We start from the raw sequence: 142,473 nt of genomic DNA, 5'->3' as shown, positions 1-142,473 counted from the left end.
TCACTGAAGAAATGGCACAGAAACTGGAGAGAACAATTTTGTTAAACGTTTCCCTGTTTTTATTTCCCTCATGAGGGGGGTCTGTTGATGCTGAATGGAAGACGGTCCATTTCAGAAGAGAAGGTGTAGTCCAGGACTTGATATGCAAGTCCAATGGCAAATAAACTTGCATAAAAGACACGGTTTATTGTGATCTGTTGTACAAAAAAAGCAAGACCCACGAGTAAACATTATGTGCTCGAAGAACAAAGGTTGACAAAGTTATTTGAATACATTCAATAATAATAATGGAGATCGCCACAGCTGCCTCAAACACAGTAAGCACTGACACTTGGGAAATAAAAAAAGTAGAAAATAAAAATAGTTCAGTCTGAAAAAAAATGCATGCCCATGGTTTTACTCCATGCTTATAAAGTGCAAAATATATAGATCTTTGTATTTGTCCATTTTACTGCATTACATTTTAATCCACATTTCAGTATCAGACGGATAGAATAAGTCTAGTCAAAATAGAATTGTACTTGGTGTGAGTTTAACTGCACACGATAGCATCAGGTTTGGCACAGAATGAATGTAGAATACAATTAGACATTGACGACGCCCTGGGGAGGTCCTTTGAGGTAAATAACTGTAATGGACCTTTGTGTCTATGTGCTAGGCCTACGTATGCTGGTTTTGTAGATGTTGGCTCTTTGTCTAGGTAAAACAAATCATAGTGATACAGACTGCCCTGTAGTAAAATGTCAGATGTTGCAACGTACAAATAAAAAGAGCGAGGGGTAATCCAAACCATTCAATTGTAATCCAGGTTAAATTGACACTGGAGATAGTGTAAATCATCTAATAGAAGGGCCTGAAGTAGTAAATGGGCTCTGCAAACTACCTATTACTAGATTTAACGCTTCATGTTGGTCAACTCAGCCAGGATTATCACTAAACCATGGTCATGGAATAGGCTCCCGCACTGGGAACAGTTTGTTAAAGTGTGTGGTGGTAGTTATACACCACAACGTCAGCAATTGAAGGCAATCAGGAGATGTGATGAGGATGTCAAAATGGCAGATGTTCAGCTCTATGTACACACTGTCCACATCTGTCTTTTCCTCAGTAGACGAAAGAGTAGTAGAAAAGTGCGCTGATGGCCAACAGGGCAACAGACAAGACCATGTTCCTCCGGTTCTCCCGTCTGAGCACTTCCAGTTCATCATCTTGTGAACAAAAGAGTGAATTGTATTATTTGATTGGTGTGTCAAAAAAAATGTTTTACTGTAGGCCTACCATGTAGAGGGGTATACAGTTTAAGTAGCCTATAAGTACTCTTACAGCGTACCCTCCTCATTAGGTAGGCTACAGTGGAATAACTGGTGTAAAAACTATGCAAGATTATGCACTAGTGTTGTAGTTACATCAGTGAGAGAAGTACTTCTACATTATACACCTCGGCTACCATGGGGCTGTAGGCATGTAGGCTATGATGATTTGTGTGCAGGACACATTCAAATAATGTGAAAAAAAATCTCACCATATTTTTGTATTCTGTCAGCCATCTGATTCATCTCCTCCTCCAGAAGTTTACTGTTCAGAGCAGAAGGACACTCAGAGTTCTCATTGATTGTACTACTAAGACAAGGTGTTCAGTGTGGCAAGACCACTTTTGTCTCGAAAGGCAAAGATGCCCTGATTTACCTATCTTCATCTGACAGCTCTTCTTTCCTCCGACGGTACTCTGCCCTCTCGAGAAGGTTGTTGCACTGCAATTTTCGCTCCTCGACCCGATCGATCTAGGGATACAAACATCTAGAGAACTCATGCATGCAGGTCTTTTTTGAGGACACGTCAACGCAGTGCGCGCCATATGGCTACTTGGCATGAACAGCCACAATTTGCACCACAATTGCTTCACAGTTCGTGTGAGCGAACTACAACAATAATCCACTTGATATGCATAGACGTACAGTCACATCAATGATATTCACATAGTCACTGCGACACAAGACTGTTTGGAATACAGTGGAATGACCATTGCCCAACTCACCTCACTGGCCACACTTATCTTTTCTCTAGGCCGACTTCTGTCCTTTGGCTTGGTCATTCTTACACTATAATCGCTGTTGACACACTTTACATTAACCCACTGACAAAATAATGTCTTGTCTAGTCATAAATTAATTTACTGCAGGGAAATGTCTCGACCGGAGGCACTTCGTCGTGGGAGGCGCGTCGTAAACATCCAGAGTGCATACAGCGCCGCCTAGTGAGAAGGAGGGTGCGCATGGAACCTGCACTGTGTTGACCGTGCAGTGGCGTTTTATTTTAATACACTGCTGTACTTTTTTGTTATTTGTAGGCCCATTACTATTCCACTACATACTATTCCTTACCACTCTCGCAATTAATGCAACACAATACATAAATTGGTTATGCATGCTTGTGGATGCTATTCACTTACCTCGAATCAATGTAATATCATAGAGGGTGGAGTTTATCTAGAGAGTTCATAAGCGTGTTTTATGGGAATCGGTCTGTAGGTGTCGCAATTTAGCATTGGTGTGAAAAAGCGGCCATCTTGTTTCAGCCATCCATTCATTTCCTATGCATGGAAGAGTCTCGCAATGCCTTCTCCGAAGAAATCGAAAGATTTAACCTTACGAATGCAGTGTTCTGCAATTAACTGCACGAACTACTACTCAACTGGCGATCTATCTCCTTGAGTTCTTTTTCTTTTCTCTCTGTCTGTAACTTTTTTTTTTTCACGTTGTCTGATTTGTTGATTTCATATAATAGCCTATAAAAACAAAAGGCCCATTGAAGGATGTATGGCTGATCATGAACACCATTGTATAATGAAATGAAGTAGGCCTATTTTAATGCAAAGACAAACGACTACCTATACATCCGGTAAGTTTGTGAATTATGTTATAGGCCCTCAATGTTTAACCTAACCCAAAGATGCAGAGTAGACTAGGGCCTACTCATTCTGTATGGGAATGTAGGCCTAAACAGCCAGACAACAGAATAAACAACATATTTACAGTCAGAGACCTTAAAATAAGTGACGCATAAGGGTATACATTTCCTTCAATTACGATATTGGCTAAATGAACTAATCAGAACATTAAACCTAAAGGCCTAACGTTTTTACAGTCCTGAACGACGATCCCGGGGGCATTTTTATTATCTATTCTGCCCTTTCGAAGACGTCGAATGCTTATTTCCTCCACGAAGGAGGTTTTGCTTGGGGTAGGCTACGGTCGTTGGTCTATCTGTCAGCATAACTCAAAACGTTCTGAAGGGTATTTATTAACATTTCTATAGGCTAGTTGGTTAATTCTGGTGGTGGTCTAGATCCAGGATTTTTTTTTTAAATTGCCATTGCCATTGCCATTTAATTTTGACATCACAAAAACAAGGGAAGGATAGACTTGAAAAACAAATAGGATGCCATATAGGGCTATAGGTCCTAATTATTTGTTAAGTAAATCTTCATTAAATCTTCATTGGCTTCCAGGACAACACTCCTAGCAGCCTAGGCCTACAAGTTGTTATCATTAAGATTAGGTTATTAACCTAACTATTAACCGAACTGGTCGGCATAATGGCATAATGTACGCTACCTAGGCCTACTTTAAATCGCACAGGATATCGGCTGACTCGAGATTCACAGCGTCGTTAACTTCGTTCTTTTGATGCGTTTTTTATTTCTGTTTTTTTCCACACACTGCCTGATTAATGCCTAGGCCTATATTGTTTTTTTGCGGTGAAGAAGAACTTAAACCCCTTGCCCTTTTGTCATCCCCCCCCCCCAATCGAAATTTTCACCACAATCCGTCAATAACTTCTTTTTTTTTTTTTACAATACACTGTAATACACTCGATATAATAACTAGGCCTAGTACTAGCATTGGACAGCAGTGCAGAAAGCCTCCAATGCCTATTCCATTGTGGTTCAGTGTCTGACAATAGGTATATTGGAGCCATACTCTAAAATTAATTTAAAATTCTACAGCTAACCTTACAACAGAAGAATACATGATTTGGTATAAAGCTCAGTCAGTGAAGAGATTCCCGTTGATTCGGAAGTATATTTCTCGGTATTTTACGTGAAAATCAAGTAAATGTCGCCCATTCATCTCTATGTATTTCCAGCGATTTTGAGCGATTTTCACACCAGCCGCCATTTTTTTTTGGAACAACCGATTCCCGGAAGCTAACATGGTTATGAACCCTCTAGATAAACTCCACCCTCTATGGTAATATCATCTAACACGAACAAAAAGAGTAGGTCTACCACTAGATGGCAGCATAGGAAAGGGAATGAGTCTGCCCTTATTGGAGTTAAATTAGTTGCACAAAGAAATATAGAGCACATCTTCTGTTACTGCATGGTTTGGAATACATATTAATGAATATATACTAATAAAAAATTAATGTAATCAGGTTTTAACTAAAAAATATTATACATTCATTAAAAATCACAAGAAATCCGGAAGTACCGTCATCTACAGGAAACAAGTCATCAAACAGCGCCCCTTTCACCGTGTTGTTGCGCAGTTGTCTGTAGCACGACAACACTCTTGTATTGTTTTATCAATTTATTGGTTTAGGGACTACGGATTAGGTTCTAATCATGGCTATGCAAGCAGCAAAACGCGCAAATGTAAGTATAATCCAGCCTGTTGTGACTATTGTGTCCCTTGTATTGTTCATGATGATGACTGCTTCGCAGCGCATGCTAATATTATTAGCACACCAACTACTCTACTGAACCAACTCCTGTGATTAGTAGCCTAAACTACTGATTTAGTGTCCGCACTCATTGCCTTCACTCAACTATTAACTTATTCATTTGGCTATTTCATTTATATTTGTAGTGGATTCACAAAATCCGCAGTGCTTTTCGGTTTTGAGTTACCATCCTTGGTGGCTGATAAGCGCATATATAATGACTCCTACCAGCACAACATTGTCAATGTATCAGTTAATCTTACTCCCTGAACTAAACGAAAGCAGATCATCTGTTTCTCAGAACAGTACCACTTACAGATCATTAAATGAGACGTGATGTGTATGCTGACACCCAGCATTTGACTCTTCTTCTTCTTCTTCTAATAGATACGTTTACCACCAGAGGTAAACAGAATACTGTACATTCGAAATCTGCCATACAAGATCACCGCCGAGGAAATGTACGACATTTTTGGGAAATATGGACCAATACGGCAAATCCGAGTGTGAGTAGAATTGTGAACTGTAACTTAACCCTTGTATATCCAGCTCTCTCTGTATGGTCAAGTTAACTCCGCAGTGTCACTAATGACTTGTTTTTTATTACTTCTTTTAGTGGGAATACTCCAGAGACCCGTGGTACTGCCTATGTTGTGTATGAAGACATCTTCGATGCCAAGAATGCGTGTGATCACCTGTCTGGATTCAACGTTTGTAACAGATACCTGGTCGTACTGTACTACAATGCAAACAGGGTAAGCCAAATGCATCGAAAAGAGCTTAACGTGAATCATTGGGGATCTTTCCATTATGCTAACTTCCGTCCTCCCTTGTGCTTGTGGTTTTGTGATGACATCATTGACCGCAGAAGTTTCATTCAAAAGTGCAATTCAAAGATACTTTTCTCATTGGGAAAAGTCCCCCAAAAATGTTGCTGACAGCAGGGTAGTGCGAAGCAAATAGCACAGGTTGAGGACTGGAGTTATGATAATGGTAAGAACTCATGGCCAGTTTTGCTATAGGGTTGTCCCTTGTCTGCAATAGGTGCCATGAATACTGATTTAAACGGAATGGAAAGGCATTGCCACACTTAAAACGAGTAATAAATTCCTCTGTAGACTCTAGTGGAATTGCTTCTCTTGCTGCATTTTGGTATTTTCTTCCAATTTTTTTTGTGGCGCAGTTGAGGAAAAGTGTCTTTTTTTCGTTGTTTTGGGGACCTATTTAATTGAAGAACTGTTCATCATACCAAATACTAACAATACCACTGAGCTGGGCTCTTAAAACAAGTACTAGGCATCAGGGCCGTGTGTTTTTATTAATCACTGCCTTGAGGATAAATGGGGTTGGCATATACAGACTGAATTTATCATTGTTGATCATATATCGATTTTCATCATGGATAAATTTTACATTACTGAAAAAATACAGAAGTCCTCAATGGTAGTTGCGGCCATGCTAGGCACACACATCAACTCTATGGTATCTTTTAATGAAGACTTTAGTAGAAAAAAATTCTGCACATGCTGTGTGCTACTTTTCAATTCAAACCATTTTACAATTAATCGTTTGAATTAAATCATTATACAGTTAAGTACTATTAATGTGTGCGCATGCATTTCTTCATTCTACTAACCAACTGTCACCGCATTGTAGGCATTTGTTTTAGTTACCCATTGTTTAATGTCCCCATTGGCACAAAATGACGTAACATTGGTTTATAAGTGGCTTTTTTGAGTCACGGCAGATTTGAATTGACACACACACACACACACACACACACACACACACACACACACACACACACACACACACACACACACACACACACACACACACACACACAGCAATAAAACATACATGAACTTACATACTTTCTCTGACACATTCACTCATAACACAAACATAACAACACACACACACACACACACACACACACACACGCGCGCGCGCACACACACATGTGCAGAAGAAAAACTAACATACTGATACAAGACATCTACAATAAATACACACACACACTCTGCAATAATAAGACAAACACACTGATGGATAGCCCTGTGACACTTATTACAAACATTTCTGTCTCAATGGTTTTGATCAGCAACCTTTAGAGGCTGAGATGTCACGCATGACAACCATAAACTGTGACAACCAACCCCTTTTTCCCCTATTACCTTGGCCTGGTTTATGAAGTCCAGAGATTAAATGAAAAACAGACTTTTCAACATGTCATCTTTTTTTATTATTATTTTGCAGGCCTTCCAGAAAATGGATACAAAGAAGAAAGAAGAACAGCTGAAACTTCTCAAGGAGAAGTACGGAATAAATACAGATCCGCCAAAATAGACCTGCCTCCCACCAATATTTTTTTTGTCCCCTTTTTAATTTTTTGTCATGTTATTATGTTTTTAAATTGTAACATTTTCTAAGTGGTTTGGGTTTTTAATTTCGCCTTTGAGAGTCAATTGCATTTTGTAAATAACAGATAGTAGCCAGATTTCAGTTAATAACTGCATAAAAAATGTATCTGGTTGATAATTTCTGTAATTAAAGAAGACATGATTTGCTTAAAGCTTTGTGTCCTAGTGAATGTATTGAGCTCCAGGCAGCTGGCAGAAATATTGATGGATGCTTTGGAGTTGCACTGGGTTCTTCATTATAAAGTATGCAATGATGTATACATGACCATTTCCTAAATTTCAAGAAAAGCATGCCTGATACCATTGCCACCCTGGTGTTGAAGGCCCATGCATGGGGCATATTGCTCAAAAAGGTGGTTAAGTAAATGGCCTAGGATTCTAGTTTAGTTTGCCTCAGAATAAGTTGTAAAACTCCTAGTAGAGGAGCCTTTGCAGGTTTCGTCTTCACTCAAAAAAATCTTCTTCTATGAAAGATTAACCACAGGCTCAGACAATATTCTAGAGACTGCTTTCTGGAATTCCTCCTTGGTCATAATGTCGGTAAAAATAGTAATTATGAGTCAAATGATTGCCACATTTAGGCCTACAATATGGACTTTGTCTGACAGCTGGTCTGTAGTTGTTGGTGTGCAGTAAAAGCAGAATTCCTACACCCTGGAGGCTTGAGGGATGCAACAAATTCCGAAATTTGACCTCTAAAAACTGTTTGAATTGTACACATTTCCATTTTTTTTTTTAATTAATCGAAGATGAGCATGTCTCTACCATGGATGTGACGTCACACACTTTCCTGAATCCTGAGCGCAATCATCATTGGCGGTCATTCACGCCACACCATCGAGAAGGAAAGCTTCGTAAACTCAACACAATAGCAAGTTCAAAAGGTTTCAAAGGTACGCGCCTCTTCATTTGAATAATGAAATATAATTCGAGATTGCTTACCATTTAGGTGGCCTTTAAGAGCCAGCGTGGAACTTAAATTTGTTTTCGGTAGTCGCCGAATTAGCATGCTAAAGTAGGCACCTGCTCTGAACTGACACGACGCGCCAGCGCGTTGTTAGCATTTCAAGGGCAACCAGGTTGTTCTCTTGGATGGTTAATGTCCTGTAGTTATTCATTATGTGGGAATAATTACTTTTCATGTGTTTTGTACCGTATCCGTAATTCAACATGGTCAATGCACGGCGTAGTGGACTAGTTAAACAATTCTCTTTGCTAGCTGATGGTCGTAGCTATAATTGCCATGTGCTGCTATTGGCAGTGACGCCACACCTCTATTTTGTGCAGTATGGCCATATTAAGCTTCCGAACTTGTTTAGTATCGCAACACACACTGTTTCATACTAATTCAAAAGCAGATGTGTTAGACATAACTTCAAAGACGGGCATACTACCGGCGATTACTGTGGCAAAGTCGGTGTGCTAGCTAACGATTGTGTGCGAAATAATCACTTGCCTTTTTATGCGCCCTGGAAAGTATCCAATCTCGCCAAGTCATTAATCAAAATGTTCTGCGAGTTGCACAGTGGAAATTATCACAAGGTGGGCTTTTGGTAACTATTTAAGCTTAACACAATTCCCAGAGCACATTAATGAACCATAATACGAGTGTGGGGTGTCTTTGGACAACACTGGAGGTGCAATAATCACTCAATCGCAAGGTTCCATAATTCCGGTTTCCTTTTGAAGAGCTGCAAATGAATCGCTAGATTCGCTACAATTAGATATTGCGATGAAGCTGGTCTACGATATAACCTGGAGCGTGCCAAATTGGAATAAACTAATACACGCGAGAATTTATTTGAGCTACTTCAGTTGGTTGGTTCACACAACATAAGCTGATAATTTGAAGCCTTCTGAGTTTGTATGGTTCGTGAATTTCAATGTTCCTTGCGTCAAGCTGTCAAGTGCGCCACGTGACTGAACACAATTTTATAAGTGCGCTACCGTTCCATCAAAATGTTTCTGCATTTAGCATGTTGAGAATACCAGGACAGGCCACCAACGTATTTCCATGAAATGAAGATAAAATGATTAAATCAAATTGGAGGCCCGTGGGCATAATAAAGCACGATGAAGATGTTGGAACCTGAAGTATTGCTCTGTGTGTCCTCTGAGGCTCCTCCACTTAAGCACACATGCACATCAAATTAAACACAAAAAAATCATACCATGTTTGGTAGATAATGAAAAATGAAAAAAGGTCGCACCATGCATAGGTTTCTTTATTACACTACTACCTGGGAGCCTTAGATAATATACATACCATGGCAGAATCTGTGGTTTTCTAATCGAATTTTCTAATTGAGTATTTTCAATCACTGTTTTTGATTGGTTATACAACAGTTATATCCTGGTAAATTATTTAAACTATTTCTGATTGAATCAGACACATTGTATTTATTGTATTTCAATTTGGCTGTCATAGTTTCCGAAAATGTTAAAAAAAAAAAAAATATTATTATAATTTTTTTTAAACGATTTCAGTTTTTTTTTTTTTTTTTTACGATTTTAAAAACGATTTCCTTCGCATTTTCCTCCTGGAGCAAATACATCCTATAGAGAAAACCATGAGTGCTTGAAAGACAGAGGGATCAAAAGCCTAGTGAAGTTGTTATAGTTAACTTGGGTTTGGGAGCGATAAAAAACTTTCCCAGGCTTTGTTTTACAGTTGTAAAATAATGAGTTAGGCGACAGGCCCTCATTGACACAGCAGAGGAGACATTGCAGTCCCACCAGGAAATCGCGGGCATTTTCTCAAAAAATCGCGGTCGGAATTGCCAGATGGTGCATGAGGATTTCCAGAAAATCGCGATAAAAGTTGCGGAGCTTCTTACTGTGTTGTTGCGATTTTGTTACGGCATGAAGTGAAAGGTGCGATTTTTGGTGCGATTTTTAATGTTTCCCCACACTTAAAAGTAAAGGACACTGCCACATTCCAGTCCTCTGGTGTTTTTATATTATTTTCAGTGGTCATTTTGGTAGGCTATTTTTGAGGTATGGCTTGGTTGCCTAGGTAGGTAACCTCAAGCTGCGTAAATAAGCTGTCTAAATATTTTAGCTTAATGGTGATGGACATTGATTGTTGAACATTAGGCTATTTAAGCAGTTGAAATAAAAAAGCACACACTGACAACAACCGAACCACAGGACTTAATCTGTTATTTTTTATCATGGCATTCTCCAAAGACTATGCCTATTTAATCCGTTTTGCTTTCCCTGTCCTTTATGAACGCGCTTGCGTTCAGCCCCCGAAGGCTGTTCTGTTCCGCTCCTATGCTTGCGAGACGGTCACTTTCCCAAGGTGAAGTGTTCCAGCCTTGCGAGTAACGCGCATTTTCCCCATCGCGGGCTTAACGTTATGATGCATATCTGGCGAGGTATATGCACTACTTTTAAAGTGTAACTTGCAGGTTAAACACCACTAAATCTCATTTTAAGAACCTCAATACATAAATTTAGATGTGATATATGTCAAAATACCGAATTATTGCATAAACAACATTTTCAGAAAACTTTGTCAAAAATAACGGCGGCTTCTTTTAAACAAACATTTAGAATCCGACGTAGATAGAGGGAGTCGCCGCGTTCTAATATTGTAACACCTTTCCAGACCTATAGGCTAAATTTCAACAAGTTAAATGGCCTTAAACAGTGGCAGTATCCACCAGATACCGTCTGAACCATTTTATTATTTAAAATAATAATATTTTTTGTAGGTTCCCTCCATGTCAATGCGCTGCAGCAGCGCCATGAGGGTGTGCCAGACCGTTATTAGGCTACCGTAGGCCTATTTCCTCGATTTGTAGCCGGCCTCGTTTTGTAACCGGTGCGCTTTAAATTACTCATTTTGCACAACGTGTTAAAGTTAAAAAAAAATCGGAACGTGTGTAGGCTAGGCGATGCCTACTTTAATAGCCTAAATTGTAGCCTAACATTTAAATGCCTCCTCTCCAAGCGGCACAATCGAAACTGTGGTGCTTGCAAGTTTGCCTGGTAGCCTATCCAACAAGACAAGCCATGTGACATTAAACATAGCCGTCGTCTTGCGAAGAGTTGGACGAGTTGGCATGTGTATGAGAGAGAGAGAGAGAGAGAGAGAGAGAGAGAGAGAGAGAGAGAGAGAGAGAGAGAGAGAGAGAGAGAGAGAGAGAGAGACGTGCTTCCCGAAAGCGCTTTGCAGAAAGGGAAAGGTGATGTCTCCAAATATTAGGCCTACACAAAATACCTCTTAGTAAAGTAGACATAAGTGAAGTATTTTGCTTAATAGCAAAGCCGACTCGATTGGTTCATATTGCTCAGAATAGACCTCATACCGAAGTCCACGTTTTAATGGAGTTGCATGCGCGAGGTTGCAACTGTTGCGACTGTGCTAGATCACGCCGAACAGGTGCTTATACTGGAGGCTCTTGCGCAAACAGTTAAGTCACTGCATACCCGCCAATGATGAAGCAGGTTTCTTTATTAGTTTTAAGAAAACAGCCTTCCCGGCGCACAGGGTGCAGCCATTTTAAAAAACTGGTGCCATCTCTGACTGGCCAAGATGAAATCGTATGCACGCTTAGCCTACATCGCATATGAGATGATTATGAGATGACATTGCATTTCCCACCACTATCTCGAGACATTGTCTTAGACGTTGACGGGCAGCGGGAGACATGCATCCACATCTCCCAAGCTCAACGACGAGTGCTGCCAGTGCACATTTCGCCCCTAGCACCACACACGTGGACAGCTCGCAATGCAAAAATAGGTAGGCTATAGGTAATATTTGTGCTGGCATTTTTGTTTCAGTTTTGTAACGAGGATTATAGCCTCTGAAGACTTGATTTCTTCTAGCCTACGGGAATACTTTTTTAGTTTGGTATAATTACGGACAATGCAAATAACTGTTTTTTGTGACATGCGGACATTTTTGGAGGGAATATAATCGAAAGTCCCGCCGCCTGGTTTATTGTTTTGTGACGTGCATGTGGATGAGCTTTATTGAAGTTTCATGTAGGCTAATAGGCCTAGGCCTAATGAGCAGTGAACTGAAATTGAATATAGGCTATATGCCATTTTTACAACATGGCATTTTTCTCGGGTGCTATGAGTATTGTTTTGCACCGAGTAGGAAGCGTTTGACGCCATGCCACTCACAGTGAGTGACCATATTATTTCTCATCATTGTCGGCAAAGGGTAGGGCCTTCAACCATAGCCTATTATATAGTTTGGTCTTTTTGTAGCCTGTAAACCAACCCCCTCGTGAAACTGTAACGCGCTTCACATAGGAGTAGTGCCGCGGTTTCAGCACCATGGACAGAGGGCGCAAGTCCATTTAGGCGGCAGGCATGTCGTTATACTCCACGGCAAATGCCGTTTTTGGGAAAAAAATATTAAAGTAGTCGCTATTTCTAAGTAGCCTATGTAATGGTCTACTTTGAGACTATTTTAGATTTGCCTATGAAATGCATCTCTCATGTGAAAGCAAAGGAGAGATAGGCCTAGATATCGCCCCCCTGTTTATACTCGCAAATTACGCATGGCCACAGACAGCGCGGATACCCAGAACAGTTTCATATTCTAGATAAACCGATAGACCCGCTGATCTGTCTTTTTTAATACACAATGCACAAACACAGTAATAGACCATTTTCAATAGCCCACATACAATATAACTGTCCACTTTTCCCAGCCTCTCTACTAGAACCAAAATGGTTGGTAAGCCTACATCCACAAGCGAGAGCTGAGCCAGAACTTTAGTTGGACTCCCTCTATCTACGTCATAGAGGCTCTGCCAGTGAGGAGCCCAATACTTCAGAAGTAGCTGTAAAATGATACATTTTCATAAAAATATTGCAGTTTGGCTTTGTTATAGACTGTGAATTTCACATATATGTTTCAAAACACCTCTCCTGACAACATCCAGTATATATTTAGTTATAAATTTAACCTAAACGTTACCCTTTAAAGGATAATTCCGGCCAGTTTGGATTCATATCCCATCTTGGGTGGACCCAGGGAAAAGGATGAAAGGGGAAACCGCGAGAAATTTTCATGCGTGCTGCGCAAAGTTGTTCAATTGCGCTGTTTTCGGTTAAACCCTGGCCCGTCGGGCACGTATTTGACCTGTTTTAAAGCTCCTAGCGTGCATTAAAACCCTATTGAACGCTTTGGCCGTGGTTTGAGTATCCATACAAGTCGATCTAGTGGTTCACAGTTCCATTAGGTAGCACAGGTACGACACAACAGGAGTTTTCAAAAGTGGCGCACCTACCTCTCTCAGCTTCCGCCTTCCAACTACGTCCGCAAAATGGTTCGCCAAAGTGATACTTCATAATAATCCATTTCACTTTTGTCCACCAAAGACGAGCCACAAGAAACAAATTCACACGTTTCCATGTCTTGTGTTGTTGTTATCTTGCAGATTCATTTCTGACTGAACGCAGTTTTGTGACGTCACGGCGTCACATGACTCCTGGAAGGAACGCACATTCGCTCATCCAGTTATTATATAGAAGCGAGAAAGAGAGGCGCTGTCATAATATACTGTTTGATATTTTGAGATGGATCCTTCGTTGGGGTCTGGTGGTTCAATTGAAGAGTTTGGTGGCCATGGTTATCTTTTTCGAACCAGAATATTTGTTACAGATAAAGGATTATTGCCACATGTCGCATATCACAGATTACAGTTTCGGGGGCGGGCTCATGTATTGTTTTGGGGCGGATCCAGTTTCGGGGTTGGCTAAAGGTGTCGAGATGGGTCACAGGGCGCCGAGTGTTTCACCCAGACAGAGAGGTTTCCCCTTGCTATACCAGGATGTCTTGGAAGCCTTCTTTTATGTACCAAGAATCAATTGAAAAAAAAAACATCCTAGACCAAGTGGCCCTAATGATCAACTGTCTAATGAGTGAGTAAACTTATAGTATTTTCTATTTATATTGCAATTATTTATTTCATCACCAAGGACTGCTATATATTCTAATCGGTATATTATTGTGACATGCGACATGTGGCAATAATCCTTTATCTGTAACAAATATTCTGGTTCGAAAAAGATAACCATGGCCTACAATTCTGTGAAAGTAGTCATCTTTCCATGGAAATAGCAAAGTCCAACACGCACGCTTATTCCTCTCCTTCCATTGACAATCCACAAGCTCCAGCAAGGGGAGGGAAAAACAGTGCTGTCCATGCGCTTCCTAACAGGTGGCGACCCCACCACTAGTCCTTAGTCCTATTCCCAGATAGTAACATGTTCATGGCAACACGTTACATGTTTATGGCAACACGTTACGGCAACATGTTTAGCGCAACACCTTACGGACATGGATTGGTTCAAAGTTGCGGGAAATCGCGGTGATTGGTTAAAGTTGCGCTCTCGCGCAGAATTCGCGGGAATTCATTGAAGTTGCTAAAAACGCCGCGATCGCAACATCGCGATTTCCTGGAGGGACTGACATTGGGCTGCATATAGAAATGATTGTTGTATAATGAATGTGAATAAAGACTATAGACATAAATGTATAATATTTTGTTCAGCCCTTTTATTGGGAGGAATTTTGAAAAACTGTCTCTGTGACCAGCTCCCCTCGAATGTGTACGCCTATGTGTATGGCAGGCATGCAAACTTTCGGCGAAATTTGCTGTTTTGCAATCAAAATGGGTCTTGTCTGAATCGTGCAGATCCGAGGAGAAAATAGGGCGGGGGCGAGGAGAAAACCTCTACCGCAGAAAATTTCATATAGCTCACACTCTGCCGAAATGACAGGAGAGATGCCACAACTGACAACGACGTTTGACCAATGACCGTATTTGTATTTCTCAGCACAGCCAATAACAAGAACGGGCTCAATCTAAGTCCTGCCCTTCATACTTCGAACAGCGCAAATCTAGGGTCTCTTCAATTGGCTGCGCTGGCGAGTTAATTTCGCATATGAAAATGTCCAAATGATCTGTCACAGAAAATGTTTCCCAGAGAGGTGTGAGAGAGTTGTGTCCGACTAATTCCCCCTTCCCAAATCAGAAATGTGCCATCTCTTTGGACTTAACTGTGGAACTCTGCATGGGTAGCGAATAGGCCTGGGCAAAAAATCGATGTGATTTTTAAAATCGAGTTTGAACATCAAATCGATTTGTTTTTTGAGGAATGGGCTCGCGTTATACGATTTTTAAAAAAAAATCCTCTGTCCTTATGCAGTTTATGTATCCAAGCGCACAGCGCACGCATTGCATTACGTTTGCCAAGACCTCTGGAGACGTAGGCCTACCTAGTGCATTATCTGTGTCTCCTCCCCCATTACATGCACAAACAAACGTGGTGAGTGAAATAGTTAGAAAGAAATATAGTGAAACGGGTGAGGAATACGGGCTCCTGTTCAAAAAAGGTGACAGAACCTCCTATCGTTTTGCCACTGATGAATACCAAACAATAAACTTACCACTTTGTAAATTTTGAATGACAGTGTTGTCGTAACGTAAGCTGTAGCAGCCGGACTACAATCTGTTTTAAATAGCCTATTTGAAATGAAAACATCTTGTGGAGAAAATGCTAAACAAACTACTCTACCCCTAACACAAGAGTGGAGCATGGTGGAAAGCAATTACGGATGCAATTAGCCTAGAACTACCTACTACGAATAAGCTTCCAATTTATTCGGCGGAGAAGAGAGGTTTTCAACATATGCTTAAAGTTTTGGATGCGCTGCTTCCTCGCCTGTGTAATCTACCAACATATGTGAGTTGTAAGGAATCTCTCTCCCTCCCTCTCTCGCTCACACACACGCACACGGAGCACTTGGTCTCTCGCACGCTCTCTCTCCCCCTCTCTCTAAAGCACTTTTCTGGCAAGTTTCTGGCAATACTTGTCCAGCTGTCAGTTGCCTGACACTTTAGCTCCTGTAGGCCTATGTCCCGTTTACTTCTTTTGATTCCTTTCCATCATCCGTTGTAGACCATATTTTCCTTGGGATGAAGGTTCTGGCTTGCAAACATTCTATTTACACACTTTTTTGTTTTACGCAAGGATGTAGACGCCTGAGGCGATGTGAATGTTTTAATGAAGGGTGCTCGAGGGTGCAACATCGTCATTGCCATTAAATCATTATTGTGGGAAACTGTAGTAGTCCTAGGTCTTCATTGAACAGTCGTATTTGTGGCGACATCATCGTTTATTTCTATTTCATTATTTGGAGGAGTTGCGGAGAGTGAGACAGTGACAGGCGCCCTGCTGCGCGATGGTGGAGGGACAAGCAGATGGAGAGAGAGAGAGAGAGAGAGAGGGAGCGAGATAATAACGGGCGCAGGCCAACGGACTTCTTGGTTAACAAGGTCTTGCGGTAAATGAAAGAATGAAGGAAAACTTGGGCAAAACATTTCCCTTCTCTCATATTAGGCCTAATTTATTTTACAAGGTAGGCCTATTGATACAGTGCTCGTATTGCTATAACGAAATGCATCTCGTCGAACATGCAGCGCGACTGAATGGAAGCCCTTTTCTAACACGACGAGACAATCAATACATTCAAAAATTATGGATACTCATAATGCTATATGAGTGTTGCATTTCGAGGAGGGTGATCAGGCTGTGTCAGCGGTGAGGTAGGCTAAGGCGATTGACTTATCATTTGACAGGCATTTTCGCCAGGTTCCCAAACTAGCCTACATCGTAGGCCATTAGTCTGCAAGAACGCTGTGAGGCAAGTTGTTTAAAACATACGAGCTACATCGACTACCAATTAGCATGTTGTAGCATAATAATTAGCCTACAACGTGACCAAGTAGGTGCGCAACTCTGCAGTGACAGTTGGGGTTTTCTAATATCAAACCAGGCGCGCGCGCGTGTGTGTTGCTCCTATGTGGATAGTCATGCGATGCAAAATCAGTAACTTGCAGGCAGGTAGAAAGTGAGAGATGGCGAGTTATGGGAATGAAGAAACTTGTTGTGTCTTGTCTATATGAACAACCATCCACACAACATCGATATTTTTTTTGAGGATTCCAAAAACTCAAAAAAAATATTTTAGGTCGCACAAAAAATGATAGGGTCGGTCGGCAACCAGAACCAAAACATATTTTTTTCTAGGCCTAAGCATTGTTTTAGGGCAGTGGTTCCCAACCTATGGGTCGGGACCCCCCTTATGGGTCGCCAAATATCCACAGGGGGTCGCGGAGCCCTCTTGATTTTAAGGGGTTTCATTTTAAATATATATAGCCCATGTTGAATAAAAGACAAAGCATTTAAGGTAAGCGTACCCATTAAGCCCATGTACCCTTTAAGCCCACTTTCAACTTTGAGGTCAATTTAAAGATGGCCTCTCAACGTCATTTGATTAATATTGCTGTGTTCCCCATTGTTATTGAATGTGTTACGCGTTGGTCCTGTTTTAAAAAACGCTCTGGTTGCTTTGTTTCAAGCCGTTTTTGCAAGCCAGCAAGGTGGCTTGTGGAGAAACGAGAGGGTGTTCCGTGTTTCTCGTGGAAATGCGTCTCTGATTGGCTCACTCTTCCAGCTCTCGTGGAAATGCGTCTCTGATTGGCTCAGTCCTCCTGTTCTTGGAGAGAATGTAATGGGAAACAGAGTCGCCACTTCCCCGGGTGGTACTGCACTATAGGGGCGCCAACGGAGGCGTGCATGCTCCATTCAGGGCTGTGCTCTTTCGACAGCGACCCCTAGGCGAGCTGCAGGCACGGAGCAACCAGAGTGGGCTTGCTCTATGGATGAGGCTTTGTGCTGTGTGTGTACCTGAGAGTAGCAACCAGCTGATAGCTAAGCTAAGCTAGATTTCGGGCCACCAGACGTTGCTTGTATTGAAAACAAGCAGAAAAAAATTACTCGACATGTTTTTAGAAAAATGGGTCGACATAAACCTTTGTGGCCAACGCCTTCTTTCGACGTGACGAAACACAGAAAGGCTTTCGTGATTCGCTCGTTTCTCTGCATTATTTATGTCAATTGGGAAACACCGGGAAACACAGCCAGGCGAGGTGACGCACCGCTATGAGAGCCTTGCAAGTGAGTTTAACTTGGGGTGACCGTCCGATCTTCAAAAGGAGTGAGTAAAACTGTGTTTTATCGGAAGTTGGCCTTAAAGAAAGGGAAAAGGTGAATTTTGTTGTTCATCACCCTATCCAATTAAAGGGTTTAGTAACTGACAAAATGTTTTTTATTGCAAACAAATCACATTTTTTATCGCCGAGTTATCCCCGTCCAAGTGAACCCAGTCTCAGGACTACTGACAAGAAGTTGCCTCAAAACTTTGCTCTTTTGGGACATGTCAGAAATCATAGAATTTCAGCTAGTTTAAGTCAAATGTTTTGAAAATACTTTCATATTTAGTGAACGAAGATGTAAATTTTATGATTTTTATATACAGTCCCAAGAAAAAGTTTGTACACCCTTTGAAATTTCTTACCTTTCTGTTAAAATTGGTCATAAAACATGGTCTGATCTTCCCGGAAATCACAAGAAGGAACAACCAGAGTCTGCTTTAACTAATTCAACCCCAACATTTACAAGTTTTCATATTTTCATTGGCCATAAGATGTAAACATTCACAGGACAGCAAGGCATAAGTAAGTACACCCTAGCATTCAATAGGTTTTAACCCTAAGTTAGTCACAATAACCTCAACCAGATGTTTCCTGTAGTTGCAGATCAGATTAACAAAACAATCTGGATGTATCTGGTCTCCCTCTTCTTTAGAAAACTGCCTCTCGTCAGCAAGGTTTGTGGGATGTCTGGAGTGCATAGCTTTCTTGACTTCATGCCATATAATCTCAATTGTTTTTTGTCAGGGCTTTGACTGGGCTATTCCAGAATGTGTATTTCATTATTATGAAGCCATTCTAAAGTCGATTTGCTTCTAAAGTATGGGTTGTTGTCACATTTCAGGACCCATACTCTTGTGTGCTTCAACTGTTTGACAGACTATCTCACTTTTTTCTGTAAAATATCTCGATAAACTTCTGAGTTCATTGTTCCACTGATAATAGCAAACTGAAAAGGGCCTGAGGCAGGAAGGTAGCCGCATATAATGATGCTCCCGCCACCATACTCAAAGGTGGAGATGATGTTTTGGTGAAGGTGTGGTTCTCCAGTTCTCCTCCAAACATGACATTGTGTGTTCCCCTGAACAATTCAACTTTGGTTTCAACGTTGGTCTACAGAATATTTTGCAGTAATTCTATGAAGCATATAATGCTTTTTCGCAATCCTCAAAGGTGCAGCAATATTTTTTTGGTCAGAAGCCCCATTAATTTTAGATTGGCAGAATTAATCCCATTTTTAGCTATTCTTGGTTACATCTCCTCTTCTGAGTATGGTGGCGGGAGCATCATTATATGCGACTTCCTTGCTGCCTCAGGCCCTTGACAGTTTGCTATTATCAGTGGAACAATGAACTCAAATTTATTGTGATATTTTACAGAAAAAACGTGAGGAAGTCTGTCACACAGTTGAAGCACACAAGAGTATGGGTCCTGAAATGTGACAACAACCCATACTTTAGAAGCAAATCGACTTTAGAATGGCTTCATAATAATGAAATACACATTCTGAAATGGCCCAGTCCAGCCCAGTCAAAGCCCTGACAAAAACAATTGAGATTATATGGCATGAAGTCAAGAAAGCTATGCACTCCAGACATCCCACAAACCTTGCTGACGAGAGGCAGTTTTCTAAAGAAGAGGGAGACAAGATACAAACAGATTGTTTTGTTAATCTGATCTGCAACTACAGGACAAGTCTGGTTGATGATATTGCAACTAACTGAGGGTTAAAACCTACTTAATGCAAGGGTGTACTTACTTATGCCCTGCTCTCCTGTGAATGTTATGGCCTTATGACCAATAAAAATATGATAACATTTAAATGTTTGGGTGGAATTAATTAAAGCAGACTCTGGTTGTTCCTTCTTGAGATTTCCGGGAAGGTCAGACCATGTTTTATGATCAATTTTGACAGAAATGTAAGAAATTTCAAAGGGTGTACAAACTTTTTCCTGGGACTGTATATACATGCAGTGTTTTACTAAATTATAGCATTTCCCTTCAAATGGAAAGATGTGTTTTATGAGCGAGCAAACGCTGATATTCTCTTGATACAACCACACACCATCTTTATCTTACTCTACCGTAAGACTTAAGGTGGTTAGGTATGAATTCTAAGCATATTCCAGTTTGTTTGGCATTGATCTTTAAAGAAATGCATCGTGAAATGTTTTTGTGGAGTTGATTATTTCCATAAAATAGCTTTTTGTATAGGCGGGCTTAATGGGTACTAGCTGGGCTTAAATGGTACACCCCATTGAAATGCATGCAAGTTGGCATGCATGCTAATGAAAAATGCCTTTGAGGGACATAAAAAGTGCTGTACAATCTCAAGTTGTAGGTCAAAAAGGCGTAATGTAATGAACTAACAATAATCAATAAGAAAAAATAAATTTCTCTGTTTGGATGAAGAATTTTATGAAGTATATGAAGTAAGAGATGCTGTAATGTTTATTTAGGTTTTATGCATTATTTTTTGAGCAAATTTTACATTTTGGAAGAATTTTTTGATCTGAAACCATTTATGCCATGTAGGCTACACTGTTTAAACTCAACTCACACACCTCACCAGGTATTTTGATAGAGAAATAACTATATTTCTTGTAAAAAATCTTCATATTGTACTTTGAAATATTCATCAATTCAGTGATAAACATTGAGAAGAGAGGTAAATCTTACTATTTAAGAAATCATTTCACAAAAAAATTGTGTGAAGATGATTGAAAAATAAAGAAATTTAGATTTTGGTGGGCTTAATGGGTACGCTTACCTTAACTAATAAATGCATAGAAGCAACAAATTGTAAGTGCTACATTAAACATTTATTCTATATTTGACCAAAGACGAATTGAGGAATAAAATAACTATAATTAGTTTTCGCAGGAAACAGAGGGCATCTTGAGACTCCTTCTCGTGCGGGCGCTCGCACGGTTGGGTCACCAAAGCTTACAATAGTAAAAACATGGGTCCCTTAGGAAAAAGGTTGGGAACCACTGTGTTAGGGTGTTGCTCCAAAATGTTGTCGCTGTGTTAACGCAGCAGTGTTCAGATGCATCGACATGTATTCAGACGCATTACCATGGGCTCCGATGGGTTAGGAAACCAGCAGGCAATTGCTAAATTTGTTCATCTGGGACAAGAGCCTCCATACATCTGTAATGTAATGCTTAAAAATAATTAATATATTGTGGGGTTGGATGGCACGTGACGACAAATCTCAACAGTGCCTGAGGGTTTACCCCTCACATTTTTTGTTTCTCTGAGATGTTTCGATGTAATCCCAATTGGTCATTTCTATTTCTGAGATAAAATTACATTAGGCTATTTTGGCCTGGAGTTCCCAAACTTTACTATGTGCCCTCCACATACCGGTAGATTCCAGCCAAAGGCCCCCCCCCACCCCATCTGACATGGGACGTGCCACACTATTTTTTTCTGTGCACACAGTTTCACACCTTGATAAAGTTTGTGTATTCCGAAGACCATTCAGGTACTACAGAAAGCATAATACATAAATATTATGAAGAACAAAATTATTCCACTGGGATTTAAGCCTATTTTTGGTTTATTTTGGCTACTTGGGTTATTCAATTAATTCAATTATTCATTTAATTTTGCTATACTTTCCCTGCCAACCTGCCACGGCCCCCCTGGCATCCTCTCATGGCCCCCCAGGCGTCCCCAGCCCACACTTTGAAAACCCCTGCTATAGGCTACCCCATGTCCATATAAACTGGTCCAGTCCGAGTAGGCTTCACTCACACACACCAAAGGCACCGCCACACAAACGGAGCCTCCTTCTCAATATCTCCCACTCACTCACACACACACACACACACACACACACACAACCACGTAGGGGCTTAGAGAGCTCCACAAGAGGTTTTTTTTTTTTTTGGGGGGGGGGGGTTGGGTTGGTGAATCGAGGTTTTTTATGAAAAAAAATCTAGATTTTTTTTTTTGAGGGTGAATCGCCCAGCCCTATGTTGTAGCATAATAATTTGCATGCAACGTGACCGAGTAGGTGCGCAACTCTGCAGTGACAGTTGGACTTTTCTAATATCAAGCCGGGCGGCACTTGAGGCGCGCAAATGTGTTGCCCCTATGTGGATAGTCATGCGATTAGGGATGCAAATTATCGATTAAGTCATTAATCATTAGTTGATAGAGTTATCGATCGACTTTCGATTAATTGATAAACTGCGTTTTTTCACCTGAATTTCATAGGGCCTTTTAAAATATCAGCTAAATAGTTAAAACACTGAGTTCAAAAAGTATATTGTTATATTAAATTATATTATGAGAATTATATTATGATCATTAAGCCCATATTGTATTTTATTGTATGATGTTATATTATTATAATATAATTATAATTATGCATTAGGAAAAGAAAGCTGTTTTCTATGGCATCTCCACACCATCTTTGGGGAAGCATTGCTTTCACCCAGGAGTGAACTAGTAGCCCCACGCCGCCCCTCTGTCGCCTTGCCTATATGACAGACAACATTGAGTGAAACGTGATCACAGCTCACAATTTGAAATGACTACGTTTGTGATTTCGCTAGTTAGCACGCTAAGCTAACCTAGCAAGCTTAACCCTACAGTAAAATGCTGCTTGCAGTGACATTTGCCTGTCTTGAAAGATCATTTTTCTCATAATTCAAGCAGTAACAACTTACACCATTGGACTTGGCATAATCACAGCTTCAAGTACACATCTCCAAAAGACCCAGAAGTTGCAATGACGATTTAATAGATAAAATCTGCGCACCATGGATTTGAGTAGGACTAGAACTAGAACCACTCAACAGTCTCTAGCGCCCTCTAGCGGTTAATCGCGATTAATACATTTTAATCGAGCAACCTCTTGCTCGACAACTAATCTAAAGTCGATTAATCATTTGCATCCCTACATGCGATGCAAATTCAGTAACTTACAGGCAGGTAGAAAGCGAGAGATTGCGAGCTATGGGAATGAAGAAAAGTGTTGTGTCTTGTCTATATAAACAGCCATCCTCATGACATCGATCATTTTTGGAGGATTCTAAAACTCGACAAAAAATGTTTTGGGGTCGCACAAAAAATGATCGGGTCGGTCGGAAACCGGAACTAATTTTTTTCTTTTCACTAACCATGCATTTGTAAGACTCGCATATGGTTTGGTCACCTTTTAGAGCTTTCTACAAATCAATAACTCATCATAGGTCTTCAGAGAAATATTTTGAGCAAGGGATGGCGCACATGAAAAATGATTCCTGTCCATTCTTATCTGGTGTGTGTTTTATACTGGGCAGGGCAGCTGAGAACACCTGACCAATTTAATTTGAAATCCCTCAAATTGTGTAATAGCCTTGTTTGGTTGTACTTCTCTAATTATATTAAGGTTGCCATATTCCGCCCACTTCACTGATCACTTCACTGAAAACGTGATAATATCACTATTTAAAATAACTTACTATTTAATTATGCTATTGTATATTTTTGGATTGCGGCAACTGTGTAGATGGGGTAATGAGCAGTATTAGCTAAGATTGGTAGCCCTTTCTATCGTAATTTGGCGATAATGTCCAAAATCTAGTTTCAGCACAATTCACCGGCGAAAGGCTCCCAATTCCGCCCGCTTGATTTCAGGTCACGTCGGTATTTCCGTTACTGTTTATTATTCTTCATGCTGTTGTGCTGATTTCATTCACACTTGTAGTCCTGGCTTTACCAATGCAGGAACTGTGATTAGTTTGGTCGTTACTGTGGAAACAGTTGAATAATTTTGGTCCTAAAGCGAAACAGGGAAGCGGCCAGGGCGGATTTTTAGCCAGAATGTCGTTGTGAAATTAAAGTTCCATCTCTTTCATGCTGCCGTTACGGCACCCTTCATTACAATGCTGTTTATGGCCGTTTGACTCGGTTTTAAATGTCATCACCGTTTCAAATTGTAAGCATACAAACTCTGTATCATGTCGATATCCATTCCTAACTTTTGGATACAAAATGAACGACCATCACTTATAAGTAGGCGGGCAGAATTGGGGGACGAGCGGAATTGGGCGACTTGGCTATAGCTTTTGATGGATGCTTAACCAAGGGTGTACTTACCTCCTTTCTTGTAAATGTTAATATCTTATGGTCAATAAAATATGTTAATATATTGTGCATTTCATGAAGAGCAAGACACAATGTATGATCAATTTCAGATGAAAAGTATGACATTTCAAAGGGTGTATTGAGTTTTTCCTTCCACTGCATTTGCATTATTGAATCTGTTGTTTATGACTTGCATTTGTTTCCAACAGGGCTTGAATGCCATCCTTCATCTGGACACCCGGGGTAGGTGGGTGAGCCTGACCTAAGAGGACGCCACCATGTGCTCCGTAGCGGGACTGCCGTCACCTGGTTCAGAACTGACGTTGCTGGTATCCAGGGTGAACGCCAGTCCTCTCTGTAATATGGTCGAATTCTGGGGGAACTTCAGAAAGGACAAGAAGCACATCTACGACCTGCTGCGAAGAGAGGTTCAGTGTTACGGAGAGAGAGAGAGAAGCCGATTTCAAGAGAGAGAAGGAAACCAAGGAGATCAATGCTTGGTCCAGGTATTCGACACATGGTACAGAGCACGTGTAGTGTCGCGTACGTCATCTGATTACAGTGTGTTTCTGTTTGATGAGGGCAGGACACTGAATGTTAAAGCCAACACATTAGCTTGGGGTGATGACGAACATTTTGTTTTACCTCCAGAGGTGGAGTTATGCGTCCTTGCCAATGTCTTACCGTTGTCTACGGACAAATGGTCTCCAATGGCCTTGGAATTCCTGAGATCCCTTTGTGGCAAGACCGTAAATGCATACGTCCAGGATGTCTTTGCTTCTCAGCGTGCACATGTTCTTGACATCCCCAGTGTTTCGCGGCAAATGTTGGAAATGGGTTTTGCCAAGAAGCTGCCTCCAGAGAGGTTCAGAGAGTTTGTTGTGGCTTGTTTAAACCCTCCAGGCACTGACTCATCCCCAAGCCCTGCTGCCAGACAAATCAGCCCAACCCAGACAAGTGACAAATTGTCACAACCCAGACAAGTGGAAATGCCGCTAACATACTTGTATCCAGAGTTGCAAACTGAAATGGTGGAAACAGTCACAGTGACAGAGGTCACAAACCCCTCACGGATTTTTTGCCAGCTGAGAGTTTTCAGTCAAGAACTGAAGAAGTTGACAGACCAGATCACCAAGCATTATGAGGACAGGATAGCCACTGGTCCACCACCGAGAACATTAGGATCACCGTGTGCAGCTAGAGGACCAGATGGCAAGTGGTATCGAGGAGTCTTGCAGCAAGTCATGGCGGCAACCAATGTGGCAGAGGTGCTGTACGTGGATAGTGGGAAGAAGCATTTCACTCCACTTGACGGTGTAAGACATCTGGCAGCAGAGTTTTTCAGAATGCCCGTCGTAACCTACATGTGCTCGCTCCTTGGAGTTGTTGACAAAGGAGTTGGGTGGACTGCTTCGCAGATTGATTTTCTGAAGTCCCTCTTGATGAACAAGACACTGATTGCCAAGTTTGAGTATCAAAATCTGTCAGAAGGTGTTCATTATGTCACCCTCTTTGGAGTTGGGAGCAAGAACCTCAACAAAGAATTTGGTACACATGCAGAGTGCCTCATGGAATCCGAGAAAATTGGCGTGGACTTCAGCATTAACAAGCAGCCATCACAGAGACCCTCTCCATCTCCCTGTGGTGAGGTACTTGACAGCAAAACAAGCATGCCTGAGGAGATTGTCTCTGTAAACTCAACACAAAAGGCAGTTGTGCAGTATGTCAAAAATCCGACTGAGTTTTGGGTGCACATTCAGAAGCATGCAGAGGAATTTGACCAGCTTATGAATGATATGGAGCTGTACTACAAGTCAGAGGCAGCAGTGGGATTCACACAAAATCCACAAGTTGGTGTCTGGTGTGCAGCACTATCAGAGGATGGCACTTACTACAGAGCCAAAGTTCAAACAGTAAATGGCAGACAAACTTCCATCTTTTTCATCGACTATGGAAACACAGAGATTGTGGATATTCAAAACCTACGTCAGCTGCCTTCCAAGTACCAGATGTTACCACCTCTAGCAGTGAAATGTTCTCTGACTGGGATCAAACCTGAATGCAATGGCTGGAGTACAGACGCACTGAATTTTTTCTCTGATTCGGTCGTAGACAGACTTCTTGATCTACACATTGTTTCCAAGATTGAGGACAAATACACCGTCCAGCTGTCTGACCCAGACCGGAAAAATGAGAAGGACATCTCCAATCTGTTGTGCAGTGCTGGGATGGCTCTAAAAGCCACTGACCAATGCAAAACCACCAAGGTGGTACCATCAAGAAATGCCACATTGGTCCCAAAGGCAGGCAGGTCGGTCTTCAAGGAGTGCCTGTTCACAATTGGAAGTTCAGTAGAAGTCACTGTGTGTCATATTGACAGTCCAAGTGACTTTTGGTGCCAGGTTGCGAGCAGTAGAGGACATCTGACGTTGCTTATGCAAGACATTCAAAGACGATACACAGGCAGTGAGTACCAGGAATTCGATGACACCGCTTGTGTCGCTCTGCATCCTGAAAGGGGAATGTGGTACAGAGCTTTGATCATCTACAGACATCAGACCCCTCATGTTGATGTAGTCTTTGTTGACTATGGACAAACCAGGAAAGTTCCTCTGCACGACCTGCGCCCCATCATGCCATCCTTTTTGAATTTGCGTGGTCAAGCATTTCGATGCAGCTTGTACAACCTTGTTCAGTCATCATCTAAGGTCTCTCATGAATGGGATTCGAATGCAAAACATCTGTTCAAACAGTTTGTGGATAATGCGCAAGCCATGCACATTATTCTGAAGTGCACCGTTTATGCTGTGATGTTTGACAAGCAGGGAGTGGTGTACAACGTAGTTGACTTGGAAACTCCATTCCAGAGCGTGTGCAGCCAGCTCGTTCAGTCAGGACTGGCTGTACGCTGCCCACAGAAGAAGTCTGCTGTCCCATTTCATTTGAACACGTACTTCTACTCGACACACAATATCAAAATGGGGTCTGAAGAGGAGCTGGTTGTCACTGCAGCCAAAGGTGTGAATCAGTTTTACTGCCAGCTCAGTAGAGACTCTGAGGTGATGCAAGACCTAACTGACAAAGTCAACGACCTTTGCAAGCAGCTGCAGTCTGTCCAGTGTCCAATGAACTTTGGAACTGTCTGTTTTGCCAAATACACAGATGGCGAATGGTACAGAGGGAAAATATTATCCACCAACCCATCCATTATGGTCCACTTTGTGGACTACGGAAACGCTGTCGAAGTTGACAAATCAGACTTGCTTCCAGTCCCCATTGAAGCTGGTGATGTCATGGCTATACCTGTCCAATCCATTGAATGTGGACTTTCTGATGTCCCTGACGATGTCCCAAGTGAGGTTGATGCCTGGTTCAATAATTATGTCGTCGACCACCTGCTGAAAGCAGTCATTGTGGCAAAGGAACCAAATGGGAAGTTATTGGTTGAGCTATATGATGGAAACACCCAAATTAATGGCTTGTTGAAACAAAAGTTTGCCTCAGAGCTGAGGAGAAAACCAGAGGCTGTCGTCGAACAAGAGACAAAAGCCACTGCGGAAAGGGATTTTGCAAGGGTTCAGAAGGCACCAGCCGATTATGACTGGCGGAAGAGACCCAGTCAGGACGGTCAACGTGGAGATGGTGATGTAAAGCCCAAAACAAAGGTGCAGTTTTATGATGCATGGCAAAAGCAACACACCGCCGCACCAATCACGGAAAGAGGAGATTCATGGAGAAGTTCAACCAAGATGGAGTCAAAAGTACCAGTCAGTGACTTCAGTGAACATCCACTCAATAGAGGAGATTGCCAAAGCTTTGGCAAGCCTCATTCAAGTGCACTGGCCAGCTACGAGCGCCATGGACAGCTGAAATCTGATTCACACAACAAAGAAAATGAAAATGAAGAAACCTGGTTGGAAGAGGAAAAGGCTTCTACTGATAAATCTGAAAAGCAACACATCACCCCACCAATCATGGAAAAACGAGATTCATGGAGAACTTCAACCAAGATGGAGTCAAAAGTACCAGTCAGTAACTTCAGTGAACATCCGCGCAATAGAGGAGATTGCCAAAGTTTTGGCAAGCCTCATTCAAGTGCACCGGCCAGCCTCGAGCGCCATGGACAGCTTAAATCTGATACACAAAACAAAGAAAATGAAAATGGAGAAACCTGGTTGGAAGAGGAAAAGCCTTCTACCGATAAAGCTGTATCTCGTCCCACAGAATTCAAAGTAGGATCTCGTAAACCTGAAAAACATGAGACTCCAGCTGTACGAGCATCCCAGATTCTCCCAAAATTATCTGATCTCCCATCAAAGATGATCGCACCAGGGATGGAGGTGGAAGTGTTTGTTTCACACTGGAACAATCCATCGAGTTTCTTTGTTCAGCTCGTCTCTGATGAAGATAGCATTAACTCCCTAATCTTTAATGACCAAGATACTACATCAATCTCCACAAAGGATATCCAGGAAGGAGCCTTGGTCAAAGCAGAGTTTGCAGATGACCAGTCATGGTACCGTGCTGTTGTAAAGGCTCACATCGATAGTGATTCATATCAGGTGGAGTTCATTGACTTTGGCAATGGTGCCCATGTGTCCTCCTCAAAAATCTGCAGACTTGACCAGTCCTCCCTAGACCATCCCAGATTAAGTATCCAGTGCTGTCTGCGTGGATCCATGATCTCAGGGAGTGAGAAGTTTTCAGATGCCCTCAAAACTGAGATTGATGAGATCGATGGAGCGTTAAAGTGTACATTCATTCAAGAAAGCAAAACTGGTTGGGAGGTGTCCTTGGTGGCAAATGGCAAGAGGCTTGAAGATCGCTTGCACACAACAACTTCAGCTATAACGTCAGTTTTGCCAATCGAAAAAAGAGAGAGTGCCGTTCAAGATAATGTGTTCCTCAAAGATGCCATTCCAGTTATCAATGCTGCTGTTTTGTACAAGAAGGCTGCCTTATCTAAGGGACAAACTTTAGATGTGTTTGCCTCCTCTATAAGTGGACCTGAGGACTTTTGGTGTCAGTGCTCAGTAGCAGACAAACTACAGGAGCTTTCTGAACTTGCTCAACATGCTGGTAATGACGCCACACACAAGTCTTTGGACACTGTGTCCATCCAAGCTGGGAATGCTTGCTTGGCTCTCTTTTCTGATGACGAACAGTGGTATCGAGCTGAAATTCTGTCAAAAGAAGGTGACTCCGTCTCTGTTCTCTTCATTGACTACGGCAACGAATCACATGTCAACACTAGCAACACAAAAGCTCTCCCTATGCAGCTACAAGAGATTCCCCCTCAATCATTTTTGTGTCAGCTGGATGGTTTTGACCCCTCTCGAGGTTCCTGGAAAGAGGATGCAGCTGACCAGTTTTTGGAGCTAGTAGATGATAAACCTCTGAAATTGACCATTCTGCAACCCATTGAACTGGAAAATGGGAAGGTGTCATACATGGTCAGGGTTGAATGTGAAGGCCAAATTCTCAATGAGTTAATGAAGGAGTACTGGTGTTCATCTGCTAGTGGCGGGTCTATTGAAACCAGAGATCCCACTTCACCTGACCCAGAAGCTGATATTCCCTCTCACCCTCTTACCTCTGAGTTGAAGTGTGTACCTGTCTCTGAAGAACTTGCTTGTAGAGTGGAGGATTTGTCACACAACACCTCCGATGGCCTAGTACCTGCACCAGAAGCCCAGAGAAATGTGCACACATTCCCAGTAACATTGGATGAGAATGCTAACGTCACTGTGCTGCCAGTCATTGAATCTCCCTGCATTGAAGAAGGGCCTGAGCAAGAATCTGTGGACACCTCCAACCAAGAAGAGTCAGTCAGGTCTCTCACACAATCTGCTGCTTACCCTCTGGCTAAAGCGTTTGTCCAAGAACTCATCAGTGATGCTGTTAATTGCTCAGTGCAAAGCTCTGTTCAGGATGATTCAGAAAGACCTCCAATGAGCACTGCATCCATTATACAGCAGGACTTGAACCAAGCCACTGAAATACTTTGCATTGACAAAAGCAGTGAGGAGACTTCCACTTTGCCAGGGATAGAAGGAGATGGTGAAGAAAGAAGCAACCGTGCATGTGGAGACAGACTTGTACAGGCAGATGAGACAACTCCAGCAACTGACGACGAGAAAACTCCTGAAGCTAGCGGAAGTGCTCTTGAAGAGGATGCTGCTGTTGGTGTTGTAGAGTCTGGTGAGTATGTTGCCAAATCATTACCATTGAATTCATCATTGTTTGTGTTTATTTTAGTGATGGGTTTGGGCTAAATGTATGTCTTTTCCATATGATCACACTAGATCTTGGCAAGCTGCAAAGAGCTGTTGGTGTTCAGGTTGGAGCAGAGTGCATCATCCGATCCCAAGCCACCCAGACCTGGTGCCGTGCAAGTGTACTGAACATTTCCAAAGAGACTGTCTTGGTAGGCACCGATCTATTTTGTGTGTTTGCAGACCCTTGTGGGGGTTAAGAATTGGGTTGTCAGTGTCTTATCTATATGTTTCTTTTAACTAAATGTAATTTCAATCGGCTATGCTAACCCGTTACGTTTTTTTTTTACTATGTACACTTACATTTATTTAAATAGAGTACACTTTTTTATTTTTAGGCTTTGACTAACACTCGTAAATGTGTGCTGTTTGACCCTCACAGGTGGTGTTGCAAGACCAGGACTCTCAGGTGACGGTCGATCCTCAAAGCGTCTTTGAAGTCGTTGAAGAGGGACAGACGGAGGTATTGCTCTATTTATATTTGATCAGTAAGCTCGTATCTTAAAGCGATGGTTCGGAGTAGAATCACCCTAATGCCATTTGAACCGTGACACCCATCCACCTTTACACCCGAAGTGTTTTCTGCCGCAGGCTTACATCAACAGAGTTGCCGTGTTATTCGATGTTTATTTCGGTTAGCTTGACTCAAGCGCATATGGATACTGGGCACCGTCTCCAAACTTTCCCCACAAAAATAACATGTCATGACACCAAACTTCTGCAGTAGCACAAATATGGTCTGTACTCACGAAACGAAGCATTTGGAAGTTTGGAAATAGTCCAGGAGTTTATTATTATCAACACAAGCCGAATAGCTTCTCTGCTGCTAAAGCTGCGCCAACGTTACTTCCGTCATCTAAGACAAGCATGTAAGAGTCCTCAACGAAGCTCATAATATGCACAATGAAAAGTGAATTCAGCATCAGTATTGATAACGAAAATCCTTGTCTAATTGATAGTAGGTAAGATTTGAAATATCTTTTAAGTATTGCCTTGAAAATATAAGCCTTAATCACAATTCAGTGAAAACTTTTTTAACACTCTCGTCTGGAAGTTTGTTGAAGACTTTTACGGGCTTGTCTCATATGACGGAAGTAACGTTGGCACAGCTTTAGCAGCAGAGAAGCTATTCAGCTTGTGTTGATAATACTAAACTCCTGGACTATTTCCAAACTTCCAAATGCTTCGTTTCGTGAGTACAGACCATATTTGTGCTACTGCAGAAGTTTGGTGTAATGACATGTTATTTTTGTGAGGAAAGTTTGGAGACGGTGCCCAGTATCCATATGCGCTTGAGTCAAGCTAACCGGAATAAACATCGAATAACACGGCAACTCTGTTGATGTAAGTCTGCGGCAGAAAACACTTCGGGTGTAAAGGTGGATGGGTGTCACGGTTCAAATGGCATTAAGGTGATTCTACTCCGAACCATCGCTTTAAATGAGTGCTCCACTTTCTTTCGTCATTATAACTGGTTCTTTAGGTTGTTAAATGTGTACTTGAAGGGACACTGTGAGGTTTCCAGAATTTATGCTGCCCATTCACTAATGTTACCTTTTTCATGAATACTTACCACCACCATCAAATTTTAAGTATTCATTATGACTGGAAAAATTGCCCTTTTCGTACATGAAAAGGGGGATCTTCTCCATGGTCCGCCATTTTGAATTTCCAAAAATAGTCATTTTTAGCTGCAAAAATGACTGTACTTGGACCATACTAGAAATATTTGTTTTTTACTTAGTAAACTTTCATGTGAAGATCAATTTTGGCAATAGGCAGCCCAGTTTCAATGAGCAGCATAGTTGCAGTACCTTTTTTGGCCATTTCCTGCACAGAGTACCTTTTAACCCAAGGTAATTATTTTATAGAATTCGACTGTACACACGGATGCTGCCCACTCGGATAATCTTACCCAAGGTGTGTATGAGTATTGTCTGTATGTTTTGTCTTCCTGTTTCTTTTCACGTCTGCCTCAGGACAATGGATGAAATTTAGCAGTTCTGTCAACTCAGTCGTATTTATATTGTGTTTTTACTGGTGTGTTGATTTATGTGCAATGATAAGCTTTTGATAAGGTCAAGGTGGCCGTTGGGAGGGTTATGATGAGGTCCAGGGGGTGTTTGTTCAAAAACATTTGAGAACCACTGAAGTAAATGAATGTTTAATCCCCACAGCTCTGGCCAAAAACTGCGACCATACCAGTTATGCAGTGGATCTCCCACTCCCTGAAGAACAGGTGAATTGGTTGTTGCTGAAATAAATGTTGTCATTATCATTATTATTATTGGTGGTTGTAGTAGTATAATTACTAGTTTTCCATATTGCAAACATATCGTCCCTCTCCACAGCCGGAGGAGTTTGACAGCTCTTTGGAAATGTCAGGCAGCGTGGACCCTGTCGCACTTGAAGATGACGCCCCAAACGATGTTGCTGCCTTTGACCTGCAGGTGAATAAAAACACAGCAGTCTCTTGTAATTTCTCCTATCTGCACCACTCCCTTCATCTAATATCGTCCTCTGCATCCCCACCCTCTCACAACAACCAATCTCTTCTTTCAATTCCACTTCCAATCTTGTTGTGTCTTGTTGCTTGCTGTTTAGCAAACGGCTGAGGAGGCGGAGGAGACCCAGAGCTGCGCGGGAACGGCATCCGAAGTGGATCCCGTAGCTGTGGAAGACGCCTCAGACGAGGAACATAAGATCACTGGTTAGTTTTCCCCCAGCACTCAATCTTAAAGGATTTATCCGGAGTTGGAACAAGTTTGCCTGATTTTTGCATGTTTGGGATGAAATACAGTCACTCTAGAGCAAAATCAAGGCAAAAGGATGCGTTTTGAGAAAGTTTGATAATATCACGTTAGCCTCGTTAGCCATATCAGCTATGCAATATGAAAGATGCGGGCATCGTTTTTCGGCGGTTACACATATTTCAAAAACACAACATTTTAAAGTCTTGCACAGCTCAAAACAACGTCACACTTACCTCGTAATATGTTGAGGGTATCCACACATAAACCAAAGTGTCCAAAGTCCTTCATGTATTCTTGAAAGGTCTGCAGAATGTGTTTTGTGAAACTACTACCTTGAGAATATCTAAATTACGGTCAAGACAACTATTTGACACTAAAGCCCACAAGGTAGATTGCCGAGTGCGTCGCACCATCAGCTGTGGTTACTCGCAATGGAAATAATCATAGCTGATGGTACGACGCACTCGGCAATCTACTTGGTGGGCTTTAGTGTCAAATAGTTGTCTTGACCGTAATTTAGATATTCTCAAGGTAGTAGCTTCACAAAACACATTCTGCAGACCTTTCAAGAATACATGACGGACTTTAGACACTTTGGTTTATGTGTGGATACCCTCAACATATTATGAGGTAAGTGTGACGTTGTTTTGAGCTGTGCAAGACTTTAAAATGTTGTGTTTTTGAAATGTGTGTAACCGCCGAAAAACGATGCCCGCATCTTTCATATTGCATAGCTGATATGGCTAACGAGGCTAACGTGATATTATCAAACTTTCTCAAAACGCATCCTTTTGCCTTGATTTTGCTCTAGAGTGACTGTATTTCATCCCAAACATGCAAAAATCAGGCAAACTTGTTCCAACTCCGGATAAATCCTTTAACCACCCAACCACCTACCTAACATGCATCATGAAATGATTAAGGATAGACTGATATATATATTGGGCCTCTATTTGAATTTTTTAAGTATATCGGTATCGGCCGATACGCATGTGGTTTTGGCCGATACGCAATATTTATTATTTTATGTCATTCGGGTTTTTTTTAACCCATTGACGCCTAAGGCACCTGCAAGAAAGGTTGCTGAATGCCTGAGCCCTTTTTAAGAAAAGATGCCCTCAGCCTATAAAAACCTACATTTCTTAGCTTCTGAAGCACATAAAAATATGCACTGAATTGCATTTAAACGCTAAGACCCTCATCTTTCATTAGAATGTGTTCATTCATCTCAAACATTTAATAATTTTTAATAAAGTTGTCTCAAATCTCATCAGCCTGAATGTTGCGTAATGCAGCTCCAGGCACCAGGGCCAAATTTGCGCAACGCAACATCAGGCATCAATGGGTTAAAAGCACCAAGACACTTCATTTTTTTATTACTTGATTGTTAGACATTACTTGATTGTTAGAGTGGGTGTTTAAATGTTACAAGTTCTACCTTAATTTGATAATGTTAAAGGAATGTTTATTTTTAACGAGACCCGGAATATTTGTCATTTTTTAACCTTTTTTATTTAATCCATATCGGCCCCAAATATCGGGTATCGGCCGAGGGTGATGGGGGAAAAAAAATCGGTATCGCATTGGTCATTTAAAAACCTGTATCGTCAACCCCTAAAAATGATATGTTTGAATTCCATGACAGAGCATCCCACTTCGATTGCTGTGGACACCAATGCGTCTGAGGCACATTCAGTACCCTCCTCCCAACCAGAGGTAAGCCAAGCAAGTTAGGAGATGTTTGGAAAGTGGTACAATAAATGGAAGAAAATGTATACCTTCAGCGTGATCTGATGTTGAGAGATGGCCTGCCCCTTTAAAGGAACAGACCACCCTTTTTTGATTTTCACATATTTGCAGTATTTCCCAACATTATTCATGAATGTGCATATCATTTTCGTCTCAGTGTTTTCAGTACTTAGATTTATTGGATCAGAATTATTAGCATAGCTTAGCATAATCACTGGAAGTAACTGGTATCTTTAGCATCAAGCCACAAGTGGTCACTGGACGGAATTAAATTGCCGTTTTACACTCCAGTGAATTTTACATTAATTTTAAAATGGTTTATAAGTACATTTGATTGTGTTTTATTTTGTACCATAGACTTGCATTGCTATGCCTAATGTGGCTATACTGTTAAACGGGGCAATGCAAACACATAGACGAAAATTATATGCACATTCATAAATAATGCTTGGAAATACTGCAAATATGTGAAAATCAAAAAAGGGTGGTCTGTTCCTTTAAGCTGTGTTTAACTCTAGGTTATAGCTCATGGAAAAGGTTGATAAAAGTGATTTCAAGAAGTGCCTTTCACGTGGTAAAAAGTAGAATACTCAATGGGGGCAGCCATTACCATAATGGTTGAGGAGATGGGCTTCCGATCAGATGGTTGTAGGTTTGAATCCCACCCTTCCACTCCCTACCATACTCCATGGCTGAGGTGCCTTTGAGCATCTCCATACTACTACAGGGCCCGAAGCCAATTCCCTGTAGTATCTGTGAGTCGTTTTGGATAAAGGCATCAGCTAAGTGTAATGTAATGAGTTACTGAAATGATTTTGGGAATATGGTTGGGGGGTAAAAATAAAAAACTACTGATTGTTGCTTTATGGAGATGAATTGGAGACCATCTTGTCCCTTGTCATGCAAATACCAATATGTGATTGACGGTGCAGGTGGTGTTGCAGGACCAGGACTCTCAGGTGATGGCCGATCCTCAAAACGTCTTTGAAGACGGACAGACGGAGGTATTACTCCATTTCTGTTTATTCAGTAAGCTTATATCTTAACCCATTGATGCCTGATGCTGAGTAGCGCAACATTGACCCAAGCGCCAGGAACTGCGTGACGCAGCTTAAGGCTCATGACATTTGAGTTTAGAAAGTTAAATATGTTGGTATGTTAGAGCTGCATGAACATGTTACAATGAAAGATGACGGTCTTCGCTTTTAGGTAAAATATACTTCATGTTTTTATGCGCTGAGATATTAAGGGTTTTATACGCTGAAAGTACCTTACCCCAAAACTGGCTTAGGCATTTAGCAGGCTTTTTTCCCAGGTGTTTAAGGCATCAATGAATTAAATGAGTGCTCCACTTTCTTTCCTCAGTGAGTAGGTAACCTGTTCTTTGAGTTGTTAAATATGTGCTTAGTCTTAACCTAAGGTAATTATTTTTATAGAGTTCAACTGTATGCACGGATGCTGCCCTGTCAGCTGATCTTCCCCAAGGTGTGTATGAGTGTATTGCCTGTATGTTTTTGTCTTGTTGTCTGCCTGTTACTTTCATATGACACCTGCCTCAGGTGTGCTTTGCTGATGCCCTGCCTCTGTGGAGAAAACGATAATGTTCTTCTGCAGGACTTTTCCTCATGCAATATCCGATTGCAAATGATAAAGTGACCTTTGAATTGCGTGTTAGCGAGATATTGATTTAAACTCTCTGTAGTCAATGGCGTCTTGCAGTGTTGCCAGATGTGTCTGACCAAATCTCGCCCAAAAGGTTCTCAAAAACCGTCAAAATGCGCTAAATTCCGCCCAAATTCAACAAATTACATTGACTTCTATGGGTTAAAAAACCGCCAAATGGCCAATTTTTCCCCGTTTTTGCCCGCCAACGCTCATCCCATGTAGCCCAATTGGGCGGGCACCCGCCCAATCTGGCAACACTGGCGTCTTGCGACGTCATCATGAGGCCACGATCAGAAGGGAGGACTGTAGTTTGGACAATGGAAAGAGTCCACTGACCGTTTTAAAATCCTAGACCGTCTCCTCTGTGACTGCAGGGTTTTTCCCCAGCACTCAATAGTTATGGTGGCCACATTCACAACAAACACCACACATCCTTGACTAGATCCTCTAAAAAGCAAAATTATTGTTACGAATTCATTTTCACATCTCTGACATCAGCTCACTCACCTACCTACCACGGTAATATGATCTTTTTGAATTCCATGACAGAGTGTCCCACTTCGATTGCTGTGGACCCCAATTCCTCTGAGGCTCATTCAGCACCGTCATTCCAACCAGTGGTAAGCAAAGCAAGTTAAGAGTGGATTGGAAAGTGGTACAGCTAATGGAAGGAAATCTATACCTTCAGCGTGATCTGATGTTGAGAGATGGCCTGCCCCTCCAAGCTGTGTACACTGTGTGCAGCAGTATTAGGTTAAGTTGTTTCACCATATCGTCCATTTTTATGCATATTTTTCAACACCAACTGCTATGAACATGAAAACCTATTGGATTTAAGCCTTCCAGGTCATGCTCATTTGTATAGTAAGAGATTGTATGATTGAAGGAGCCCAATACCCTTTATCAGGTGTATATAATTATCAGGTAACATTGATCTATGTTGTGGCCCATTTTCACAGACGAAAACAAAGTTGCCTAATAATTATGCACACCTGATATAAGGTGTTGGGCTCTTTGATTACACCACTACCACACATCTTATTATACAAATATGCATGACCTGGAATGCTTAAATCCAATATTTGGATTTTCATGTTCATATAGGTTGTTGTTGGGAAATATGCATAAAAAAGACAATATGGTCAAAAACTCCAAAAGAAAGATGTCTACCACACACTTTCTTGACTTAATGCTCGTTTATTAGAGCGAACAACGCGTTTCGCCTCAGTGCTCGCTCAGGTCAAATAGTGATGGTCAAAAACTCGTTTGCCTAATAATTCTGTGCAGGTGGTGTTGCTAGACCTGGACTCTCAGGTGACAGTCGATCCTCAAAGCGTCTTTGAAGTCGTTGAAGAGGGACAGACAGAGGTATTACTCCTTTTATGTTTAATCAGCAATCTTGTATCTTAAACGAGTGCTCCACTTTCTTTCTTCAGTGAGTAGGTAACTTGTTCTTTGAGTTGTTAAATGTGCACTTAGTCTTAACCCAAGGTAATTCTCACATGCAGGTGGTGTTGCTAGACCAGGACTCTCAGGTGACGGTCAATCCTCAAAGCGTCTTTGAAGTTGTTGAAGACGTACAGACGGAGGTATTGCTCTATTTATATTTTATCAGTAAGCTTGTATCGTAAATGAGTGCTCCATAGAGGTGTGGATCGGCAATGCTCTCATGATTCAATCCAATTGCGATCCGGAGGGTTTCGATTCGATCCGATCCGATTCAACGATGCATTGCGATCCGCAGGGACGGAGCACCAAGTTTGTGACGGAGGTTATGTCGAGGTCCTCTACCCGGCAATAGGCTATGTTTGATGTTATAAACGTCTGTTATTGTTCACAACATTCGCACCCCACCAGGGCTGAGCTCAAACATATATCATAATATTATTATAATGTTCAATTAAAGAAAAAGAAAGAGGCGACTGTGTGGGCTCAACACAACACAACCACAGCCAACAGTGATTTGTTAGTCAACCACCTTATCCATATCGACCTCAATGCCCTCCTCCCATAGATTACTAACACATTCTATGCCTCCTCCATATCCAAGCTGTCACGACCAAGACGCGCGGCCCCATCCTTGTCCGAAACACATTCATTTTTAAACTGCCAGCCTTCTCGTCGGTAGGCTAGATGTTTGCGCTTTGCCAAGGGTGAAACTTGGGGAGACGTGTGGAAACGGCCGTGCATCACTGCGTCCTTATTGGCTATTCAATTAATGTGATGAAGGATGGTCAAACTGAAGATGCTGCATGCCACGAAAGGGGCAATTTTTCCGGAGCAGCAAGGTAAAATGTTTAGGGGTCGGGAGGGAGGGACTGAACAGTTGTCATCGTCAACTAATTTACTTGACTATGTCCTGAAATCGGCAACCTACTGTAGGCGATATACACACTGGCCCAGAATATGTATCTGCTGAATAGCCACTGCACAGGGCTAACCACCACATAAGTGCATTTCACGAGCTTGTTAGTTCAATGCGATTTGCCAAAGTTGGTTGTTGCACCAATGCTTTAAAAAGGATTCATGGGGGAACAACGCATAATACAAAAAAAAACCACAAAGCCTACCTCAGCGCTTAACCCTATTGTCTTACCTTAAGTTGACTTATTTCAACGAAGCTTGTTTGATGTAATCAACGTAGATCCATGCAAACAAATATTTGACTGCCGCATGCCTTCACGTCGCGACTAGACACCTAGACACCTGACTTGACATAAGCCATTCGTTAGTCTCGTCCCCCTCCTAGCGGCAACGCTGCGCTAGAGGTTACATTAGCTGTTTTGTAGCCTATAGTAGGCTATCATTTATTAATCCTGAGGGAAATTAAGGACAATATATAGATATTTTGTAAACGCATGGGTCTACTTTGTATTATTATTAAGTGCCTCTTCTGGAGGGCGGTATCTTAGTTTGCAAACCACTCGACCTAAGACGGGTGCTACAAGAAAAGTAACCAGATGGCAGTAAAACGCCCGCAAATTATTCCATGTGTGATCCACTCGAAAAATTAAACCACGCTGTGTTATCCCACACGATAGGCCTCTTCATCCACAACGGGGAAAATTAAACGGGCCTACCCATCACTGAAAACCATGGGCACCAAGGGCAAAACTTTGATTTTGACATTGGTGGGGACACAAAAGTGCTCCAAGACAAAGATTCCAAAGCTTTTTTGCATTATCAATCATAGGTTCATGTCATTCAGATGTAGGGCACGGTCTATGAATGTGGTCATTGATCCACGTCGATTTATAAGCACGAGCGGTGCTGTCCCCATAGCCTATTTGTTTCAAATGTTTATGATGCATTGCCGATTTAATGTCAGCTTTCAAAGACGTTGATTATTGGGAGAACGGAGAACGAGACACGGAATAGGTTAGAGGTAAGTGAAATTAATGTGGAGAGCACGGTCTATGAATGTGGTCATTGATCCAGATCGATTTATAAGCACGAACGGTGCTGTCCCCATAGCCTATTTGCTTCAAATGTTTATGACGCGCTTGCCGATTTAATATCACGCTTTCAAAGACGTTGATTATAAGGAGAACGGAGAACGAGACATGGAATAGGTTAGAGGTAGGTGAAATTTATATGGAGAGAGAGAGAGAGAGAGAGAGAGAGCAGCACCAACCCTTTGGATGCAGTGATGCACGCGCAACCGAAATTTAAAGAAAAGACAGGGAGGGGGAGAGGCAAAATGTGAGGCGTGCGGGTACTCAGACCTCCAGACCTACCCTTCTGCACTCTGCAGTTGAATATACTTTGGAAGTTTTGCTGTTTGTTTTTTTTGCTACAATGCTACACAGATCCATTGACTTTCACGAGCTTAGCGACATATTCCCTCTTTTATTTTTCATGTTAAGCGTTGTCTTGCTGTAAGAAAAGTTAAGACACTTTACCACCTCTATAAACCCCAGCCAACGATTTTAACTGTATTAAGCCCCAAAATAGTGGCATACCCCTTTAATACACCAAATCGATCTGGCTTGTGGCCAAATCGATGCTGAATTGTCCATGCCCTGCATCGCGATCCATTGCCGCATCGATTACTGTTGACGGCCCTAGTGCTCCACTTTCTTTCGTCATTACAACCTGTTCTTTGAGTTGTTAAATGTGCACTTAGTCTTAACCTAAGGTAATTCTTTTATAGAGTTCGACTGTACACACGGATGCTGCCCTGTCGGCTGATCTTCCCCAAGGTGTGTATTGTCTGTATTGTCATGTATTTGTCTTCCTGTTTCTTTTGACACCTGGCTCAGGGCAATGGATGAAATTTAGCAGTTCCGCCAACTCGGTTGTATTCATATTGTGTTATTGCTGGTTTGTTGGTGACTGCTGATGTGCATTAATGTGCATTGTCCTAATCAATGGACGAGGAGGGCTATGGGAGGGTTATGATGAGGTCCGGGGGGTGTTTGTTCAAAAAAGTTTGAGAACCACTGAACTAAATGAATGTTTAATCCCTACAGCTCTGGGCAAAGACTGCGATCATACCAGTTATGCAGTGGATCTCCCTCTCCCTGAAGAACAGGTGAATTGATTGTTGCTGAAATAAATGTTGTTGTTTTTGTTGTTATTATGATGATAATTATCATGATTATTATTATGATCATGATTAGTGGTTGTAATTGTATAATTATTATAGTTTTCCTTTTTGCAAACAAATCGTCTCTGTCCACAGCCGGAGGAGTTTGACAGCTCTTTGGAAATGCCAGGCAACGTGGAACTTGTTGCACTTGAAGATGACGCCCCAAACGATGTTCCTGCCACTGACCAGCAGGTGAATAAAAACACACCAATGTCTTGGAACTTCTCCTACCTGCACAGTTCCCTTCATCACTGTTCTCTCACAACAACCAACCTCTTCTTTCCATTCCACCTCCAACCTGGTTACGTCTTGTGTCTGGTTGTTTCTTGTTGTTTGCTGTTTAGCAAACAGCTGAGGAGGCGGAGGAGACCCAGAGCTCCGTGGGAACGGCATCTGAAGTGGATCCTGTAGCTGTGGAAGACACCTCACACGAGGAACATAAGATCACTGGTTGGTTCTACAGTAGCTATATTCCATTATCCCAGTGGTTCTCAAACTTTTTCCATCATTCCCCCCTCAGAGGGTCTGAATGCTGCCGAATGCAGATGCGTGTTCATTTCCTATGCTATTCAAATTCATGACGATTAATAATATTATGTTGGTGAGGGCTTTAAACTTACTGACTTATTGGCGAGACGGGAAATCATTTCCTTGTGGGAAAAAAAGCAAAAATCAGATGTCACACGCCCCACTTTGAGAAACACTGCATTATCCTAACTCTCGTCCTCGACCTGTTCTTGTGGCCTCACGCTTCCCTCACGCCCCACCTCCGTGGAGAAAACGCTCGTTTCCCCCCGGTCAGCCTCACCACAATATTTCCACATTTAATATCCCAATTGCAAAAGAAAAAAAAATACCTTTGAATTGCACATCTGCGAGATGTTGAATGGAGCTTCTGTCATCAATGTCTTGCAACATCATGAGGCACAAGGGAGGACGGTAGTTTGGATAATTGAAAGAACCCACTGACAATCCACCCTGACTAGGTCCTCTGAAAAAGATTTTTGCTATGTATTAATTTTCTCATCACTTAGACCAGCTAACCCATCCACCTACCACGCATTGTAAAATTATGTTTGAAATCCATGACAGAGCATCCCACTTCGATTGCTGTGGACCCCAATGCGTCTGAGGCTCATTCAGTACTGTTATTCCAACCAGAGGTAAGCTAAGCAAGTTGGGAGTAGATTAGAAAGTGGTACAGTTAATGGAAGGAAATCTAAACATTCCACTTGATATGATGTTGAGAGATGGCCTGCCCCACCAAGCTGTGTACAACTGTAGGTTGCAGCTCATGGAGGGTGGTACAATTGATTTGTAGAGGTGCCTTTCGCCTGGTAAAAAAAGTTTGTGAAGAGTTGCTATGGTCAGCTGTGGCCTTAAACGGTTAAGGAGATGGGCTTTCGATCAGAGGGTTTGCTGGTTGGAATCCCACCCCTTCCACTCCCTACCACACTCCATGGCTGAGATCCTCTTGAGCAAGGCACCTAACTCCATACTACTCCAGGGACTATAACCAATACCCTGTAATATCTGTGAGTCGTTTTGGATAAAGGCATCAGCTAAGTGTAATGTAATGAGTTACTGAAATGATTTTGGGAACATGGTTGGGGTGTAAAATAAAAACTACAGATTGTTGCTTTATTGAGATGAATTGAAGACCATACTGTTCCTCGTCATGCAAATACCAATATTTGGTTGTACACTGTAATCTATGTTTCAGGACCTGTTGGGTGATCTCCAGACTGATGCGGGTGTTGACAATTTTGTTTCACTGCTAGTGTCACAAGCTGCTGTATTATTGAGTAATGGTAAGATGGCTTATTGATTAGTAAGTCGTATTTGGTTTAAGGCAGATATCTTTTCACTTAAGGATGCACATATTAAATGATACAGTATTTGAAATGTTTTATCAACAAATGGAAGAAGCAATTCATTGACACGTCTGAGTTCTCATTGGAATTAACACACTCTTTGAACATGTTAAATTTGAAACACTAATATTGATGTCATACAATATTGTGTAAATCTTTGCCCCAGAGCTGGATTCTGATGACGTGGAGGATGCAACGGATCTACCTGCCACTGAAGAAGAGGTGAATTGAAATAAAAAGCTTTGCCGCCCCCCACCCCCACCCCATGATGACCAAACATGTATTTTCTCTTAGATTGCAAGTTTAAAATGTCATCTCTTGTTGCAGGTGGAGGAGACCCAGAAGGCAGGCGCAGGGGAAACGGTAGCTGTGGAAGAGGAGCCCAAGACAACTGGTTGGTTATACACTAATGTCAATTTTCTTCTTGGAGCAGGCGTCACTCTTAGTTATTTAAGCCTCTGAGGGTGCTGGCCCAAATTTTAGATTCAATGTTTCAAGGAGGAGACCGCACCTTCCATAGTAGTGTTGCACTGAAGAAGGCACACGCCGAAACGTGTCTGTGCAATAAAAACACTACTATGCAAGGTAGGGCCTCCTTGAAACGTTGGTTATACACTGCTTTAAAATCACAAAATTAGTGAGGTTCTATGGGTCTGTGGTTCTCAATCTTTTTTTTTTGGAGAGAAAAAACAAAACCAAAAAAACCCACCCCCCTTGAAATCATCATAAGCCTCCCAAAAATAGCTTGACCTCATATGCCTCTTTTCCACTGCCAGTCAGTGGAAAACGGCGTGACGTGTTACATGTGCGTTACGCCTCTTTTTGGGGGAAAACATTGGGGGAAAAGTCAATGGAAGTCAGTTGGTGGTGTTGGAAAAGGAAAGACAAGGACCTGTAGACTAGCGTTGTTCACGCTCAACATGCCGAAAACGTGTTGTGTTGTCTGCTGTTCAAATAATATAGCCAAACAGCCGTGGCTGAAGCATGGACTGTGTACATTTAGGCTAGCCGCTCTAGCATGTAAGTTAATTATACATTTGGTTTGTTTTCCCCTATAAAGGGACGTAACGCACATTTAGGAGCAAAACTACCCGGATGCGTATTGTAATCCTGCCAACATCCCGGTATTAACTCATTGAGTGCCAGCCATTTTCAAATTTAGACTGGGGGGTTGCCAGGCATTTTTGAACATTTGAGTGTTTTTTCAAGAGCCATAAAATATTGAGTTCTTTGTCCATGTGAACAACAAACATACCAGATCAATGTGTTAGGCCCCACCCCCCATAAAAAAAACACAATTGACTTGATATCAAGTCTTTGGCTGAATCTCAAATGGTGCACTTGTGCACTTTAGTGTTCATGTTTCAGTGCATATGCCGTATTAGTAACGCACTGAAACATAGGGCCGGAAGTGCACAAGTGTGCCATTTGATATCAAGTCTTTGGCTCTGTGCCATACATTCTGAAAAGACGCGTTTTCAAATCCATGGCACTCAAAGAGCTACAAATCAACAGACTAATTCCCCCTGATGGCAACTGAGCACCCCACCCACAGGAGCCCCTGTTGAGAAGCACTACTCTAGGTTAATGCTTTGTGTGTTGTGCTTTTCCCCCAATTCTTCACAGAACTTGACAAAGAATCCTCTGATACCAAGGACACAGTTGATCATCTTTGCGGTGTCACAGGCACACTACGTGAGATGGCTCTCGTCACCGGTGAAGACACCTCAGAAAAGCAGGAGCCTGACATGTCTGGTTAGTTACACTCCATGATGGGGTTTTTTTCACAGCATTACTCTACGCTTAAATAGTTCATGGCCACTTAATATCAAATTGAATTATCTGGTGGTTAATTTAATTTCAAATTCTTTGTATGACCAGTGCATGTAAAGAAATTGACAATAAAACCTACTTGACTTGACTTGACTAAACATTTTTTAATTGTATGACAGAGGACCACAGCCCGACTGCAGTAGATCTGAAAGCTGTGGCCTGGCTTGAACTTCTAGACTTCTCTCCAAAGCACAAGGTGCAGTATGTTTGCATGTTGGTTTTACAGGTGTTCAGATCACTGAAGCTCATTTTTGTAACTTCAGCAGTTTTTGCACAACTCGACACACATGTACAGAGAAACTGTGTAGATGAATGGCAAAATCCAACACAGTTTTTCTAGCTGACTTAACTGTAACTCTACTACACACTGTTGTAAAATTGATGTTGATGTGTTGGTATGAAAACCAAATGTCCTGTGAAGATTCTAAGTCAGACTGCCCTTCTCACTGATACACCAAGGACTGAGATATTACAAAGGTACAGATACAGAGTACAGATTTTTTTGTCACTGTCTAACTAAAGCAAACTTTTTTCCCATCCTCCATGCAGATGGAAGCGGGGAGAGAGCGGTTGGAATGTAAGTTACCTTGAAAACACTTGATGATGTAGATATTCAAGATTTGATGAACATTCAGAGCATTGGTGAAAAGTTACCAAGTTGTGTTGATTTTATGGGGCATCATGCGCAGAGAAGGTATTGTGTTCGAAGGCCTGTTTGAAAAGATGACCACAAGATGACTTTCACCTCTTCGGCAGTGCCATTTCAATTCATGTTCCGTCTGCGTCGGCTCTTTTCTGGTCATGTTGTCAGCAGGGCTTTGAACCGTTATTTTTTTCCAATCGGTTCGTTCCGAACAGAAACGGAATTATAACGTTTCCGGTTTTGTGTTCCACCAATAAATTGACGTTCCCGAACCGGTTATAACCAAAAAATAATGTTCCCGGAACGGTTAATTTCGTTCCTGCAGCTGTTTAATGCTATGAAACAGCTTCCTCTTCCAGCTTAAACCAAATATAATATTTACAACCATTATTAAATAATAATTATATTCTTAGCCTGTTAATATTAATATTATTAATAATAATAATAATAATAATAAGTAAATAGACATACAATTATCTCAAATGTGTTTATTTTTTATTAAGAGAACATTTCCACGCAAACTTCACCACATTACAGGTGGTTATGCCATGACAAAGGCAACAACAAATTCCAACTGTTGGGGGAAAGGCCGTCCAGTAGGCCTACCGGTAGCCTACTCATACCGTAACAAAGTTTTTTGTCAAGTTTTTCTTAGGCCTACTTGAAATTAGGCTGTATGTATTATCAGGTAGGCCCTATTGTTTATCAACACACATAGCCTAGGCAATTATAGCCTATAACAGTGGCTCACATTTAACAGTTCGCAAAAAAATAAGAAAAAGAGGCTATAGCCTACCTTGCATTTTTAAACAAACAAAAAAAGATGAGTGACTGACAGGCCTAATTGTAATTGCCTTCCACGATGCAAAAAAATATGGCTAACAGTAACAGCCAATGATAATAATAAAAACATAAAAATAAAAGAAGTCATGTAGTCAGTCACAAAAGCAGAAGGCTCCCCTTCTATCTGACGTTAATTAACAAGACGGAAAGCAAATGGGTCGGCCTACATTCCAAATAGTTTATTCAAGCGAATGAAAAGAATGTCTTCCAGCATTTTGTCATTCAGGGACGACCTAAGCGGAGAAAGAATAAACTTCAAAGATGAAAATGCGCGCTCCACGCTGACTTGGGTCACGGGGAGCGCTATGACGGACATTGCGAGTTTGTGCATATCTGCATTTGAAGCGGCCATGGACGCCCAATAACGAAGAACATTCTCGGTGCGCTTTAAACGCGCTTCTCTGCAATAGGCGTCTAACAACGATGCAATGGGAACTCGGCCCTTTTGTACGACAGTGGTTTCTCTTTCTTTTGCCATCAGCAGCTTCTCAATTTCGTCATCATCTTCAGATGATGATGATGAACGCTCAGCTGCGCTGTCTGTGGAGGCGGCGGACAGGTTTTGGATCATATCCCAAGTGCGGCACAGGTGTAATTTCGCCATATCAGCCTGATTATCTGTCAAAAACAGCCTGTACCTGGTCGACAAATAAGGCGGCCACGAATGCATCATTTTCAAACAGTGTGTGTTGACGTGATTTCATGCACTGGACCAGTCGTTTGGCAAAGGGGCTGTCGATTTTGTCGGTATCTAGCACACACTTAAGCCACTGGCCGTAAAAGTCACCTGCGGTAAGCTGTTCTGATTGGATGCATTTGGTTGTAATTTTTGCAGGTTTCAACACATTGACTACATTTGAAATGGCCTGCCACTCGGGTTCACTTAAATGCAGCTCATTGACGGTAGGCGACATGTCATCACAAAATGATCTGAGCTCGCAAAGTCGCTCTAGCATGTCGTGTGTAGAATGCCAGCGCGTGGGGCAGTCGACTATGGCCCTCTTGTGGCCCATTCTTTTAATGACGGCCACAACATTTGGAGTGCGCAACTTTTTAGCAACACGGCGTGCTTTAGCAATGACGTTAGACACCCCCTTCTCTTTCAATGCATCATCAACTGCTAGTTGTAAAGTGTGTGCTGAACAACGCACGCTGCGCAATATCTTCCCCTGATCAACAGAATCAATTTCAACATAAGGATCTCTCCCCGTGTCAGCATCCGTGTCTGCACCAGTACCCTCTTCGTCATTGCCTGTTGCTTGCAGGTCGGACAATAGTTGCACTGCCTTCTGCATGTTGGCACCGTTGTCCGCAGTGATAGAGTACACCTGCTTCAGACTGATTTTGTACTCCTCCAACACCTCCTGTACCACAGAAGATATGTAGGAGGCCGTATGTCTTTCGCACAGTTCTCGAACAGCCAATGTCCGTAACACAATGTTTTCTCCTTGTGCATATTGCACATTAATCCCCAAAACAGAGCGATCTCTGCAAGTGGCACCATCGATTTTCAGCATGATAAGCCTGCCACTAAGCTCATCGATCAATTTTCTCCTTTCGCTGTCAGCGAGTGTTGTGACCCTCTCGCGAATGTTGGCTGAATTAATTGTGAAACCATTTCCAATTGCTTGTTGTAGGGGGTCTATTATTTTTCTAAAGCCAGTGTCTTCCATTAAGGAAAACGGTCTACCGTTCACGGTGACAAGATCCAAACACACATCTACCAGAGCCTCTGATGTAATGGGTACGTGGATCAATTTTGGCTTCTTCACAGCAACCTCATCTAAAGTTCTTTGAGACGGGCCAGGTCTTTTTTGGGAGTTAGCAGTAGAATTCGTAGGCCGTAACAGGTCCGGGTGAAACCTTTGGATATGTCTCTGCAAGTTCCCCGCGTGGTTGCCTGATATTTTGGCTCCACATCCCTCAACGCTGCACTTTGATTTGTTTGTTGCTGGGTCGAAGGTAAAAAGCTGGCGATTTGGATTCTCAGCATGTCTTCCCATCTACACAAACAGAAAAGTTGCCACAAATGAGAAAGATATTCCGTTTAGTGTTACCAAGAATAGATAGCCATGGGCATCGGGAAAACAGAGGCGTTCTTTAGCCAACTGTTCGCTAGTTTAACTAACGTGGAGTTGACAAATATAGTTATTGATATTGTGTTTGGAATGATCGTTTTAATTAACGATGGGTCGTAATTTACCTCTTGTTTAAGATGTGGGGTGAAGACTTTTTAATCCAAAGCTCACTTTCCATTCAGTCAGCGATTCATCCAGGAATGGTTTGGGAGGGAAGGGAATTTTGACTCGGCGAATGTGATGTCACACAGGAAGTGAACCTCAGCCGCGCGCAGGAAAATAATTAGTTTTTTTTTTTTTTTTTAAGTTAATTCTAAGGCAACACAAACGTTGAGGATCGAAATAAAACCGGTTTTAACCGGTTACCATTATTTTTAAATAAGTGTTCCTGTTCCAGAACATAAAAAATAATAACGTTTCCGGTTTCGTTTCCGTTCCATGTAAAATTCAAAAAGTTTCCGGTTTTCGTTTTCGTTCCTTGAACCGGTTCAAAGCCCTGGTTGTCAGTAACGTGTAATCTCAACCCAATCTATCGAAATGGGAGAGGGTGAAATGGACACTGGGCAGGTTTCACTACAGCTCCAAACATTGGTGATTGAGTAAATCCGATCCAAGCTCTTACAGTTTTTCTCGATTGGTTTGGCTAATTTCTCAAAACTGAGATGACATTCTCAAAACAACACGGAAAAATCCCCAAACCAACTTGCAATTTCCCACAACAGAATGGCATTTCTCATTGCTTTCATCAAATCTCAAATGCTTTGTACATGTCTCAAATGTTTAGTACATCTCTGCAGATGGGTATATAGAAGTACCCTACAGTTGACACCTTGAGCATACATTTAGCACATTTTCCAAGTAAATTGACCTTTCTTATCCAAGCGAATCGGACAATTCTCAGTCTAATGGTTGCCCTCTCCAAAACATGTCAGCATGATTTCATTGTGTAAGTCATCATATGCAAAGCATTCTACACAATTGTCAAAACCGTCAAAGACATAATATTTTAAGAATTTCATTACTGTATACAGTAAATTCATGACAGTGTTCAGCAGGCCAGATGGTATTGTAACTTAACTAGTTTGTAGAAAATAATTTTACAACCGTATATACTACAGTTTCCTCTGTTATTTGGCTAATTTCTTGACATTTTTTCAAAACACATTCTGTAGAAGGACTTTAGTTTTGACACACGGGTAAACTGTTTTTGGAGTGATATGAGCAAGTGATGAGGATCCATGTAGTTATGCTGAACCATCCAGTTTATTTTGACAGAATGACTAAATGAATGCAAATGAGCCAAAGCAATTGAGAAGGATATATGTCATTTTTACGGTACTGGCTATTTATGTGGGAGAAGATTTAGTGCTGATGCAAGAATGAGCTGTTTTGGGAGGTATATGACATTTTGCTAGTTATCTGAACTGTTGTGCAGAAGTGTAAGAATGTTTGGGCAAATGACCCAATGATTATAGGAATGTCATCTCAGTTTCAAGAAATCATCCAAACCAATCGAGAAAAACTGTAAAGGTGCACTGTGTAAGATTTTTAGTTGTTTATTTCCAGAATTCATGCTGCCCATTCACAAATGTTATCTTTTTCATGAATACTTGCCACCATCAAATTCTGAGTATTCATTATGACTGAGAAAATTGCACTTTTCATACATGAAAAGGGGGATCTTCTCCATAGTCTGCCATTTTGAATTACCAGAAATATACATTTTTAGCTGCAAAACGTACTGTATATTGGCCATACTAGTGAATTAGATTATTATTAAGTAAACATTCATGAAAAGATCAAATTTGGCAATAGGCAGCACATTTTCAATGAACAGCATAGTTGCAATACCAACTCTGGCCACATCCTACACAGTGCACCTTCAAAGCTTTAACCGAGTTGACCTTTAACCCCTCCCACCGGTCATTGTCGCCTCATTCTGCAGTTTCAGAAATTCAGTCTGTTCAAAATGAGTACAGAGGCTATGGTATGACGAGGCCATGGGCCTCATGCACCACATTTTAAATGCATAAGCAGGATTTCATGCTGAGTTCATGTGATGCATCCGATTTAACATGAAATTTAGTATACATGCGCAATGTTCAGATATTATATTGTTATGCACTCACCGGCCACTACATTAGGAACACCTGTTACAACTGTTTATTGAGGCAAATTTCTGATCAGCCAATCACAAAGTGGCAACTTCATGCATTTGTGCATGTAGACATGGCCGAGGTGATCTGATAGAGTTCAAACCGAGCATCATAATAGGGGAGAACGGTTATTTAAATGACTTCTAACATGGCATGGCTGTGGGTGCCGAAAGGGCCTGATTTGAGAATTTCAGAAAAGACTGATCTACTGGGATATTCACACACAACCATCTGTAGGGTTTACAGAGAATGGTACGAAAAAGAAAAAAAATGCAGTGAGCATCTATTCTATGGCCAAAAATGCCTTGTTGATGGCAGAGGTCAGATGAGAATGGCCATACTGGTTTGAGCTGATACAAAGGCAACATTAAGTTAAAAAAAAAAACACTCGTTACAACCGAGGTATGCATAAGAAAATCCCTGATTACACAGCACATCATCAATCTTGAGGCAAATGGGCTACAGCTGCAGAAAACCACATTTGGTGCCACTCCTGTCAGCTAAGAACAGAAAAATGAAGCAACAATTTACACAGGCTCACCATAAACGACACTAGAAGATCGGGAAAAATGTTGCCTGGTCTGATGAGTCTTGATATCTACTGCAACACTCAGGTGGAATGGTCAGAATTTGTTGTCAACAACATGAAAACATGGGTCAACCCTGCTTTACATCAACATTTCAGGCTGGGGATATAATGGCATAAGGATATTTTCTTAGCACAATTTGGGCCAAATAGTACCAATTTATCTTTGTTGGATGCCACAGCCAACCTGAGTATTGTTGTAGGCAGTTCAGGCAGTTCTGAAGGCAAAAGGGGGTCCAATCCTGCACTAGAGAGGTGTTCCTAATGAAGTGGTCGGTGAGTGTATATAGTAAGACATACTTAACATGGAAAAGTGCAAGCTTTGTACGGGCCCCAGGTGGCATATGCTCATAATGTTGTTTCTACTGAACAGATGGACGAGAGAGAGGGGACGTGAATCTGATTGATCTGACCTCTGACACGGAAGACTCCGACACAGGCTCTGAGGACACGGTAATTCACCTTTTTTCCCCCAAAAAGCTCAATTTTTTTTTTCGTCCCTTCCTGCGACCTATTTAAAGGTGCTGGAAAACTGAAAATTTGCAGTTTGAATGTGCCTCAAAAGTGCTTGAATTTGTTCATGAAAAAGGAGTGGGAACCCTTTCTGTCACAATGACAATGGGAGTTTCCCAAGTTGGCTTTCAAATGATTAACCAAAGCAGGCCCGGGGTATGCCTGCTGTGGGCGCAGTCATGTGAAAACAAGTGCACATACTTTATTCAGGGCCATCACAGCTTTACGCACGACACTAATGCCTCTTTTCCACTGACGTTTTTCTGGTAGGCCTACAGCTCGACAAAGCGTGACTCTGCCGCCACTTTTTGCTTTTCAAATAGACACGACACAGCTCAATCATAAAGCAAAAGGTGGCGGCCGAGTCACGCTGTGTTGGGCTGTAGGCCTACAGAAAACTGGCAGTGGAAAAGAGTCAACTATATGATCTACGAGGCAGGTGGCCAAGGTAGCTCTCATTAATATATTTCGAATAACTCAACATGGAGTTTTGGAAGAACACTACTCGAGGTTGTCAATTGTGTGTGCACGAATGGCAGCGTGGCCTGCAGCAGGCACACAATCCCCGGAACAAGACCCAGATATCTTAACCATGACACCTGTTCTTACAGGTGAAAGATGCCAATGAAGACAAGACCTTGATGGAGGACATCAGCCAGTCAATGGGTAAGGCAGAGCTGTAGGGTACTGAGTTTGTCATCAGTACCAGGTGTCCTAGCCTAAAGTCATAAGAAAGGTGGGCTTGGCCCAACAAAAATGCAACACGTGTTCACAAAAAGTTAGAGTGCCTGTATTTGGCTGTGAGGTGAAATGTCAGGATGAACCAGTCTTGCGTAAATCCTCATTAAGCACAGTCAAAGTAGCTGTTACTTTATACTACCGCAAGTTTACAGGAAGTGAACCATCCCTGGCTCTTTGTGATCCCTGTATGTCTGACAGTTAATTTAACTTATCAAGCCTTCTGATTGGGCCCAGGCCCAGCCGTGGTGGCACAAATCACTGGACTTCTCATAGCAGCTGCATTGACCACCACAGCTCTGTGAATAACAGGACAAATGAAGCAGCTTTTAGAACGTTAGGAAATGGAGTTAAGAAATGGAAAACGGGCATGCATTCTGGTTTATAATGACAATGCAGAATTGGTTGCACAAACCTTGCACAAAGAAACGTTTATTTATATAATTGGTTCTCAACCTTTTTTGGACAAACATCCCCTGCACCTTATCCGAAGCCTGCCAACGCCCCCCTCACTATAATTCTTTTAAAATGGACTAATGCCCCAATGACAACTAAGCACCGCCCCATCTCAACTGTATCCTTCTCAACGACCCCCTAGGGCTTCCCAACGTCCCCGGGGGGGTTGTACCGCCAACACTAATTTAAATGAATGAAAAGAAATTGGCTGTTAGTGGTCAGTCAGACATTCCCAGGAGCATAAGTCCAATGCTGTGGTGGTTTTCTGAACGAGATCAGAGTGTACAGAAATGGCGTGATGGGACTTGGAAAAAAATATATCGTCACCTTCCTAAAATAATTGCCGAAGTCATTTTTTTCCAAGTTTTTCAGGGAACACACAAAATTCCCCCAGAAAGGGGGAGGACATGAGTTAGGTGAAAACGTCAACTTGGCCAAAAAATGATTTATTTTTATTATTTTAGGAAGGTGACGATATGTTTTTTGCTGAGGGTTCAATGTGTCAATCATGGTAAACTTGTGCTTTGTGTCTCCAGAGGATCTCCTGAGTCGAGTGACCCATCTCAGCCTACGGACAGAGATGCCATCAGATGATTATGATGATCAGTGATTCAGTGATTTTTGTTTTTTCATTCGTTTTGTGATTCTCAATAGTCAATCAAGTACTAGGTTTGTTTTTTGGAATATCTGGAATGTTTTTTTTTTGCAATCTGGAAGTGTGACACAACAGTTTCTGTTTTCATCTTTTTGATACTAATTTTGAGCCAAAGCTCATTTGTTCTTTTGTCAGGAAATAAAGATGTTTAGTTTGAAAAGAAATAAATAAGCATGTTGATGTTCGAGCTGTATTTTTGAAGTGACCTTCAAGTGTGGTTCTAAAAGTCATCTTCTATTACACATAATTGTATTCTATTAGTATAAATTCACATATTTCAGTGCAAACAATAAAATGGTACAGATGTCATCTAACCTTTAATGAACAATTGCAAATACAGTGAAAACACAATTAATGCATCTTTGGGTTACAAGTAAATGAGTTTAAGTAGTGATCATTATGAGATGGCATTGTTTGGGTCATAACGAGTTATTCATTATCCAACTGTAATACCAATAAGTCTGATGACTGAAAATATTAGGGTTGATATAAAGATTAGGCTTAACAGTTTTCAAGTTAGCTATAGAAAAAAACGTAATTGTAAAGTAAGAGTGGCAAGATGTGTCTGTGAAGCAAAAATCATAAGGCACAATTGTTGGCTATATTAGATCACAAATCTTTCAAAGCAAGTATTGTCTTATGAAGACTAAGGGTCTCAAAATCTAGGACAGTGTCCTTCCAAGCGTATCAGCCTAATTAGTCAAGCCCAGTGATTGGATATTCCGTACAATTCACCAGAGTATCCAATCACTGGGCGTGACTAATTAGGCTGATACACATGGAAGTGCACTGCACTAGGTTTTGAGAAGGGCCCGATATCTTTAACCCCCCTTTTCGTATCATACAGTGTAACCATTGCCATCAACTGCTGAAACCCTTAGCCCACTTCAAACCACATTACATTTCATTCCCTCTGCTATAAATAAATTACTCAATAATCAGTAACCCTTGAGAGGAGCAACCGGACATTAGATTTGGGTGTTTTGGCCATCTTGCAGAGAGTGGGTGCGTTCCAATATGCAATCGTGCGTCCTCCATTTGTGCTTGTGGCCTCGTACCAGGAAGTAATATGTCATGAGAACATCACTGACAACAGCATTATATTTCAATATTTCGCAAAAGCTCAATTGTAAAGTCATTTTCTCATTTGCAAGCTGGATGGTGAATGAAAAATAGTCCCCCAAAAATTGTTTTGGCTGGGCCAGGAGGCGGGGCGAGGCCACAAGCACAAAGTGGAGGACGCAAGGTCACATATTGGAAAGCACTCACCGTCTGCAGAACTAATAACATACAAATGTGGTGCTGGTAATTTGAAATCCAGCTCATGATTTTTTTAAAACTTCTCCAGCAGTGGCTTAACAGCCTAATTCAGTACATACATCAAGTACACATCAAATACATAACTGTTCTTCCCTGAATAAGATTAAGATTTCAAAGCCTCTACATTTCCAGTGCTCACTGATGACCTTTTTATTTTATTATTTTCTCGTGTCACTTTTAAGGAACACACCACCCTTTTTTGTTTTCACATATTTGCAGTATTTCCAAGCATTATTCATAAATGTGCATATCATTTTCATCCATGTGTTTGCATTGCCTTGTTTAACAGTATAGCCAAATTAAGCATAGCAATGCAAGTCTATGGTACAACATAAAACATCAAATGTACTCATAAACCACTTTAAAATTAATGTAAAATTCACCAGATTGTTAAACAGCAATTGAATTACGTCCAGTGACCACTTGTGGTTTCATATTTAAGTTACTAGTGACTTTCAGTGATTATGCTGAGCAATGCTAATAATTTTTGATCCAATAAATCAAAGTACTGAAAACACTTGGAAGAAAATGAAATGCACATGTATGAATAATGCTGGGAAATACTGCAAATATGTGAAAATCAAGAAATGGTGGTCTGTTCCTTTAAGGGCTCTGTAGAATATGATTTTAAAAAAAAAAAAAGTAGAAACGAAAATAGTGGTACTGAATGATAAACACATGTAGTTCATAAGCAGTCCATGCAGGTGGGCACTTCCACATAATGTCCATGTGAGAATCACTCGTGCTCCTGCTGGACCCTGCTCCTGTTCCACTGATGCAGAGTGGATGCTACTGGCCTTACATTATGTTTCCAGTGCCAGTTCCACTGGGATTAAAAAAATACTTGGTACAAAAAAGGTTCTCCCCCTTTGGAGAACAGAAGTTCATATAGACGACTGCAGTTCCCGAACATTAGTGCCCTGGATCAAGTTCTCGTCCTTCCCGTCAATCAGAGGATCCCACTGGTTAAAGTCTCGGTCAAGTGCTGCGTTCAGAGAGACAAGGAGAAAAAGGCAAACACAAGTCACTATTATGCGGTCCGTTGGGAAACAGTTTGTTTTAGCATTTAAATATCTTTTTGGGGGGGACAAGAAGTGAATGTAAGATGGGGCAATATTGGAAAATGACCCAGGCTATATTTGAACCAGTATGGTGGCCTACAACAGGACCTCCCAAACGGCATAATATTTTTATCAGTCAATTTCCAGAATTCATGCTGCCCTTTCATGAATACTTGCCACCACCACCAAATTCAAGTATTCATTATGACTGGGAAAACTTGCATTTTTCATACATGAACAGGGGGATCTTCTCCATGCTCCGCCATTTTGAATATCCAGAAATATACATTTTTAGCTGCAAAACTTACTGTACTTTGGTTATACTAGTAAATAACTGTGTATTATTTCGTACACATTCATGAAAATATCAAATTTGGTAATGGGCAGCAAAGTTTCAATGCGCAGCATAGTTGCAGTACCCATTCTGGCCACATTCTACACAGTGCACCTTTAAATTTAGCACAGACGATATGCAAGTGTACAAAATGTGAAAAATGAATGAATGAATGCATCCACTCACACAGGTGTCTCTGCAAGAAGGCCAGAGAGGCTCTGTTGATCAGGTCCATAGCTATGTAGGGGTTGATCTCCCCCTTCAGCTTCAGCAGCTTGCCCAGCCAGTTGCCCGTCAGGAAAGTGAAGTCTGGGAAACTCTGGTGCACAGTGCCCCTAGAAGGATCACAAGAGCACACCCATACATTACACTACATCACATTACCATATATTACACTTAGCTGGTGCACAGTTTGCCTGGCTCTTGCGCGACCTGTAGTTCCCCGCAGGTTCATGAGCTCCACTAGTTGAGCGCCACCAGGGGGCTCCAGAGCTCAAACACAGAGGTCTGGTAGGAGCCAGGCTAGTGCACAGTGCCCTTAAGGACGACGAGCACGGCCATACATTGATGTCTATTTTTTTTTGGGAGGGGGGTGGGGGGCGCTCGGGTGGTACAACCACAGTTAATGCCGTTAAATTCATTAGTAATTGGTGATTCATAAACTGCAATGACTATGCTTACAGTTAAAATTGTTGGCTGGGGTTTATAAAGGTGGTAAAGTGTATTATTGCTCATGTAATAAGCCGTTGTCTTGCTTTAAGACAAGTTAAAAGAGGGAGCATGTCGCTAAGCTAGTGAAAGTCAATGGATCCGTGTAGCATGCTCCCCCTCTTTATCACCCCGTCTATCATATGATGTACGTTCAAATATCATACCTTGATGATTTGTGGCTATATTAAGGCTTGTAAACTGAATTTGTGAAAAGCGTGATGAAAAGTCTTGCCATTTCGGGGTTGCAAAACTTAGAAACTATGTATGCTTTGGCAGTTATACCGGTAATTGATTTTCCATCATATTTGGGAACTGCACAGTGCATTCCAAAAGTTTTAAGGCACTCAGACTTTATATGATCGAATGGGAGGGACTCAAAAGCAACGTTGGGACAAAATGACCCCACGGTACCCCTTATTTCAGGCCTCAAATTAACCATGTGGGGACTTGATGAGTGTAACGCCCTCTTAACCCCATGTACAGTAGCACTGTGTCAAACATTCCAGCTTGGAAAAACTTTGTTTTTCAGAGTTCTTCATATTAATCGAGGCCTTCAAAGTATATCTATTTGTCCATAGCTTATCACAGTGTCTGTTTCGTCTGCTACAACGTAACAGCAGCATACTTTTTTTGGCCTGTATCTTCCCTCAAACTAAAACTAGAGGTGTCAAAATCTGCTCATAAATTTTGTGTGCAATTCACAGGCTTGAAAAGTAGGCGTGGCACTCAAACTTTGGAGGGCTTCACCTCCACAACCGTTGGACGTAGGATGCTAATACTTTGGATTCTGTCAATTGACATAAAAAAGTACTTGTATGTGAGGTATCAGGCAAATCAGAGAGGGTCACCTGGGGATATTTTAGGGAATCGTGAGAATTGACATGGAATGACCCATCTGTTCTCCACTGTCCTATCAAATAATAGGCACAAAAGCCCTAAATACCCATGAGAAACCTGTGATATATGGGCATTACTTTCTGTATATGAATTTACAGTACAGAAAGTTACTGATAAATGTCCTTGGTAAATTATCTGTGTTGTCAAACTTCAATGGTTTCACTCACTTTTTCATTTTTATACATAGTCGAAATCTGTTAGCTGAACGTAGATAAAACACCTAAGTGCTTACACAATGGCAAAGGGACAATGTATTTTGGGGGTACTGATGATATATGTGGGGAAGAAATTTAGTTTTGACACATGGGTAAACTGTTTTTAGGGTGATATGAGCGAGTGATGAGGATCCATATAGTTATGCTGAACCATCCAGTTTATTTTGACAGAAGGACTAAATGAATGCAAATGAGCCAAAGCAAATGAGAAGGATCTATGCCATTTTGATGGTACTGACTATTTATATGTGAGACGGTTTAGTGCTGATGCAAGAATGAGGTGTTTTGGGAGGTATATGACATTTTGCTAGTTATCTGAACTGTTGTGCAGAAGTGTAAGAATGCTTGGCCAAATGATCCAAGGGTTATAGGAATGTCATCTCAGTTTCAAGAAATGAGCCAAACCAATCGAGAAAAACTGTAATTCAACCATTATCTGGTTGCAGTCATATGCTTCGTCATGATCACATGGGACATTCACACATTCATTGATGACTTATATGAAGAAAATGTGCTGACATGTTTTCAGGACAACCATTACACTGAGAATCAACCAATTGGGATAGATCAGCAGGGTACATTCATTTGAAAATTCTACTAAATGTAAGCTGATTGTGTTAACTGTAGGATACTTGTACATAGCCATTTGCAAGGATGTACTAAATGATTGAGACATGTACAAAAGCATTTGAAATTTGATGAAAGCAATGATAAATGCCATTCTGTTGTGAGGAACTGCAAATTAGTTTTGGGATTTGTCCATGTTTTGAGAATGACATCTCAGTTTCAAGAAATGAGCAAAACCAATTGAGAAAAACTGTAACACACTGTCCGTCAAACTGTGCTATATGTCTTTGCTGCTGATATCTTCATGCAAGTTGCTGTTTACCTGTGGTGATTTTGGAGGCTGACAGCCCTTGGGAAGAAGCTGTCTGTCCCTGTTTGTCTTGGCTGTTAGCACTGTAAGGTGTGACCCCCTCACCCCTCACCCCACACACGGCCCCTAACAGCCTCATTACCATAACAAAATGAGTGATTAGTGTATTAGCTAAAAGCCGGCGGGTCAAATGACCCCTCTCTGGTACTTCTAGGTAGGCAGAAAAATCCTGGTAGTTCTAGTGTTAATATATATTAGGAAATAGCTGGGAGGGAGACGGGAAGGGATCGGGAAATGACCCGGGACAGGAATCGAACCCGGGTCGCCCGCATAGCAGTACAGTGCCCAGCCGTTAGAGCCACAGCTGGCAAAACATGTCATCATGCATTGCGTATAGATGACACGCTGATTTGAACCCACTATCGTGTGTGTCCAATACGCCTTTACAAGTTAAAGCGTACTCCACAACGCCCTGTGACAGGTTAGGTTTAGGGATGGGTTTGGTTTAGGCAAAATTTAGCTAGAAATTTGCCTAATGTCGCGGTTCTTGGCAAAAGAACAGCAGCAGAAACATTGCTTTACTGACAGGTTAGGTTTAGGGATGGTTTTGGTTAGGGCACAGCAAAGCATATTTGCGTTTAGTAACAGAAATGCGCTGTGGCAAAACAAAATCGCCGACACGGCGGGAAAACTGTGCAAACCTCGCCACGTGTCAAAAGTGCATGACAGCGCTTTACCGCTGCGTTGAGGAGCACGCTTAAACTTCAAAAGGCGTCGCACCAACACGCTGAATGCACCATAGTGCTATAGCGTGCGATACATACGCTAAAGCATGATGACAGCCTGCAGCTGGGCCATAAAAGGAGTTTTTAAAATATAAAAAGTCTGCCTACTTAGGAGACTGGAACTGGTCCCACTTTATTGCATTGGTGCCACAATTGAACTTGGTTTCCATATTGAACATATTTGATTGTAGTATGCGTAATATTTTATGTCCAATCACATCCATTTCATAATACCGTTGTGTAATGTTCTCCTTCGGATAGCAATTTCATTGTTGATGGACCAGAGAGAAAAAAACTTCAACAACGAAACAAACAAAAAAAATGAAATGGTTTGCAAACCTGATGGTAATCATTTTGCGTGGAATGTATGCAGAATCAAGCTTCCTAATGCGCGCTATGTTGCCTCCCCACTGGAACTTCTCTGAGTTGATGAAGAAGATGGGCTGCTTCACTCGAGGGAAGATCTCCTCGTCTATGGGGGCCATCCATGTGTCCAATGCAACACCACACCTAAAACACCAGTGACACATCATCAGCCTTTTAAAATGCAAAAATATTTTTTACACTGATTTCCAGTCAAAAACCTCGTGAATACCAATTTCCTGTTAGGAGCTATTATAAAAGAGGAGGTATTCTCAAGTTCTTGAGGTGTTTAGTTTTTTCCACCCGGGCAGAAGATTTCAATCTTTACTGGCCTGTTCACTCTTTGCTGGAAACACTAAACTACATCATAACAACATTTCTATGACAATACAGAGTCTGAAAGCATTGCTACATGCTACACGGATCCATTGACTTTCACTAACTTAGCGACATGCTCCCTCTTTTAACTTGTCTTAAAACAAGACAACGGCTTACATGAAAAATAAGACACTTTACCACCTTTGTAAACCTCAGCCAACGATTTTAACTGTATTAAGCCCCAAAATAGTGGCATACCCCTTTAAGTAACCGATTAAGACTTGGTTGTTACCCAATATTAATTGTCTTTACACGTTTAGGAATGCTAGAATGTTGTGCTTACTTGAATCTCCCCTCCTTGCATAACCCTTCAATGACAGTGGCTCCTCCAAATGAATGGCCCATAATGGCAATTTTACACAGGTCCATAGAGTTCTAAGTAGAAAGAAAATCACACAAGTAGCACAGCAAAAAATCACTTGTTACTTCTTTGTTATTTGAAACGTACGTAAATGTTGACATGTTAAATGACAAAATCACCACGCCCACCTCTAGTGTTGTGAAGTCGAACTGTGTGCGTAGGACATTTTCCACACAGGTTCCAGAGTTGATTTCTACCAGGAGGTCCAACGCCCGAACACACTCATCTGCCCTCTGCTTTACCTGGAAGCATTAAAGGCGAAATACAAGACCATGATTACAGCAATTTATGATGACTGAATTACTCACCAAGTATTGATAAAGTAAAGTCTTGCTGGACTATACTGTCCAAAAGAATTTGGTAACAATGCAGATGTTATGCAAGAGCCTATCGTTTGCTTGCTAGTTTGTATGGATGCAAGTTTCCATTGTGTGACTGTTACTGGCATGCTGCAAGTTTCACTGTGTGAGAGGCTGTTTGGCCTAGCTACATTAGTACCCATTTCAACATTTATCACGCTACCACAGGATGTCTGGTCTGCTTATGTCTATTAGGCTGCCCATAGCGCTTCTGGAAGATTTAGCACAAGTGACTGCTAGCTAAACTGTAATAGCGTCACCCTTGTAACTGTGGATAATGAGGTGGATAGACAGCCTGGATCAGAGTTGTATAGACAACACAAGTGGTATGATATTACAAAGTTGAAACCATATAATATCATACCACTATTCATAATATCATACCATGTTGTAATTACATCTGTAAGAGAAGAGCTCTTTTCCAAAACGCTATATCCACTTTTGACTTTATGCATTTTAATATTGAAATTGACTGTTAAGAAGTCCTATAATCTATGCGTGAATTCTTGCCGTTCAAATGTTTTCAGAACATATTTTGCAATGCAATTCAATGGAAAGCCCAACACAAAAATGTAATTTTCCCAACATTCTCTAAAATGGATATATCTCATTTTGGAAAAGAGCTCTTCTGAGAGTATTTAGCTATTTCTACTTTATACAAATCTGGTCTGGATATTCCTTCTGATTGGGGATGATTGGGGAAGGGCACCTGTTTGTTCCTGAGTGGGAACTCACTCTCCCCAGGCTTGAGGGCCCGGTAGTACATCCACTGCTGCTGGAGGTGGGGGGGTATAAGACTGGGGGCCTTACACGACGCCGGCTCTTTCTGCTGTTCTTCCTCACTCTTCTCCGTGAAGTAATAGGTGGCAGACGAAGACTCGTCCCTTTCCGGAGAACATAAAGGGACGAGTCAGACACAGACACAAACGCATATACAGTACATCATGTACGTTACTTGAACAACTGAACGTCATCTTTTGAAGCAAGGAATGACTTGAATTTAAATTGATGTGACACAGGATTATCCTGTATCACAGTAAATATATCCATATTTTCATAGCTTATTATTCCATCAGATCTTTTATGCACTTAAAATGTGAAGTAAATTATGGTGTGGTCAAACAATGTATCTGCAAAACAATATTTCTATTCATCATTTATCCATTAACCCGTTCAGACACAGCGTTAAACATGTGCTGTTACCAGAATGGCAATGACCAAGTCAGAGTGCATTACTAAAGGCTCTATGATATGTTATGTCACAGTAGTGTAGTGCTATGGTAGTGAACTTTTCAATGACTATTACAGTTCCACTGCTGGAATTATGGGGCTACCTACCATCAGAAAGAATGTCGGTCATTTGGAAAAGAAGCTTAACAACTGAACATTGAATTATGGCGTAGCTTTCCTATGTAAGGCCGTAGAATATCTTTGAAGACATATTACCAAAGATTTTCTTAGTTCTTCCCAAATAGAATGTCTCTTATATTACTTTTACAGGCAAGCTATCTGAATGTTCAGTTCAATTTAACAGTATTTAATGGGACATTGCACTGTTTGCCATAGATTGCTGTATACAGCATACATACATACATACATGTTTTTCATGAGGACGGTGAATACCCGTCTCATCCTGGTTGGCAATGACACATGAACTCTGACTGATAAGTTCCACGCACATCATTCGGGTGAATCAGTCTATAGGCATAGCCCATCAGTCTATATGACCAGACCTTTATGTTGACCGTGCTATGCTGAACCTAGCAGCACACCCACCCACCCCACCCCCACCCAATGAGAATGTGATGACCTCGTTTGTCTCATTGTGTCTGCCTCTTCATAGGTGCGGGACCATAAACACCGCATGGAGCTTATAGGGGAGGGCGAGAGGGAGAGAGAGAGAGAGAGAGAGAGAGAGAGAGAGAGAGAGAGAGAGAGAGAGAGAGAGAGAGAGAGAGAGAAAGAGAGAGAGAGAGAAAGAAAGAAAGAAAGAAAGAAAGAAAGAAAGAAAGAAAGAAAGAGAGAGAGAGAGAGATGTATTCATGGTATAGTGTTTGTGACTAATGTAATTGGTGAGGGTGGTGGATTTACTGTACTTTCTCTCACACACACACACACACACACACACACACACACACACACACACACTCACACTCACACTCACACTCACACTCACACTCACACTCACACACTCCTGTGTGTGTGGGTTTCAGTCCTGCCATTTTTGAAAATCACCTGTGCTCCACGGCAGCCACGATGAAGCCTTGGGAGGCTAGTTCACAACAAATGGCTGAGTACAAAGTCCTGCGGAAACAGGAAGACCTTAATCAGAGCCCCGAGATGCTTTCAATGCTTTTTACAATATTTCATAAAAATGTTTAAACCTTTCCAAACATGTTTTTTTTTCATACATTCCATATCAATGTGCATCAACACAGCATTCTGGAACTCATTTACCTCTACACGTCTGTTTTAAAAATGTTGAACTACACTGTATACATCCAGACTAAATGTGGTAGATCTGTTAGACAAACTCCAAATCGGCCCAAAGTGCAGTTAATAGACACCATTAACCAGTTAAGTAGGCCATAAAGTGAAGTAGCTCAGAGTTTGAAAATAGACATTTGGTTTGGTTGCCGCCAAACTGTGGTCAAAGACTATTGGGCTATGGTCACTGCCCAAGGTCACTGAAACTGTTTACATTTCCGCAAGTTGGGTTATTGGAATAAACAGGTTATTGGACTAAACCGTTTATTGCTAATTACATTCAGTCTGTTTGTTTGACTTCGCTGCCTACAGCCAAATTTGATCTTTTCATTAATATTTACAAAGTAATAAACTAATATTCATTAGTATGACCACAGTAGAGTACGTTTTTCGGCTAAAAATGTCTATTTCTGGAAATTCCAAATGCCAGACCATGGAGAAGATCCCCCTTTTCATATTTGAAAATTGCCATTTTCCTAGTCATGATAAATAACTTGGACTTTGAAGGTCATAATAAGTATTCATGAAAAAATTTACATTTGTGAATGGGCAGCATGAATTCTGGAAATAAACTACTAAAAATATTACACAGTGCACCTTTAACAGTAATGTAACAATGTAGCATTCTGATTATGTTGGGTGTGCACTTTTAGTTGCAAGAGAGCTTGATACCCATGAGGATGCTGTAAGATTATGGAGAGAGTGTTACCTGAAAGCACCCAGTCCATGTGAAAAGATAACAACCGGATACTTAGCACCTTGCTTAAAGGAAGCGTTCCACACAGCAGGGATTTTACAATGCCCTAGCAAATAACAGAAAAAAAACAATATTCATAAATTACAATTGTGTTACAGACAGACCCAACAAAGACAAATGATACAAACTATAAGGAGTCATTCATTTTTCTATATGAGCTGGGACATGAGGTTGCATCGCCAACTAGGAAAGTCGAGAGGTGCATTTACTGCAACAAACAAGTAATTCCATGAACTTCCACTTTCTCATCTGGTGCATCTACGGGAGATGGCCAATGTTCTTAAAACTGGAGAGAATGGACACTGATGAAGATGGTTTGGCCATCAAAACATTAGTCTCTATGTTGTGTACCTAATTTAAAAAAAAGATTAAATAATAATGGAATTGTATCCGTGTTTCTCTCCAGTTTCCTGTATTAACTACACTTTGCACCGACCAATAATTTAAGACAGCAGGAATGTTTAAAACAATGTTACCACTGTAGGACCATAATTGACAAGTGCGGACAATGATGATAAAAGAGATCTGTCACTTCATCGTCTCAATGATCAGTGCTCAGCAATAAGTGGGTGCGATGCCATGATGGATAAAAAATGTTATTCCAAAATCATTCCGGACGTCCAGATTTTGAACTGCATTGTGGGTGCGAGCGGCTGTTGCCAGTTCCGGCTCCAGTCAAAAGAGGATGTCCGGTTGTCAATGTTAATTTTGTGACCAAGTTAACTACAGTATATACTATAATTAATGACAGCTGTTAAAAAGTCACTGTCCCTCCTGTGACCCGTTTCACACTCCAGCCCTGGCGGTTGGGGCATTGCGCTTGACTTTACCATGCTGCAAGTACTAGGCTCCTATGACGACCGTCTTTTGTTTATTGCCACACAACTAAGTTGGTGGTCAACCGGTAAGGACAGTCCATTACATCAGGGACACATGGAGGCAAACTGAGGCGAAATTCAGTGTTCAATTATGTCGTTGAATTATTTGGTTCATTGAAACAGATTTTGTTTTATTTTAAAGGCTTTTTTTGCAATTATGTTGTTTATTTGATTGACTGTGTTAATGGCTCCTCCTTTGCATAATAGAACACTTGGCTGAATATTTTCGGCTCACTTTGTCCCTGTTTGCTTGGCTTGTAGGAATGAATGCAGAGTTAGGCCGAATCCCATTTCTAATTTCTACCCCTGCCCCTACACCTTCCCCTTGCCCCTTGTTGCCTTCAAATGAAGCAGTAAGGTGTAGGGCTTGAAACGCAACAACCCATTCAAATTGAGACACCCCTCCAACAATCACAGAATGACACTCACAGCCGTCACAAATTCCATGTATTAGGTTGAAGTCAATAGCAATTTTGTTCATGTGCATTTCACGGAGACAATGACCATGACACATTCGAACAATGTTAAACTTAGTACAATGCAACAAATATTACAACTATAAAGCCGTAAATTACTGAGCAACTACTTGTATTTGTATGTTTTTGTTGATGCCGCCATTTTTTTAAGACATTCGCAATGCATTTAGGGAAATCGGTCCTACACCTCCGTTTGAAGTGTGTCTTCGGACAAGCTCCGTTTCAAGGGGTAGAAAGCCCTTCCCCTTACCCCGGCCCTTCCCCCTTCCCCTCTGTCTGAACGTGAATTGGGACGGCCCTTCACGTGAACGTGTAAAACGGAGGGGAAGGGGAAAGGCCTAGGGCTAAGGGGTGAAATGGGATTCAGCCTTAGTGTGTCAGGAAGGAAGCATGGAGGAACAACCAGGGGAAGAGGTTAGGCCTAGCAGTGATGGAAGTTTTCACTTACCGAAGAGGTAGTCAAAAATGCGTTCGCTGAGTGTGCGGTTGATCTTCATGAAGTCGGCCAGTCCATTGAAATACTCCTTACTGGGTATCCAGTCTGGCCCCTCCAACCCCTCTGCTGAGTTGCATGGGTAGTAGAGCCTAAGGAAAGTCCCCTAGGACACAACGACAAATAGAAACTTCAGGTAAGTTGCATTTAAGCAGCTCATAATAGATCACTAGACAGACTAACATAAAAAATATTAGTCTAGAATCACTCCATTCCGATAGCTGAGGGCTGCCAGTGGGACCAAACCGTTTTCGTTATAAGTCAAGTTGCCTTTCCACTACCATGGCCAATACATGAGTTCTAAGTTTTTGTTTTCTCCTGGCTGCGCGACACTAGCTGCGCACAACTCAACCTCTAATTCAGGGATGGGCAACTTTCATGATGAGGAGGGCCACATTTGTTCAGCGTGACCATCGGAGGGCCAGGTCACCACAGATCTGACTGCAACTTGCAATTCAAAGTTCAGTTGGTTTCTCCATGATTGCTGAAAAAGTTTGGAAGGAATAGGAATTCTCTAACGGCCAGTAGTATAATTTCAACAGATTGACACAGTAGTGGTTTAAAAAATAGTCTGTTCATAACTTTTTTAAAGTATGGCTTATTTATGGGCCGCACTGAGTGAGGAGGCGGGCCACATGTGGCCCCCGGGCCTCCAGTTGCCCATCCCTGCTCTAATTGCTGGAAACCGCTGTCGGTAAAAAATTTGCTCACATGGTTGGCTGCCAGTGTCTTGCCCCTCCTCACAACATTGTGTTTACAAACACGGTGAACTCAAGTATATTATGGCCAATCAAACCACCCCTTTTTGGACATGTCACGTTGTGATTGGTGGACAGGGGCTGGGGCCTGTTGTGGTGAGCAGCGATAGACCAACTCAAGCAAGGCAAAATATTTTCAGCCATTATCTTAGACAGGTTGGTCTAGTTTACAAAGCTAGCAGATCACAAGATTAGCATCTAACAGGTCAGCATGACGTTTAGGAATGTTTCACAGTGACTCCTGAAAGAGATATTGATTACTGACTATACCTCCTTACTATTGTAACTTGTTGGGTACAGTAGGGGGCTTACCAAAAGTAATGCCTACAAGTACAAAAGAATGGAACTACCATAATTCATCCTTCATACCTGGCCATCAGTCGGGCCATTTGCCAGTGGCAGATCATTTGGCAACTGATGGAAGACTTCAACAGTAACAGTAGAAGAAGACTTCACAGTCTATTCAGATGCCAGTCAGGCAAACAGTCCAGACGACTACAGTTTCCCCTTTGAATGACGAATAAGACTACTCATGCTTTCCCTTCTGTTTTCTCTCTATGGCTTCTCTTTTTCTTCTCCTGGAACAAGCAAACATTGTACTTTTCAGACATCACATCTTTCACAAAGTACAAAATAGTTAGTCCTAATAAAACAATTTCTGGAGAGCTGGAGTGTAGGGTGTGCAAATGAGTACATTGGATGCTGTATTAGGCATAATGGGTTGTAGAGAGTATACTTTTCTGTGTTGTATGTTCTGTGTACCCACCACATGCTTCACACCTCTTCAAACACCTGCATCCTGTGTGTTGACTTCTCACCACAACAGGATGCAAATGGACAGTGTTGTACCTGAACTAGTTCAATGAACTAGTTCATAATTTGGGCGAACTTGAACTGAACGCTCACTGTGTACTGCATGATGAACGATTAACGAACTATAAACTATTTCATTCTGGTGCCTGTGAACGAACAGCATGTGCCTTCGTTTAATAGGGTGCCACATTTCCTCAGTGTCCAGGCGAAAACCCCAGCCAAATACATTTCAAAAGCCCCAATAATATAAAATGACATCTAACACACTCTTCTCACAAAAAGTAAATGCCTGTCTGTGGTTTTATATAGGCTTTGTCAATGACATCAAACAATATAGCTCGCAATCTCACAGAAAAGAACTATGTCTAGTTCATTTTTGGAAACTATGAACTAACTATTAACTATGAACAATAATGAACTATGAACAAACTAGTTCATTTTGAAATGCGTGAACTGAACTCTGAACTAGTTCCTGTAGAAAATGAACTTTCTCAACACTACAAATGGATAAATTCCAATTACGATAAAATTGACTGAAATAAAACCTAATTCTTTATAATCGATCATTACGTTCCGAGCCCGTGCCTTTTGTGTCTGATGATGGGCGCATGCCTTAAACACTAACTCAATGGGAGGTCTGGTGTTGCTGCTGACTTGTTTTTTCTCCTCATTTGCGCTCAAAACATCTCTCCACCCTCCCGTTCTTGTGTCCGGGTCAGACCGGTCTGAAGCCTATTCTAGATGCATGAATGCAGTGCACTCTCGCCATACAGAGCTGCTCAGTATTCTATTCAAATGCAAGGTACTGTAGAGTTATTTAACAACTTTAGACAACATGGCCTGGATGAAAGTAATTCTTAAACATAGGCCTAACTTTACCATATATATTAGACTTCGGGTACTGTTTAGATAGCCAGGCCGTGCCCCCCTAGTGACGAAACAGCTTCAGCGTTGCTACCAGTCAGGTCAAGAGTCAATGCAAGTACTTTCTGAGTTCCCGCAAATACGGGAACTCCGACCACTTTGTTGGGAAGCAAACCAAGGGAGGCCATTTGGGAAATGCTGTTTGGGAAATGTTAATTGTTATGCTCTTGGTCAGACCAAGTCTCGAGGAGATTTGAAAGTCGATGATAATCAGGCTACTGTTTAGAGTCCATGGAGCAATATGTGGGGTTAGAAGCCTTGCTCAGGGGCACTTTGGGCAAGGATGCTTTGCAACCTTCCAAATCCAAGACCACCTTAACCATTAAGATGTTAAAGTGTCCTGTTTACACAAACACTTCCTTTGTTGTACAATAATTTCATCCATCAGCAAAAGGCAATGACTGAAGCATCTATTTTGCAACAGGCATGATCATACATATTTGGATGGTGCAGCAGCACACACACGTACCCAGCCTGAGAACGCTCAGGCTCAGCACAGTCAGGATCATGGTCTTACCAAGTTCACCCCATGGGAATCCAACTGAAAGCATACAGAAGGTCCACACTTCGGACAAGAACCGCAGCAGGATGGCAAGCAGGCAGTTCTCTTCTTTAGAAGCAAGAGCTTGAGGAGCTACAGTTCCTATTAACTGTGAAGTCGCAACCATAAGCACTTAATCTCTTTAGTGGAATTGTGTCAATAGGCTGCAGTAATGGCTCATTCATAGAAAGGCTTAAAATACCAGTTCAGAGATTACTTGTCAGAGACGTCTTTTTAACTATAACACCTGTATTAGTTCAAATCTCAATTCACTTGGTCAATGCAGCTCAAGTCACAAGTCGACTTACCTGTATCGTGTGGCCCACCATGAGATCCGTGCATCCCACCTGATGGGGTCCGCTGCCCGGTGGGATGCGCATGCCCGTGCTTTGGCTGCTAGAACCCGAATTCCCCATGGCCAGCGCTGCAGCCCAACTCCACTTGTGCCTCACGCCTAAACACACAAAACACGCAGAAGACAGCACACAATTATCAGCTGACTCCAATGACAGTCTCATACCACGAGACCATCGCAGTTTCGCAAACTTTAGGCAAACCAAAACCGCAAAAAACGTGGTAGACGTCTGTGTTTACAGATAACAGCAATGACACAGCACAGTTAGCCTATCTGAACACACATCGAGACTCGTGCTAGAGCAGGGGTGCCCAACCAGTCGATCGCGAGCTACCAGTCGATCTCAAGGGGAGTGGCAGTCGATCGCGAGACGTGTAATGTGACGGGAAAAATACTGTCTTTCAATAGGCTATGTAGCAAGCTGCTGGTACTGTATTGGTTAGATAATTAGTCCCAGTGTAACACAGAATGAGGAGAAAGCATTAGGAAGTGACCGTGAGGGTATTGCAGTTAGTTCATGTGTGCAAACATGTAATATAGGGTGAGTAACAGAACATGTGCGCAACGATGCGTTATGACGCGGCGAGATGCGAGGATCTTCTCCAAATCGCTAATCGCATGCATCATCGGTAACTGCGTTTACATCGCGTGCCGCGTGTAAGGGAAATGTTAGTAGTTGACATGTAGACTATGGAATTCACTTCGATGTGTGATGTTTCTTGCTCTGGTTGTGGAAAAAACGATTGGCCAAACACAATAGAAAGCCTTTGCTGCGCTTCATAGAAGAAGTCACTCTTAACAGGGGCGTTAACCAATCAAATGAGTTCTCTCTCTCTCTCTCTCTCTCTCTCTCTCTCTCTCTCTCTCTCTCTCTCTCTCTCTCTCTCTCTCTCTCTCATAGTAGAGTGAACTTAACTAGCCTACTATTTACCCATAACAAATGGTGAATTTCTGAGCCCTTTTTAAGTTGTACCAGCATTTGATAACGCTTCATCATATTTTAGAAATAGGGCCTATGTGCCTACATATGCCTTTTATATACCAAATGTTAATAATTTTGAAATTGTTTCAGTTGTTTAGGACTTGTGTAGGACTGAAATTATGTCTGCATATCAGTAATGCATTGCTTTGTTAATAGGCTATTCAACACACTTTAAAAACACACTGAAAAGACACAGCCATATAGCCTACTAAAACATTTTGTTAATAATAATGGTGATTACTAAATGGTGATCTTAAATTTTCATACTGACATCCTTAAATTTGACTTGGTAGATCACAGCCGACCATCAACTTCAAAAATAGATCTCGGTTAAAAAAAGGTTGGGCACCCCTGTGCTAGAGCATTATTCTCGCAACAATTGAACGGGACCACAAACAACACAATGTGCTCAGAGTTTGCCCATGTGTCTGTCATAGCCTACTCATCAGCGGACTTCAGTTCAGTGTGATAGTACAAACTCTTAGGGAAAATGTAGCAGTGAATTGCATTGGGAAGTGTAAAGAAAACGCCCAATGGGTAATACAATAACTCGCAAGCAGACAATGCCATTCAGTTCATTTGGTTGTTGAAATAACAGCGTGACCTTACGAATAGTAACTGACAGTGTCAACAGCGCGTTGTTGGTTGATTTCTCACAAGAGCTAGCCTACAACTTGTACAGCCTGTCAACACGCGCACACTATTACGGTCATACCTGCTGCTGATTTGGAAAAGTCATAAATCTTTTTAGCCACCGCCAGTTGTATAAATCCGACATAGGTGAACATTGAACGTGCTGGGTAGCCTTCACTGACTAGCTTCGAGCTAGTGTTAGCTTCCAGTCGTAAACAACAGCATGATGGCATGCCAACTGGTCGACTGCTTCACACGTCCTCCTGTCCTACGGTGGAGCCAAAGAGCAGGGAACATATTAAAGCGCTGCGCCACCCTACCTTGTGAATAGAATTCTAGGGCCCAATCCTGAAGCAGCCTGTCTGATAGAGCGAGCCCCACAAAGTTCTGTGGTTGAGAAATAAAAAATAAAATAAATAGCCTATATAAAAAAATAACAGGTCTGCTGAGCGCTGATATTAAGTTAAAAAAAAATAATTCAGGAAGGAATAACAGGCCTATTGCGAAATTTATTTCAGCAGTGTTGTCCCTCTTCTTCCTGTCTTTTTCTCACTCTGGCTGACTCATAAAACAAACAATAGAGCAAGTAGCTAGGAATACCATCCTGTTTCGCAAGATCAAAAGCCGTAGGCCTGGCATCCAAGATCAGCCGAAGTATGCCATCTAGTGACAAAAGTGTTAAAGCAGGGTTCCAAAACCTGAGACTACTAGGCCTACTTCTGCAATTAATAGGGCCTAGGTGCCATTACCCTATAATTGATTGACTTGTCAAACTGAGTGTCTCTCTGTGTGTGTGTGTAGAATTGCAGAATTGGAAACCTCTTCATTTGGAGACGGTAGAGCTAGGTGTCACTTTTATCGTAAACCTGCATTTGCTGTAATGCTGTATGAGACCTTTAATCAAATTTTGATTGTGTCATGATCTGTCTATTCAAATAAAAAAGAAGCTTGCCCCCCTATTCCAAAGGCGTGCATGCGCGCGTGTGTGCGTGCCTGCCTGCCTGCCTGCCTGTCTGCCTGCCTGCCTGCCTGCCTGCGTGCCTGCATGCCTGCCTGCGTGCGTGCCTGTATGCCTGCCTGCGTGCGTGCGTGCGTGCGTGTGTCTGTGTCTGTGTCTGTGCATGCATGCAGTTCCGCCAACAGTGGGGATCAGTTGTTTCAGGCCCATGGAGAGGGGAAGCCCAGAATTGGGTCCTCAGTACATTGTACAGTATGTATTGGAAGGGAGGCCCTTTTAGATAATTTGGTCCTGGGACCAGTGAAAGTTGTCAGTGGCCCTGGGTGCATGTAGGGCCTATGCAATGCATGTGTGCATGTGTGCATGTATGCATGTGCATTTGAGGGTGTGAAGAAAGTGCATATCTCCCTCACACTTTTCCATCTCACGCCATCATAAAACACTTGTCAGCAGTGCTTAACCACAAGGCCTCCAAGGCTGTTTTGACACGTGAGTAAAGGCCCATAACTGGCTGGCTCTATCAAGATCAAAGGCTAAAGTTCTGCCGGGGGCCGTTTAAACCCAAATTAAGCATTATTGTCTGCACCATTCCTCACCATGTCCTCTCCAAGACTGCAGCTCTTAGCAGGACTGCTCCTGCTGTCTTCTCTCCTCGATGTAAGTTGAGGTTTACTTTAATTTCACTGTTTTTCGGTCTTTACGGTATAGGACAGCCACCAAGTTGGCCCTAGCATTTTCTGGACAAATACTGGTGAATTTATTTGAAGATGGAAGCTGGAGCACACTGCAGCTTAGTTTTTTAAAAACATTTATTTTGTGCAAACACCCGACTACCGTTTCGATGTTATCAGACCCACTTAGAAGAGACTCGTGTTAGAATTACTCAGGTCTTTGTTTAAATCTGAGCTACAGGAGTGCTCCAGCTTCGATCCTCAGTGAATATTTGTCCCACTGTGATGCACCTGCAAGTTGAGGTATGATGGGTAGTGTCCCAATTGAACAGATATATTTATGTTTAGACTATGTCTTTGTTTTTGTTTCTGTAAAGGTGCATGGAGCTCCTGATGTGCATGGTAAGAAAGTTACAAGTTGTCTGTACTTTGATAACAAGCACTTTGATATGGGTTTGACATGTCATCCTTTTTTTTACCACAGAGGTGGAGGATGAGATCAATGAGAATCCTTACCTTAATCTTGGTGAGTAGTCAGTCTTGTTTGTTTTGTTTTTTTTTCGTTTTTTTATTTTTTATTTGGTTGGTTGTTTTTTTTAATTGGTCTCACACGGAAAGCTACAAAAGCCATGAAAAGGGAGTGCATTTGAGCATAGTTTTTCTTGTGTTTTCCTCAGGAGCTAAGACTAAACATCAGCTGATAGAAGGAGATATCGCTGTACCAGTGAGTTTCCATCAAAGATACTACCGACACACAAGTCATTACTTACATTTTTTCACGTGACTTCTGACACATTCTAATCACACAAAATGTTAATCTGTGTGTGTGTGTGTGTGTGTGTGTGTGTGTGTGTGTGTGTGTGTGTGCGTGCGTGCGTGCGCGCGTGCGTGCGCGCGTGCGTGCGTGCGTGCGTGCGTGCGTGCGTGTGTGTGTGTGTGTGTGTGTGTGTGTGTGTGTGTGTGTGTTTATTATAAATAGCTTGGCCGCAATGCTTTGATGAATACAACATACAGGTGGAAGTTTCCAATCCCATACATCCTGACTGATGAACTTGGTAAGTGTGTCACCAATTTAATATTGCAATGATGTCTCTCCTTGTAAATGTGTTCTCCTATTGTCTCCACAATTGTATTGTACGGTACATATGATGTCTTTAAAGTTGAAGCACCTATTTATGCCCATATCCTTGCCCATATCAATTAATGGCACACCTGGCTTTTGTAAATGATTACCAATTTATTTTACAATGACTGCATAGACTGAAAATGTTTTCTCTGCATATGCTGCATAACAACTACTAATTATGATAATGTGTATTGGCTGTTCCAGACCTGAATGCCAAAGGATGCATCATGCAGGCATTTGAGATGTACAGGCTCAAATCATGTGTGGACTTCAAGCCTTACGAAGGGGAAAAGAGTTATATCAGATTCATCAAGCAAAATGGGTATGATCCAATATGGTTTTTATTTACTCCATGGCCTGAATAACTGGACCTGATTGAAATCTGAAGATTATAAAATCATTGACAGGATTTATGACAAAATTGATAGGCAGTGAAATAAATAGCCAATGTACAAATTATGTAACTCTATTATCTATTTTTCCCTTGGCAAGTTTAGGGTCAATAAATAAATGAATGAAGGTCAATGAATATCATTACCAGACAGTCACAAGTGCAACCTCTTTGTAAAACACGTCTTTGTACAATTAATATAAATTGTACCATAAACTAATACACATAATCACAGTTATGGTACATCACAGCTTTTCTAAAACGTATAAACAACCAATCACCATCTTTGAAAAAAAATGCATTGCAATACAGCAATCCAGCCTTATGACATGAGGCCTGACATCACTGATGATTTTTATCCAATATTTTAATTCAATATCGTGCTCAGACAGGGTTCGAAGGTCATTATCTTAGATGTTGAAAGGGGAAAAGCCAATTAAGGAAGTGTTATTGTTTTCTCCATGGAAAGATACTGTATAAACAAGAGGGCAAAACCGATGCATTTAAAAAAAATAAAGGAAATACACAGTGTGTGTAAACAGCTTCGCTTTGGTTTAAAAAAGCGTTTGCCAAATGCAATGTAATGTAATGTAATCAGAGGTGTCAAAAGTAAAAGTAAGAGAAGAAACACAATTTCCTTCCAACACAAGTAACTTAGAGTTACCAGTAGACCCGTGTACTTGTCTTACGATCAGATAACTCTGCACTGGTTGGATCAAGTGTGGTGCGGGTCCTTGTTAGGTGTTTTTCAGTAACAACACAGTCTATCTATCTCATTAGGTACAATAGAGTAATGGTGTAACAGCTATGTAATATCATGTGCTAGTGTTGTAATTACACCACAAATAGACTTAACTTTGACATTTTTTTACAACTCTGAATGCAATATACTGTGTTCTTGTGCGCAGCTGCTGGTCCATGGTGGGTAACCAGCAGACTGGTCAGGAATTGTCCCTGGGCTCCGGCTGTGACCACAAGGCTGTGATCGAGCACGAGCTGCTCCACGCCATCGGCTTCTACCACGAGCAGTCCCGCCAGGACAGAGACGACTACGTCCAAATACACCTTGACCAAGTCATTGATGGTGCGTGCGTGCGTCCGTGTGTGCGTCCGTTCGTGCGTCCGTGCGTGCGTCCGTGCGTGTGCATGCGGGTGTGCGTGCGTGCGTGTTACATGCGTGCGTGCCAGCGTGCGAGACAGAGAGAGAGAAAGAGAGACAGACAGAGTCTTGCATTGATTACTTGTTTTTTATTTCTACATGTATTTCCATTCACACGTCCAAGTGATCTTTGATATCTTTAAATTGATTAGATAGTGTGTGTGTGTGAGTGTGAGTGTGAGTGTGAGTGTGAGTGTGTTCCTACGTGCGTGCATTGTGAGTGTGTGAGAGAAGAGCAGTCTTGTATTGATTGATTGGTTTTTATTTCTATTTCCATTCAAACGTCCAAGTGATCTTTGATATCTTTGATTTGATTAGATATCCTACCATATTGTCTCCTGTCTGTTTGTCTGTCTAACCAAACGACTTAGATGTTGCATCTTGGACTTTGAAGATTTTATCTTTGCCAACTTTGCGAAACATTCATTACTTCTCACCTGTTTCAGTTCAACATTGTGCTGTTTGCAGGACTTGGCCATAACTTCAACAAGTATGATGACAGCTTTGTCACCGACCAGAACACAGCTTACGACTATGAGTCCGTCATGCACTATCGGCCTTTCTCCTTCAACAAGGACCCCGAGATCCCCACCATCACCACCAAAATCCCTGAGTTCTACAACATCATCGGCCAGTACCTGGACTTCAGCGCCATGGACGTGCTCCGCATGAACAGGATGTATAACTGTTGTAAGTGTAGGACAGTAGCGTCAGAGAGAGTAGAGAGAGAGAGGTTCCATTGGCCCATTGTTTCCGGGTTCTATTATTGCAAGGGGGAGGGGGTAAATCTCCCTTTAGGCAGACCCTAGGCAGACCTAAGGACTGTTCTATTCAATGCTAGGAGTATTATGACACGCCCCTTTAGGCAGACCGGAACCTGGTCATGTTAGGTGCCCATAGCAACCTATTACATTGGCATATCTCTATATACTTAAATAATCTCTGGTAGCGGAGCTATGGGGGGGCGGGGGGTTTCAAGCGGGGCATTTGCCCCTGGGCCCAGGGCCCTCCTGTACAGGTGTTGGGGGCCTTATTGTGACCATGGCAGGCCATATGGGGGTTTGTGTAATTGTGTACGTGTATGTACGTGTGTGTACGCGTGCGTGCATGTGTATGCACGTATGTGTGTGCACACTTGTGTCCGTGCATGTGTGTATGCGCACGAGTGTGTGTGTGTGTGTGTGTGTGTGTGTGTGTGTGTGTGTGTGTGTGTGTGTGTGTGTGTGTGTGTGTGTGTGTGTGTGTGTGTGTGTGTGTGTGTGTGTGTGTGTGTGTGTGTGTGTGCGTGCCTGCGTGACTGCGTGCCTGCGTGTGTGTGTGTTGACTGACTATGCGGACTGTGTTTGTACTTCAGCATCCACCCTGACTCTGCTGGACCAGTGCTCCTTCGAGTACACCAACATCTGTGGCATGATCCAGAGCTCCACGGACGACACCGACTGGATCCACACCCTGAGCTCACCTGGCTCTGAGGACCACACCGTCAGTGGACAATGCAGAGGTCAGAGCATCCAGAATGCTCCTTCAAAAATTGGGCAATAAATGTTACCCACTGAATTTTACACAACATACATTTGGATTCCGAAATCCTACTGTGTTTAAAGACAGATGCAGAGGTCAGACCTCTCACTCAAAAAATGTTTGGAGACAAGTCTGCAAATTCTGAGTGAGATGCTAAACCAATCAAGGGCACCCCCTCCTTCACCTTACAGTAAAATACAGTAGAGTGCAGTAGAGTACAGTACAGTAGAGCACAGTACAGTACAGTAAAGTACACTACAGTACAGTACAGCACTGTACTGTACATGCCACTGATGAAACTGTAAATGGTAAATAATCCTGTAAATGCACAACTTTGTGAATGGGCAAAACAAATGTTAATGAAAAAAAAAACCTTAACGTGTTACGCCCTCTTTAAATCCTCAAAATCACACCAAGTTTAACGAGAAGGCGGTCTATGGTAATTGCAGATTCTGGATACTTCATGCATGTGGACACTGCCACTGGAAAGGCAGAGGAGTCGGCCCTGCTTCAGTCCCGGATCGTCTACCCCAAGAGGACGCAGCAGTGCCTGCAGTTCTTCTACAAGATGACCGGCAGCGCCAAGGACCGGCTGGCCGTCTGGGTCAAGATGGACGATGGCACTGGGAACGTGCGCAAGTTGAAGAAAATGCACACATTCCATGGTAAAGACCTCTCACAGTCCTTCAGGGTAGTATTTCACACTGTTTTTATAACTTCTAATAAAGAACATGCACTTCATGCATGGGTACAAATCCTCAGTGGATGGGGGGCCATGCAACCTCCCCCCCTATTTTTTAAAAACAATTTAAATTAATAAATGAGTAAAGAAAAAATATTTTTTTAGTTTAAAGTGGAATGTGACAAAGATACTGTTGTGAAGGACTAGGGACTGTTCACATGACCTGATTAGAAGTAATCAAAACAGATATAGGCTACGTAGTGTCATATCGTGTCAGTGAGCATTTTCAATAGGAGAGGAGGTAAGCCTTGCCAACTGTTAAAAGTTTTGACAAAGTGTGTGTGTGTGTGCGTGCGTGCGTGCGTGTGTGTGTGTGTGTGTGTGCAGCCGATGACGACCACACTTGGAAGATTGCACACGTGCCCCTGGAGGTGGACGTGAAGTTCCGCTACGCCTTCCAGGGCGTGAGGGGAGACCCCGCGCAGGGCGGCGGCATCTTCATCGATGACATCTCCCTGACGGAGACACGCTGCCCAGCCGGTGTCTGGCGCATCCAGAACTTCTCCAAGATCATGCAGGTGAAACCAGACCTTTTCTACCGCAATACCAATATGAATATGATGTATTAAAAAAAAACATGTATGCCCCTACAATTAAAAGAAAAACATTTTCACAAAATCTTGAATTCGAAATGGGCTACTTTTGTAGTATGTGTCATGTAAGTATGCACTCATACACCTTCCACGTATTGTACATGGAATGTGTGTCTGTGCCTTACTGACCAGTATACAGTATATGAGGAAAATGAGGAATGCGTCACTTTTATAGTATGTGCCATATAAAATTGTATAGTCCATATATGAATCTTTTGGTAAGTTTTGAGGTACTGTACTGTATATGTTTTCCGTATGGGCACTTTCATGGATATAATGTCTTAGGGAGCCGAAGTCATGCGCCTCCATGAGTCAAGTCAAGTCAATTCGGTTTTATTGTAAATTTCTTTACATGCACTGGTCATACAAAGAATTGAAAAAACGTTTCTTACTTTCCCATGCAGACATAGACATGAGGCCTACAATCCAAAAAACATTGAATGGGACGGAGGGACCGTTTGTGGACTCCCATTCTATGATTTTTGGATCTTAGGCCCCACTGATGGGTGTGACTCATCGTATCCTTTCATATCTGATTGCAGGAGGCTGATGACACCACCATCATAGACAGCCCACGCTTCTACAGCCCCGAGGGCTATGCCTACGGCGTGCGCGTCAAGCCTCGCTCGGGCTACACCGACTACACGGGGAACTACACGGGCCTCTACTTCCACCTGCTCAGCGGCGACAACGACGTCGTGATGCAGTGGCCCGCCCTCCACCGCCAGGCCACCCTCGTGGTGATGGACCAAGACCCCGATGTCCTGAAGCGCATGTCCACGGCGCGCAGCCTGACCACCGACAACGCCACCAGTATGCTATGTTTCTTTTTTTTTTAAATGTATCTTTTTTTTAAATGTTTTTTTAAATGTACCTCCACCTCAGAGAGGACAGTGAAGAGCCAGGAAGTGAATGTGGAGAGAGAGAGACGGGGCAGAGACGGCAAATGACCCAGGCCGGACTCGAACCCTGGGTGCAACCCCCGGGCATGTAAGCCCAAATGCAGGGTTTAGCACGCTGCGCCACAGCTCCCACCAGTATGCTACGTTTCATATTGGAGGGAGGTTGCATCATAATACGCACCATTCCGCCAGTGGAATGCTGTAATGCTCAATGAAAAGATGTTTTTTTAATTCTTATTCTTTATCTTCTTTATCTTATTCTTTATTCTTTATCCTTATTCAGGGATGGATTAATGCACAGGCCTACCAGGCCCAGGCCCAGGGGGCCAGAGGCCCTAAGGGAGCCAGACCAACTTGGCCCTGTGGCCGCCACCCCAAAAAAACCTTCAAAACCACCTTCACAAATAATTATAAGCTGCATCTTTATAAGGTGCTTCATGAGCCAGGTGACATAGTGGGGATGGGCAGGGGAAAAATAATGGTCCGGCCCAGGGGCACTTGATTTCTTAATCCGCCCCTGATCGTAGTGCTACACTATTAGAAGATTACACATTGGGAATACAATACAATTGGGTCATTGCCAACAGCTAATTTATAGCAGGGGCAACGTCTTAACAGTGTTAACAGCCACACTGCATTGCATACACAGTAGTTGGGCTGTATGTGTGGCTGTAGGCTTTCTATCCACATTCCATCTGAACCTTTGTCTCATTAAAGGTGGGGGTAGTGGTTATTTTGAATAATAAGTCTGTACAACCATAAAACATGTAACATTATTTTACATTTTACTTTGTTAGTAACATATCTGTGTCAACTGTGTTGATGTGAGTGGAGTATCCAAATTTGATTACAAATTTGTTACTAAACTAAATTCAGTGTCAACTCTAAAAGGCTCAAACTTAACAGTGTGTGTAGAATCATAGCTGCAATGCTGGGCCTCTTGGCACACAAACTCACAAATATGTATTTGTTTGTTTGCCTGCTTGCTTTTAATCAGTAACGGAGGGAAAACTGTGGTGGGACAACCCATCAAAGGTGGGCACCTGGGACGACACGAACAAGTGGTATCGCAGCGAGTCAAAGGGCTGGCGAAACATGGTGAAGCACTTCGACCTGAACCGCCGAAACTACCTGAAGAACGATGACCTCATCATCTTTGTGGACTTTGAGGGTAAGTGATTGAGCTCAGCTCACACACAAGGCCAGCCAGACTGGAGTTGGTTATTATTGGCAGGTTATTACAGGTAGGCTATAGCATATTATTGGCATGGTCTATGCTAATGAGTTCTCTTTTCAAAAAAGTGATTTTCAAATGGTCTTGTTTTTGGGAAATTATTATAAGATGAAATGATGTTTGTTTTAACTAAGCCGAAGGAAAAAAATGCTTATCCCAGCAGAATCTGAAGGAAACTCATTTTTAGGATTTCCCCCTCGTATAAAGAGGTCCATATTTTGCATTGTATGTGAAATGGCGTTGTAAAAATATTTTACGTCTTTCTTCTTGTTTCTCTGTTTTTTAACAGATTTAACAACTCTTATAAAAACGGAAGTACCCGTTGTTGAACATAAGTGATGTAAGAGCGAGGTGAGTGATTGTTATGTGATGTAAAATGTGATACAGCAATTTATTGCATGCTTCAGCTATCATAGCTGCATCAATGTTAAATGCAAGAAGTGATATGAACAGGTATTTATTCAGTTCTGTTGATTTTGTGTCGAAACAGGCTACAGTGCAGAGGAACAATGAACAGTCTTGTTGGGATTATAATATAAGGTGACCTGCTTCAGGTTCTACAGTACAAGTCTGACAATTCAGCCTTCTAATAATGTGTGTTTTCTATGATGCCAATAAATGTTAATACCTCCATTCTTTTTGAATAATAAACTTTTTTGTTGTTTTTTAATTAAAGTGTGAGACTGAAATGACATGTCTTGACATTTTTCTCATGTTACCAAAAAAAAGTGAAAAGTTCACACACTGTCACGTGCAGCCAAGAATGATTAATTCATCACAATTCCTACTAAGAGGTGTCAGAGTTAATTTAGTGCTCCGGGTAAATTTTGAGGAGTGTGGCTTTCCTTAATGACTGAATGTCTGCATACTGCAGTACATCTGAAAAAGAACTTGTAGGTTCTTACTGTCCTTATTGGAACTTTAGCTTGACGCTCGTCAGACTCCCTTGTATCAAAAACACTCCAAAAATAAATCCACCAGTCCACTTCTTGTTTTTAACTGTTTACTTGAAAACTTAACGCAACATTACAAAAAGATAAAATATATCCACAAAATAAAGACTTTCAGTGTCCAAAGGACAGCCTGAGGGCGAGGTCAAAAAACTATTGCGCTCCAATCTCCTTCTGATTCCTACTGACCACAATCCCCTGGCACGAAGATAAGTCACCCCCAGTGGTGGGTTTTTAATTGTCACAATAAAAGTCATAGCTTACTCACACAATAGGCTATCAATGAACTGTACATATGTAAATAGCATTTTAAAATCTTTTTAAATCCTTTTGAAACATGAAATAATAGCAAATATTTATCTTACTTATGAATTTGCATCTTTTTATATAAAAAATATTCGAACTAAAATAAAAAGCATTTTGGCTCCTACAGAACTTGTGAAATTATGAAATTATGCTGAATACCTAAGCCCTTTTTTTAAGAAAAGTTGCCCTCAGCCTATAAAAACCATCTCAGCATCTGAAGCAAATAAAACAATCCATGAGTTGCATTTAAAAGCTAAGACGCTCATCTTTAATTAAGAATGTGTTCATTCAGCTCTAACATACTACTAAGATTTTTAATAAAATGGTCTTAAATCTCATGAGCTTGAATGTTGCGTCATGCAGCTCCAGGCGCCAGGGCCAATGTTACGCAACACAACATCCAGCATCAATGGGTCAACTATGGGTTTAGTAACCTAGCGAATCTGCGGCCAATAGGGGCTTGTGCTTGTGCTTGTGCTCCTATTTTTCCTTCTTGTGATTCATTTCCACTGGTCAACACGTGCCTTTGTTTACACCTTGTGTTTCATCCTCATTTTCTTGGTCGCTTGTAATTCTGTGCGTTTTGTGTGCAGATGTCGTTTTCTGTCTCTTGCTTTGTATCCACCCCTTCCATTATTGGTGTGAATTTCCTTTCTTTGAGCTCCTCACCAATGATTTCACTGGTGTTGAATTTCTTGTCCACACATCGGCCCAGTTTTTTTTTTTTTTAATGGAAAGGAGTGTGTGTTTGTGTCCTAGAGTTCTATGCTCAACCTGAATGCAATAGACACATACAGTATTACACTATTGCGGCTAAAATCATAAAGGGAACAACTACTCGGTATGACCAACTGGGCCTGCATAATTCAATCAATTTCTCCATAAACAGAACCCTCTTTGAAAATGTATTGAACCTTCAGACTTCTCTTTGTACTCCACCATAAAGAGGCCCAAGGCCTTGCAGTGTTGCGAGTCTTATCTTCCGTCAGATAGCATGCAAATTATATGAGTGTGCAGCCTGTCCAGTCATAAAAGAAAACAAAAGCAAAGTCATGTCGCACTGACTGTGACATAAGGACACTGTGTATCTTTTTTGGTATATATATTTTTTTTTTATTATTATTCAGTCTTGATGGATATATTTGCATGTTGGTTTTTGTAAAATAACGTATATTACAGGCAATCTTACAATACAAACTGAAAAGAAAGAAAAGAAAAAGGGTCTACAACAATCTGCAAACAGTCTGCAATTTTTTTTTAACATATCAAGACGTTTTGCATACATACAATACCTTAATCTCTACCTAATCCTTATTCCCCCACCCCCACCCATTCATATAGGCTATTCAGTTCACCCAAACAAAACCTATATCCCCTTGGTATTTACCCTCCCCCCCCAACTCCACCCCTGACACACGCTAAACACACACACACACACACACACACACACACACACACACACACACACACACACACACACACACACACACACACACACACACACACACACACACACACACACACACACAGGCTATATACACACACACTTCAAAGGGTTCAATTTAATTGCTCTCAGTCACTGCCTCACTACTTGCCAATGTAATCATAATGCTTCATATAGATCTTTCCACTTTCTTTTAAACTGTTGCTTCTTGTTTATGTCTTTATATACGGTTTCTTCAAGACTTGGGTAATGTTTCATCAAACGCTTCCGTTCATTGAGTGAAACTGCTATTGTGTTCTTCAAAAAGTTTTAAAATTAGCAACAACACATCACATCACATAACACATCTTCCAACCAAATGGGTATGTTACATTTCCAAAATGATCACATTTTATATTTTCATTATTGTAACGGTCATTTAGCATTTACTTTCACCAATATATTGTAGGAGTTATTATCATAATAAGGACACAAGGCAGTAGTCATTTTAGACAAATCACTTTATTGAGTATGGTAGAGTTGTATATACTATTTTAATGCCTTTTGATGAATGGATGCAGGAAGCTATAGGGACACTGAAGCAAGTAATGTCCAGTTCGGACAGTGTTTACGTTGCAGCTTTCAGTAATGGCCGGGACACTGGGTTATCCATTAGCCATAATGACAGTTAGTATTGCAAGTGTTAAAATTGATGACAAGTGACAATATTCACTGTTATGTTATAGTGATTCTAGAGAATGTAATGGGTTGTGTTGCTGGTTTCCTTGCACAAACAGTAATTGCTGAGCTTTTAGTCAGGTAGCTTAGCGAAGCATGTTCTTCTTGGCCTTTTCAGACAGTGTTTCATCTGGGCTCAACAAGATTCACCAGAGAGGACAGATCTGCAAAAATCAGAATAAGAACTGTTACACACACGCACGCACGTGTGCACGCGCACACACACACACACAGCAGCCAATGAATTATATAATGAGATTATTTTTCTTATATAATTACTTTGTACATTATGCAGGCTACAAAACCCCATGGTGTATTACCTTCAAACTCCACAAAGAGAATGAGATCATCGTTCTTCAGGTAGCTTCTCCGTTGCAGCTCTGCATGGGAAAAGTAGCCATTCCAGCCCCAAGTGTTGCCACGGTAGCAGTCGCAGTAAGCGTCATATGTCCCAACCTTCGCAGGGTTGTCCCAGAACAGCTGGTTGGAGCCTAACATTTAAAGGACAACAGCTGGTTGGACTCTAGCCAATGAAGACACGGAACTGATTGGAATAACAAAACAGGCAAAACAGGCAGCTATTTTCTTACTGCCTTGCTGCTTTCATTGTTCAACATGCACCACAAACAGAAACACAATTACATGTATTTGAGGTACCTTCAAGTGCAATATTTTATGGATCTATTCAATTCGGACATATCTTGGGTTCTACCAGACATCAGCTATTTTATTTCAGAACAAAACTATTGTAGACACAACATCACGTAACTTGCCCTTGACGCAGAAGCATGCGGTTAACCCGAATCTGAAGTTGCCCTGATCTTAATGACACAATAAATACAAGGTATATCTCTCCTGCTCCCCCCTTTCTCCTAATACAGTGATTCTTAAACTGTGGGCCGGGGCCCACTGGTGGGCCCTGAAGGTATACCAAGTGGGCCTTGAAATCATTTTGTAAAAATCAAGATCATATTTTTGTATGTGTTGTTGTTAATTTGTTACAGTTTTATTGATTATTTTTGACTATTTATGTAAGTTTTATTGTTTATTGGGTCAGAGGTGAGCCCCGGATATAGTGAAAATTTCAAGTGGGCCCCAAGTTGGAAAAGATTGGGAACCCCTGCCCTAATAGAAGCTGTCTGCGGTCGGTGGCCCTGCTCAGTGTTGCCAGATTGGGCTACTTGGGATGGCCGTCTGCGGGTAAAAACGGGAAAAGTGGCCTTTTGCCGTTTTTTTCTGCAGTTTTGTTCCCATAGAAATCAATGCAGTTTGTTGACATTGGCCGGAATTTAGTGCATTTTGGCGTTTTTGAGAACCTTTTTGGGCGGGATTTGATCAGACACATCTGGCAACACTGGCCCTGCCTCTTACCCGTGAGCTGTTTGCCGTTGGTGGTGAAGCTGAGGGAGAAGGACTGTCGGCGAAGCACGTCAGGGTGCTGATCCAGTATGGTGACCGTCACCTGCCTGTTGCCCACCGGCCACTCAAGCACGTGGTCGTTCACCCAGCTGGTGACGTGGAAGAAGGCTCCCATCCAACCGGAATACACCTCAGAGTTGGGGACGAGCTGGAGGCCGAAGCCGTATCCCTCTGGGCTGTGGAAGAGTGGGCTCTGCAGGTACTCCCCGGGGGCCATGGTGGCCACCAGCTTGCTGAAGTTGGCGATGCGCCATACACCGCTCGGGCATCGCGTCTCGGCCAGCGTGATGTCGTCGATCACGATGCCACCCTGGGAGCCGGACGGGTCTCCACGGATACCCTGGAAGGCGTAGCGGAACTTGCCGTCCATCTTCAAGGGCACGTGGGCGATTTTCCAGGAGTGGTCATCATCGCCTGAGCACAACATAGAGGACAAAGACATGGGAGAAGCGTAATTAAGTATTTATAAAATGATTATAAAAGTATTTATTTATAAATCTTCAAATTCCAGTTTATGACCAACTGTCCTCCCTGGTAGTTCAGATCTCAAGCATGTAGGCATTTCTTTTGGACTCACTAGAAAGCAATACACCAAGTCCAGAATTATCCATGTGAATCATTAGGTTATGATATCCACTTTTGGCCCTCACCCATGAAGGTAGCCTCCTCTTTAGTGGAAAGGGTCCTCCCCTTGGGGTCCTCCCTCTTGGTCCAAACCACAAGTTTGTCCTTGGGGCTGCCAGTCATCTTGTAGAAGAACTGCAGGCATTGGAGCTTCCTCTTAGGGTACAGGACCCTGGAGTTCAAAAATGCTGAGTCATCAGGGTGCCCCTGGTTTGTGGGAAAGTGCATCAAGTATCCAGCACCTAAAGAATACAAAAGAGGGACTCATAACTCGGACTTGAATTTATTTGATTTGTTTAAGTTGCGCACATAACACAATGCACTGTGCAGTGGATTTTAGGCTTTTTAGGCTTTTTAATTTTGGTTTTAGACATCTATTTAGACACTATTTCCAGTTTCTCTTTAGTCAAGAAAATATTCCGACATTAACGGATGTTAATGTCAAAGTTACGTTTTCAAGCCATACTTACTGTCACACTGTCCCAGAAGGGTGTGATCTTGTGATGTGGGAGAGCTGAGGGTGTGAATCCAGTTTCTTTGGCTCTGAATCATGCCACATTCATTGCTGGTCTCAAAGGCACATTGGTCCAACAGAGTCAGGGGTGCAGCTGCATAAAAACAAACACAACACATGCTAAGGAAGCACTGTGACCTGAACCTAGAGAAGACATCCATTCATCTAAATGTCAATCTCTGTCCCTTCAATGTGTGTGTCCTTCTCATACTGAGACAGATATGTGTTTTATTCATTATTTGTTGAAACAAATGAAATGTGAAATGTGATTGCGATAAACATACTGGTGCGCAAGTCGAATGCCTTACCTAAGTGTAAAATGGCTGCTACATAAACAGAGTCCATTTATCGATACACTTCGGTACATGCATCGATACACTTACAGCAGTTGTACATCCTGTTAAGTCTCAGAAGGTCCGAATCACTGAAGTCGTTGTACTGGCCCAATAGCTTGGTCTTCTCTGGGTCCTTGGCGGTCATGGTGGGGTAGTTGGGGTCTACATTGAAGGAGTAGGGGCCATAGTGCATAATGGACTCGTAGTCATAAGCAGTGTTCTGGTCTGTGATGAACGTGTCATCGTACTTGTCAAATGCATGCTCCAGACCTGTAAAGTAAAAATTGGTTGCCAATGAAATGGCAATGAGAAATAGAAAATGAGTTTCACAGACACACAAGTTGGTATAACCTCGGGGCATTTCTCGAAAGCATAGCCAGTTAGCTAGCCAGATAGTTTCCAAAGGGAAATTGCATTGCAAAACACTGTATTTGCAAGCAACTATGGTTTCGGGAAATGCACCCCAGGTCGTTTGGAATATGTAGCCCTGGATTGTAGATTTTGAATCCAGGTTGCCGATCACTGCTTACCGGGTTCGATTTGGTCCCAGTGGATATTGATGTAGTCGTCCCTGTCCGTGCGAGACTGCTCATGGTAGAAGCCCAGAGCATGGAGCAGCTCGTGCATGATGGTGCCTTTATAGTCACATCCTGGGCCCAGAGAGAGCTGCTGCCCCTCCCTCAGGTCTCCAACCATCGACCAGCACCTAGTCATAACAGAACATGCAGTCAATCAGTACAACTAAATTGTAGTAAACTAGCACCATCCGCTGGTAGCAATTTTTTTTGCCTGAGACTGGTCTAGCCTCGAATCGTAGGAGTGGTCTGCCAGATCGCACTTAAATTGTCCTAAAATGGTTTAACCCCTGTGTGCAGAGTCTATGTAATACTTTTATTGTCACCAAAATTGCAATAACCAAGTCGTTAGGTACTCTGTAATTTCATACCAGTGTTGAGTGATTGAGTTTTTTAAGCAAAGAGTTAACAGGGCCAACACGGGCCAATCTGCACTAAGAGGCTGCAAAGATGCTTTTTTGCAATGCGTCTTTACACCGTGGGACAGTAACATCTGGTCAATGTAACCTTCTAGACCACTGTTTGTTTGATTTTCATTCAATCCTCAAACCAACATCCAGACAATGGAACAGAGTAGACACACTTGTAATTATAGAGGAAATAGAGGAAACAAGTCAAAGAAAGACATTTGGGGGATGTTGAGAGGAAGCACACTCAGCTGATAACTTAGATTTTGCCTGTTGTCTGTTGCTAACAGATGAAACCCTTACTCTGAAATCTTTGCTAGTGTAACATATAAACACGCAATAGTATGACATAGATTAAAATATACCGGTACATACATTACACATTGAAACTTATTAAAGAACTAGTGAATGACATACCCATCTAGCTTTTCAAACTTGATGAAGCTCTTGTCTCCCTCCTCAAAGGGTCTAAAGTCCACACAGGACTTGAGGCGGTAGGTTTCAAAGGCCTGGTGAATCACGCCCTTGGCATTCAGATCTGGAAACACAAAGGTCACTGAAGGTCAACTGGGCCACTGTATGTGCAAGATGCCATTTCTGTAGGGTTTCTGTAAGGTTTCTCTGTCTGTTAAGTGATCTGCCATGATGCAGATAATAACAGCAACAACAGAAGAAGAAGAAGAAGAAGAAGAAGAAGAAGAAGAAGAAGAAGAAGAAGAAGAAGAAGAAGCAAACCACACACCAAGGGCATTTGTCAGGATGTAAGGTATGGGGAACTTCCATCTGTAGGCCTTGTCAACCAGTGCATTACGTCCAGGCTACAACAACAAATCAGAAACTTAGGATATAGTCCCTAAACTGAAAAAAATCAACAATAAAAATGCTTGTCAATTTCCTACAAAAATTGCAAGGTTTATATGGGTTTATGATGGAGGGACCATCATTACCTCTAACAAGGAGGTTATGTTTTCGGTCGTTCTGGTTTGTCTGTCTGTTTGTTTGTCTGTTTGCTGTTTGTTTGTCAGCAGGATAACTCAAAAACTCATGAACATATTTGGCTGAAACTTTGAGTTGTTGGAAATGACCAAAGGAACAAGTGATTAAATTTTGGTGGTGATCCGGATCACAAACTGGAACTAGGATTTAAAAGAAAAAAAATCTTCAACATTGCTAGCCTACAAATCTAGACGTCTCTAGTGACCGTAAATTAAAATGCTTGACAGGGCGAATTTTGACATTCCAGTTTCTAACTCCACAAAAAACAGGCAGAAAGAATAAAATAGGGTGTAGTCAAATGTTCTATCAAACAGCTTACTTGGCGGAGGTCTGCACTCTCTGAGTGCATTTCTAGTTTATGTTGTGAGTTTTACTAAACATGGTATCAGAAGTGGGATGACAATTCGTGAAACAGTCAGATGGGCATCTAGCTGTGTGAGCCATATGAGCGACCCCAGGATAGGTTACCCTTCTGAGGGATCCCCATGATAGGTAAGGGGGGTCGTGGCAGGTTGACAGGAAAAGAATAGCACAACAAAAATGAATCTACTAGTATACTTCTGGAACATCTGATCTAACAGTTACTACTGTGGGACACTTTACCACAAGCCACTTGAGATAAGAACATGTTCTTGTGCTTATAATGTTAGCATCATAGCATTTCAAACTGTTTTCTAAACTGGACTATTACTATATCTCTGAACTTTTATGTTATAAGCATACTTACGGGTGAAGCAATATCTCCATGCACCAATGGACTCTTCAATCCTTTGCCAAACAAGAAATGCACAATTTCGTAGTCAATGAAGTTCCATTAGGCCTAACTAGACAAAACAATGCAACTCGATTCTGTAAAAAGACTTGTTGCACACCTTGATTGATGAATGGGATCTCTCTTCTAATGAGGCCATCTTCATCAATGGCATGATGAGCTATAAGGCAACACATTATGATTGTCAAACTCTGCAACTGTATTTGCGATGACATAGGTTGATATTGTGTACGAACAACATTGATAAATTACACATGCACATTTAACAAAACAATTTCCTCAATATGAATTGAAAAGAACATACATTTTTCTTTCAGCCGTCTTTTAATCTGTGAAGAACAGAAAACATGAATATGATGACCAGAATGAAAAGACAGCTTATCTCATGATACATCTCTAAAAAAAAAGATACATAAAAACAATAGACTGACAATGGACAGAGAATGAGAGACACAGATAGAGAGAGACAGAGAGAGAGAAAGAGAGAGGCAGACAGACAGACAGATAAAAACAAAGACAAACTGATAGACAGAGACAGACGAGCAGACTAGCAGACAGACAGACCAGACAAACAGACAGACAGACAGACAGATAGATAGACAGAGAGAGCGATACAAAGGAAGGGAGGTCATAACAAAAGCTCAGCCGTTAATATGGGGACCCTTGACGGTCCCCGTGAGACAGCAACGCATGCTTACGGTGAAGGAGGAGGAGATGGAGAGCAGAGCCAGGCCGCACAGGGTGATGCCCAGGAGCCTCATGCTGAAGGAGAGGATGGCCAGCACAATAACCTCCCAGACGCTCTCAACACCACACTTATTATACAGCAATCATTTATTGCCACTGCATAGGAACTTTGATCTGCACCCAGGGAAGCTGATAAGGAGGGACAAAGGGGTTAGCTGTCCTGCTCCTAGGGAGAGAGCGGTCCAGAACTGCGTCATTGTATAAAGCCAAAGCCAAAAAGGGTATGAGGAGAGCAGACATTAATATACACAGTGTCCCAGAAACTGATAGGAACAGGTCCGCCGCTTATCATAAGAAGAGTAAGCATAGTGCTTAGGGCCTCAACCACTTTGCCCCCAAAATCGGGGCCTCCTAAATTGAGATAGACTAAAAAACTTATTATTACTAGTTACCTGTAGAACAATAGCACTGGTAAATAAAATAAAAAGGGTTCAAATCAACCACAGTTGAAGGTGAAGATTGCGAACATCCGAAAATGTGCAGGACAAAGGCTGACTAATTTTCAGATTGAGGAGTTTTCACAATTAAAATCCTTCTTTTAAATTTCATGGCCATGCCATCAAATTTTTTTTAAAAAAAGAAAGGATTTTAAGTGTGTGGACTCCTCACTTCAAATCAACCAGAGATCACAAACCCTGTTCTTCCAATGATTTAAAATTGTAAATCAAGGAACAGAAACACACCTTCCAACCAAATGGGTAACCTATATCTTACCTGGCCAATATTATGGAAAATGCACAGCTGAGGCGTGAGATTAATTGTAATTCTTCACACCGTATTAATAACATTTCCAATCTCCATCCAAACCTGATTAATTGCTGGACATTCCCAGAAAGAATGTATTTAATGTATCTTCCTGGGTAAGAGCAGAAGATAAGGAATCAAATTTGTGCACCTTGGATCTAGTGTAATATATTCTTGTCATTAGTTTATATTGATAACGAGGCACAGAATTGCATTAGTTACAGTAGAGTATTTTTTATAAATCCTCAAAGGGATTGCTATACTCTTTGTTACTCGTAAACACTCCTTCCATTTTACAGTTTGTACATGTGAATCTGTGATCCTAAGGTCATTATTCCAGTTCTGATATACTCTGTGTAATGAATACTTGCCAGCTAGTTCATCAGTTAGAGCATTATATAAGCTTCCTATCAGTTTCTGGGACGCTGTGTATCTTAATGTTGTCTCTCTTCACACCCTTTCTGGCTTTGCAACAGGGCCACTGACAGCTTTGGCTGGGCCCAGGATGAAGTCGTCTTAAAGCCACCTCCTATAACACCTCACTCACCCGCCCAGCTTCACTCAATGCATAATGTAATGTGGACGCAGTTCTGGACCGCTCTCCCTCCCTAGGAGCAGGACAGCTGACCCCTTTGTCCTCCTTATCGGATTCCCTGGGTGCAGATCAAAGTTCCGATGCAGTGGCAATAAATGATAGCTGTATAATAAGTGTGGTGTTGAGAGCGTCTGGGAGGTTATTGTGCTGGCCATCCTCTCCTTCAGCATGAGGCTCCTGGGCATCACCCTCTGCGGCCTGGCTCTGCTCTCCCTCTCCTCCTCCTTCACCGTAAGCATGTTATATTGTCTTACAGGGACCATCAAGGGGTCCCCATATCAGCAGCTGAGCTTTTGTTATGACCTCCCCTCCTTTGTATCGCTCTCTCCGTCTGTCTGTTTGACTGCTGGTCTGTTTGTCTGTCTCTGTCTGTCAGTCTCTCTGTTTTTGTCTGTCTATCTGTCTGTCTGTCTGTCTCTCTCTCTGTCTGCCTCTTTCTCACTCCATGTCCTTTGACAGTCTATTGTTCTTACGTAGATACATCATGAGATAGGTGATATGAAAGCTGTCTTTTCATTCTGGTTATCATATTCATGTTTTCTGTCCATCACAGATTAAAAGACGGCTGAAAGAAAAATGTATGTTCTTTTCAACTCATATTGAAGTGATTGTTCACGTACATGTGTAATTTATCATTGTATTTCGAACCCAATATCAACCTATATATGTCATCGCAGATACAATTACAGAGTTTGACAATCATAATGTGTTGCCTTATAGCTCATCATGCCATTGATGAAGATGGTCTCATTAGAAGAGAGATCCCATTCATCAATCAAGGTGTGTAATAAGTCTTTTGCAGAGTCGAGTCACATTATTTTGTCTAATTAATTATTCATTCTATTTATATTAATTTTAATATTAATATTATATTAATTATTAATTATGATTAATTAACCGACTTGAATTGACTTGACTTTACTTATTTTGATTGCACTTCACTGACCATTAACTTCTACTTCTTATTATGATAGGCTTTGATGTTCTTCACTACATATTTAACTTGCCAAATATTACTTTGAATAATTAACCATTAATTAAACATCTGATTTATCTCTGTATACGAATTGTGTTTACATTTCCAGGTTTAATTGCCATAGACTTAAACAATTAAGTTAATTGTGCATTTTTTGTTTGGCAAAGGATTGAAAAATCCATTGGTGCACGGAGATATTGCTTCACGTGTAAGTATACCTGTAACATAAACCTACTTAGTGAGATGAAGTTACTGTATAATGTCAGCTTTGTGAAATTTGCGTTACGCTTTTCTAATGCTGAACTAACAAACCAAAGTAAACAGATCATTAATGATTATCTCACAAGAGATCAAAGTTCAGCGATATAATAGTCCAGTTTAGTAAGCAGTTTATATTGTTATGATGCTAACATTACAGGCACGAGAACATGTTCTTATCACAAATGACTTATGGTAAACTGTCCCACAGGAGTAACTGTAGGTTAGATAGATTATTTGGTTCATGGACACACCATGACACACCGTGTTCTTGGGTTTGAAATTCACTACTTGATGTATGGAATTGATTTTGTTTTGCAAGGTATGATTTCCCCCAAATCACTAGCCTTCTGGTCTTAAGTCTTCCCCTCTGGGAGTTGCGAGACTTGGTGGCGTGTCATTGCAATTCCTACTAACCATTCTAGCGCAACTGTTTAGGTGTGGCTTCAGCATTATTCATTGGTCTAATCAAATGTAATCTTGCTTATATGAACCCAGAGGCATTGCCTTGATTTGAACCTGGGGCATCGGGGGAGCCAAACTAGGACTCGACTTTGACCACTACACCAAAGAGCCATGCTCTTGGTCAGAGTGCACCTGCAAACCTATAGCGATGGTCAATCTCGTCACACTGCCTTTTGCTTTGGGAATAGGACCCTTATGCTTTACACACACAGAGCATCGCTCACATTTCTCCCACTATTCTTCTACCATCCGTGATGCCATCCATGCCTTACCTGTCACTGGGGTTCCTCAGGAGGGTAACCTATCCTCTGGTCACCCAGACCAGACTCACAAAGCTAGATCTGACTGCCTCACAGAACGCCATCCCACGTCTGACACCACGTTTATGATACGATACGATACGATACGATACGATACGACCCACGCATCCCACATCTGACACCACATTTAGTAAAACTCACAACACAAATGATGGTCACTCCATCACAAGCACATCAACATTGGGATTTTTGTAGGAAGTTCAGAAACATTTTTGTTGTTGATTTGTTCAGAGAGTAGACTTTGTCTTTGGTCTCTGCTTTGTTGTTGTAGCCTGGACGTGCACTGATTGACCAGGCCTACAGATGGAAGTTCCCCATACCTTACATCTTAACAAACGCCCTTGGTATGTTGCTTCTTCTTCTTCTGCTTCTTCTTTTTCTCCTTCTTCTTCTTCTTGTTATTATCTGCATCATGGCAGAGCTCTTTGCAGACACAGAAACCCTACAGAAATGGCATCTTGCACATGCAGTGGCCCAGTTGACCTTCAGTGACCTTTGTGTTTCCAGATCTGAATGCCAAGGGCGTGATCCACCAGGCCTTTGAAACCTACCGCCTCAAGTCCTGTGTGGACTTTAGACCCTTCGAGGAGGGGGACAAGAGCTTCATCAAGTTTCAAAAACTAGATGGGTATGTCATTCACTAGATCTATGTCATACTATTACGTGTTTATATGTTACACTGTCAAAGATTTCAGAGTAAGGGTTTCATCTGTTGGCAAGAGACAACAGGCAAAATCTAAGTTATCAGCTGCAGCTCATGAGTGTGCGTCCCCTCAACAACTCCTGTAAATGTCTTTCTTTGACTCGTTTCCTCTATAATTACAAGGGTGTCTACTCTGTGTCCCATTGTCTGGATGTTTGTCTGAGGAGGGAAAATCAAACAAACAGTGGTCTATGAGAAGGTTACATTGACCAAATATTACTGTCCCATGGTGCATGGGCACAAGGACACATTGAAAAAAAACATCTTTGTAGCCTCTTTGCAGATGGGCCCGCCTGTGGGCCTGTTCATTCTTTGCTGAAAAAAACTAAATGATAACAACACTGCTATGACATTACAGAGTACCTAACGCAATTTTGCCATTTTTAATTGGAATTTTGGTGACAATAAGATTATTACATAGGCTCTGCGCAAAAGGGTTAAGGTCATTTTAGGATGTCTAATTTAGGTGCACTGATTGACTGCATGTTCTGTTCTGACTAGATGCTGGTCGATGGTTGGAGACCTGGGGGAGGGGCAGCAGCTTTCTCTGGGCCCAGGATGTGACTATAAAGGCACCATCATGCACGAGCTGCTCCATGCTCTGGGCTTCTACCATGAGCAGTCTCGCACTGACAGAGACGACTACATCAATATCCACTGGGACCAAGTCATACCTGGTACGACCTTGTCACACTAATAACAGCAGTGGCAAACATTTTTTTCACTTATTTCAATAGCGTTTTTAGATGTATCCTAGCATCTCTAGAAGATGGTATGTCCGTCTGTCGGTCTGCCTGTCCGAAACACATTCCTTAAATTGTAGTTCTATTTCCCTCTTGTGTCCACAAGGCGGCAGAGTGCATAGATGGACAAATCTTTGTCCGCCTGTCAGACCTGTTTTAATTAAACCGGTCCTGTCATTTTAGTCATTTGAAATTATTTTTTAAAACCGTATGTTTCTGCCTCACTGAATGAATTGTCCCACCTGTCTCATTTCATTTCTAATTGTCTTTTCATTGATTTCCCTGGTCTTGGTTGTACCTTACAGGTATGGAGCATAACTTCGATGCATATAATGACTCGTTCATCACAGACCAGAACACTGCTTATGACTACGAGTCCATTATGCACTATGGCCCCTACTCCTTCAATGTAGACTCCAACTACCCCACCATGACCGCCAAGGACCCAGAGAAGACCAAGCTAATGGGCCAGTACAACGACTTCAGTGATTCGGACCTTCTGAGACTCAACAGGATGTACAACTGCTGTAAGTGGACAGTATCAATAAATCGTTTCTGTTTATGTAGCAGCCATTTTACACTTAACGGAGAAATCCGGTGTGGAATGGCTTATGTAGTGATAACACCTGATGCTGAGCGCTAACTTTTGCCACATACCTCACCTCATACGTCCCCAGCAATTTGAAGTTCAGTGCTAGTTAGCCAATGCTAACATTGGGCTTTTGCTGTGGTTCAGCAGGGCATAGAAGAAGCCATAGTTATAAATCTCTACTTTCCAACCATTTGCGGTACCACCTGAAAAAGTAGTGAGTGGACACACTGGACAGTCTCTAGTAAACTGGCCCTGCCGTTGGCTATATCGGCCAACCTGGTGCAGCCTGTAGGAATGGCATTGTTTCTAAACAAACTGTAGGCTACCAAAGTTCTCTATGCCTCGTTTTATATGTCAACAACCATGCGACTCTACAGGACGAAGTTTTAGAGCAACTTTGAGCGTCGTAAATGGGTGAAAAGTATTTTAAGTATAAGATTTAAATCGACTTCGTTCTATGCCCTGCTGAACCACAGCAAAAACACAATGTTAGCATTGGATAACAAGGGCTGGATTTCTCAATGCAAAGCACAAATGGAGTTTAGGTATGTGCCCAGAGTTAGCCCTCACCATCATCTTTTAACACCATTTAAGTCTTTTACACCGGATTTCCCCTTTAAGTAAGGCATTAGACATAAGTATGTTCATTGCCATCACATTTCACAAGTCATTTGTTTCAACAAAAATGAACAAAACACACATCTGTCTCAGTATGAGCAGGATACACACATTGAAGGGACAGAGATTGACATTTGGATGAATGGATGTCTTACTCAGGTTCAGGTCACAGTGATTCCTTAACATGTTTTGTGTTTGTTTTTATACAGCTGCACCTCTGACTCTGTTGGACCAATGTGCATTTGAGACCAGCAATGAATGTGGCATGATTCAGAGCCAAAGAGATTGGATTCACACCCTCAGCTCTCCCACATCACACGATCACACCCTTCTGGGACAGTGTGATAGTAAGTATGGCTTAAAGAACTTAAAGGAACAGACCACCGTTTTATGATTTTCAGATATTTACAACATTGGCTTTCGTTAATATCTGACTGTGCGACTAAATTTAACTAAATGGATGCTATTTTAACTAAAGAGAGATTGGAGTAAGTATATCTATGACAATGTGACGATGTGGTGTGTAAAACCAAAATTTAAAAACATAAAATCTGCTGCGCGGTCCATTGTGTCTGTACGCACCTTAAACAAATCAAATAAATGGTGCAAATTCAAGTCTGACCAATGAGTCTCTCCTTTGTATTCTTTAGGTGCTGGATACTTGATGCACTTTCCCACAAACCAGGGGCACCCTGATGACTCAGCATTTTTGAACTCCAGGGTCCTGTACCCCAAGAGGAAGCTCCAATGCCTGCAGTTCTTCTACAAGATGACCGGCAGCCCCAAGGACAAACTTGTGGTTTGGACCAAGAGGGAGGACCCCAAGGGGAGGACCCTCTCCACCAAAGAGGAGGCTACCTTCATGGGTGAGGGCCAAAAGTCGATATCATAACCTAATGATTCACATGGATAATTCTGGACTTGGTGTATTGCTTTCTAGTTAGTCCAAAAGAAATACCTATATGCTTGAGATCTGAACTACCAGGGAGGACAGTTGGTCATAAACTGGAATTCGCATAAAGATTTATAAATACATATTTTATAATCATCTTATAAATACTTAATTACGCTTCTCCCATGTCTTTGTCCTTGTTGTGATGTTGTGCTCAGGCGATGATGACCACTCCTGGAAAATCGCCCACGTGCCCTTGAAGATGGACGGCAAGTTCCGCTACGCCTTCCAGGGTCTCCGCGGAGACCCATCCGGCTCCCAGGGTGGCATCATGATCGATGACATCACGCTGGCTGAGACGCGATGCCCAAGCGGTGTGTGGCGAATCGCCAACTTCAGCAAGCTGGTGGCCACCATGGCCCCCGGGGAGTACCTGCAGAGCCCACTCTTCCACAGCCCAGAGGGCTACGGCTTCGGCCTCCAGCTCGGCCCCAACTCTGAGGTGTACTCCGGCTGGATGGGAGCCTTCTTCCACGTCACCAGCTCAGTGAACGACCACGTGCTTGAGTGGCCGGTGGGCAACAGGCAGGTGACGGTCACCATTCTGGATCAGCACCCCGACGTGCTTCGCCGCCAGTCCTTCTCCCTCAGCTTCACCACCAACGGCAAACAGCTCACGGGTAAGAGGCAGCCGCCTGGTTCTGACCATCCCATAATACCATTTCATTTGGTATTCATGGTCTGGAGGTTGTGTGATCTGACGCGATTGCAGGAATCAGGGAGTTTGCCCTCAGTTATGGTTTGAAATGATTGGACAGCTCTAACCCAATTGCCGCCAGTGACTCAACAACAACATAGTGCAGACCGATGGCTCTGGAGCAGACGTTTATGTCATCGTCATGAGCGTCCTCCCCCTTTCGGCCTCACGTGGGGCATATTCGCTTATTATATATTGGCTGTTCTGGGGAGGATTGGCCGGCCAAATCAATGCCGCTCAACAATCGCTCCACAGAAAACAGTCGCCAGGCGTAGTACGAAGCCAAGCCTCTTGGCGGAAGTACGTAGAATGGCACGCGGCGAGACTAAAGAAGCAGGGCCACCGACAGCAGACAGCTTCTATAAGGGGATAGAGAGGAGCAGGACAGATTTACCTTGTATTTATTGTATGTTTTGTATGTATTTGTATTTGTATTTGTATTTGTATGTATTTGTATTTGTATGTATTTATTGTATTTATTTATCTTGGCAACTTCAGATTCGAGTTAACCCCATGCTTCTGTGTCAAAGGCAAGTTACGTGATGTTGTGTCTGCAATAGTTTATTTCTTAAATAAATAACTGATGCCTGGTAGAACCAAGGTATGTCTGAATTGAATAGATCCATAAAATATTGCACTTGAAGGTACCTCAAATACATGTAATTGTATTTCTGTTTGTGGTGCATGTTGAACAATGAAAGTCCAACCAGCTGTTGTCCTTTAAATGTTAGGCTCCAACCAGTTGTTCTGGGACAACCCTGCGAAGGTTGGGACATATGACGCTTCCTGCGACTGCTACCGTGGCAACACTTGGGGCTGGAATGGCTACTTTTCCCATGCAGAGCTGCAACGGAGAAGCTACCTGAAGAACGATGATCTCATTCTCTTTGTGGAGTTTGAAGGTAATACACCATGGGGTTTTGTAGCCTGCACAGTGTAGTTATTTGGGTGCTGTGTGTGTGCATGTGTGTGCGTGTGTGTGCGGTGTGCGTGCGTGCGTGTGTGCGTGCGTGCATGTGTGTGTGCGTGTGTGCATCTGTGCATGTGTGTTCTTATTGTGATTGATGTTTTTTTTTTTGCAGATCTCTCCTCTCTGGTGAATCTTGTTGAGCCCAGAGGAAATACTGTCTGAAAAGGCCAAGAACAACATGCTTTGCTAAGCTACCTGACTAAAAGCTCAGCAATTACTGTTTGTGCAAGGAAACCAACACCACAACCCATTACATTCTCTAGAGTCACTATAACATAACAGTGAATATTGTAACTTGTCATGAAATGTAACACTTACAACACTAACTGTAATTAGGCTAATGGATAACCCATGTCCCGGCCATTACTGAAAGCTGCAACGTAAACACTGTCTGAACTGGACTTTACTTGCACCAATGTCCCCATAGCTTTCTGCATCCATTCAACAAAATGTATTAAAATAGTATATACAAGTATTCTATTCTCAATAAATTGCTTGGTCTAAAATGACTACCGCCTTGTGTCCTATTTATCATAATAATTCCTAAATACAATGTGTTGGTGAAAGTAAATGGTGCTAGATGTCCGTTGCAATGATGAAAACATAATATGTGATCCCTCTGGAAATATACAAGTTAGAACAACATCACTGATAGGCATTCTGGAAATGCTGCACAAATGAAAAGGGTTCAAATCAACCTCATATCATAAACCCTCGCCTTGGAGCTGTTGTTAATTGCCAGTGACAACACAACCTACAGATAAATAATGGGGATAAAACAGATTCTGGGACATGGCAAAACGCCAAGGAATAAAACAGATTAGCATGGTAGTGACATCACTTGTGACATGACATTAGTTGTGGCTCACAACTCGTTGGTCGTGCAGAAGAAAAGCATTTTTAATCAGCCGAAGACCATAAACCAGGGCAATTCAAATGGAGGCTCTGGGGCCAGATGCGGCCCTGAAAACATGTATGCTGTGGCTGTGCATAATTTGCAATCACTACCACTTCAGTTTGGGGTACCTCTCCTGTGCATTCACATGAGAGTGAAGTCTTAATAGATAAATAGACGAATGCCTGTTCTTTCTGGAAAGTTATCTGCTTGTTTCGTACCCTAACCTTGCACTCCATGCTGCTCACAGTTATGCAGATTCTATGTTCGGCCCCTTTACTGGGAGGAATTCGAAAAAAATGTCCCTTAGTGACTTTTAATTGAATACCCCTGCCATAAAACATTGCTCTGCAGTGCTGTTTAACAGCAGTGAGGCTTTTTGTTGGTAAATCATTAAAATATAATGTGAGTGATAAAGCAAAGTGCTGAGTCTGGTATAGTCTAGTCATGTGTGTGTTGTTATCTGTGCATAGGCCATCACAGAGCTGACACAGGCACGTGTACAGGGCTGCTGACAGCTTTGACCGGGCCCGGGACAAAATCATCTCAAAGGGGCCCCCTCTCAAAACATTGCAATGTAATCGGGTCCCAATTCTGCCCCCCCCCCCCCCTCTCTCCTTGGGCCCGGGACAACTGTCCCCTTTGCCCCCCCCACTTGACAGCTTCCCTGCACGTGTAGGTGACAGGACCTACACCATCTCCCCCTTGTATCAGGGCCAAAGTACCACCAAGCACTCCAGCTTTATTGTAATGTTTACACCGGCCCGCTGATGCAGTACAAGCCACAGTCTCACAGGACTGAACATGGGCTCCGCAAACACCAGGTGGAAATACACAGCTTTAACGGCACTCCTTTTGCTGCTGAAGGTAAAAGTCGACTTGTTTGTAGTTGTTTTGGTTGACTATATAGGTTTTTGTTTTGTTTGAAGGAGAGATAGATAAAAAAAAGAGAGAGAGAGAGAGAGAGAGAGAGAGAGAGAGAGAGAGAGAGCATAATATTTGTAGCTAATATCACTTGATGATTTTTGTTTATGAATAATTTGTTTCTGCACCCAAACAGGCTGAAGCCGTACCAACACATTATGATAATGGTACATGTTACTTTTCATCCATTTATGGCTTTCTGATGTGTTGTCAAACTACTGAAACTGATTATTTTTGCATGACACTTTGCATCTTTCGTAACTGTATGATTTCAATGTTCCACAGGACGTGACATAGATGCAGGAGAATTAAGGGAGGACATCCCTGATATTAATTTACGTAAGTTTCACCCAACTTGAAAACATTTTCTTGTGCTACTATTTTGCCTGAACACTATTGAAATGTACAGATCCACCATCTTTGGTAGGCCTGAATGTTACCTTGCCAGTTAATCTGATCGCCAGTACAATACAATGAACATTTTCATTTGGGGAAAAACAGAGTGTGCCAGGGACAGTCCCAGTGAACGGCAAACTCTGAAAGCTAATTACATCAGTGTATTACAAGTTTTTATTTTCTATTAACCTCATTGTACAATTGTATGCAAGGGTTAACATTATTAAATAGACTTGCACAGGCTGAATCTTTTTATTTTGTTCTTAGAATCGTCAAGACCACTTTTCCAGGGGGACATTGCTGTAGATGTAAGTTAATTCACACTCTAGATTTCACTTTAATCATTCTTTCAGTTAAGTTGTGGAGGTCTCATATTCCCTGTTTTTTTTTCAGACGAGAAGAAATGCAATCCTGGGTGGCAGATGGAAGATGCCAATACCTTACATCCTCACAGACTCTCTGGGTATTCACCCCCTCACTTCCATAGACAGTTTCTTTTAATTACGTTAATATTGATAATTGTGTTGGTTGTTCTAAAAGTGATGAGACACATGACAACTCCTTGAGTAATATGCCTGGGCAACAATACAGTAATATTATTTGGAGTGTTTAGCAATATAACACATTTATCAAGAGAACTTGGATCTGCAGCATATAACTTTTTCCATCAGAAAATTAGGAGCCGATATTGTTTTGGCCCAGCAGCATTGTTCAAAAAGTTGCCCTGTGTGCCCATTAAGTTAAACGAATTTTCATACAATGTCCCCAGAGTTGAATGCCAAGGGTGTTATCCTACAAGCCATGGAGATGTACCGACTGAAGTCCTGCATCGACTTCAAGCCCTACGAGGGAGAGAGCACTTACCTCTCCTTCACCAAACTGGATGGGTGAGCACTGAAGGCCTGCTACAGCACTTTTCCCTGCTGATGCATATAGTATATACTGTCGGGTGGTTGTGCAACCTGTGTTGCCTATTTAGAAAATGGTGTCTGTGCCCTGTATATGATCCAAGGAGAGTTTAATTATTTGCAAAGTTGCCTGATTTAAATCAAAGTTAGGTGTTTGTTTAATGTACTTTTACTGTAAGGGACAGTGACCCTTAGGCTATGCTTGTGTCAAGCAAGGAGAGATGTCTGCACCAGTTTGTGACATGCTATTTTCTGCATGTAGTCCCTTGGCAATATAAATACTTAATGCAATCATTTAGACAGTGTACTGATCACTTCAACATAGGCCTTCTGTATCTAATATTTTTTGTCTAAGTGCCAGAACTGTTTTATTGTGCATACCTTTCTCCACTTTCTGAGAGACTGATTTATCTAAATAAAAAGCACAAGGACACCATTAGAGATAAGACACCATGATAATCAAATGAATGATTCTATCAAGGGTGATTACCAAGATTAATTGGGTCTGATATTCTGATTAAAATGTGGGGTGTCCTTGACAAAGTGAAGAGATTATCAATTACCATTGACAAAGTGAAATGAACAAAAACAAAAGTTCAAAGAACAAAGCACAAAGTACAGCCAGTGAATGACTTGGTATGGTATAGTAGTAGTAAAGCTTTTGTGGCCTTGGCCACGACTGAAGCACCTAAGGGTATTGTCACACCTAGTCCCCTCTATAAGTGAACCCAACCCAGTCCTCTGTAAGTGGGCCAAAAAGTGAACCGACAGGAAAAGGACTCAGGTCTATTTTTGTTCATATTGTGAGTGTATTACAAAAAGAACCGTCTGCTCTTTCTGGTCACTCTCCCATTACACTCTTGTCACTCTTAAACTGTCCTACCAATTAAAGGCAAGAAATCCCGGCCCTGCCGTGGCCAACCGGTAGGCGGCTGACCCGGGTTCGATTCCCGGCCTGGGTCCTTTACCGACCCCTCCCCGTCTCTTTCCTCATTCGCTTCCTGTCCACCTCTCACACTGTCCTGTCGAATAAAGTCGAAAAAAGACCCCAAAAAATCTTCAAAAAATAAAAGTAATAAAAAACCCAAGAAGACCTAAAAAGGTGAATTGTGACAATGAAATTTTAGTTTTCCCCCATCATGTATCCCCTCTAACCAACAGTATGCTGTGTATTATGTCATTTGAGTACAGGTGCTGGTCATTTGTGGGTGACCTGGGAGAAGGCCAGAATGTGTCCATCGGTGCCAGATGTGACACCAGAGCAATCGTGTCGCATGAACTCCTCCACGCTCTCGGCTACTACCATGAGCAGTCACGCTCTGACCGTGACGATTACGTCAAGATCCACTGGGACCAAATAATTGAGGGTACAGTACTCTGTAGTGGGCATCACACACACAATATGCATCTCACATGTGCAGGGAAGCCGACAGGGGGGGACAAAGGGGTCACTTGTCCCAGGCCCAGGGAGAGAGGGGACCCAAAATTGGATCCTCATTACATTGTATGTATTGAGTTTGGGGCCCCTTAATGTATGTTTGTCCTGGGCCCTCCCAAAGCTGTCAGCAGCCCTGCACATGTGCATCACAATGTGGGGGGAACCAACACAATATCATTGAAGAATGTACTTCATATAAAGGCATGCAATGTCCTTGTAGATGTACATAGCTGTACATAGACTTCAATTGTTAACGATATGTTGTTGTGTGGTGCTAAATTCAATATGACTCAACGCTAACATGCACACAAATATTTGTCCACAGGAATGGAGCACAATTTCAACAGGTACGAGGATGACAAGATCACAGACTTGAACACACCGTACGACTACGAGTCCATCATGCACTACCGACCTCTGTCCTTCAACAAGGAGCCCAACGTTCCCACCATCACCACCGCTATCCCCGCCTTCAACAATGTCATTGGTCAGCGGCTGGACTTCAGCGCGGTTGACTTGGAGAGGCTGAACCGCAAGTATGAGTGTGGTGAGTGTGCTATATTCATAGGCAGGTGCGCCAAATGTATTTGTGGGCACCATAATATAAAATTAGTTTTTGGAATCACCACATCAAAGTACTGGCCAAGGTCTGGGCCATGATCACAAACATAATTGTATATCTAGATCACAGCTGCTCAATTTTGGGCCTTAAAACTTGGCCCTTAAAGCTTTTTGTTTTCAGCCTGTCATCTTTGTTTCACCTATCTCATTTGACCTGTCAGTTGGGGTATTTCTGTCTCAAGCCTTCAGAGAATTGATTGCAGTTCCTCCTCTGACCACACTTATACACTATTTCAGGAGAGGAAATACAGCACATTTGAATTGTTATCTAATCTTATGTAAAACTTGAAACATTTCTGTTAGATATACAGTACGGTGCTTTCTATAGTACATGTTTGTTTTTGGCCCGTGGCCCACCCACAATATTCACTTTTGGCCCACTGCGAGGAAAAAATTGGGCACCCCTGATCTGGATAGTACTTCACATTGCTATCCATTGTGAATGAGATTATTTTCCCCTTTATTGCCCTTATGAGAAGCTGCCTGAGTATCCTAACATGAACATACTGTACGAAGAGCTTTGTTGCAAAATGACATATATGCATTTTAGAGGGAGGAAACCAACGCACACCAGAGGTTTCGAGGTGCAGGTAGCGGGTGCAAGATCAATTTTGTAGAAAAAGGTACCGCACACTCTTGTCCATCGTGCTGCAATTTATTGACAAACAACGTTTCGGCCTGTATGGCCTTTCTCAAGTTTTTACAAAAGCAAAGTGAAGACACCCCTTATAAATTGTCCTCTGGTTTGTGATTGGCTGACAGCAGCCGGTTAATCAGTTCAATGACACCTGCCAGACAAGGTGGAATCTCATCTTGATTACAACATGTTTTCATTACAAATTGGCAGTAATGTCAAAAGGACAGGTAATAGATAAGACAATTTATAAAAATTAAAAGAAAAACAAAAACACATAGTGATACATCAGCCCCTGTATATGCATTTTAGAACATTTTGGGAAATTGACATTTTTTCTATTGGGCATTCCATTGCATTGCATTGCAAAATGCATTTTATATACTGTAGGTTTAAAATGTATGTTCTCAAAATACTTGAATGGCAAGAATTCACACATAGATGATAGGACTTGTTTTGCAACAAAACTCTTTAAAGGGACACTGTGCAGCAAATGGTCAAAAAAGGTGCTGCAACTATGCTGCTCATTGAAACTGTGCTGCCTATTGCCAGATTTGATCTTTACACGGAAGTTTACTAAGTAATAAACAAATAGTTTCTAGTGTGGCCCAAGTACAGTCATTTTGCAGCTAAAAATGGCCATTTCTGGAAATTCAAAATGGCGGACCATGGAGAAGATCCCCCTTTTCATGTATGAAAAGTGCAATTTTTCCAGTCATAATGAATGCATAGAATTTGATGGTGGTGGTAAGTATTCATGAAAAAGGTAACATTATTGAATGGGTAGCATGAATTCTGGAAATTAACAACTAAAAATCTCACACAGTGTCCCTTTAAGTGAAGGGCATTATAAGTAAACATACTGTGCGTCTGTGCTCCTCTGACACTAGCTACAACACATACTCTAATGGACCAGTGCTCCTTCGAGCAGATCAACATCTGTGGGATGATTCAGGATGACAACGATGACGCCGACTGGGTCCAGACTCCCAGCTCCACTGGCAGTAATGACCACACCTTAGGGGGCCAGTGCAGAGGTAAACAGGGATGCATTCATATATTTCATTCACATACAGCGGTGGTTCTCAACTTTTTGTTGAATAATCACCCCATGGACCACATCATAAGCTTGCCAACGCAATTAGTAAAAAAAAAGACAAATGTTGCTTGCAAGTTCAGGTGCAAAGGCATGAAATGTTGGAAACGGGCTAATGACTAAACCATATTATGCCCTATTTTGCCGTATCCTACTGCACAGACGCTGGCCTCTTCATGAACTTTGACACATCGAACGCGCGGCCAGGGAAGAGCGCTCTGCTGGAGTCCCGTATCCTGTACCCCAAGAGGAGCCAGCAGTGCCTGCGCTTCTTCTACAGGTGCAAACCCAAATTCAAAGGGGCCCAAAATCTAAATATAAGGCAAAGTTGCGGGCCGGACTCAATTTATTTAAGAAAAGGTGGTGGTGGTGGTGATAGTGGGGGGTTAATTGGTCATACATGCATTTAATACTCGGGCAAATTTCACAAACACTTGTATATGTATGGTAGCTCAAATGCGCTTGCATATAGTCCGTTTTAAATGACACAATGGGACATATTACACTGGCCTGGACCCACATTTCTGTGACATATCATATTACTACATATACAGTACAACTGTAATAAGCTCGCATGCCAAGTAAAATGACCTTGTGGGCAGGGGTGGTTCTAAGGTGTGGCAAGGGGTGGCATTTGCCCCCCCAGACATAGGCGTGCACAGATAGACACGAGGTGTTGCTTGGGCAGCACCAAGTTGCCTTTAACGGACAAAAGTGCCCTTTTGAAAGTTCGTTTTTAATTTTAATTTTTTATTATTTTATTCCTTAAATGTAGGGTTAACGCTGTAGTCGATGTTCCCATCATCATTTAGACATGACTGTCAATTAAAATCGCGTGATAATAATGCCTCATGCCCCCTCCAACGGCACACATCCCTCCATTTGTCAACGTGAGCGCGCTTGAACTGACAGATTCAGAAGCGCGTTGCGCAGGCAGCAGTGTGGCGGGCAGCCCCCACCGTTCTCCCCTCCAGCCAGGTAGCCTAACAGTCAATAGCCTATTTAAGATGTTGAAAGTTGCTTATGAGTGACTGTGGAAGTGATCTAAATAGAACCTTGGCTTTTATAATGAGACTTTGCTAATTGTGCATTTATCAAATCTACCGCAGAAGAGGTAGCCCAAGTTGTCAACAATTAACACAGTGTAACATGATTGTAACAACCATTATTAGCCTATAATGAATCCAGAAGTTGCTCAAACAGTTTCAGGTCTAACGATGAACCTGTTCTGTAGAATGTTTGGGAAACAGCGAGAGGATTCATGTAGGTAGGCCTATGTTTGGGAAAACGTCGGCCTCCTGATGAAATAGGCTATGCAACGCGCCAAATCATATTTGTAACAGACGGCGGCATGGAACAGAACAGCGGTCATGGCCAGGGAGGAAAAAAAAGTTTGTGGGTGAATTCAGCAATAATAACAGGGTGCGCAGTAATGTCTTATGCGGCGGTAAACAGGATTGTGTTACATGACACCTCCAGAAAAGTGTTATTACTTACACGGATACAATCTCCGATTCTCCGACCCAAAGACGCAGTTTTCACTCACAATACCAGTGTACGATTTGATAATGTCTTGCAATGATAGTTGGGCTTTAATATTGGTCTTAACAGTTTGAAAACACACATGAACTAATTAAAATCAGTACTAATGGAGGAAAAATGACCGGAGATACAGAGTTTTCCAAGTAAGGAATCTGAATGATTCGCTTCCTGATGACTGCAAGTAGGCCTATATTCAACTGCTGCGCTGGGAGACGCACAGTTAAAGCGACAGTAGGCTACACTTTTTAGTCCATGAGGTAAATTATGCTCTCGGCATGGTAATCTAATTATTTTAACTTTCCAACATAATATTCATAATTTTAAACATTTTTAAATGTTTGGTTTAGCTTACTGTGGAATGTTCATTAAAATGTGATTAAAAAATATATAATAATAATTGTAACCGAAGCGTGACAGCCTTCACATGTTCCACATGCCCCCCACCACCACCCCAGGACCTGCCCCCCAAAATGTCTGTGCACGCCAGTGCCCCCAGAAATATGATTTGTCACCCCAATTAAGAGCCCTGATTGTGACCAATAGCCTTAATGCTGGACATCATTTCAGACATAGAACTTTAGGTTGCAGGGTTTCACTTTAAGGGATTCACTGTATCACATAAGTGTGTGTGTCGATTATATCGCGTTTATCATTTTCCCTTAGTGTAGGAGCATGCCCCCCTGAAATACATTTCGCCACCTCTTTGCCACCCCAAGAATAAATGTCTGGAACCGCCCCTGCTTGTGGGCCACATTTGCCTCCTGTAACAGGGCCTAAGTTTGACACTGCTGTTCTACAGGATGTCGGGGCCCGCCACGGACAAGCTGGTCATTTGGCTGAGGCTGGACGACGGCACTGGAAACATCCGGAAGGTGAAGAAGGTGCACACCATCACAGGTAGTGTAGTAGCACAGTGTGAATAATTTCACATTATCACTTTAACAATTTCACTGTATTACCTTATCAAATTGACCTGAAAGAACACACAGGAAACAGAGGTAGCATTTAAAATCTGCGAGCAGATTTTATTGTTTAACGGCCGGAGGAGTTACTGCGTGGGGAGGCACCCAGCAAGTCCTGAAGTGTATACAGAAACAAACTTATTTAAAACAGTCCCAGTCCCCCCAGTCCATGACGTCATCTTTCCTATCATGAATATGTAAAACTATAGAATAGTGACATATATGGTCTCGTCTCCCCCTGGTTCCGTGGCGTCTGGTCTGTGATGGATAGCTTCCACCAGCCTAAACATCCAAGGTCATAGTTCAACAGAGTAGTACCCCAAACAGGACGACCAAGGCAGAGATGTTTTCCTTGTGGACCAGAGATGTCACATAACTCAGAGCAAAGGAGAGAGAGAGAGAGAGACAGACAGAGAAAGAGAAAGAGAGAGTAACAAAGAATAACAGAGTATATTTTCAACAATACATGTAGAGAATTTCTTAACACACAGTTAAAGAAATGCAGTGTTCACTCACTTACAGAGTCGATTTAACTTTTTTTTTTACAGTGTAGCACACAGTTAAAAAAATGAAGCATTAATTCACCACTTACAGAGTTGATTTAACATCTTCTAGAGTGTATTTGGTCCCAGAGTACTCTCTAAGTTTTTTTCACTACTGTTGGTGTCTGAGCTGGATTTTGTCTTGACACGTGCAGCTGAAAGATGATGAATAGAGGTTCAAGTTGGTCCAAAGATTTATTGTAGCAAATGTTGGTTTGCACATAATTTAAAGGTTAGTAAAATATAAGAACAATATAGGCTACATTTGAGAGGCTCTACAGCAATTCTTCTTTCTTGCAATAATTTTACCAACTCTTGTCTGCCTCAGGTGACGGAGACAGCTCATGGAACATTGCTCACGTGCCTCTGAACGTTGGGGTGAAGTTCCGTTACATGTTCCAGGGCATCACACAACTGGAAAACCAGCCATCGAGTGGCATCTCCATCGACGACATCACGCTGACCGAAACGGCCTGTCCCAGGGCCGTGTGGCAGATTAAAAACTTCAGCAAGCTGGGCTTGGCCGTTGGGCAGCGCATTCGCAGTGACCGCTTCTACAACTCTGAAGGCTATGCCTTTGGCCTAACTGTGTACCCCAACGGTTCACGCCCCGACTATCCCGACTACCTTGGCGTGGGCTTTCACCTGTGCAGCGGAGAGAACGACGGAGTGATGGAGTGGCCTGCTAAGAACAGGCAAGTGACCATCACTGCCATGGACCAGGACCCAGACGCCATCCAGCAGATGTCCAACAGCCGTAGCTTCACCACTGGTGAGAATTGTTTAAGGTGCACTGTGTAAGATTTTTAGTCTTTTCCATAATTCATGCTACTCATTCACTAATGTTACCTTTTTCATGAATACTTACCACTACCATCAAATTCTAAGTATTCATTATCTGGGAAAATTGCACTTTTCATACATGAAAAGGGGGATTTTCTCCATGGTCCGCCATTTTGAATTTCCAGAAATAGACATTTTTAGCAGTAAAAATGACTGCACTTTGGCCATATTAGTAAATATTAGTCTATTACTTAGTAAACATTCATGAACAGATCAAATTTGGCAATAGGCAACCCAGTTTCAATGAGCAACATAGGTGCAGTACCCATTCTGGCCACATTCTACACAGTACACCTTTAAGCAAATGTACATGTGTGTAGACATGTTGTCTACTGGCTAAGAATGCACCAGCACCCTCAGAATCAATCTGGCCCAAATGTATCATCAATAATAATTATGCAGTAGAGACAAGGGCGCCTGAACGAATTTTAATGTGGGGGTGCATTTTTTTCTTGATTCTTTATTTCTTAACAATGTTACTGCTGCTGCACTCCATTCATTTGTCTGCAGTAAAAGTTGAGAAAGCCTCATTTAGGGAGCCTAAAAGTGGGGAGGCGATTGCACCACTGCATCCCCCTTTTCCGGCACCTATGAGTAGAGGAAAAAAAAGAGGCAGGTGATATATATATTTACAGCAGACTTAAAAACAAATCTGTATCACCTGATTGCATGAGGCTGCCTCAATTTTAATACGCTGGCTCTACGTATGCAGATATTTTTAAATGCAGATATTTTTTGACCGTGTAAACACAACACGTGGATAAAAATAAAACCTCCATTGTGACAGGTGCGTGTATATATACTCTTCATCTATACCAAGGCATCTCCTTGGGATGTTACCCCTTTTTGTTGTCGCTCAGTCAGAATCAGGCACAGCATCGCGTCTTTCAATATATGAAGAGCTCTTTTCGAAAACGCTATATCCACCATTTTTGACTTTTTGCATTTTAATATTGGAATTGACAGTTAAGAGGTCCTATCATATATGTGTGAATTCTTGCCATTCAAATGTTTTGAGAACATACTTTAAAACGTCTATAAAAATGCATTTTGCAATGCATTTCAATGGAATGCCCAATACAAAAATGTCAATTTCCCAACATCTATAAAATGGATATATCTCATTTTGGAAAAGAGCTCTTCATAGCTTGCTGTTCCTCTCTCTGTCTTGCTACTGTAGATACCGACACCGATTGGAATAAGCCGGGGCCTGCAAATGGCACCTATGACGAGGAGTGTGGATGCTACAGGGGGCCGGAGAGCGGCTGGAGCACCTTCATGAGCCACCTGCAGCTCCACAGGAGGAACTTCCTGAAGAGCGATGACCTCATCATCACGGCCGACTTTGAAGGTAGTGGGGGGTGGTCTGTTTTGGACACCAGATGGAAATTAGCCTGTGGGCTATTATCTGGCACATTGACAGTACATATGTATGTATGTATATGTTCATTGATGTGCAATGTCCTGATAAAAGTTAGTAAGTCAGTTGTCCAGGGAGAGAGGGGTCCCATAAAGAATTGCGTTGTGGGGGGCGTTTTTTATTTTGTTTAAAATATATATTGTTATTATGATTTTGGGATTTTTGTGTCTTTATTGTTGATAGGGCAGTCAAGAATAAGACAGGATGAGAGTGGGGAGAAAGAGATGGGTAGGGTTGGGACATGACCCAGGCTGACTCAAACCTGGGGCCCCAAGGGGCATGCAGAGCCATACTGTATGTGGGGGGCTGAGTGCACTGTGACACAATACCCCCCACCCCCTGGGTTGGTTTCAAGTGACTTTGTCCTGGGACCACCCAAAGCTGTCAGCGGCTCTGGTAATGTGATTTGTGCCCGGTGGAATCAGTTTGTGGATGATAGACTCTTTCAGGAATTCTGCTATGTCTGATGTCTGTGCAAGTTTAAAATGTGGCTCTGGCTTTAGTGGTTAGGCAGGTGGTCTTCAGATGAGAAGGTTACAGGTTTAAATCCCATCTTTACCTCTAACTAGCTATCTATGGCTAACGGTAGGGACACATAGGAGGCGAAGCAAGCGAAGCGAAGACAGGCGAAATCCAACCGTCATCAGGTCGTTGCGGCGAATCAAATGGAATGGAACAGTTATGTTGTTGATTTGATTGGGCCGCGGCAGGCGAATTCGCTCCTCATTTGCATAACATTAAACTTTCTTAAATAATTTCGCTTCACTTCGCTCCTGTTTGCTTGCTTTTGCTTGCCATCGCTTGCTTTCGCCTCTCTCATAGGAATGAATGGCAAAGTTCGCAAATTCGCGTGTATGTGTCCCTACCGTAATGTTCCTTTGAGTAGCACATCCTTTGAGAAGCACATTTTTTTGGCAAGCTTATCTTACTTCCACGTCATACTAATGTGTTTTGTGTGTTGCAATATGATCAATAGTAAGTTTGCTCAAATGTGCTGTGGCGGTATTGCAGACCTCACCCACCTGCTGAAGACCGAGGTGCCTGTGGTGGTCCGGCCGAAGGCGAAGGCGACGGAGGAGGAGGTGAAGGTGGCCCAGCCTGAGGAGGTGCAGGAGGAGAAGGAGCGTCCACCCCAGGAAGAGCCTCTGCAGCCCCCCAGTGAGCCCTGTGAGGCCCAGGTCCGGGCCCAGGCCTGCTCCCCCAACCCATGCCTCAACGGGGGGGTGTGCGTGGAGACCAAGGGCCAGGCCACATGCAGGTCAGCACAGAAGGAGACACTCTTGCGTAACACTCCTGTGTATCTCTCTCTCTCTCACTCTCTTTCTCTCTCTCTGTCTATTTCACACACACAGTTCCATGCCTTTTAAAGTGAAAGCCCGATTGGGAAACTCCAACTCCCATTGTCATTGTGACATAGCACTCCACAGCACACAAGTGTTCACTGCGCACTGCACACAATGAAATTGCATTTATGCCTCACCCGTGCAAGGGGGAAGTCCCCAATGGTGTCCCAAGGGAGCAGTGCGGCAGGACGGTATCATGCTCAGGATACCTCAGTCATGGAGGAGGATGTGGGACAGCACTGGTTAATTACTCCCCCCACCAACCTGGTGGGTCAGGAGTTGAACCGGCAACCTTTGGGTTACAAGTCTGGCGCCCTAACCGGCGCTTACCGATGACTTATGCACACTCACAGACACATACTCCTGATCACACATACTCTAGTCTACTCTGGACTTGCTGTTTCTCTTTCTGCCAGTCTGTGTCGCTGACGAACATATATGTACAGTACTTACTCTCTACACACAACCTTTCTCAATGGTGCCCACTCCCTTCAATGTACTCAACAGGCAGCCTGATCGCTCAGAATTCCGTGGAATGGACAAAGATCTTTGGGACAAGAAATCCGTGTCAGTTTCACAGATTTTTGCCAAAATTCTGTGTCCCTAGTCACGGCATTGTTTTCCGTGATTGACTCACAGAAGTGCTTTCTATATTTCGTGTCCCAAAGATCCGTGTCCATTCCACGGAATTCTGAGAGATCATGTTGCAGCCTGGTATGTTTGCTTCAGCCATCTCTTTTACATACTGTGAAGCTCATTTGTGTATTCAGTTGTGTTTTCAGTCAAACCTGTTTCAAAGCTGGCAGTATTAATAAAAGTTTTGTTTTCTGTTCCCCTTTCTCTCTCTCTCTCTCTCTCTCTCTCTCCCTCTCTCTGTTTGTCTCTCTTTCTTGTCCGCCTCTCTCTAACTATCCCTACCCACCCTATTACAGGTGTGTCACTGGCAAGTCCACCTTCTATACGGGCGACATGTGCGAGACACGGCATTTGGCTGGCTCTGTCGTGGGCGCGTTGGTAGGAGGGGTAATGGGTTCTGTGGTACTACTCGTCGCCATCTTGGCTATCATTCGTCAGCGGCCCTAAAACAAAGATGCGGGATGTCTTCTTGAATACATGGGTTCTAAATGTTTATTTTCCCCTGACTGCGCGAAAGTAGCTGCGCACAACTCAACCTCTGATTGTTGGAAACCGCTGTTGGTCAAAAAATTAGCTCACGTGGTTGGCTGCCAATGTCTTGCCCCTCCTCACAATACCATGTTGATAAACACGGTGAACCCATGTATTGTATACTTGTCAATCATTTTACCGTAAATGGCACATTACGCCTCTTTACAGTGCGTGATTTTCCCGTTCAGTCAATATTGTTTCAAATGTAAAATATATGCGTGTGTGTGTACAATATTTGTACAAAGTCGTTCCATCTGTTAATTAAAGTTTTTATTATGTGTACACTCTGAAAAAAAATCTCCATTTCATTTAGTTGTCATTCATAGCATCATAGTACATTTTCAAAGAGAGAACACACGTACATCAGATGAGATAGCATTAGACATTTGTTTCAGGATGTTTTACATAGAAGAGTCACATCATGATATCATCCAAATACAGCAGGGATGTCAAACTCAGGCCTGGGGGCCAAGTTTGGCCTGCGGAGCCATTTTATTCGGCCCACGAGATCATTTCAAATGTGTATTACAGTTGGCCCACATACTGTATAGCAAAACACAAGGATGTGCAGAAACAGAACAGACAAATATGATGGGAAAGAGTGTATGTGAAATGTAACTTTGAGTATGAAGTGCATGCATGCACATATTTAGTCAATTCTTAAACATAATAGTTGAGTTCGGACCGCGACTTTGTTCCAGATTTAGATTTTGGCCCTCAGTCAATTTGAGTTTGACGCCCCTGAAATACAGCAACCAGGGATGATCATAACAATGTATTACATTTGTTCACCTAAGTCAATAGGTGTACCCTCAATGCAATCAAATAGAAAAAAAAACACGATTATGTATCTTATTTCACATATTTTGCAACTAACCATGGAGAGGAATACGGCTTTCAATGTCTACTTTTGAGCAAGATTACACAATGTTCAGTCATTCGGAACTATGCTACTGAACAATTCATGTGGTTCTCATATGTCATATATTGCACACAACACATTTCCATCTCTGCATTTTAAATATGTGACTAACAACAAAAAACAGGCCACGTCTCTCAGAGCAAAATGGAGAAATTGTGAGTGTTTTTGTTTTTTTTCAGAATGTGCGAGATGAGGGCTTCAAGAAGCCACTTAATGCTTCAGAAAACAGTATTGATTCGTCTAAAAGCATACACATTGTCTTTTAAAGGGTTAGCTTTGTATCTTCTATGGGCTTTTAGAGATTGATTATCTTTTTTTTTATCTTGATTATCTTTATCTTCTATCTACTTTGAGAGGTGAACACATAGAAGGACAGAAGTTCATCAGATATCATTAGATTTCCACGTTTAAGGTATCGCTGTAGAATGTGCGCTATCAGAATCTGTGACTAACGTGACCCAGGCGTGGCTCAGTCGGCTGGGCACTCCACTCCTACACCGGCGACCTCATTTGCTGAGCCTTCCCCGTCTCTCTCCCCACTCTTTTCCTGTCGCTTCTCTAACTGTCCTGTGTCACATACAAATTCCCCCATCAAAATATATATTTAAAAAAAAAAAATATATATATATATATATATATATATACATATATATATCTATAATTAACTCAATATGTTCCTGGGCCAACTTACAGCCTCTTGTGGCTAGTCAGTCATCAAACAGCTGTCGGCTATAGTATGGTTATGGTGGTGCTACAGGGCTTACCATTGGCACCTGCAAACCTGCCAACCTTGCCATTGGTACCTGTTACTTGGCACCTGCCAAATGCTGGTAAAACTTGGCTGTGGCTAGTAATCATTTCAATCTCACTAGCCAATTTTACCGGTAACTTATTGTATTGCATCAATTGTTTGTATTTTAATGCAAGAACATTCTAAAGAAAAAAAAACTGACAACAAAACCCTGGCAAGCAGAAAGGTGAAATGGCTAGTGACTCTGGAAAGCCACTAGCCATAGTGGCCGGTGAGCAAAAAAGTTAACGTCAAGCCCTGTGGTGATATGGTTATCTCATGGTACATTGGGATTCAGACATTCACAGCTCTATAATCGCTCAGGTACAGTTCTGAAATTATTTACATTACATAACAATCACATTAGAGTACATGATTATAAAAAGGAAAACCACAAAATATCAGTATATAGTAGAGGTACATATGGGTTTGAGAAGATTACAAGGATACAAGAAGAATGATACAACAAGAATGCCATTAAAGTGTCACATAAAATGTGAGTATTCACAGCGTGTTATACTTTTCACTGTCCACTATGCTACTTGACTATTCTGAAGTTGTCGTTTCACCGGGGTGTCAATGAGATGTGAATGGATCATAGAGTGTCTGGTTGGAAAAAAAGGCAAAAGAGAAACAAAGAGAAAAAACAAATGGTCATAATTGTTTTCTTTTCATTGTTAATTCTACTGTATTATCAATGTGGATAAAATGTATGAATTAATTACATTTATTAACCAAGGATTAGCTATATTATTCCATTTGTATTTTGCATTATTTGACTATGGGAATGAACACACTACCTGATCACAAAAGGCATCATTTCTTTTGAATGGAGGTGGATGATGACTGGCTCATCACAGACGCTGTCCTCTCGTATTTCTGAGGGAGGTAAACATGTATTAGAGAGACTCTGAGGTATTTCAAATAGGCCATCATGGAGACTACAGTAGCGTGCAAATGATGAAAACGAGACATGAGAAACAAGAAACTCACAAACAGCTTGAATCTTTTCACAAATTCTTCTCGGACCTACAGAGTAAAAAGTAGGAGACAGGTGTTACATTAACACAGATGAGACAAAAAGGACATTAATTCTGTTGGAAAAGTAATAAAAGGTACCTTCGTCTCTCCTACACATCCAGTTACCAGGATGAAGAATCCCTGCCAAAGAAGACAAACAACTCACAAATTACACTCACAGCATCAGGATTCATGTTAAAGGATGTATAGCGTTCATAATGGTATGTCTAACTGTTAAATCTATTCTTAAAGGTGCACTGTGTAATATTTTTAGTAGCTCATTGCCAGAATTAATGCTGTCCATTCACAAATGTTACCTTTTTTAACAAATATTTATCACCACCATTATCACACCTAAGTATTCATTATGACTGGGAAAAATCATATTTTACATAGGCTTACAGGAAAAGGGGGATCTTCTCCATGGTCCGCCATTTTAAATTTCCAGAAATAGGCATTTTTAACTGAAAAACTTACCGTCCTTTGGTCATACTAGTAAATTTTGGTCTATTATTAATAAATATTCATGAAAATATCACATTTGGCAATAGGCAGCACAGTTTCAATAAGCGTAGTTGCAATACTTACTCTGGCCACAATCTTACACAGTGCACCTTCACGTTCACTTTTTTCTTTAGCTTCAGAGATGTGAAAGTCTTTTCTTTTACCTCAGTGGTTCTTAACCTGGGGTGCGGGCACCCCCTGGGGGTGCGTCAGAGATTCCAGGGGGTGCACGGAATTTTGTTTGTGTAGAGGTTGTGACCACAATTACACTTGCAAACATTATAATTATGCCAAATTAAGTCCAAGTTTGGTTCCCATTTAAAGTCATTCAGGTATTGATTCATGTATCAAGCGATCATCATTGTACTAAATCACTCATTTATCATATTTTAGTGCATATACACATCTAGAAGTTTGTGTTGGGGGTGCGCGGCTTGTCTTCGGCACAGGTAAGGGGGTGCGCTAAGAAAAAAAGGTTAAGAACCACTGACATGCTTCGATGGTGTAACTTCCATCTTCCTCACAGGGTCACATGGATGTTGATGCGTGACATGCTCTTAAGAAGCGCATCATGCATCAACGTCCATGTGACCCTGCGATGAAGACAACAGCTACACCGTCAAAAAATGTCAGGTAAAGGATACAACTTTTACATGTCTGAAACAAAAGAAAACCTTATGTCATGTTAATGCTTCATTATGTCAGTATCACGTGTGGACATGTCCACGTTACAGGTTCACGTTGGCCCTCAGTGTTTACTGATCCCATTGACTTGCATGGGTGGACACGAAATGTATTGTGGAGACTGCTAGCTCCGTTACTTCCACCTTGATTTCAGAATTTTTAACTTTGATGGTTGCGGCAGATCCGCCAGCCAATCAGGCCCTGTGTATGAGTGTCACACGAAAAGACCACCCCGATTCTGTCAGACACGCCTTCCATCAACCATCAACAGAGGGTGACAGTGTGAATAAAGAGTCAACCTGACTCTCCCTAGATGGATGTAGGTCCGTCATGCTCCACATGGAGTTCCACTGAGTTTTACAAAGTCATTTGAAATCAACCTGTTGGAAGTACTTCAAGACATCAAAAAATAATTTGACAATCTGGCTCACTGGGTGTGATTTTCTAGCCAGGCCGTGCCCTCCTAGTGACGCAACAGCTTCAGCGTTGCTACCAGTCAGGTCAAGAGCAATGCAAGTAATTTATGAGCTCCAGCAACATCAGGAACTCCTCCCACTTTGTTGGGAAGCAATCAAACCAAGCAAACCAAGGGAGGCCGTTTGGGAAATGCCGTTTGGGAAATGTTAATTGTTATGCTCTTGGTCAGACCAAGCCTCGAAGAGATTTGAAAGTTGATGATAATCAGGCTAGCGATTTTCATACATTTGACATAGTAGATAAGCGACTGATTCACACAACAATGGTGTCTAAAAGTGAGGAGTCATGTGCCAACATTCAATCTGCTATTTTAACCGTTGTCAAATCTTTTTTTGGCTCTCTTGAAGTCCTTTTCATTTGGTGCGATCCCAGATAAATGTGTGGAACTACACCCGTCTGGCGAGACTTCGGTAGGCTTACCAGAAAGCGGCTTTCAGAAAGTTGCACTAACCTGCAATGTGTTCAGGATGGTGAAGGCATAGTTGACCAACATCCACGCGGTCCCGTCGTAGACGTCCAGGAGAAACACGCCAAACCCCAGCGCCCAGGTCACACCGAAGATGGGGCTCAGGATCACGATCACCCTCAGCACGCTCTTCGCCGTGTCCTTTTCGTCCACCTTGCCTTCTGAGGAGACGGCAGGCCTCATCAGCGTCACACTCACGATCACTATGGAGAAGAGGTTCGTCACTGTGATGACGCCCACGGGCACCACGAATGTTAAGAGGGAGCCCTTCCACATCCCGTTGTACACCAGCCAGCAAGTCTCGGGGTCGTGGTAGGAGAAGGAGGGGTCCGAGCCATCGGCAAGGATGTCGTAATACACGTACGCGACGGCCACGGTGAGCAGGGGGCACACGTAGCCCGTGACGGCGGAGAGGATGAAGAACACCTGGGCCCTCAGCGGCTGGAACATGAAGATGATCTTGTGGAGCAGCACGATGCTCAGGCACAGCATCCAGAAGAACATGGCCAGGTACAGGAAGTGCTTGGCCAGCACCGAGACCAGGCAGAAGGGCTCGGGGAGGTCCAAGAAGCTCATCAGGAAGACGCAGTTGGCCAGCAGCAGGAAGAGGCTGATGTTGACCAGCGCCGTGTGCCGGAAGTGCGAGAGCTTCGTCTTGGCAACCATCTTCCACAGGAGACCCTCAATGGCCAAGAAGACGATCAGGGAGCAGATCGAGACGCCAAGTCCGACGGAGCTGACGACCACGAGGCCGGGTATGTCGACGGGACCCCGAGACATGAGTGCTGAGAGTGTCACGACCCTGCGCCCGCTTCTTCGACCCTGCGCCTGCTCCAATGGACCTGGGGCGATTTCACACACGCATTTGGCGTGATCGTCATCTGTGTGTGTCCACTCGCATCCCTTAGGCTCCCACTTCCCGACATCTCTCAGCCACTGCACACAGATCACTTTGTGGTTGTGCTTCCTCTTTTGTGTCAGAGGAAAGTCAATTGTCACTGTGGCCTCCATCTTGGTTGTGCAGTTTCCAAGAACAACTACCATCGCATTGCTACTGCTTACACTGTTTGGCTCAGTGGGTAGCCAGGCTGTGAGTCTCTCAACTGCCAGAGCCCTCAACAGTGATGATGAGGTTTGTAATTTCATGCCGAGGAGGTTTCTAGAGCAGGTGGCTTCATGTTCGCAACCCTCTTGTAAAATTAGGTTTGTGGCTTTGAACATAGTCGTGCTTTGGTTCACGTCAATGTTCTGCGTCAAGCCCTCAACAGCTTTCAGGAATTTTGCAGACAACGTCTGATTAATTTCTGCTGTGTCACTCCAATGCAACGACAGAATATTACTGGATGAATCTACATAATTCTGTGAAGAGAACGCAATATATTGACCTATTTTGTTTTCCACAGCAATAAGTATTGTCTAAGTATTTATTTGTGTATTAATCACATTAAATATGTCTACAAGCTGCAAAGCACTATTTAAGCACTCACCTGAATGTCAGAGTTATCGTTTATCGTAAAGTTGGTGGATACGTCCTCCATTAAATCCAGAGTGTTAATTAAATCTATTACATCTCCCAAGGTTGCAGAACAGTTAGTATTAGTGACATTTTTCATATCATTAAAAATGTCACTAACACGCTCTGGCGTGACTCCAAATCCTTTGGCAAGGTTCTGCATCAACACACACACACACACACACACACACACACACACACACACACACACACACACACACACACACACACACACACACACACACACACACACACTAAATGTGATCGGTTTTAGGCCTATTTACAATTAGTTCACCAGAAATGTGAGGCAGAAATGTTACAGGTTTTTTCAATTGCTAACAAGCTCTTACCCATACTTTGGATACTTTTTCTAAACTCTTCACACAGACTACCACCTACCAAACACAATTGGGCAAACAGTTCATTTTCTTCTCAAAAGCATGCATTCATTGACTGCTAACTGTGTGAAAAAAGCATGTAATGTGTCAACTGTATGGCAATGGAAAGCCCTTGGTGTGCTAACTGTTTTAAGAGTCTTGCAAATGTCGCTGAGGATTGGACAAAAGCTTGTTAACAATTGAAAAAAACTGTAAATGAATGGCTGAATTGAAGTCATACCTCTGCTTCATTTTGCAAGGTAGCTATGTCCTCCCTCGTACAGTAGTTTCTCACAGGCCCCCATTTATCCTTTCCTGCACATGTGCGATTCTTTTGGCCAACTCTGCCTGGTTCACAGCCTCGAGTGGCATTGAGACCCACCTCAGTTTTTGGCCATTCACCGTCAGCACCGCAAAAAGAATCCTTGCCTAGAAAACGATACATAGTATGCCACTTTGCAAGAGTTTGTCTTTTTTAAATAGTACAGTGCACAGCAATAATGAGTACACCCCTGTTGAAAAGTAACATTTTGAACAAAATGTTAATAAACACACAAGTTACTCCCAAAATGACCATAGAGTAAGTGTAATACAACATCTTTTGAGCTTACTGCAGAAAAGTAAGCTCATGTGAATAACTTGTGTTTATTAAAGACACCATAGTCTGTGTTAAGGGCCGTACACACACGTCGCTGCTAGTTACTCGCTCAGCGAATTAACTCAATAGAATCACTGATTCTTGAGAAAGTGGCTAAAACAGGTTGTAATCTTGAAAGAAAAAAACGAAGTGAATTACAAAATAATATGGTATATCCTCGTAGACAAAGGTCTTGGCTTTTCAGAAATGCACAAGGCCAATCTCCCCATTTTCCATTTTTTTCAGAAATCAGGTTTTTCTCCGATCATACCTTGTTTTTTGTCAACACCGTCAGACACAATTAAAGCAATAAAAAATGTATTGATTTGGTTGCATATGTATCTGGAGTTTTTAAGTGATTGTGTGTGTTTTTTGGTTCACACATACGCCTTTAAATGTTGAAAATTCACTTTCATTCTATTTTAATACTGCTTCATTCCCGTGTTCTAATTTAAAAATATGTGCTGTCAGACAATGCTTACTTAATGGCTAAATAGATCAAACAATTTTTTGTAATTTCACAAATATTCGTGTAGGCTTAAATTTGCTATTACTTTGATAATTCAACAACTACAAAGGAACATTTTGTAAGGACATTCATTTAAAATGTCCAAAACTCCTTCTTACGGTGGTGACTTAAGAACTGACGGTGGTGACAGTAATCTGAAGGTGGTGAAAGTGACCAAATTATTACCTACATTTAGCAAAATAAATAGCCCTCTCAAGTCAATGACATCTAGCATAAATACTTTATTTTTGTGTGTGCACAGTATGTTTGTGCATGTGTTTTTTCTTCATTTGTTAGATACTCTAGGAAGTAGACCTAGATTATTGAAAATGTGGCATAAACAGGTTTTAAATTGTTCAAATCCAAAATATAGAGGTGTATTATGTAAGGGTTAACGTTCGGCGAGAAGGTCGCTACCGTGGAATAGCAGCACGACAGAGAGAATCTTTAGACCCCGACGCGGAGCGGAGGGGTCTTGTTCTCTCTGAAGTGCTGCTATTCCACAAAGCGACCGACTCGCCGAAAGTTAACCCGCTTATTATATGGATATACTTAAATGATTCACACATGCGGGGACATTTCTTTAGACCTATTTAATGTTAAGATTGTTGCTGCGCAAAACAAAACAGTGCCGTTGTGGAACACCGCTAGGCAACAGCTAGGTAGGCTAGCCAGGACAACAGGTGTTGTCTATCGCAGCAGCTGATTAGAGTGACAAAAGACCTGACCCCCTGCGGAGTGATATGAAACATTCGCTTTAGCCACTGACTTGTATACAAGCCAGTGGCTTTAGCAGTGAACGTCTTGTTGCCATTGACAGCGGTAGCCAGGCGGGTGCTGTCTATCACAGCAGCTGATTAGAGTCTTGTTGAAAAGTCGCTTTAGCAGTGAAAAGTCTTGTTGCCATTGACAGCAGTCTGTTATAGACCAACCCGTCCGTTATCGAAAAATAACAGACGTCCGAACGTTGGGGAGCCCCGTTGAAATGAATGGAGCATTCGACAGATGACGTCACAACCATATAATAACATAGATGAACGTCTTGGCTGTGCAGTGAATGTATTGGCCAAGCTCCCCATGTTTTACATTTTTCATAAAATGGGCTCTTTCTTGGTTTTGTCACCAGCGTCAGACAGAATTAGAAGTAAAAAAATAAGTTTACTGTATTTAAGTGAATTACTTTTACAATTCAACATAATTGTAGATACTTATTGGAAGCATATTCTTAAAACTTGTCAAAAACATGTAAAACACATGCTTTTTTGTGAACTACATCAGATGTCACCACCGTCAGGTTTTGTGACAAAAAACCCTCCAAATGCACCTCAGTGGAGGCTGGAGTATAAGTTTGGGTCACAATTATTACTAACATGTCTGGTAATCTTTCATTAACCAGCACAATGTAGTAAAATATGGAACAAGATGATGAGCGGAACAAAATCTGACGGTGGTGACATCTGACGGTGTGAGACAAAAAAAACACTCTTTTACATATTGTGCATTTTTTGCTCACATTAGCCACTTCGTTTTCGCTCTGTTTCTTAGGGGCTTCATGACGCTTCTGAAAAAGTATATATAATTAACATTAATGTAACAATAATACTATTAAAACCCCCGACGGTGTTGACAGTTTATGGTTGGGACAGTACCAGTGTCCAAACAAATGATCAAATTGAGGAGAAATTAGTAAACTTACAGGAGCTTCAGTGATGGTGAAGTACTCAGTAGATCTAAAGGTTTGAAAAGGGGTCCTAAGTAATGACAATGACCTTGCGCATACCTGATTTTATTGTCTTTTAAAAAAAATCTGACGGTGGTGACTAATATGCTGGACACACTTTGAGCAATCAGAAAATAGTAGTAAATATTGCTTTACATGCACTATGTGCATATCTGCAGAACCACTTCAATATGGACTTTCACATCATGGTGATATTATTCAATAACATCAGTGATTTTTACATTTTAAGTCAATTGAAATGATGATGTCTGTCCTTGGGACAGCTGTTTTTACAGGGTGTGGGCAGGTTTATAGCCATGAAAAGTAATAAAATTACACTTAAATATTTCAAACGACTGTACATTTATGTAACAGACCCCTGTGTCTTTACCTGGATTCATTTTGTTCATGAAAATGTAGTTTATTTTCAACAGAATTGGCAGTTTATTGCAGAGACATGTTTTAGCCGCTTTCTCAAGAATCAGTGGAATATCAATGTGTTCCAGCGAGACTAACAGGCGAGTGGGCGAGTACTGTACAAGCGATGCAATGTGGGCGGATCCCGAGTTGAAAATATTTTATCTTCGAGCGAGACGATTAAGCGAGTAACCAATTGGAAGGCAGAGTTCGGTACTTCTCGCCTGTTCATTGGCAGTTAAAGCCGCGGGAACTTTCAGCGAACGTTCCATGAAAGAGAGGCGAGTAGGCCAGCAAGCGAGAAGCTAGTAAATAGCAGCGATGTGTGTGTACGGCCCTTTAGGGTTCCTTGAAGAGGTGACTTACTGGTTATGATGGGGACGGTGAGCTCTTTAGTATATTCAGATGTGTTATTGTAGGTGACCTTACAAGTGGTATGAAATTCATCACCTGCGTTCTTGCAGAGAACGTACCCCTTAAGAATGGCATAACTGTCGTTGGACACTGGAACTGGAAAAAGAGTAAAAGCAATGTTAGATGTAATGTGGCAATACATCATATATTATCAATACAGTTTAATATCTTAAATGGGGAAAACCCCTGCATAAAATTAAATAATAGAACAGTCTCACCATTGTTCTTATCATCCAGGACATTTTCAGGGTCTTCGAAATGAAATTCATAGAGATCAGAGTGAGGTGTAACTGAACAATTGATACTGATGATCTGTTTGTTGGTGCTAGAGCTGCAGTCCACATTGTCAGGATCACTCTCCAGGTTGATGTGAGGTGTCGGTGGTAGATCCAGGACTCCAGTGGCCGTGTATGAAATTGACCCATCCCTAAAAGCACAGGTGTAGCGCCCTAAGGAGGCAGATGGTAAAACACGATGCCAGGGGTATGAGTAGTGTTGCCACACAGGGCTGGCGCTAGGCATAGGCAGACAAGGCGGTCGCCTAGGGCAGTGGTTCTTAACCTTTTTTTCTTAACGCACCCCTTTACCTGTGCTGAAGACAAGCCACGCACCCCCAACACAAACTTCTATATGTGTATATGCACTAAAAATTATAAATGAGTGATTAATTACATTGACTCTCGCTTGAGGCATGAATCATTACTTTAGCTTTGAATGGGGAGCAAAGCTTGTTTAATTTGGACTTAATTTGACCTAATTATAATGTTTGCAAGTATAGTTTTGGTCACAACCTCTTCACAAACAAAATTCTCTGCACCCCCTGGAACCTCTGGCGCACCCCCAGGGGGTGCCCGCACCCCAGGTTAAGAACCACTGGCCTAGGGCGCCAAATGTCTTGGGGGCGCCAAGTCCCACAAATTTGAATATTAAGCGAAATAAACTTTACATTGACTGATTACTTTTCACTGACAATGATTATTCATGGGCACACAAAAAAACACAAAAAGGAGGGGGGGGGGGCAGTGCTTGCCTAGGGCACCAAATTGACTAGAACCGGGCCTATTGCCACACGTCCAGGTTTTTCCTGGATTGTGCTGGTCTTTATGGTCTGTCCGGGTAAGTTCCTGGACTGTCCCGATTTTTTATAGCGCACAGCTTCATATTACCCGATTGAAATGAACACATATCATTAATGATTCATGCTCGCGCATCAATGTGTCCAGGTTTTTTACCACTGAAAGGTGGCAACCCTAGCTATGAGACAGAATTGGATATGCACTGGACAACATCTTACTACGTAAATCACGTCAACTATCTCAATTGCAAAGCAAAAAATTCTTCATCTTTCCACTTTCACCCAAAGCCACACCTAGCACGTTTGGATATTTCTCCACTTCTCTTGAAGAGCAGACTTTATTTCCCTGTTGCTGTTAAAAAGTTATTCACTTTTTATATTTATTGAACAGTAATGAAAAAAAAATCTAATTTGTGAATGGGCAACATACATTTTTGTCAGAGCACATACACCCTTCAGTATAACATTGGCCTTGTGACCATGGTGAAGTTGAGATGGAAACGCACCTGACCATATGTCGTCAGGGTTCGTCAGGACGAGAGTGGCAGTAGTGCTCTGGTAACCGTTCTGTTTACATTGGAGATTGGCCTGCTGTCCATTTGCCACAACAAAGTCCTCGTCATCTCCGTGTGACTGGACAGACCAGTCACACCTGTCCAAAGAGTCCTCTATGTCACAGCTCAGGGTGTGTGACTCCCACGTCTCTTCCAGACTTCTCTTCTCCCTTGACTTGGCAGTCTCCTCTGACTGATTCCGAACTATGGTCATCGTAGCCCGTGCTGTGCATGGGTGACAGTGGCAATAGAATTCAGAGGGAAGACAGATAGAAAGAGAAAAAGGAGATATATATATACACTACCGGTCAAAAGTTTGGGGTCACCACACTTTCCTCCCACAATGCTTCTTTCTGACAGTTAAGCTTATTCCTTTTCAATTTCAGTTCTGGTATAAAATCAGTGTATAGAGTTATTGTTCTCTGAAATTAATGCATGCAACAAATAAGCAATTTGATATTGGAAAAAGTAACTGTTGAGTGGATTTATTTGTATAGACAATGCATAGAATAGACCAAAATGTATCACTAACTTTTGACTAATCAAAGTGTACCTTTACTAAGGTAGTGTCTAGTCTGGTGTACTAATCAAAGTGTAGACTCCTTTGGCATTAATAATAGCCAGTTGCGGTTCTACAGATTCATTCCCGGGATGAAATGAGGTCCAGAATTGCCCATGAGCTCTATGAGCCCCATGCATGCAAAAGTTGATGTCTGCTCTTGTCAATCCATACAATGCCGGATGATATACACATTTGAAAGAGGAGAATCTACACTTTCCAACGATGTATGGCACTGGCTTGCACACTAAACCATCGCTGAGACAATGGATTGTGCATTCATAAGTAGGTTCATTCTGATGGCTAGAAAATCATGCAGCTACTTTGACTTGAATTTGTGGACGAGGTGGCAACTCAACAAATGTCACACACCTACCATTGGAAAGGGCAGACACTGAGCTTTCCAATAGTTCCATACATTCTCTGATAAACCAAAGAAATGTCTGCAGGAAAATGGACTAGAACATGTATTTCTATGTAATAAATGGGTGAAAAAGCTTGGTTAGATTTCACTCTTCTGTCCGGTTTAACCAATTTTATGGGTAATCAATCCTTTTTTCACCTGTGGCTGTTCAGTACATTATTCCATTTCAAGCTATTTAAAATATGTTTGCGACTTGAGTTGCAAACAAATAACTGGAAAAATGAAGGTGACCCCAAACTTTTGAGCGGTAGTGTATATATATATATATATATATATATATGTATATATATATATATATATATATATATATATATATATATATATATATATATATGTATATATAAATAGAGAGAGAGAGAGAGAGAGAGAGAGAGAGAGAGAGAACTAAAGAATATACACCATATTATGTACATCTACCGTGTCTAAACGAGAGACATTACATAACACCATTGCACACAACAAAAATTCAACAGACACTTAGCCGTATGTCTGGACGGCAACATGCTCAATGTAACCCTGTGTATGTGGTAGTACAAATAGTACATTTGTAACCCAAGCTGACACACACAGACCAATTCTGTACAATGCAAAGGATTGTGACTGGTAACTTCCCCGCCTGGTATCTGCTCAAGACGGGAGGGCCGTCCAGCGAGTAGTCAGGTTTGCTCACCCTGTTATAAAAACTGAGCTACACAACATCCACAGTCTTCCTAGCCACAGTTGTCCAGAGAAGCTCAAACATATTCACGCATAACTGACCCACACCACCCCACAGACTCATCACAAACTCCTTTGGCTTCAGATATGGAAAGAAATAGGGAAGTCTACAAGAAGAATCATAAGCTTGTTTTATGGGAACCAGTCTGTAGGGGTCGCAGTTGAGCCTTCTTCCATTGACCTCAACAATACAAACGTCAATTGGCCACTGGGGTGAAAATGCCGCCAGTCATGGTCATACTCTAACATTAATTTAAAATCATTTAGCCAATTTCACTACAGGAAAATGCATGATTTGGTATACTGAAGAGATTCTCATTGTTTCAGAAATACATGTCTTAGTATACTTGGAAATTAAGTAAATCTCACCCATACATCTCTATGCATTTCGAGCAATTTCGAGCGGCATTCACCCCAGCCGCCATTTTGAAACTGTTTCCAGGAAGTTAATATGGGTGTGACACCTCTAGATACTGGAGCCTCTATGGTCCTAGTCTAAGGGACAATGACATAATGTCACAGGATTCTCTGCATCTTTTTTTTCCCAAGGAAACCTTTTCTTCTGTTTTCTTTCTACCTTTTTATTTGGATTTTTTCCCCTGAAAAAATGCCTTGAAATGTATGAGTAGGCCTGTACGTATAACAATGACATATCTCTTAATCGTGTAACCTTGTTATGATTGAACCACTGAAGCAATGTTGGAAGTATTATCTTAAAAATTAAAACAAGCTACTTAGTTTGTGTTTAAAACAGCATATCTGAGCACCAACTGCTCCTCAAATTCATGTGCATGAATGATTAAATGTGTATGTCATACAGTATGTGTCTGAGAGCCTCACCTTTCACTTCCACAGTTATGGTGGATGTCAAGTTGGCCTTTAGCTCCTCGATCGGGACCGCAAGTTGAGTGACCGTAAACGGGGCAACGAGTGTCACATTAAATGCAGCTGTCATCTTGTCATTGCTTCCAGCAGTGTGTATTTGTATACAAGAGATGAAGAGACATTTGAATTTTTAAAAAAATGTTATGAGACATTGGCATTGTCATTTTGTGTGACATTTAGGCAGGGGACATGCTTGCTTTGTGCCTTAAATTCTGCATGCAACTGCGTGCGACCAAGTGCACACACTTGCTTCAGGATGACCGGAGCACTTCACACGATACTGGAGATCTAGGGGGTTGATCAGAGTTGGATGAAGTAGAAGTAGAAGTACTCTTACAAATGTAGTTGCAACACTAGTGGTATGATATAACTCGGTTAGTGTTGTAATTACATCTGTAAGAGTACTTTTACTTCTACTTTATACAACATTGGGGTAGATAGTCAGTGGGGCTCTCATTAATGTTTTCCACCACTGTTTGACTACCGCAACCTTAACACGGAAGTTCGAAAGATCGCCTCTCGCCGTTTTGTCACCGTAAATTGTGGGAGGTGTCCTGTGCACAAAATTGACATGACATATGCATGGCAACGATTTTTGTGCGTGAAATGTACCCATGCACGCTTATCTTGCAGCAAACATGTCCCGGGCCTAATGTTTAGGATACAGAACTCTGTTCTGTGACTATAGTCTGTGATTCATAATTCTGATTGTGAATAAATGTATACATCATGTTGGTGTCTATGTTACCACAATTTGGTACAGTGTAACCAAATGTGCGCTACTAAGTGTCATAATAGGTTTAAGACAGGTTAAGAATGTGCAGTGTAAATACATAATGCCAAATTACGGATACAGAGCCTTAAAATAGACTGTGTTTCTCTAGAGCAGGGCTATTCAATTAAATGTCAATGTACTGTATGTATTATGGTTGCTGATTGTCAGTGAAAAAAATATGGGACACTTCATTGAGTTGGGGGGTCTGGAGGTCCCTCCCCAGAAAGTTTTGCATTTTTTAGTTGTAATTTCCTGCATTTTAATGTCCCTTGTCCCGTTTCAGCTCGATACGGAATCCGTACTTTTATTTCAGCTCGATACGGAATCCGTACTTTTATCTCTAAAGTCCGAAAAACGATTCCATATTTCTAGGTTCTTGTGGGGGGCCAGAACTTTGCCATCCAAGGGCCGCATCTGGCCCCAGGGCCTTTGAATAGCCCTGCTCTAGAGTAATGCAATACTTGCCTCCAGGTCTGTGGCGAAAGCATCACGCTTTTCCCTTACCTTAATTTCACCACAGATTTATTATATCCACTCATCTTTTGAAAGACGCCTTGTACCTAAAATGTAAAACGAAACAAGTTTAACAGGTTTAAAAAAAAATAAAAAAAATTAAGTAGTTCATGAGTTTCATAGCACACGTTTTTTTTAGTCGCACTTCAGAGGATTTCGCCCTGGGCCCGGCCAAAGCTGTCAGTGTCCCTGAGTTGCCTACCAATGAAAGTCTGGAATTTAATGCAGCTTTCTGGTTGGTTGCTAGGCATGCATTAAAGTCATCGCACAGCTCAAAAGTAGTTCTGTGTTTAAATGTTCATGAACATTTTTTAATTTTAGCTCCATTTCATAGCCTATCAGTACCCGATAGAATGTATCTTTACAAAAAGTTCAAAGTAGGGCTGCACCATATCAGAAAAAAAAATCGATACTCGATAACAGCATGCCATACATCGATAACGATATTTCAACGATATTTAGAAATATAGCCGAGTGTTTTACTTGTCAATAATTTGTCGGTCTGTGTGGGGGCACGGCTTTGGTTGCGGCTGGCTTCTCATGCATTTATTGACCTTCAACGAGTGACTGGACAGCACAGAAAATGTTTACTAGTTTGCGATAATTAAGTCTGTTCGCGATATGCATATTGCCACTCTTGATATCACGATTTAGATACATTTTCGATATATTGTGCAGCTCTACTGTAGTTCAAAGTTCTACCAACATCTCTCTCTGCAGAATCCTGTAATACAATTCATGTGAGTAAACTCACTCTGTTCTCCAACTCTGCAAGTGTCCATGGTGAGGACAGTCGAATGCTTCCCCTCAGTTCAGCTGTGTCAAAAACGGAATCAGAGTCACTTTAAAGGATAACTTCTGCCAATTTCAAAATGCTGTTGTATTGCTCATGCTACCCTTGACCCGTAGATGCCGCATTTTTCGGCTCAGCCCTTTCCAAGATTTGAGATATTCTAATGGTGGCAGACTTTGCTTACATTTAAAAAAAAAACAAAAAAACATTGGCCTATATTATCCCAAAAGGTATCGCTGTTTGCTAGTTGTCTGCTGATGTTGCACAACCTTTTGGATGTCAAATCAAGCTGTTTTTTTAAAATGTAAACAATACTCTGTCCCCATTACAATGACCAGGATCTCGGAAAAGGCTAAAGACAAAAAAAAAATCTCAGGTACTAACAAGTCCAAGGCAGTGTGAACATTATAACTTGATGTCGAAATTGGCATATCCTTTAATACAATTCACAAACACAATTCCAGGTGTAGCAAGGCATGGGTGGTGATGAGTGATGACTCCACTTGAGTAAGAACACTAACCTGGTGTTTCGGGGACACACAAAGGTACTTTGTCAGCTACATTGGGGGCCAGGCAGTCCGGCTGATTGCAGCAGTCTGGGTGGTCTTGACACACGTCGTTACTCCACATCAGATCAAGATGACAGCGGCACAACATCCCGCTTGTTTGGCCCGTGCAGTCTGGACACAGGGAGAATTCAGGAGGTTTTATCAGCAGGTTTTATGACAGAGGGCAAGACGTGCACTGCACAAACTAAAGGTTTGCCATGAAAGCGTTGTTTTGGCACCTTGGAGGAAAACTTTAGGAAGAGACCGCTTCATTTCAGGAAATTGCTTATCTCTAGTTAAGCCCTGGTAAGCTATGAGGATACATAGATTTTTTTCTATGTGTTTGCAATGCCTAGTTGCACAGTATAGCCATAGTTATAGTAGCAATGGAAGTCTATAAACATCATGACATTTTTCATCAGATTTTTAAAATGAATTTAAAATTCACCAGATTGCAAAACTGGAATTTAATTCCATCCAGTGATCACTTGAAGCTAATAATACCATTTAGTAGCAAACTTCCAGGGATTGTGCTAAACTATGCTAATAATGTCAATCTTGGCATTGAACACACCGAGAAGAAAATGGGGTGCACATTCTTGTGTAATGCTTGGAAATACTGCAAATGTGTGAACATCGAAAAAGGATGGACTGTTCCTTTAAATGTTCTCTGAAGAACCTCTATCAGAGACATTCCATTGGGAACTAAGAAAATCTTTGCCTATATGTGAAAAACTGGATTATGGAAGAACCCCAAGGATATCTTGAAGAACCCCAAAGATTCTTTGAGGAACCTTCAGCTGCCACTCTAGGGGAGACCTTAACTTAAAGGGTTCTCCAAGGAACTTTTGGGGTCTAAGGGGGACTAAGGGGGTTGAGGGACTAAGTATGGTATGAAAATGTAACTGTAAAATAAAATGCTTTTCCTCTGCACCCACCTGCCAGTGTCTCAGCTTGGGCCATTTTTCCGACTTGCTCATTGTGATAGAGATACATATCGGCCAAGTATTCTGGATCTGTGATGTTTGCAGATTCATAGCCAACCTTCAATTCAGCCATAACCGCGAATGTCCCTGAAAATGACAGAAAAACAAATTTATAGTAAGTAACAAGATTTGCCTGACACTGAAGAAGGTTAACCCCGAAACGTCTGACGGGCAATAAACCACAAAACTTGGAGTGCTGTCCTGTTCTTTATTTAATTAGTAAGTAACGAGTCATCAGCCTCCCCTGAGTAGAGTTCGAAATGATAAAGGAATACACTTTTTTGTGGGGAAATGACACCTGTTTTCCTAAGGCCTTGATCATTTGTTTTTGAAACCTCAATGCAAATGAGTGACAGTGATGACAGAGGTACAGTAGAACATTAGACTATAGGTGACGCCCACTCCCATTTCACGGCAATCCTGCAGCCATTATTTGTAGTTAGACCTGAGCAATGTAAGTGAATGGAGCGGAGGGCTCATCTCTGTCAAAAATGTCAATATTTCCATCGACAGACTTCGTATACAAGGACAAGACTGCAGCTACTACGGCACTATGCTACAGTGTTATGTGTTTTGGGTTGCCACACACACACACGCACGCACACACACACACACACACGCACGCACGCACGCACGCACGCACGCACGCACGCACGCACGCACGCACACACACACACACACACACGCACGCACACACACACACACACACACACACACACACACAAACACATTTGATTTCTTTTATTTGCATCCAAGAGGCAAGCAAGGAGAACAAGATCCAAACATTGTGGAAGAGGTCAAATGATAGGCATTCCTATATCAGTAGGCCTACCTGTCTTGCTGTAGCATTAAACCGTAAGACACGGCATTATAAATAAGCTGTTACCAGAATGGCAATGACTAAGTCGTCATGTATTACTAAAGGCCCCGTGCACTGTCATAGTAGTGTAGTACTATAGTAGTTAACTTTAAATGTCTATTACAGCGTGCCACAGGAGGTACGGCGCGCATTAAGGGGCTACGGAGAAACAAAACACCTTTGTCTCCATATGTGCAAACTACTAATAACAGCTGAAACTGAACAGAACTTTGCCAATTTTTTGCACCCCTTTTTTGCATCCCTCCCAACTGCAGTCCTCTTACCACATTCTTATGTACATGCCCCAAACTTCCAAATATCAATATTACTAGCCTACACTGATATCCCAGCTGGAAAAAGCGCTCTACCAATGGTTGATATTTCAGTAATTTAGAATAGTAGCACGTGTCCATGTACAAGTCAAAACAGCAACCAACATCAACTATACATACAGAGTTCACAGATGAATTTATAACCACAATATCTGGTCTGTTTGGAATGTTTTTAAAATAGTCCTCGTCAGGTATGTCATGGTGAAACTAGTTATTTTTCACAGTGCTGTGTTGAAAGAACTTGCAGTCATTCCCTTGGTGTGTTACTATGTGCACTATGCTACAGTACTATGTTTTGGGTTGCCACACACACGCGCGCGCGCACGCGCGCACGCGTGCACCCACGCACACACACAGTAGACCTGTACTTTTCTATAATTGACTTGTGCCTCTTTTCCACTGCCGTTTTTCTGGTAGGCCTACAGCTCCACACAGCGTGACTCGGCCGCCACTTTTTGCTTTACGATTGAGCTGTGTCATGCCTATTCGAAAGGCAAAAAGTGGCGGCCGAGTCGCGCTGTGTCGAGCTGTAGGCCTACGTGAAAAACGGCAGTGGAAAAGAGGCATTGGAGAGAGAAGCAGGGTTGCGGATCTGATCGCACTGTACTGTATGTAAGAGGCATACCCTACCGTTGACGGGCATGACACAGAGAGGGCTGTAGTGGCTGATGTTGGATGCACAGATGTTTTTGTTGCAGCACTCTGGGTAGTCCTTGCACACTTGGCCGCTCCAGATGGCACCCGACATGCACTGGCACTCGACGCTATTTTCCAAATCTTGGCAATCTGTGGCAATCAGTGGTGACTTACAATATGGATTTTATGAAGACACAAATACAGTATATTCTTGCAGACTAGATCAATGATCAATAAAATGATGAATAAATCTACAGAGTCACAATTCCACAGCAAATTGTGCGTTGTTAATTCAATACGCACACAGGGAATTACCAGTGTTATTACTGTATACAGTAGTTGAAATGAACTCCATTTCAGATAACATTTGATCACACTCAAAAATATTGAAAAATAATATTACTTATGGCCTGTGTAACAAGTTAATTCAGTAACATTCAATATTCAATATTTGACTCAATATTTTTTGCCTAAATATGAAGCCTAAATAACACTGTGTGAAAATCTATTTAAGATCGTTGTTAAGGTTCCTGTTGAAATTGTTGAAATTACACTGCCAATCTGCAAAATTTTACACTGACTTTTGACTCCACTGGTTTGACTCTGATTTGACTCTCCACAGTGTTGTAAATACTCTATTGGCAATCATCAAAAGTTTACTCCGGAACATCAACACCTCGTATTTTACTGTCTAGAGAGTGAAATGTAACACTTAAAGCAGGGATGTCAAACTCAGGCCTGGGGCCAAATCTTTCCCGCAGAGTGATTTTATTTGGGCCACGTCCGTGAAATTATTTCTGTTGGCCAACATACACCATAAATACAATATATAGTGTAACAAGACGTTTGGAACAGCTCACACTCATATGCAACAGAATATGTGCAGGCACACTTGATTTATGATGGGAACCTGCCCATGTGTATGCACACCTTTAGTCCGTTTTTAAAAATGAATATTGAGTTTGGCCCGCGACTTGGTTGCAGATTTAGATTTTGGCCCTCGTCAATTTGAGTTTGACACCCCTCACTTAAAGGTGCACTGTGCAGGAAATGTTCAAAAAAAGTACTTCAACTATGCTGCTCATTGAAACTGGGATGCCTATGGCCAAATATGATCTTTTCATGAAAGTTTACTAAGTAATAAACTAATATTTTCTAGTATGGCTCAAGTACAGTCATTTTTGAGGCTAAAAATGTCTATTTCTGGACATTCAAAATGGCAGACCATGGAGAAGATCCCCCTTTTCATGTATGAAAAGTGCAATTTTCCCAGTCATAATGAATACTTAGAATTTGATGGTGGTGGTAAGTATTCATGAAGAAGGTAACATTAGTGAATGGGTAGCATGAATTCTGGAAATAAGCAACTAAAAATCTTACACAGTGCACCTTTAAAGTGTTCCTCCTATTCTGTAAGTGTTTAATTAACACTGCATAATTTACCATGTCTGTTCCGTTACAGTGTTCTGCCTCACCTGACAGGGTTTCAGCTCTGGTAAGGTCCACATTCTTCCCTTCATACTCATATGTGTGCACTATGTATTCTGGAATTCTATAATCTTCTGGGAACTCCCCCTCTGCGCGCAAGTTTCCGATGTAAGCGATTCCTGGAGCATGGCATTTAAAAAAAAAATGTCAAAAGGCGATTATGTGACGTCAACATGTTCTTATAGATATTTATTACCATGACACTTCTACAAGACTAACCTGAAGGCAATAACTTACCATAAACTGTTGCCTGTAAAGTAAAAACAGAAATGTTTTCAAACCAATTACAGCAATTAAAGGCTAAGTAAGCTGTTGAAATAAAGTTAATGAACAGATTTCATTTATCATGCTTCTTACCAGAAGATGAAAGGTGATCAAAGAGGACAGAATCTGTGCAGCCCTTGAAGACATTTTTCTCCGGCTGTAGAAAAAAAAACATGTTCTTTTCCGTGAGGAGGCAGAGATCACAACTGAACACAACACACACCGATCAGTTGCAATAAGTACAAATCCATCAAAAGTTATCATACACAACATTTCGGTTAATGAGCACATGCAGGGGGGCAGGCACACACAGAGACAAATGGATGACCAGACAGCATATGCCTCCAGCATCTTCTACAGGGGAAATGTAAGTCAACCACGCTTTTGTGATTCAGCCAGGGCTGGATTAACGCACAGGTTAGATATGCCTGCAGCCTAGGGGCCCCCACCTGCCAGGGGCCCACTGATTAGCCAAAAGTGAAAAACTGCAGGATTGTGACAAGATGCAATTTTGTAAAATTAATCTGTCGTGTTGAGTACAGTTGGTAGATATGTTATCCTTAATTCCTAGCTCGTAATTATGACCCTGTCTATGTAAATGTGCCACAAAAATGGTCTGGGGGAGAGCCACTATTTGAATATTTAAATATTCTGATTCAAATTATCTGACTGATCTTGTCCATCCTGCTGTTTCACGATTTATTCAGATGGCCCGCACAAGAGTTCTTTTTTTTTTTTAAAGATATTTTTTTGGGGTCTTTCACGACTATTGATGATAGGACCGTTTGAGAGGTGGACAGGAAGCAAATGGGGAGAAAGATGGGGAGGGGTAAAGGGGCAAAGGACCCAGGCCGGGAATCTAACCCGGCAGAGCATTCATTTTATGTAGTACATAGGTCAACATGCAGAACCTAACCATCATCAGGGCTAGTGGGAGTCAGGCTAGCCTATGCATCACGCACGTCATGCACGCTGCAGAATCATGCAAATAAGCAAAAAATGAAAGGATGGTAAAGATGGAACTGTACACAAATGTTTTGACTAGTTGATGTCTTCATGCTGTATAATTCAAATAACGCTGTGGCTGTCATTTGGAAAATGTCCATCATTTGCTCTCTGAATAGGGCCCATGCAAAGCACCTTGGTCAGGTGGGACGCAATACGGTATTACTCATTTACTCGTTAGGCCTGTGGTTTTGGTGGCCAGCAGGCCTGTTGACAGGAGGGGACAAAGGGGTATGTTGTGTCCCGTGCCCAAGGAGATAGGGGGCCCAGAATTGGGTCCCCATTACATTGTATGTATTGGGTAGGGGGCCCTTTCAGATTACTTTGTCCCGGGCCCAGCAAAAGCTATCAGCAGCCCTGGTGGCCAGCAAACTGCCTGAACCAGCGTGACGCATAAAGAGGATGACGCGTGGCGGCATGTTGCAACGTCAATTCTTTGTTTTTTTTTTGTTTTTTTAAACTGTTTTACAAAGGATCTGTGAAGTATTCCGAGAAACTGGCTCAGTACTAAACCAGGTTAAGTTGACCCTGTGGACTAGAGGTAAATCATCTAATAGTCCTCACCTAAATGACACCTGTGGGGTCTTTATTAGTAGGTTTACTACTTCCTGTAGGTTGACTTTAGCCAAGTTCATCACTTAACCTTGTTCTTGGAACTCTCCCTTTGTCTGCTCACTCTGCCTTATGACTGCAATATGACTGCCTTATGACTGCAATTTATTGGCTGCAACAGGGGCCTAGCAGCAAATTGTGGGCCATATGTACAATCAGTTCCAATGGACCCCCCTAAGCAATATATCTATATAAATCAGACACTGAGTGTGGACCTCCCATGTACTTGGGGCACCTACTCAGTCACACTTTATCCCCCTGTACGACACCCCTGGACTGCAGTAACACTGATCCCGTCTCTGCCAACTGCTTAAGGCCTTCAGAGTTCAATGATCAAGTAACCAGTATGCTGTGGTGTGTATACTGAGTATATCCCATAGACTGTATCACCCACATAGCTATATATTCAGCTATATGTGATCTCTCACTGAATTAACCCTCCTGTTATTCTCGCATTTCCAAACATCCAGGTCAATTTGGTCAACCCCAGCCATTTAAATGTGTCCAAAAAGTTTTGACATGCTAATGTCTCAGATACATTTTATTGACTTAAAAGCGCTTTATATAACCTACCCTCACACATGAAAAATACATACTCCAGCACTACGCAAAAATAATGCAAAATAGTGGCACCAGTGAACAGTTAGTGGGGTTGCTGTACTTCTCAAACATCTTTCATTTGGATGGTGTGGAAACCAAAAAGTTAATTGAGAGAGCCTAAACATTCTCTGAAGTACATAAAAATCACATAAATCGCATAAATGGTCTGGGAAGAATTCCAAGGTTCCTTAAAGTGATAGCCGTGAAAGTGAAAGCCCAACAGGGAAACTCCAACTCCTTTTGTCATTGCGACACAACACTCCACAGCACACAAGTGAACACTGCACACTGCATACAACAAAAATATAAGCCCATACAATTTTTACTCCACTCCACTCCAACTCCCATTGTCATTGTGACACAGCACTCCACAGCACACAAGTGTTCACTGCACACTGCACACAATGAAATTGCATCTATGCCTCACCCATGCAAGGGGGGAGGCCCCAATGGCACCAGAAAGGGAGCAGTGCAGCAGGACGTTACCATGCTCAGGGTACCTCAGTCATGGAGGAGGATGAGGGAGAGCACTGGTTAATTACTCCCCCCACCAATTTGGAGGGTCGGAAGTTGAACCAGCAACCTTTGACCTACAAGTCTGACGCCTTAACCACTTACCCATGTGAGATCTATGAGGATCAGAGGTTACAGGGTTACCAGGGTTACATTTATCACATATGGGATCCTTTGAGAACTTTTACTGTATCCTCCGAGAACTTTTGGAGATTCCTCCAGAGTCTGGAGGAAACAGTTTAGGAAACACTTCATTTTTACAGTGTGGGATGCAGTTGATGGATTTTGGTCAAAGAGCTGATGTAGCGGCTGTCTCCACTGCTCAAAGAGTTTGCCTTGAATTTGTTTTGCCCGTTACACACGTCATCAGAATTATTACTGCTTAGGGCCATAAAAAGAACAGATGTTTCGCGAAATTGCATATTTTCATCAATTTTATATTTTTAAATCAGATGAACACATACAGTATATGTGGAAACAAATGGGTGTTTAATATATGCTTTACAACACCTTAAACAATTTGGGGTTAAATTGACCTCAAGGAACATAGAATTTAACTTTTTCCTTATTTACCCTTTTTAGGTAAAGTCATCAAATATGAAGCAAAATAAATATAGGCTATGTATACACTGTGTCTTTTTTGGACGTTAAATTGATCGGGGTCAAATTGATGTTTTATTTGGTAGGGCCTACCATAGACTTCCAATGTTGCTATGTTAGGTATGGCTATACTGTCAAAATAGGTATCGCAAACACATAGAGAAAAAAAAAATCCCATGTACTGTATTCTCATAGTTAACCAGGACTTAACTACAGATAAGTTATTTCCTGAAATAAGGTGGATTGTTCCTTTAAACATCGTCTATAAATGTACATCTATGAGTAGCCTGATTGAATAACAACAGTAACAACAAAAAAGCAATATTTTTTTTAAAAATATTGAAGTCAGCAATTTCCCCTTATTGTCATCAGTGTAGAGATATGGAAGCACATATGTCCAGCCCATCTAAGAAAATACAACAGCTAGTCAGCAGTGCCCTTTTGAGGAACACATATTTTCTATGACACTGTACATTATGGTATCATACTTCATCTGTCATGTACCCCTTTGAACGAACATGACAGCAATTTTGTATTTTGTTGCATCATATTGTGCCATACATGAATGTGTATCTTTACTTCTCTCTCTAACTTAGGCTATATTATAACCCATAACTTGTGAAAGGTAGAAAATGTGAACTTACTTCATCGTGCCCACATACAACCACAGATGTTGCTGCAGTCTAGTCCGTGAGAGGCATACCAATTTGAATGAGCTGTGGGATACTGGCAGTGCCGTATGATGTGGGTGATGTGATCCTGTCAGCCGTATTGGGCTTCATTTGCATAGGAGACATGCATGCTTGTTGACCGTATTGTAATAATTTATGACTTGCATAGACTCTCTCTATGATGACTTCCTCATTGACCACAGCGGAAAATAGTTTATTGTGAATTTGACATAATATAGTATGCTTTCAGGCAAGCATAGGCCGAAGACTGTGAGCTGCGGTTCAAACACCAAAACGACAGATCAAAAAAAGTGCTCTGGGGCCTTATGTTGTTTGTTGGCCTACCCCGTTTTGTTCGTTCACCAGGCTCGTTTTTCCGTTTTCCCGGTCATTGAAATGAATGGTATAATGTTCAGGAGGATGGTGTCATCCCCTCTAGCAATTAGAGTGAGGAGTATCCTTGGTTTTTCAATAAAATAAACCATATCAATATCAACAAGGTGAAAACATTGTCAGAGAAGCCTTGGCTTTGACTGTAAACTGTGTAAAAATCATTAGCCCACTCTTCAAAATGTTTGAAAGAGGGCAGTTTAAAAATCCTTATGGTATTTTCCCAATCATTTAGAACATTGTGTGTTAACAGGTCAGGTCATAGGTCTGAATATGTCTATTTTGGGACTGAACTATTTGGCCTAGACCAGTGGTTCTCAAAGTGTGGTCCGGGGACCACTGGTGGTCTGCGACAGGGCTCAGGTGGTCCGTGAGGAGATTTCTACTTTTCCAAGACAAGCTAGAAGTTGGCTATATTTGTAACATAATTACAAAGCTTAACATAGCTGAGGTCATATTTTCACCACAATAAGAATTAGGCTTGTAATGTGAATAAAAAGTAAGTGATCTGCATGAAAATTAGCAGTGTCAAATTAACACCCTGGCCCCTGAACATTTTTGTGGGTACAAAGTGGTCCTCGGTCTGAAAAAGTTTGAGAAACACTGGCCTAGACAAGTGATCTTAACTTTGACATGGAGGGCTGGGTTGTGACTCTTGTGTGTGTGAATTTCATTTAACGTTGCTCAACTTTTTGAAATATAGCAGTTTATAAATAGGACAGTACACATTTTTGTAGTTACTATTGGCCAACTGCCAGTTGTAGAAAAGTTGTGTTCAAAGTTGTGTTCAAAGCACCCTTGTAGACCTGTAGAACTCAGCTGTCACCTGGGCAATCATGGCCCAATATGCTGCTGTGGTCACTGTATACAGTCATTGACAGTGAGCTAATTGTTTGCGAGATGTTCTATCAGAGGGTTGGAGGTTCGAATCCCACCTCTCTCTGCCATCCATGGCTGAAATGCACTTAAGCACATGAAACATCTCCATACATGTGCACACACACATTCATCTCTCTCTCTCTCTCTCTCTCTCTCTCTCTCTCTCTCTCTCTCTCTCTCTCTCTCTCTCTCTCTCTCTCTCTCTCTCTCTCTCTCTCTCTCTCTCTCTCTCTCTCACACACACACACACACACACACACACACACACACACACACACACACACACACACACACACACACACACACACACACACAACCACATAGAATGAAATTTCTCTCTGTCCGTGTGTATTACACAGTATGTGTGCTCGCTCTCTTCCTTGTGTGGGCGTAAGTGGGCAGCAGTGCATTTGTATATGCATGAGCCGCAAACATACTAACAGCATTTTCTCTGCAGAAATGCAGTCTAGTTTTTATTGGTAATACAGAATTTGAACTTGAAAGATCCGACCCGACCCTCTGATCTTTGAGGCTATATCCCTCTAGACCACAGCAGCCGAAACATTGCCCTGCTTCACCTAAACAACTTTGTCATTTGGCTCTCAAATAAATTTGAAAATATTGCTAATTGAAACTTTCATGTGTCTGGTGGCAAGTAGAAAAGCCGCACTCTCGGGTGTAATTCTCGTATTTTATTCTAGTGGGTTAGCGTGACAAACAGACAGACGTTTTGGCTTTACTTAATATGAACTTTGCTGTTTGCTCGCACCCGAAGACCTTGTAAAAACAGTTGGGAGTTGACCGCACTTTCTGAAAAATAAAAAAAAACAAATGAATCAACCAACATTTTCATACCATGTTCCAGGAAGCATGAAAGAATGAAAGGTTATCCTCATGCTGGGGATTGAACTTCCAACTTTCATGCTTTAAGCTGATCTTTAAGCTGTTCATGTTGCTGTTAATTTGCTGTTGTTTATGTTTTCGTCTCGTCACTGTGCCCCTGTGTTTACTTGTCATGTTCTGGACCCCTCCCCCCATTTCTGCCTCACAGGGCCCTCGTTACACCTGTTCCTAGTTTTGATCATTTTCTGTGTCCTGTTAGTTTTCTGTTCCATGTGCCTTGCGTTCTGATAACTGCCCATTATGTGGATTCCAATATGTGGACTCCCATCCTCCCTTGCTCACTTGCCTGCTTTTGACCTCCTGATGCCATCACTGACGACAGAAAATTAATTCTATACCTTGCAAAAGCACAATTTTAATGTCATTTTCTCATTTGCAATTGGGATGGTGAATGAAGAACAGTCGCCCACACTGACAGCAGGGAAACTTTATTGTTTGTTGTTGTTTTCTCCACGGAGGCGGGGCATTGGCGAAACCCAAGGCCACAAGTGCAAGTGGAGGATGGGAGTCCGCATATTGGAATGCACCCATTGTGCCATATTGGC

General features: G+C 41.9%; 10 protein-coding genes across 12 annotated transcripts in view; 6 read left to right on the top strand and 4 right to left on the bottom strand.

Moving 5' to 3' along the window:
* The window catches only part of cmtr1 (cap methyltransferase 1), a 23,083-nt gene extending 22,905 nt beyond the window's left edge, over positions 1-178 (top strand). The window contains exon 24 of the mRNA XM_063223464.1: positions 1-178. This exon is cut by the window's left edge and continues 1,063 nt beyond it. The gene's annotated coding sequence lies outside the window, so the exon portion shown is untranslated.
* Positions 179-780: 602 nt separating this feature from the next.
* Positions 781-2,385, bottom strand: ccdc167 (coiled-coil domain containing 167). The gene is made up of 4 exons (XM_063223465.1): positions 2,036-2,385; positions 1,687-1,781; positions 1,523-1,575; positions 781-1,208 (listed from the first exon to the last, which is right to left on the bottom strand). Exons 1-4 carry the CDS (start codon positions 2,090-2,092, stop codon positions 1,105-1,107), a joined length of 309 nt encoding a protein of 102 aa, XP_063079535.1. The 5' UTR covers positions 2,093-2,385; the 3' UTR covers positions 781-1,104.
* A 2,115-nt stretch (positions 2,386-4,500) lies between these two features.
* Positions 4,501-7,300, top strand: sf3b6 (splicing factor 3b, subunit 6). Its single transcript, XM_063223463.1, has 4 exons — positions 4,501-4,657; positions 5,113-5,231; positions 5,342-5,480; positions 6,985-7,300. Exons 1-4 carry the CDS (start codon positions 4,628-4,630, stop codon positions 7,072-7,074), a joined length of 378 nt encoding a protein of 125 aa, XP_063079533.1. The 5' UTR covers positions 4,501-4,627; the 3' UTR covers positions 7,075-7,300.
* Positions 7,301-24,474: 17,174 nt separating this feature from the next.
* tdrd6 (tudor domain containing 6) lies at positions 24,475-53,858 on the top strand. Of its 2 annotated transcripts, XM_063223459.1 has the most exons (27): positions 24,475-30,466; positions 30,571-30,692; positions 30,923-31,003; positions 32,412-32,460; positions 32,718-32,779; positions 32,892-32,990; positions 33,145-33,250; positions 34,939-35,009; positions 35,975-36,046; positions 36,479-36,527; positions 37,257-37,327; positions 37,995-38,075; positions 38,216-38,296; positions 40,861-40,909; positions 41,180-41,241; positions 41,392-41,490; positions 41,643-41,748; positions 42,391-42,461; positions 43,022-43,109; positions 43,339-43,394; positions 43,500-43,566; positions 44,799-44,927; positions 45,125-45,201; positions 45,555-45,582; positions 51,685-51,764; positions 52,436-52,490; positions 53,555-53,858. In XM_063223459.1, exons 1-27 carry the CDS (start codon positions 24,544-24,546, stop codon positions 53,626-53,628), a joined length of 7,908 nt encoding a protein of 2,635 aa, XP_063079529.1. In that variant the 5' UTR covers positions 24,475-24,543; the 3' UTR covers positions 53,629-53,858. The 2 variants fall into 2 exon arrangements, with proteins under 2 accessions (XP_063079529.1, XP_063079530.1); XM_063223460.1 differs by lacking the exons at positions 36,479-36,527; positions 37,257-37,327; positions 37,995-38,075; ... (4 more) ...; positions 41,643-41,748; positions 42,391-42,461.
* Positions 53,859-53,971: 113 nt separating this feature from the next.
* On the bottom strand, positions 53,972-71,821 carry pla2g7 (phospholipase A2, group VII (platelet-activating factor acetylhydrolase, plasma)). 2 transcript variants are annotated; one of them, XM_063223462.1, is made up of 11 exons: positions 71,752-71,821; positions 69,770-69,915; positions 66,381-66,531; positions 64,531-64,624; positions 63,570-63,638; positions 62,044-62,218; positions 61,104-61,217; positions 60,898-60,989; positions 60,213-60,383; positions 56,575-56,723; positions 53,972-55,978 (listed from the first exon to the last, which is right to left on the bottom strand). In XM_063223462.1, the coding sequence occupies exons 2-11, from the start codon at positions 69,875-69,877 to the stop codon at positions 55,878-55,880; spliced, it is 1,224 nt and encodes a 407-aa protein (XP_063079532.1). In that variant the 5' UTR covers positions 69,878-69,915; positions 71,752-71,821; the 3' UTR covers positions 53,972-55,877. The 2 variants fall into 2 exon arrangements, with proteins under 2 accessions (XP_063079532.1, XP_063079531.1); XM_063223461.1 differs by lacking the exon at positions 71,752-71,821 and adding an exon at positions 71,514-71,686.
* A 1,165-nt stretch (positions 71,822-72,986) lies between these two features.
* LOC134468220 (meprin A subunit alpha-like) lies at positions 72,987-81,361 on the top strand. Its single transcript, XM_063222162.1, has 15 exons — positions 72,987-73,046; positions 73,438-73,462; positions 73,545-73,586; positions 73,738-73,784; positions 74,040-74,115; positions 74,391-74,508; positions 75,486-75,661; positions 76,205-76,426; positions 77,091-77,237; positions 77,707-77,922; positions 78,327-78,517; positions 79,135-79,405; positions 80,492-80,665; positions 81,018-81,079; positions 81,219-81,361. Exons 1-14 carry the CDS (start codon positions 72,987-72,989, stop codon positions 81,065-81,067), a joined length of 1,815 nt encoding a protein of 604 aa, XP_063078232.1. The 3' UTR covers positions 81,068-81,079; positions 81,219-81,361.
* Positions 81,362-83,913: 2,552 nt separating this feature from the next.
* On the bottom strand, positions 83,914-90,548 carry LOC134468219 (meprin A subunit alpha-like). The gene is made up of 13 exons (XM_063222161.1): positions 90,486-90,548; positions 90,092-90,116; positions 89,888-89,947; positions 89,743-89,783; positions 88,762-88,837; positions 88,437-88,557; positions 87,568-87,743; positions 87,086-87,307; positions 86,659-86,796; positions 86,215-86,430; positions 85,517-85,978; positions 84,466-84,636; positions 83,914-84,309 (listed from the first exon to the last, which is right to left on the bottom strand). Exons 1-13 carry the CDS (start codon positions 90,546-90,548, stop codon positions 84,272-84,274), a joined length of 1,809 nt encoding a protein of 602 aa, XP_063078231.1. The 3' UTR covers positions 83,914-84,271.
* A 1,493-nt stretch (positions 90,549-92,041) lies between these two features.
* Positions 92,042-99,673, top strand: LOC134468218 (meprin A subunit alpha-like). The gene is made up of 13 exons (XM_063222160.1): positions 92,042-92,104; positions 92,427-92,451; positions 92,594-92,653; positions 93,017-93,057; positions 94,164-94,236; positions 94,400-94,520; positions 95,097-95,272; positions 95,644-95,865; positions 96,758-96,895; positions 97,199-97,414; positions 97,659-98,120; positions 98,929-99,099; positions 99,280-99,673. Exons 1-13 carry the CDS (start codon positions 92,042-92,044, stop codon positions 99,327-99,329), a joined length of 1,818 nt encoding a protein of 605 aa, XP_063078230.1. The 3' UTR covers positions 99,330-99,673.
* A 1,159-nt stretch (positions 99,674-100,832) lies between these two features.
* Positions 100,833-114,137, top strand: mep1a.2 (meprin A, alpha (PABA peptide hydrolase), tandem duplicate 2). The gene is made up of 14 exons (XM_063222159.1): positions 100,833-100,929; positions 101,272-101,325; positions 101,650-101,690; positions 101,776-101,845; positions 102,152-102,269; positions 103,482-103,657; positions 104,054-104,275; positions 105,874-106,020; positions 106,242-106,359; positions 108,421-108,518; positions 109,454-109,897; positions 111,149-111,319; positions 112,400-112,646; positions 113,664-114,137. The coding sequence occupies exons 1-14, from the start codon at positions 100,833-100,835 to the stop codon at positions 113,812-113,814; spliced, it is 2,154 nt and encodes a 717-aa protein (XP_063078229.1). The 3' UTR covers positions 113,815-114,137.
* A 1,905-nt stretch (positions 114,138-116,042) lies between these two features.
* LOC134468216 (adhesion G-protein coupled receptor F3-like) lies at positions 116,043-135,600 on the bottom strand. The gene is made up of 17 exons (XM_063222158.1): positions 135,479-135,600; positions 133,998-134,153; positions 132,129-132,263; positions 131,164-131,322; positions 130,604-130,665; positions 129,841-129,896; positions 128,517-128,641; positions 125,929-126,201; positions 124,566-124,796; positions 124,300-124,443; positions 120,893-121,080; positions 120,249-120,431; positions 118,747-120,120; positions 116,730-116,771; positions 116,604-116,639; positions 116,411-116,489; positions 116,043-116,216 (listed from the first exon to the last, which is right to left on the bottom strand). Exons 2-16 carry the CDS (start codon positions 134,113-134,115, stop codon positions 116,427-116,429), a joined length of 3,189 nt encoding a protein of 1,062 aa, XP_063078228.1. The 5' UTR covers positions 134,116-134,153; positions 135,479-135,600; the 3' UTR covers positions 116,043-116,216; positions 116,411-116,426.
* Positions 135,601-142,473: the final 6,873 nt, after the last annotated feature.

Source organism: Engraulis encrasicolus, chromosome 18, assembly GCF_034702125.1.
Source record: "Engraulis encrasicolus isolate BLACKSEA-1 chromosome 18, IST_EnEncr_1.0, whole genome shotgun sequence".
Classification (NCBI taxonomy): Eukaryota; Metazoa; Chordata; class Actinopteri; order Clupeiformes; family Engraulidae; genus Engraulis; species Engraulis encrasicolus.
The sequence above is the reverse complement of the archived record's forward strand: the minus strand, read 5'-3'. Positions and strand labels throughout refer to the sequence as shown.

Excerpts from the sequence above, each read along its gene's own strand:
- LOC134468216 (XM_063222158.1), bottom strand. The coding sequence starts at position 134,115 with ATGTCGGGTGCCATCTGGAGCGGCCAAGTGTGCAAGGACTACCCAGAG. Across the intron at positions 131,323-132,128 it reads CCAAGCTGAGACACTGGCAG|ACTGCACGGGCCAAACAAGC; the intron begins GTGGGTGCAGAG and ends CCCTGTGTCCAG. Across the intron at positions 130,666-131,163 it reads GTGTGTCCCCGAAACACCAG|CTGAACTGAGGGGAAGCATT; the intron begins GTTAGTGTTCTT and ends TTTTTGACACAG.
- mep1a.2 (XM_063222159.1), top strand. The coding sequence starts at position 100,833 with ATGCAGTACAAGCCACAGTCTCACAGGACTGAACATGGGCTCCGCAAA. Across the intron at positions 102,270-103,481 it reads TCCTTCACCAAACTGGATGG|GTGCTGGTCATTTGTGGGTG; the intron begins GTGAGCACTGAA and ends ATTTGAGTACAG. Across the intron at positions 111,320-112,399 it reads CATCACGGCCGACTTTGAAG|ACCTCACCCACCTGCTGAAG; the intron begins GTAGTGGGGGGT and ends GCGGTATTGCAG.
- LOC134468218 (XM_063222160.1), top strand. The coding sequence starts at position 92,042 with ATGAGGCTCCTGGGCATCACCCTCTGCGGCCTGGCTCTGCTCTCCCTC. Across the intron at positions 96,896-97,198 it reads CCTTCTGGGACAGTGTGATA|GTGCTGGATACTTGATGCAC; the intron begins GTAAGTATGGCT and ends TGTATTCTTTAG. Across the intron at positions 98,121-98,928 it reads CAACGGCAAACAGCTCACGG|GCTCCAACCAGTTGTTCTGG; the intron begins GTAAGAGGCAGC and ends TTTAAATGTTAG.
- LOC134468219 (XM_063222161.1), bottom strand. The coding sequence starts at position 90,548 with ATGAGGCTCCTGGGCATCACCCTGTGCGGCCTGGCTCTGCTCTCCATC. Across the intron at positions 87,308-87,567 it reads CTGGGACCAAATCGAACCCG|GTCTGGAGCATGCATTTGAC; the intron begins GTAAGCAGTGAT and ends TTTACTTTACAG. Across the intron at positions 84,310-84,465 it reads TCTCTTTGTGGAGTTTGAAG|ATCTGTCCTCTCTGGTGAAT; the intron begins GTAATACACCAT and ends TGATTTTTGCAG.
- LOC134468220 (XM_063222162.1), top strand. The coding sequence starts at position 72,987 with ATGTCCTCTCCAAGACTGCAGCTCTTAGCAGGACTGCTCCTGCTGTCT. Across the intron at positions 77,923-78,326 it reads GAAAATGCACACATTCCATG|CCGATGACGACCACACTTGG; the intron begins GTAAAGACCTCT and ends GTGTGTGTGCAG. Across the intron at positions 79,406-80,491 it reads GACCACCGACAACGCCACCA|TAACGGAGGGAAAACTGTGG; the intron begins GTATGCTATGTT and ends GCTTTTAATCAG.
- tdrd6 (XM_063223459.1), top strand. The coding sequence starts at position 24,544 with ATGTGCTCCGTAGCGGGACTGCCGTCACCTGGTTCAGAACTGACGTTG. Across the intron at positions 32,780-32,891 it reads TCCCACTCCCTGAAGAACAG|CCGGAGGAGTTTGACAGCTC; the intron begins GTGAATTGGTTG and ends CCCTCTCCACAG. Across the intron at positions 33,251-34,938 it reads CGAGGAACATAAGATCACTG|AGCATCCCACTTCGATTGCT; the intron begins GTTAGTTTTCCC and ends ATTCCATGACAG.
- ccdc167 (XM_063223465.1), bottom strand. The coding sequence starts at position 2,092 with ATGACCAAGCCAAAGGACAGAAGTCGGCCTAGAGAAAAGATAAGTGTG. Across the intron at positions 1,782-2,035 it reads AGATAAGTGTGGCCAGTGAG|ATCGATCGGGTCGAGGAGCG; the intron begins GTGAGTTGGGCA and ends TTGTATCCCTAG. Across the intron at positions 1,209-1,522 it reads TGACAGAATACAAAAATATG|ATGATGAACTGGAAGTGCTC; the intron begins GTGAGATTTTTT and ends TTTGTTCACAAG.
- pla2g7 (XM_063223461.1), bottom strand. The coding sequence starts at position 71,664 with ATGCCATCATGCTGTTGTTTACGACTGGAAGCTAACACTAGCTCGAAG. Across the intron at positions 60,384-60,897 it reads TGCAAGGAGGGGAGATTCAA|GTGTGGTGTTGCATTGGACA; the intron begins GTAAGCACAACA and ends CTGGTGTTTTAG. Across the intron at positions 55,979-56,574 it reads CTTCTTGCAGAGACACCTGT|CACTTGACCGAGACTTTAAC; the intron begins GTGAGTGGATGC and ends CTCTGAACGCAG.
- sf3b6 (XM_063223463.1), top strand. The coding sequence starts at position 4,628 with ATGGCTATGCAAGCAGCAAAACGCGCAAAT. Across the intron at positions 5,232-5,341 it reads CCAATACGGCAAATCCGAGT|TGGGAATACTCCAGAGACCC; the intron begins GTGAGTAGAATT and ends TACTTCTTTTAG. Across the intron at positions 5,481-6,984 it reads TGTACTACAATGCAAACAGG|GCCTTCCAGAAAATGGATAC; the intron begins GTAAGCCAAATG and ends ATTATTTTGCAG.